At 40.0% G+C, this 130,295-nt stretch overlaps 5 protein-coding genes across 8 annotated transcripts; 1 reads left to right on the top strand and 4 right to left on the bottom strand.

Annotated features, from left to right (window-relative positions):
* Positions 1-11,304: 11,304 nt before the first annotated feature.
* postnb (periostin, osteoblast specific factor b) lies at positions 11,305-23,881 on the bottom strand. 3 transcript variants are annotated; one of them, XM_008290193.1, is made up of 22 exons: positions 23,721-23,881; positions 23,086-23,184; positions 19,774-19,838; positions 19,382-19,539; positions 19,138-19,302; positions 18,897-19,043; positions 18,396-18,537; positions 17,372-17,584; positions 17,127-17,261; positions 16,340-16,488; positions 16,047-16,183; positions 15,729-15,859; positions 15,485-15,615; positions 15,182-15,284; positions 14,984-15,051; positions 14,637-14,682; positions 14,477-14,506; positions 13,883-14,035; positions 13,750-13,797; positions 13,278-13,358; positions 13,154-13,192; positions 11,305-11,952 (listed from the first exon to the last, which is right to left on the bottom strand). In XM_008290193.1, the coding sequence occupies exons 1-22, from the start codon at positions 23,837-23,839 to the stop codon at positions 11,924-11,926; spliced, it is 2,388 nt and encodes a 795-aa protein (XP_008288415.1). In that variant the 5' UTR covers positions 23,840-23,881; the 3' UTR covers positions 11,305-11,923. The 3 variants fall into 3 exon arrangements, with proteins under 3 accessions (XP_008288415.1, XP_008288416.1, XP_008288417.1); XM_008290194.1 differs by having other exon boundaries at positions 13,278-13,355; XM_008290195.1 differs by lacking the exon at positions 13,154-13,192.
* Positions 23,882-30,638: 6,757 nt separating this feature from the next.
* Positions 30,639-40,556, bottom strand: LOC103363428 (short transient receptor potential channel 4-like). Its single transcript, XM_008290192.1, has 11 exons — positions 40,461-40,556; positions 39,637-40,049; positions 37,711-38,229; positions 33,852-34,188; positions 33,560-33,699; positions 33,085-33,398; positions 32,778-32,973; positions 32,482-32,676; positions 32,326-32,367; positions 32,125-32,214; positions 30,639-32,027 (listed from the first exon to the last, which is right to left on the bottom strand). The coding sequence occupies exons 2-11, from the start codon at positions 40,012-40,014 to the stop codon at positions 31,491-31,493; spliced, it is 2,748 nt and encodes a 915-aa protein (XP_008288414.1). The 5' UTR covers positions 40,015-40,049; positions 40,461-40,556; the 3' UTR covers positions 30,639-31,490.
* Positions 40,557-54,086: 13,530 nt separating this feature from the next.
* Positions 54,087-104,549, top strand: LOC103363427 (FRAS1-related extracellular matrix protein 2-like). Its single transcript, XM_008290191.1, has 24 exons — positions 54,087-59,221; positions 60,364-60,453; positions 76,837-76,983; positions 80,865-81,095; positions 83,202-83,327; positions 83,918-84,169; positions 91,212-91,361; positions 92,292-92,501; positions 92,614-92,811; positions 92,922-93,086; positions 93,290-93,472; positions 93,558-93,688; positions 93,828-93,983; positions 94,246-94,549; positions 94,751-94,879; positions 95,118-95,449; positions 97,570-97,762; positions 97,883-97,987; positions 98,286-98,413; positions 98,530-98,664; positions 100,289-100,415; positions 100,993-101,180; positions 101,276-101,422; positions 102,130-104,549. The coding sequence occupies exons 1-24, from the start codon at positions 54,211-54,213 to the stop codon at positions 102,631-102,633; spliced, it is 9,342 nt and encodes a 3,113-aa protein (XP_008288413.1). The 5' UTR covers positions 54,087-54,210; the 3' UTR covers positions 102,634-104,549.
* A 1,697-nt stretch (positions 104,550-106,246) lies between these two features.
* LOC103363426 (tripartite motif-containing protein 3-like) lies at positions 106,247-120,954 on the bottom strand. Of its 2 annotated transcripts, XM_008290188.1 has the most exons (13): positions 120,830-120,952; positions 111,652-111,824; positions 110,986-111,226; positions 110,674-110,825; positions 110,367-110,547; positions 109,515-110,244; positions 109,144-109,247; positions 108,888-109,055; positions 108,630-108,798; positions 108,066-108,125; positions 107,751-107,821; positions 107,102-107,242; positions 106,247-107,006 (listed from the first exon to the last, which is right to left on the bottom strand). In XM_008290188.1, exons 2-13 carry the CDS (start codon positions 111,795-111,797, stop codon positions 106,854-106,856), a joined length of 2,316 nt encoding a protein of 771 aa, XP_008288410.1. In that variant the 5' UTR covers positions 111,798-111,824; positions 120,830-120,952; the 3' UTR covers positions 106,247-106,853. The 2 variants fall into 2 exon arrangements, with proteins under 2 accessions (XP_008288410.1, XP_008288411.1); XM_008290189.1 differs by lacking the exon at positions 108,066-108,125 and having other exon boundaries at positions 120,830-120,954.
* Positions 120,955-123,217: 2,263 nt separating this feature from the next.
* fhdc4 (FH2 domain containing 4) lies at positions 123,218-128,660 on the bottom strand. The gene is made up of 11 exons (XM_008290187.1): positions 128,380-128,660; positions 127,434-127,495; positions 126,640-126,742; positions 126,422-126,507; positions 126,235-126,335; positions 126,054-126,124; positions 125,859-125,966; positions 125,676-125,746; positions 125,437-125,554; positions 125,185-125,349; positions 123,218-125,098 (listed from the first exon to the last, which is right to left on the bottom strand). The coding sequence occupies exons 1-11, from the start codon at positions 128,578-128,580 to the stop codon at positions 123,815-123,817; spliced, it is 2,370 nt and encodes a 789-aa protein (XP_008288409.1). The 5' UTR covers positions 128,581-128,660; the 3' UTR covers positions 123,218-123,814.
* Between the last annotated feature and the right edge of the window lie 1,635 nt (positions 128,661-130,295).

The raw sequence follows: 130,295 nt of genomic DNA, 5'->3' as shown, positions 1-130,295 counted from the left end.
ATTTCCCTTTGTAAAAAAATCCTAAAAATCCCAGGTGCTGGAGTTCAGCTTTCTCCCTGTTGCCTCTTGTTAATGTGTTCTCACATTTATAATTATGCTAAGAAGACTGCAGGGAGTGGCAGGTTCATTTTTGGCTGTGAACAGCTCATCCAGTGAATTGTATTCAGGTGGTTCTGAATTACTCTCAGGCTAAAGCACATTTTTCCTGCAGCGTAATTGCTGCTGCATTACATTTAGATAAGATGCATCTCTCTATTTATACTTTCAGACCACAGAGCTGAGCCCAGTACTGGTGAAGAAGACTCTTCTCCTCTCGTTAGTGCTCATTATGATGTACATAATGTTTACGATTAGCATTATGTGTAGTTTTTTTTGGCATTACTGTACAAACATAGACACGTGTAATGACTTTCAGCTCCTCATATGAACCACATTTTCATTTAAACACTAAAAGCTGCATTAAGAATATTGTCTTCTTGGAAACAATAAGTATTTAAAAGAAATACCAAACGAATGTGCTTGGTCGTGTTTCATCGTCACGGCTGAGCTACTGAGCACGATCAACCGGATTCGCATGTTGAATATCATGAACCTAAAGTCACTGATCATATTTGCAGTGGATGAGGCGCACTAATGACAAAGCCAGTAATGGAAGATTCACAAACACATGCAGACATCACTGGTGCGGTTTTCCAAGACAGTAAAATATCACTGGCAGGAAAGCGTGGGAGGAGGGCCAAACATATTGGGGCCGCTACATCAACATCACGACGGCCAGCAACTGATCCAAGAGATAGAAAACTGCGCAACATACTAAAAAGTTTTACTGGAATTTTAGTTTTCAAACTTTTATTTATATGTAAACATATTTTTACAATCAATTACAAAGAAAGTTGCACGGGACAGTAAAATGTGGAAAACAGATGGTATTATTTGAGAAAATGACTGATGAGGGTTCAGAAATGATTGCTAAAAAAAAAAAAACTGAATAAATGACCCACAGGGGTTTGGCAGTTCTATTTGATATTGGATGGATGTCCTGAAAAAAAAAACATAGTCAGGCAAAGTCAAATAAGTTATTTACTTGTGTAACATAGCCCACAGTAAAGGTAAAACACCTATTCAGTCTTGTGTCACTACTTGCCTCGACATATTATGACTTACAGCACTTTTGGCTAAATTTCCAAGGGTGGAAAACGAAGCTGTGTTCAGCATGCCAGCACAGATAGAGGAATTCATTAGCTGCCTCTAGGTGTGGCTCTGCTATATTGTCTTATGTCAAGCCAACAACTAACACAATCATTTTGATTTCAGGGTGTGGAAAATGCAAAAGTGCCATAAATTTGCAGCAAATGAATAACCTGGAGGTATTGTACCCTATGACCCACCAGTGAGTGACCTTCAGAATATACAGACATATATCATTTAAATTGACATTATTGTTTTAGTTATCAAATGTACAGCTATGAGGTGCTTGAACTTTCTGTAACACCTTTAAGAACTGAATTGAACTTATGATGAAACACTTGAACCACAACATTACAAAGAAAACTGTGATTAAAGTTTCTTTTCAGTCAAAATATGTATTTGTCTTGTTTCACTTCACTTGGATATTTGACCTTTACTGTGCAGATTGATGAATGTGCAGTTTGACAAAGAAGCTCTCAAACTGATCTGCCAGAGGCGAATGATTTCTCTGTGCTCACCTTACATCGGAATTAATCAAACATCATTGTCTGGCAGAACAGCCAGTCTGACAGCCGGGTTCATATAGAAGTGTGATGTGGAAACATGAAGCTGTCAGTGCATCCACTGATGGGACTGCTCAGAGATGTAGAGAAGATTTAGCATTCAAATTCTGCAAGCATGGATTTTTAAATGATGGAGAAGGAGTAAAAATAATTTTAGGATTTTTTTTAAACCAGGTGATTGCACTGTTTTGTGCAGAAACAATATCAGACACAAATTTACATTCAAAGTAATTATTTGCATTTGTTTTGTCCTTCATGTACTTCATACTGTCCGCCGCTTCTGAGTAAAATATTAATTTCCAAGTTATTACTTTTTATGGACTCGCTATTGCAACACACGGAAAATTCAAAATATCTTGTGTAACATTTTGAACACATTTTCCTCTAATTTATCTTGACTTATCCAGTTTCTTTGGAGACTTCTGTCATCAATTCAAAATAAACTTCTGTGGGTTTGAGCCGTGCTCGAAAACATTACTAATGATGGACTCCGTGGGGATGGTGAGGTAAGATCAGCCGTGGCCTTGATGTAACTTTTCTTCTCTATAAATGAAATTTATGCTGCACATGAACAATCAGCTTCTTTCACTGAAGTTTGTCTTCCAAAGAAAACAACTTTCATGGAATTTCTTACAATATTTGCCTTGTAATATATATATATATATAATTAATGATTCGATTTGCTGGTTTCCTAAGAATATCATATTATTCACATTTTTCTCTATAACTGTGAACTTTGTCTCCCAGAATTGACGAGGAAACACACAGAGGCAGAACATTTCGCTACCTCTGGCTGGACGGAGCGGAAATAGAAGACTGGAAATTTGGACTGCAAAAGCACAGGGGATCCCATCTACGTGGCTCATGACTCCCAGAAACCGCTGGAGGAGGGGGAAGAGGAGTGTTGTTGGCCACCAACTAACTGAACTTGATGGAAAGGAGTGAAATACTGTCTTTCTACTCCTGTGACCAGAAACACAAGCAAAACTCTGAAGTGTACAAAGAAAAAAGATCGTGCTGCGAACCAAGAAAGCTTCAAGCGTGCAAAATCCTGCATTTCTCACAACGCTATTTGACCTAGTGTCTTTTGATTTGCAGCCTCCCTCACTGCAACGTGTTTCTCTTCCATGCCCAAAGCTGTAATGCAGGCCTTCTGTTGAACATTTACAGTCTCAATGCCCAAGCTGAGATAATCATCATCACTTAGCCTATTATGTCAGACGAGACAAAACTTGCTCCAGAACCACAAGAGACTTTCTACATTACATTTAGAGAGGAGAGTCAGGCCAAAATTCAAGGGCATTATGACTTAACTGGATTAGGCTGCACAGTGCATCGCTGGTTTCAGAAAGTTAACCTATAACTTTGCCAAAACCGACCCTCACACCCACATCAATCTGTGACTCTGCAGTGAGGAGATGAAGTGTGGCATCGAACTCCTCTTTTATTAGCTTTCTTTAAATATGTGGTACTCAACTATTCATGGTGCTTTTGATGTGTACATCCCGATCCGACAATATGACTGTCTCCCTGGAGAGGTTATCTGAAAACGATCCCCTTTACACATTGCATGACCCACTTCCTTCCCCCTCCCTGTTGTCCAATGATGTCATGGTCTGAAAAGCTAGTTCTGGGAAAACCTAAAACAGGCCCAAGCAGCAAAATAGTTGACCCAAACCATCCAAGGCCAGAAAGGTGCAGAGTGAGGGTGTTTCCAAACGCTCTCCAACTGTACAATCAGTCATAACATAAGTCAGTGGGTTTTTCTTTCACCTTAACCATATTGCCATACTGCAATGAGTTGGGAAAGTTGCATTCCCAGATTCTGAAATGTGTTGCCAAAGAAAACACAAATACTGAAATGCTGCAAGTAGTAGACAGTACAGCTGCAATAAGTTAGAAAGCAAAAGTTCCAAAGGGACAGTAAAATATGATGGACACGCCTGGACATGTTTGGATGTGGCTGTCGTTGCTATGGTTTGTGACTAATGAAGACATTGCAGGTTGTCAGGGATGTAGGAAAATGAGCTAAAATGTACGTTAAAAAAAATAGTTTAAACAATTTTACTGCAAATTTATTACTTGGTTGTTGTTTTTGGCATTTATAATTAAAAAAAATGCAGCACATGTTATCTAGCTGTTGAATGTGTTCTTCATTTGCTTGTATTTTGTCTATTTATGTTTGCTTTCTTAAGCTGCAGTACTCTGAGCTCTCTGGACCACCATACAAACCTGGTCTGCCGGCTATACCGTTCAATCGGCGCTTGCCCCATAATATTAAATATTCTCTTAGGTGTCACTCAAGCCAAGAGCATACAGGTAGATATCCAGTAAAAATAAAGTGTGTTTTGACACCATAGTTCAATATGTGTGTGATAAAAGAGGATTGTTCTCCAGAGGAAAGCAGAATGCGACATCCTAGACTTTCTAAATTCCTATTTAGACAAGTGACCACATTGTTCTTGGAAGCACTAGAGTTACACTGAAAAACTCTTGCCAGCTGTTGAACTTGTTTCAGGGTTGAAAAGACAAAGAATACAGCCTAGTAGTACTAGGAGCAGGAACGCTGCCATTCACGTTTGAAAATTCACCATTAGCCTATTTACAGCGACTTACAGTAGAAAGTAAAAGGTTCTGAAGAGTTAAAATCCTCATTGTGTCACGCAAACAGTCCTGCAAGCCGGGGCTCATGATAACTAAGGAATCTCCCAGTATTTGGGTTGGCCCAGGTATTGAAAGGTACTGAACCTGAAAGTGATGAAGTGAATATTGTATCCTCAGGTGTCGCTGCATCAACACACAGGATCCATCAGCTGTCAGGTTATAATTCAATACAAGCCACCAGGTCAAATGTGCAGCTGCATATCGTGCATTCAGTAGAAATGCTTCAATAGGATCACCAAAATAACAAAAAAAAAACAAAAACTGATGGTCTGTCAGTGATGTCTTTCTTATATTGGCACTGTGTAAATCTAACAGAATAAACCAAATACTGTTTCTTAGAGCTTTTACGGTCAGAAGACTTTTTTTTGTTTTCGGGAAAAACTGAAGATTACAAAATCCTTTCTATCCACCTGCCTGTGTTGGACAAACTGTCTGGGAAGCTGTTGAGTGCTGTTGATCCCTCTTGTGCTATGGGCCAGCCATGGGATTTGGGAGAAACATAAGACTGCAGCTGCCGGTGGTAAAACTGCCTGTAATTTCTTTTTTTTTAAATAATAAATATCCTAAATTGTGGCTCAACTTTGAGATAATGTATTAATGTCAGACTCACAGTGACATCTTCAAAAGACATTTATGACAGAAGAGCCTGGAGTTGGAAAGTACAGTTTGGGAAAAAGATGAGATGGGAAAAAGTGAATTATCGGTGGATAAAAGGCTGAGTTTGAGAGAAAAGAACTGCCTGTAAAACCATTTAAACATGGGCCGGTCCATAAGAACATTCAACTTAGGTTTCCATTAAAGTATTAGGGGTTCAGCAGGAACCTGAAAATTATTAAAAATACTTACATAATATATTAATATAGACTACTGCATCATCAATGCAATGTTCACAAGTGTTATTCGCTTCTCTAGGACAAACAAAAACCTATATATTATCCACCAACCATGTCCTGTACCAGTGCTTCTCATGGAAACTGGAAAACAGTAAGTCTGAAGTACAGTATCTTTTCTTTCATTACAAAAAAACCAACAACAAACACAGTAGAGCACACACATGGTATAATGAAAGCACACAAAACAGAAAATTGCACAAAATAGATGTGCTTAAACTCTGAGCAGCACAAAACCCGCTATCACTATGCAACCCACAACAGTAGGAGGAATCATGTCACATAAGCATCCACAGTTTGGCAGCACAACACTGAAATCCTGTTATATAATATACCAATAGCGACAACTTTGAACCGCTGCCCACATTTCATATTTTTTCAAGCAGCCACAGGTGCCATTTTTACATGATTGAACCAGGGCTTTAATCCAGCACCACAAAGGCCTGAAGAGTAACTTGTTCTTGAACTATTGTTCAGTGAGTTATTGCTTCCACGTGGCAGTAGTCCAGTGAATTTCCCATTTGTTGCAGATGTCACCCGATCACTATTGGACGTTTGAGGATTATTGGTTTAAGCAACTGTGAATAGCCTATTTTGTTTTTTTTTTGTGCTGTGTCATATTTATTTCCAAAAACATATAATTTAACCCGCATGTGCTTCCCCCCCTGCTTTATGCAACTGTCTACACCGGAGCCAAATTTCATTTTGAACCTGCATGGAGAAATTCAAAACATGACATATTTCTAACTGGAGAAGAATATTGAATACATCTGAAGACAGACATGTGTTTCGATTAAACAGATACAGATCTATTTAGTGTACAAATATGGGCGTAATAAACCATGTGCAACATTTGTGTATTGTAGGGCCCAGAAGTCTGTTTTTTCCTGTAATATTTGTTTATTATTCTTGCATCAGGCCATGTCAAATCGGATTAAATATTGAGCCAACTAATTCCCTCAAGTCTTGAGTGCAAACTCAATATTCAAAGGTTTATTTAAAAGCTTTTATGTTTCTGTTTTTATATGATTTTAGCATGGTTTGAATTATTTTAATGGGATAAGTTTTTGCTCATAGAAAGATTTGCCAATTGCTTTACAGAAATGAACCTGTAACCTTGGTGAGCAGCCTGCATTGCTGTTGGATTTTTCAAATTTGACAATTATCCTACGTAAATGTACACATCTTTAATCTACATGATAGAGCTGCATCATAAGTCGTAGGCTTAAGTTCAGTATGGATGAGAGAACAAGACTCAGGAATCAGGCTTGCTGGTCGCATACATCAAGAAGATTCTGATAGTGAAAGGTTCTCAGGATTGAGCCATGTGTTGTGGGTTCAATCTGGAAGTCATGGGTCATCCTTAGATCCAGACCTTCTGGCAAAAGTGAGGCTGTCTCACTCTCAGCATGAAGATGGACGACTTTCTCAGTGAAGGCAACTGCTCATTAGAAGCTGTGTCTCAGGGCGCCTGATGATTAAAAGGTCTATTTAGCTCCGGTTTTGGTTTCTGCCAACTCCTGACATACATTTCTGGTTTCTGCACATCAAATCAATTTAAAATGTTTGGACTCACTAGTCTACCTGTGTCTGTCTGTCTGGCATTAGGGGATGAGCAGATAGTGTTCAGCAGTTTCAGCTGAAAAGTGCACCATGAGGAAGGTGAGCGTGAACTAAAATGGTAAAATTGCAGGTTGGACAGCGATAACGAGTTGAGCTCGGACCTTCAGAATTAGGTGATAAGTCTCAGTTTATCAATACGAGACATCAAATTTCACATTGTTGCCACTGTGGCCAAGACAAAGACCGATGGGTGCTCATTACAACATCGATGTGAAATCTGCTCCTTCATATTGGATTCATTTGGTGTTGACAAATGAAACAATCTTCCTCTCACGCATCTTTTGTGCAACCCAAACATTATGTAATGTCTTGGCATTCATCAACATACAGAAATAAGGCTATGTGTCTGGGATAACTGGCCTCATTATTATTGACAGTGACGCTGTTGTGCACACATTCAATGAAAATTAACATAAAGCGCTAATCAAAGACATTTGGGATTGGAAGTGCATAAAAGCATATTTATCCAACATACACTTCTAGAGAGAAAGAGTTTCATCCATGTAGCAGTAGAGTAAATAAAACTCTTGGCAAAAACGTTCAATAAATTGTCTGTTTCGAACATAGAGAAGATAATTTATTAGGCTCCATTTATGTCGCTCTGGCAATTATTCCTGGCATTCTGTCAGAGCATGACTGATTATGTAACTTTGAGTCTGTTTCTCTTTATGACGCATACCACAAAGACGGAAAAAATTAAGTCACTGCACTCTACAGATTTTTATCAACTGCATAAAATGTTGAATGACCTTGATTAGTTTTAGGAGTAGCTCATATGATATCAGACTTGATAACAGTGCCGCAAACATTCAGTTGTGCATCATTCAGTTCTCAGGAGAGCAAAGTTGAGCTGACAGTTTGTGGAAGTGGTGAAGTGCGATGAAGGACAATAAGATTGTAAACACATTTCTTTGAACTCAGTGACTCCTCTGGTCACAGAAGACATCTGTTGAAATGTATGGCGTGTAGTGGAAAGACAGTATATCACTGTTGATCTGCGAGTGGAATGGGAGTAAAACCACAGGCTGGAAAGTGAGTTTTTGAAGGTGAAGTTTTTGGAGTCTGATACCCCGTCCACAAAACCTAGTTTATTATTTTGAGATTATCATGAAACCTTTGCAAAACATAAAACGACTGATACGTTACAGGTAGTACTAATGGGACAAAGCTGCTTATTTGGCTCGGTCAATACAGAACCTTTCTACTCAGCGATGTGTAGATTCATATCAGCACGCTGCTGTTAACAATAAACAAGTCAACAGAAAATCTGTGGGTCTAAAATTATCCCAAGGCAAAGCCAAAATTCTTGCTTCATGAGACATGCTTGCTTAAGTAAACACTGAGTGTCTCGTGTTGATGAGCTGGGATCAAATAGGTTAAAACTCCTGCAGATGCGTCCTCGCCATTTGGTGTTACAAAACAGTCAAAACAGTGTTATAATCACATAATTAATTTGTTATCACTGCACTTACGGTAAAGACACACTTTTCTGAACTAAGTGCTACTCTGCTTGGGTACAAAATGTTCACCTGATGAATGCCCTTTGCCATATGGAGAGGTAAACTTGTTTTTTTTTAATAAGTCATTTCCAAGTCTATACATGATGCCACTGCAGTTAAAACTCAACAGAGAATAAGCATGCAGCCACCGTGCCAGAAACATGTCAGCACTCAGGAGTCAGTGGTGCGTCCACATGATGAGTCACTTTTGTACAGCTGCATCCATGGCAATACACACGTTACTGGACAAGAGCGTTCTCCAGGTATGCTCAGATGATTGATGTGGGCCAATTAAAAACAGATGATGTGTTCCCTGAATCCATATCTGCAGGTCAGATAAGGTATCCTACACCCACAGCATTGCACTACTTACTGGCATGCTGACTACGCTGTCCTCAATGCAAATGTTCCTACATTTGGGAGTTTGATAGGGTATTTAAATCATTACTTTGAGGTCAGCTAAGTTAAATATGACAATAAAAACTGTTAAAAACTGACTGAAGTTTTTAAATTCTGAACTGATGCAGAAGGGAGAAAAAAAAAGTTGTTTTCTTTTATTTATAAGGACAACACACATTAATCAACATTTCTGTAAATGTGCCAGCTGGCTTATTTCCAACTGCAGTCTTTTGGCAAAATGTTGTGAGAACCATTAGAGTGTGGTTCACCCCAGTTCCCTTCCTAATAAACTGTCAGGTATTTAATGGATTAGCGAACATTCTTTGATATTCTGTCTGGCCTTTAGTCAGTCTGAAACAAACACCCACTAATTATCTAGCAGCAACAACACGTGTTTAGTACAAAGGCTGAAGTCTGAAACACCTCCAAAGGGCTGATTTATCTGAAGCATATATAAGTCCTATCATTTGTACATTATTTGTCCACTAAATTGTGAACAGCAAGAACATGATCGATCACTGAAAGCTTATTCAACGCACTACCGAGACTATGCTGCCTGCACGGTTTCACTTTTGGGTCAGAAGACAGCTGCCGGCTGGTGATGAGAATTGGAAACTGTCACGCCAAGTCGAGTGAAATCTGAGTCTGTTGTTGGTGATATCAACAGTCTCATAAATGCCTTAATAATTGATTGTTAGATCACTGCAGAGAAGAGCATGGAAAAATCCCAAACCGAATGGAAAAGCGATATGATCCTACAGCAGATGTTTTCTCAATTCTCAGAAAATGTTGTAAATGTATAAAATATTGCCTGCGTGCACCTGAGTGCAGAACGTATTCGCTCTCTTAAGAATTGCATGTTACTGTAGAAGTTCCCTTAAATAGTTACTTAATCTCTGCTGGTGCATGTTGCTTCTCAGTCACTGAAACAGTCTGAGTGTATAATAGCTGCACAGGGACTCTAGTAGAGGGTAGCGTATTTTAAAAACACCAGCATACAAAGGATAAATGATTTATTTTTACGCCTTAATTCCCAGCAAACATCCAGCATTACAAACTGACATCTCAAAACGAATGTCTTTATAATGCCCAACAGCACGCAGCTGAGAATATTTTACTGTAAATTAGAGCCATCAAATGACAACATGACCTTAATCACATGGGACAAAACACTAAATCATTTTGGAAAGAACACAGAGTTATTTAACATCGAATGGAGGTATGGCACCTCTTCTTTCCTCACCACGCTGAAACACGTAGCTAGACATGCATGCTATCAGCGTCACATATCCTGCGTATTGTCATGTCAAGCATTCAGTATTGAAGCCTGTCAGCGCTACATGTTTTAATCATAGATGTGCAAGGTAAGCACTTTGGAATGTTTTGAGAGTATATTACTGTCAAAACAGCCACAGACTGCAGATGTGAACATGTTTATGCCACGAGGTACAAGATTTTAGGTCTATCATCTATTTTTTGTCACACACAACCGCTTGGTCCTGCTCGACTGAAACTACTAAAATAATGTTTTTTTTGTGCTTCCTTAACTGGCAGACAAGTTGTTTTTTTTATTTTTTTTCAAAAACCACTGACTGGATTACCAAACACAATGCTTTGCTTAAGATGTCATCGAAGTATTTTTAAACCAAGCGGCATGTAAATGGCAACGCTTAGTAGGTTGACTTCACCACGTCAAGCAAAACCAGCTGCCAGGCTGAGTAAAGCTTGTTGTTGTGTCCTGTGAATTAAAAAAAAAAAAAAACCCAGCAAAATAACAGATGACCAAAGAAACTGCTTTTTACATCTCGCTATCTTCATGTTTTGTATGTCGCAAGAGGTTTTCTTTGTATCTTGGCAGCTACTCTGGTTTTTATCCACTTTAGTCTGTCCAAGAAGCCATAAACTGCCCTGAAGTATTTTGCACTTGGGCCAAATAACACAGGAGCTGGGTCTGACTCAAATCTCTGCACACAACAGCTCACATAAGGTCCTTGTAACCTCAGGGTAAACATTTCAATTGGCGGCGTTGTTACAGGAACTAGTTTACGCATGATTTACACCTTCTTGACATACAGCAATGAATTCATTTCTGTTTAATTTGGTAAAAACATTTGGAAATCAGTGAATATTGCAGCTGCTAAAGTTAAAATAAATTGTATTTTTATGCAAGTTTCATACACTTTATCATATGGTTGCATTCTTATGTTGTGAAATGGAAGAATTTTTTTTTTCTCTTTGCAATTCTTCATCTTTGATGTTTCAAAAAAAGGACTGCCTCTTAAACCTACAGATGAATTGCTAGGCCACTGAAAATGATGACTCAGAAACCTTAGCGATTAATTTAAATGCCTTGTACTTGAAAATACAAAGTGCAGATTTGATATTTTAGCCTGTCTTTTATGAAGCAACGTTTTCTACGAGGACATAGAAATGATACCAAACCACGATCTCCTCAGACACCCGTTTCCAACTCACGTATGTATCTTAACAAAAGCACTTTATTGGAAGATGTTTGAAAAATAGAAAGAAAAAAATACCTGCATTTGGCTACATCATTCCAAATGATACAAGCAAAGACAAAAATTTATAGAAAACCTTAAACAACTTACAGCCAAAGAAGTCAAAAATAATACAACAGTTACAGTCAGAAAACACTTTTTTTTTTTCACTCTTTATCATGCTGAGATGTAGAAATCTTTCCAAACAGCTTGTAAAATCTCTATGATTTAACCTTCGCTTCTAGCAAAGGCCTAGAGATGTTTAAAATTGCAAAGTTTTTATTGCTATTCTAATGGCTTGCATTGAGAAGGTTTTATTGCTGCCCTGACATGCTGTGTATTTAAAGTCAAGCCAAAAATGTTCATTTGAGCTGTTTACACATACTGCACCTGAAGACTCAATATACAGTATACACATTCAAAGCACCATTAAATTGTTTATGAGCATAGTTTTATTTTTGTCAGTTATACCTTTTACAGTATATTTGAAATCACTGACATTTTAAGTGTATTCCCTGTTTTCAAACACCTGGTTTAACCTCTGGGTTTGGTGTCTCTCTCTCTGCCTTTATAAGGACGATATTGTCATCTGTCCATGCTCAGTCTCTTCCCCGTCTCCTGCCGCCAGCTGACAAAAAAAAAGATAGAACACATTTTAGTCATATGGAAAAGAATAAAATCCAAATGTAGAACATGGACTGTGTTGAGGTTTGGCATCTATGCTTTGATCTCATCGCTTCCCTCGTGAAAACACCAAGCTTAGCATAGCAAGGAGTGGGAGGGAAGATGGTGACCTTCCCCACTGGGGAGCGTATAAACATAGAGCCTCCACGGAGATGCTGGAGTGGAGGTAGGCCTCATGAAATGTCATAAGAACAGCAGCTGCAGCGATATTAGCATCAATTGACAGCATAGCTTTTAGGTGAGCATTGTGGCAGCAAAGCATGGCAGCAAATGAATGAGCAGCCCACAGCTGGCATAAAGGAACAGGCTGACATTTTGAGAAATATTTTCTTGCCAAGAGTTAAACAAGAAGACTGATACCATTCCTGTGTCTGAATGGAAACGATGAAGCTACAGTGAGCAGCAGGCTGGCTGACTTAACTTAGCACAAAGACTGGAAACAGAGGGTAACAGCTATCCTGCTTTGGTCCAATAGAAATAAAACTCACCTACTAATACCTCCAGAGTTTATGAATTCTTGTTTATTTAATCTGTACAAATCTCTACTGTATAAACAACACATAGTGGTTTTACAGGGGGTTGTGTGGAGGATTATTTCTTGGCCAGACTCTTTGGAGATCCTTGCCATCACATTGAGGTTGCCAGGCAACCACTGCGGCTCCAGGAAGTTACTGACCGAGAAATATTCCAGCACATAACCCCAGTAAAACATTTTGTCTGTGATGACACAAACAAGATATAATGTGTTAATTTGTGAGCTTCAGATGTGCCAGTGGGGAGATTTTGGTATCTTTAGACGTAAGCAGGTTGTTCCGTCTTTCTAGATTTTGTGCAAAGTTAAGCTGCTGGCTTTCACTTCATATTTACCATGAATAAATGAAAGTGCTGTCAACCATCTCATCTAACTCTTGGTAAGAAAGTGAGTAGGATAACCAAATTTCTCAAAAAGCCAAACTATTGCTTTAGGTACACACCCCATGACTGTAGTGGCATGTTGGACACACGACAAAGGGAGACGAGTATGCCATATAAACACAGCAGCAGACTCAAATTGACTAGCTCACACTGTGCTGCATTTATTAAAAATGCAGGATTGCAATTTAGGCTAGCTGATTTCTCTTTCCTCTTTTTTTTTTTCATTTTACCTGACACCCGTCGGGAAGGAGTTCCTCTATTATTGCCTTCTATAATGGCAAACAAACATACAGGTCAAACATTATTGATGAACTGTTTTCCCAGTTACTCAGACTGTGAAATGATAAAACTCACTTTGGATGAATTTGGTAAGTCTTTCACTGTCAAAATTTGCATTCCCTTCAATGGTGGTAATTTCCGAAAGGTCAACTCCTGCTGAGAAAAGAAAATATTTTTAAAATCAAAGTGGAACATTTTGTAAATAGACGCTGGTGACTTTTACCTTCATAGACATCAGTGATGACACATTGCACAGATTGTACCAAAACAGCCATGATTACATAAGATAAGATTTACATAATATTTAAGTTTTGTTTATATATATAAATAGTCACTCATAAGTAATTACTATATTACATTTAAGAAATATATTTTTAACTTATAGGTGATTTTTTAAAGAACATTATAAAGGAGATGGGGGGGAGATGAGAATAACAAAATTCAGACAACCAATGAACACACACACAAGGACAATAATACCCTCTGTTTAAAATAACAACAATTATTTTGAAATCTGTATTTTCAAATGTGTATTAGTTTTACCGACCTTCCAGCGCCACGTTGCTGGTGCCAGTGCTGACTGAGTATTGAGGGCCTGGAAACAGAAGCATTCATGAATTCTGGAGAAGACAGACGATATGAAGCCACATACACATTGATTTAAGCAAAAAACAACTTACCTGTGACAACCCTGGTAACCTTGGTGACAGATGGTTGACCTTCAATGACCCTGGTAACCTTGGTGACAGAGGGTTTACTTTCAATGACCCTTGTAACCTTGGTGATGGAGGACTCCCCTGGGATAACCCTTGTCACTTTGGTTACATCAGGAACTGTAAAAGCAAAGAAGATGTGTTTCTCCACATTGAAATGACAGAATCACAGCACTCTCCTTTGATAAAGGCAACTTTCCACCTGTATGCGACTATTATAGCAAATGGACCATTCATCGGATCCGAAATGTTGCTTTCACAAAAATGTGATTCATAATCAAATTGTGTTTATATATAATACCATTATTGCACAGCTGATACAGTTGCATAAATTGTGCTATTTAAAAAAAAAAAAAACAATTGTGTTTAAGAATATCATATTAAATATCAAAATAACAACTTCATTATATTTTGCTGACTGCTACAGAAATTATCCAGTGGCTCACTATTATTTGTTTTGTCAACGTTGCACATAAAACTGTTTCATTATTATCTATGATCTGTCAGATTTTACTGATTAGGAATCACATGATGATGATATTCTAATCATCATTACTGTACCTTCCTGGACGACACGAGTGACGATCGTCTCTGATGACAACAGGAGATATAAAACCATTAATGACAGTGAAGCATGCCTCTTAGAAGATTCAACATACAGAAGTGCAAAGAACCAAATAAAACATGTGCAGAATGATAGCATCATAGTATCACTACTTACTCATGAATGTAAGAGGGATTTCCTGATATCTGAATCCTGCAATGTACTGTAAAAATGACCAAAAAAAAACACATTATAGCAGATAACACATTGTAAAATGGTGTCCAGTGCAACAGTATGCTGCATATTAAAACCTAAAAGCAGCATGACACATCTGTTAACCTCGAGCTTAAATCTCTGCACAGATGATTTTCAAGTGGGTTCTTGTCCTACTTGTACTATTAGTTTAAAAAAAAAAAGATTTTGGCAGTCACAGAGGGAATAAATAACTGCATGCAGTAAACCCAACCCTATTCTTTAGAAGCCTCGCAGCTCTAATAATAACAACTCAGTTTTTAATATGACACCTTGATTTGCATGTAAGAGATGAGCCTCTTGAATAGCATGAGGAGATCCTGGCTTCCAACTGGGATATCTGGAAGAAAGCGTAGGGAGTTAACCACAATTAGGCTTTTACAATGATTACAAAAACAATACATAAAATGCATGTCTTGACAGATTTATAAAGGGAGAATACAGCAGAGTTTACTGGATGACATTTTTACCTCCGGGATACAAAACTTGGTTGATAAAGTGGATGACTCCATTTGTGGCCATGATATCAGACTCAGGGACTCGGACAGAATTCACTTGCACAGAGTTGTTTGCCTGAGGTGAGAAAACAATTACAGAAAAAAAAAACATTAAAAAAAAAAGAAACCAAAACATGAAATTAGGGACATGAATGAACCAGTATTCTAAAATATGGGGAATGAACATTGATTTACAGTAAATGTTAGTATCTTGCAGAATTTCAGAACTATATATATATTTATTTATTTGTGCATATATATGCACTAAATACCTACAAACAGCACTCTGAGGTTGCTGCCCTGGAGAGACTTCAGGAGGTTTGTCACTCCTGCCTCCAAACCGCCACCAATGAAGATACCGTTATTGATGTGATACAGAAGGATCGTTCTGAGAGCATTGATGTCACCTGAAATCCAGAGTGGCAAACATATAAACTATCAGTTTATTGAGCATGATTCTGAACCAGCAACACACATGTTTGAAACACATTTAAAGCAGAAGGGAGTCTGGTAGACCTACTCTTCAGCAAGTTCAAATCACTGCTGCTCAAACCAGCAAAAGCCTTATCGCTTGGGGCAAACAGAGTAAAGTCTCCCTCCTGTCGGAGTACGTCAGTCAAGCCGGCGGCTTCCATCAGAGACAAAAAGATCCTGAATCACAGAGAAGAAAACAGTAACTTGGCTGTTATAGAAACCACTGAGGGCTGACATACTGCAACAACAGCACTTTCTCATTCCCATATGTACCATGTGGATTTAATGGAAAGACACAGAAAGATGTGGTTTGAGTATTATGCTAGACCACAGTCCATTTTCATTAACATGGTTCTGGACTTACTTGAACCCTCCATTTTCTGTCAGAATCTGGAACATAGTTTTTTCTGCAGGTTTCAACATGGTCCTCATGAGATGAAGGGCCCCATTGCTTCCTTCTTTACTGCCTCTGATCAGGCAGGCGTTCTCAATGCACACAGCCTGCAGATATAACACACGAGTTAAAGGCAAATGGTTTCATGTAATGCCTCAAAGATATAAAGATTAATGGCTAAATTACAGGGGTAGTGCATATAATGTGTGTTTAGTGGCATCCAGCCACATTTTTAGGGCACAACTCCAGAGAGGCGGACATACTGTGCGGTAGATGAAGACCCTAAGAATTTTTCCTCCGATGGTCTCTAGCCGCTGGCCATTGTACAGTTGTCCCAGAACAATCTTATTCTTCAAGACATGGTTCTCCAGGATAATCTTAAGCAACCTCTGATCCATGGACATTACTTCATCTGCAGAGGAAAGAAAAGGTTTTATATTTCTCATTTAAAATGAAACACACTGGAAACTATGTACATTTGCATCTAATGCACTGGCTTTGGTAACAGAAACTGCATTAATATTGTTGTTATCATAGCAAGTCCCAAGAGGAGTAGTTGCAATATTCTGAACAAAGAAAGGCATATCTGCTATCATTGACTTGACAGTGCTACAGATGGACCATGCCCAATTACCTAAAAATTATGAAAAATGACAGAACAATTGTATGCATTAAATGCAAGGTTCAATCCATAGATTAGGGAACTCTTTGGTCCATCACATAAAAACAGTAATAACAGTAAAAAGCATAACCAGTAGTAATAGTATAACAATAAAAAACATTCTAGTGTAAATATAATATGAATGCCAGAATCAATACTGTCAATATAAGTTCCTTTGAAATCATATTGTGTATTCCTTATGTCACTGAAAACTATTGGTCTATAAAGACAAAAGAAGAGGAAGATATTTACTCAATTAATTGCACTTTGTTTTAATTGCATGTCTGCTCCCCTCAGGTGAGGTCCAGGCATGTTCTCCTGGGTGAATAGCTACTTGGTGGTATTTAGCCACCTGTTATTTTACATATAATGAACAATATGTGACTCACCAGTGAAGGCATCATTGAGAGGAGCCAACAAAGTGTACTCAGCATCTGCTCTCATGGCAGCAGAAAGGCCCAGCTCAGACACCATGTCACCAAAGGTTGACTGGGAAGTTCCCAACAGTTCCATTACCTGCTTAGCTTAAAGCAGACAAGAATTCCCAACACCATTAAAATATAAATTAGGCTACAGAAGAACACAATGTATTTCTGTAATGCTTAAATAGGAAAAGAGGAGACAGAAGTCTAACCTGAGTCTGGCATGAGTACGTCATCAATAAGGTGGATGACACCATTGGTGGTGACAATGTCCTTTGTGCGCACCATTTTGATGCCGTTAACCGTTAAACTCTCGCCATCACAACCAATTTCAATGTTGTTGCCCTCCAGGGTTTCATAAGAGCTGCCAGCCATGATGGCCTCAGAGCACTGGACTGAGTCCAGGAGGTGGAAATTCAGAAGAGCTGAAAGGAGACAAAGTTTTAAATTAATGCGTTGTGTAGTTGAATAGTAGTAGATTATAATTTGAATGCATGGTGGGTCAGTTAAAGCATTGGCAGCTTTATGTTCTTTCTCATGTTAAACTGCAGCTGAGGAAATAATGTCCAGGAAACCTGCAGACCCTTTGGATCCCTGGGGTCCTTGAGAGAAAAGACTTGGAAAGCTCTGTTTAACTTCGTGTGGAATGGTTCTGACCTCACATCATAAGGCAAGCTATGGGCAAATAAAAAATGTTGAGATATGTTGCCAATTAGATCAGCTTGCTCAATGGAGCAGCTGTTTCCTGCCTCTTAGTGTTCAAGCAAGAAAAACAAAAAAAGCTAGTTTAAAATGTTGAAACTTTGTTTTGTTGGATTTGTTTAAGAGCTCAGAGTCCCTGTATATTTCAAGGTTTTATATATATTATAAGGCTTCATATGTAATTCTTGACAAAGTTTGAGACAAAAACTCTCAACATACATGACAGTAAAATTTGAAGAAAAAATACAAAACCTTTCACACACAGTTAAATGTATGACTTGAAGCAAGAGACTTCTTTTTAAAACTGTACAGTACATCTTTGTCATTTAATGCTAAACGTGTGCAAGTCCTAGATTCATTGTGGCTTCATCTGTTTTGAATTTGAAGAACTTGAACATGTAAGAGAGAGAGGAAAAAAACCCTCTTTATGTAAGACTTGGCGTAGCAAACATGGTGCCAAATATAAATATGATCCTTCTACAGTTCATTTGAATTCTGCATTAAGGGCAAGCCCGAAAGTCCAGTTGGATCTACCTTTGAGAACCTCTTTGTCGCTCTGAATTCTCTCCAACACATCACTGCCGAGCTTGTCAAAGGCTTCGTTGGTTGGGGCAAAGAGAGTGTAATGTCCTGGCTGACCCAGTTTTTCCAACAGCTCAGCATTTGTAAACAGATCCTAGAAGATGATATCACCAGCACGATTATGTTTAGTGAGCTTCAATATACAATAAAGTACAGTAGAAACATTTGCAGTAAGTAGTCATAAAAACTGCTAATTAAAAGTAATTTAACAGACAAATATTGAGCAGTATATTGGCACATTGGTATACTGTGGTGCTTAGTAGTGTCCATGATCCATGCTAAAAGAAAACTAAAGAAACAAATTACTTTCTTCTTTGGTCTGATAATTGTCTTACATTGCCACAATAAACCCGATATCAAAACTGCAATGCAAACTGCAAACTGCCGCAAACCACAGCAGTGTATGCAATTAGTTCCCAGGCTATTATTCGTTCTACCCCTGTGTGTACTCACAGTCAGAGTCGACAAGTCATCATTGACTTCAATAGTATCTTGGATGGAGTTTCCAACAGCGCTGATGACACGGTCAATCACATGGACAACTCCATTGGTGGCAACTTGGTTTCCATGGATAATCCTGGCGCAGTTCACAGTCACCACCTACACATAACATACAATTCAACGCTACACAACTGACGAGTGCGTTTAGTAGCACAAGGGGACTCTTATGCCAAAACTGAATGGCAATACTCACCCCATTGGAGTAATGATTAATATGGAGACCAAGGTCATTGTACATGGAAGTGACTGTCATTCCATTCCTTAAATCTTTAGTCAAGAAGCGTTTGTTGGCCATGTGATAATGAAGAGCATTGTACAATTCAATGTTGACATTGCTGACCAGTGCATTCCTCACATCCTGTTAGATGAGAAAAATAACATGTTAAATCATCACAGCCTGAGAGGTTCCGAAGCTTTCTGCTTTTATGCCGACTCACTTCTTCCAAAAGCTCCCAGGCCTCGTTACTAGGAGCAAAGAAAGTGTAGGATCCTGATCCCTCAATCTCAGGTCTTAGCTTAGAAATGTCTGAGTATCTTTGGGTTGAAGTGGCCTTGACTAGACCCAAACTGCCATACACGTTGTCAATTGGTGCAACTGGGAAAGAAATAAAGATGATTAGATATCAGACAGTCTTCCTGAAAATAGAAACAAGAAATCTTTGAAACATTTGAGGCTTCAAAAGAAAGACAATCTGCTGGCAATATGCTATGGCATCCTCTTTTAGTTTATTTGGTCTGCTTTCAAACATAGCACACAGCTGTTCTACAGGTGGAGAATATGGCCTCATCTAACCTTTATACAATGACAACATTGTAGCACAGACTATACCTGCAGGGCAACCACGCATGCCGTCCAGCTTCATGTACCCAGGGCAGCACTCGTAAAGTACAGTCCTGCAGGAAAAGCATACACATGACACAAATGTTGGTATTGTGCATCCTTTGAAAAACAGTTTGCAATAATCTTTCAACAAGAAATTTGGATTCTTTTTTCTGGCTGCTGATTTGAGCTGAGTCATCATTCAATGATGGGTTGGTGTTTTCACTGTTTCCAGATGTTACTCATTATCTCCTGCATTACCCAAACAGACCATGTGATCCAACAGCTTAGGCCAAAACCTAATGGAAATGATGCCTTGAGGCTTATGCTACCATTACAGTAGTAAATTTATATAACAAAAACCTCCTCTCTGTAGCTAAACAATTAGTTTGGACTTTACTTGGCATTGGACTAACCACAAAAACATTATGATTTTGGCCTTGAAGAACTACTGTGTAATTAGAGATGAGTTTTAGGAAATTCTGGTTAACGCAACAAACAGGTTTTGATAGTCTGTATGGAAACAGTTGAGCGAAAAAAACAACATTGTCACAGGAGGTTTTACGGTTTTCAGAAAATAGTCTTTAGACAGAGATGTGTAGTTATGATTTATGTTTCCAGAAATTAGACACAAATGAAAAATATTTATTTGCTAATAAACAGAAATGTGAAGCACTGTCAAAGTGCCTGACACCATAGCCTGAGGAGAGTAGTAAAAATCTGAAGTTTGGCTGCAAGATGAAAGCTTGGCTTGCGTCAGCAGGTTTGATCATGTTGGAACTAAGCACTGTCTCCATCTCTGGGAAAACTAGACATTTGGAGATGTACAGTTCACTTCAAATGACTAGCAGGTATTCAACAATAAAAAAAAGACCCACAAGACATAAAGAACACCACAGATGTAGCTATTAGGGGTAAACAATACCATATGCGCTCAGAGTTGGCCGGGGAGTTCATTGGGGTAAAAACCCGATTTTTATGGTTTGAAAGCAAGAGGGGCTGCTTCTTTTCCCATTTTAAAGCTCAACATGATTAAACTAACCATGGCCAAAAGTAAGAATACTACCAAGTGCTTTCATTTTACACATGGATTACTTACAAATGTTACAGTGGAAAAAGTAGTATTATGCTTGGTTGCGAATACAATTGATCTAGATAACGTTAAAATCAGTTGAAGAAAAAAAAGGGTGCTAATGTGCCAAAGTTTAGTAGCTCCTCTTCATCAGCAGTTTCCCTGTGAAAGCTGCACAGCAGGAAAATGCCATGTGTGTGATTTGTAGTTCATACAGTACAGGCATTTGTGCACACAGATATAACCGAGATATGGGTGTTTTAGAATGCAGGCCAGAAACAAGATACAAATCTACCACAAACAAGAACAACTGTGTGAGATTAGTTAGAAGTTATTGGTCACTGATGACTAAAAATCAGTGAAACAGTAAAAACGCTGTCAAGAGACAAGACTTCACAAGCAGGGAGTTTTCTGTGGCACTTTGTTCTTTTATTCTCTGCTGATGTTCCAGACAGGGTACAGACTAATGCTTCGGGGTCATGGTTAAATGCACCTCTATAACAGCTGTATTTGAATCAAGGTTGAAAGGAGTTGTAGGGACTGGGATGAGATCACACAAGCCCCATTGGGGCTGAGTCAGCTTAACCCTCGTTACATTGCTTTCCCACACTGAGGGATTGTGTCTGGCCATGAAGCTGGAAACTTTTGACTTGTCAGCATACAAATGTACTGTTCCATTAACAATTGTGATAACTTTGTCATACTAATAGGTAGTCTGGAAGTTTGGTAGTACAAATTTCTCTTGGAGACAGAATTGGTCTGGAAGTCAAAATGTTCTCTCAGTGGGTAAAAACAAATACTTGGGCTGAGTTAGACTGAGCACCAACTGCCACAAACTGAAAATTTAATTTATTCCACACTGCCTTAGATCATCATGGTCAGCTAGTCAGCCTCAAGTATTTCATATGAGTAAGATGGTAGTAGGGGCCTTTTAGCTTAGGGACACTGGGTAAAATATCATTTTTGTTGGTATTTTCATTACCATTGTTGAAATTTTTGGTTTTCGTTTCCATTAAAATGTTTCAGTCCTGGTCAGTGGTAATCGGGGTGACACGGACTTGTCGATGTTAATGCACCTATGTGCTTTATGTAAATGCACTCTCCTACAAGCAACATGTATAACACAGCTGAAAGTTATGACAAACAATTACTACGAAAAACAGAAAATGCTTATTTCTTGGAGACTGCCGGGAAACATCTGAGGAGGATGTGGAAGAAAGGCTGATGGACGCAACAGCAGAAATGTAAGTTTGGTTGAAGAAGGCAATTTGACTTGTGTCATGAGACCTAATGTGTTCAGGAAAACTACAACACAAAGTTAAACTGGTCTTTAACATGTTTGTCCATCATCTCAACAAAAAACAATTCAATCCAGATTAAAACTCAATTCCATCTTAATTTAACCAGTTTATCTAAGTAAACTTCAGTGACTAACAGGAATATATCTGCACTTTTAGGAGACCTGGCTACACCATTAGGTAGGTTTAAATTAGTAAATACATTTACTGTGTGCATCCAACTTCAGCCCACCAATGTTTAGATTGTTTCCATAGTTACAAGTCAAACTCCAGTGAAATAGAAAAAAACTTTCTGGCTGGTTCCAGCATTATCATTTGCCAAGTTCACTAAGCAGTAATTATGAGCAGCATATTCATTAATAAGGCTATTTAGAGTGCATACTAAGCATGACTTGGTCAAGCACTGAGGGGAAACTCAGCGTGGGCGCTGCTTCAATGTCCACATGTGAGGGAAAAGAGTATGGGAGACTGCAAAATAGTCATAGCCTTGATCAGTGTTTAAAATAAAAAGTGCTGAGGGAGCTGGAACAATTGAGCTGATTGAGCTGAACACTTTTCCATTCATGAATACAGTCAACATTTTGCAGCCACATCATATCCTGGAATCAGTGGTTCACCGCTGTGGCATCCAGCAACGACCAGGCTTCTTAAGTTATGAAAACCCTAACTTACAGTTTATAGGACCAAATGGGGCTGTCTTCAATACAAAGAGTTTAGGGCTGCTTCCTCAAGTGTGTTTTTCATTTTAAGTGGAGTAATTCAAAGTTAGATAACAGATGTCTATCTCTCTATGGAAACATCCAAGTTTCCATGAAACCCCTTAAAGAAGAAAGAGCAGAAGAAGAGGGAGCAGACAGTGAAGAGACATGCATAACTGATACTCAGGGTAAACTTTTAATGTCCATAAATGGAGGAACAACTTGTCCCACTGGATACAAAAACAACACTTACGCTTTCTTTCCACAGATGGCCCCTTGGTACCAGTTGCGACAAGTGCTAAAGTACTTCTTCTTGGTCCCCATGACTTGCTGGAGTGCACAGACATTGGGTCTAATCATCATGAAAAGGGGGCAAAGCATTAATCAGCAGGGAAACGGGAGTAGGAATCTATGAAATAGTAAATAATTCACATGTAAATAATTATGTGAGAAACAGCCCTGCTGGGTAAGACATCAGACTGTCAGGAATGAATAATTATTTGGCAAGGACCCCTGCTGTCTCTGAAAGCAGACAGTCACATATGAATAATGATATCCATGCGTGCTGTACATAAAATGTCTTTTGAGTTATGGTTCAACAGCTATATCTTTGCAGGTTCATACAATTACTGACTTAAATTAGTATTATTTGGTAACATTTTAGATTAAATAAAGAACTGATATTCGTGCAACAACTGGGGACTGCAAAACAATATAGAAGACTGTGTCTAAATATAACAAAGATACAGGCATGCAGAAATGATAAGAACTACTGATGCTTGTCATGCTCAAGGTTTATGCATGCACAATAAAATAACATGAAATCAAAAGGATTTAAAAAAAAAAAAAAAAAAAGATTAAAATAATGAAAAATATTGATGAGCTTACCCTTCTTTCCTTGCCCTGATGCGACTGTGGGCGACTATTTTGTCATAAGCTGAGGAGTCAGCATTGTCAAATGTAGAGAGCAGAAAGAGAGCAAAGGTAGCTACAAAAAGGAGCTTCATCCTTGATTCCTTAGCTAGCCCTTCCAGACCCAGAGTAACGGGAGCACACGCAGAACAGGAGTTTATATACCACAAGTCTCACCCTCCACTCTAGGAGGATGGCAACGATTCTCACATGTATGGACCACCCAGAATCTCTCAGAAACCACTTTTCTATACACAAATATACGGAACTTTTTATTATTTATGTGATGAATTATGAACTATAAATCCTTTTATTTGGAATATTATTTTCTATATGGAATGCCATTAGTAGGGATTAGTAAGCAGGAAAAGTAGGACCACCACCACATTTGGTGTGTTGTAATCGATGCCATTCCTCATCTATGCAGGTTTATAGGTTCATATATTATTGATGCTTTTCCCACTAAATAACCTGTTATTTTGAAACATTCTAAAGTTGTTGTTTTCACTTGTTTTAAGAGTTTTCTGGGAATTTTAAAAGTCACTTTTTAAACTTGAGTCTAAAGAAACAGTTTTACCGTTAAATTCAACTGTATACAATTGCACTGCTTTAAAAATAAGCACAATTATCTGGATATACTAGTATACTTTTTTCAAATTCAAGCTTTTAAGGCTCAGCATGCATTCTGAGTGCACTACTGCAAAACAACTTGGTGTGTTTTTTGTTTTTTAAAACTTAAAAGCTGTGACATACTAATAGATATGTGAATCGAGCAGATGGGCTCCACTTTGCATAAATGCACTCTTGCCTATAAAAGTGTCATTTATTTGGACTGCAAACAAAGAAACATTGCATAATCTCTGCTCTGAACAAATGCCAGAGCACAAACTGTATAAATCTTTCAAAAGGCAGTTTGCTCCACCTAGTGGCTACCGGGAATGCAAGCAGTGAGGATCATACCACATGCACATGTAACGTGTAACAAATAAATATTGATGTAAATAATTGTTTGAAATATTAAAGATTCCCTACTAAGCCAAGAGCAAAAAAAACTTCATCTGAACACCCAAAGTTAACTCTGGAGTCTTGGAAGTTTAGGTGGCTCAGTTGTGAAACAGAAGCATGTATTTGCATACTTATTAAATCTGCCAGGGTGCCAAACAAATCATATTCATCACATTGTGAAGTGTTTTCTTAATAGAACCACACTAGTTTTCTGAAGCTACAAACACAACACTAAAGTCAAGTCAACCCTTAGGCACTGGAGCATGAGAAGTAACAGAACACAGATATTTGTGCTTTTATGTTAACAACAGTATCTTGGATACAACCTCACAGACACAACAAAACAGAAAACAATTGTCTGAGAAATGTGCTAGATATACACAATCTGGTATCCCAGACGTGTTACAAGGAAATGATAATGAGCTGTGATTTATAAACAGTGTGAGCACATGTGTTAAACATATGAAAGCAGGTACTTTATATTAGATCTCTCTGGGTATGAATAATGACCCATTGCATTGGCTGATGAAAGACTGCATCATTTTTGACATACATAAAGTATAAGATGTGTGGGTATAGTTAAGCTTCACTGGTGATGTTGTACGATGGATGTTCACCACATGTTGTTAAACCTCCTGGCTACAGCCAGATGTTCCAAATGAGATCAGGAAAGTAATGTCTTACTGGACATCTAAGTCAGCGGATGACAAAAAAAAAAAAAAGAGAGATATAGTCCAGAACTGTCGAATAGACTTTGGCACAGATCTAAGCCTGAAACACATTGGCCTCACTTGTACCTGTGTATTATATTTTTAATCAGTGATCACAAAATTTAAAAAAAAACAGCATATCTCATCCCTGAAAATAAGACGACACTCTCATCAAGGCTCTTATGACCTGGATTCTAGGTCTTTTGAAAACTATGTACACATAAAATCCTCTAAAATCCCTAAACACTGGAATACGTTAACTTTGCAATCCTATTATACCATGAAACAGACAATTTTTAAACTAAAGACCATGCTTGCACAGAAAAATGACTGGCATGGATGAACTGGCAGTGATAATAAATGCAGCGTAGCTTTTGCACTTAGAATTAGAACACTGTCTCAATCAAAATCACTTTCACACATACACTGACACAAAGACACAAACACCACATGTGCCACAAAGAACATATCAATTCTGAGCCCAAGTGTGGTCTCCGCTCTCTGTGCATTGCCAGTAAGCCTTTTTTTTTTTAAGTTGAAATGAAAGGGATGAAACTCAACTGCTACACTGCATGAGCTTTTCAAACGTAGTACAAAGACCAAAACAATGTTGATTGGCTTTCTAAAGATAGTGTGGCTGCTATGGTAACAGAAACTGACTTCAGTTTCATCCAGCACCCTTGATTATTTGCAAGCTTCAACCTATGAAGGTATAAAGTTTTATATCTGTGCAAATATAAAATATGAGTTTCAATAGATGAAACTCATACCTTCCTGCAAAAAACTGTGCTTATAGCAGGAATATTTGCATATTCCCCCACAGATTGATAAGTTGTCTGCTTTACGTAACATGCACAATCCGTATACAGCGATGCCACTGTCAACATGCTGTAACTTCATATACTCCACAACACAAGGCTCTTTTGCTCACACATCAATAGAGGGCGCCTGGTGCCTGGTTGGTAGGTGACACTGGATTAACTCTGACACTAGCTCATTTTTCCTCCAACTACATAACCACAGGCATATTCTTAAGAAAGGGGAGAATCAACATAATCAAGAGTTAAACAACAACAAGGGTAAAAATGTGCTAACTTAGTTGCTAGTTTTGCTGTGAATTTCAATAATCATCAACATAAAACCTTTTAGATTTAGATGAGCGCAACAGTGCAACTCTTCAGTTTTTAGTACAGCAGCTTGTTTTTTTAAGAGACATTATCATCACTCAGGCGTGCAACTTTATCAAGAAACAGATGTGTCTGGGTCCTCCAGAACCTCAGTTCCCTCAGTCTGAATTTGCAATGTGCACAAAACTTTCAATGGCTATTATGGCACCTCTGGTTACAACAGTCTTCATCATCTCACTGGTAACATCCCCACCGTTGTGGTCTAAGTATAAAAGAACAAATGTCATTTTTTCAAGTCATCTTGTTTAAAAATGAGAGTAACACAAAGCAAGGTGTATCGGAAATTACCTTGGAGATTAATAAAGTTTTATCTCATCTTATCCTAATCCAGTGTCTGATTTATCCATCAAGAGCTCTTAGAGGAAATCCTCCTTTTCACGAAGAAGTACCCACAGATTAAAGACTGATGACCCCTTGCTAATGTGATCGCCTATGAGGCATCATCATAATTAAACTAAATCTTAAATAAGAAACTTACATCCGAGCAACTTACTCACAGCAGGACAGTGATATTGACAAACCTATTATTTACAGATTCTTTTTTTATTTGCCAGCTGTTCTCCATGATTGTGCCTGCATCATGTTGCTTTTAAGCTATACTACACCATCCTTGATTTCAGGATTATAGTTTGTTCTTCTTGTGAGAGAAATGCAGCTCTTTACCAGTCAGTGTTTGTGATTGGTCATCTGATGCCAACACTGCTCCTAGTATGTAAACATGCTCATAACCTGGTTTGGAAATCCTGGGTTGATAACCAGTTATGTGTGACCGCTTCACCTAATTACACCTATTAAGTTTAATGAAAACAGAAAACAGACGATAATAATCAGATGATCTTCTACCAACTATACACCACACCACATCATACCAGAATGCCTTATATAAAAAAGAATGTGGTTTGTCCTACATTTTTATAGTATAAGGCCAGGGGGTTGATCGATTTTGTCTGTAAAAAGTCTTTAAATAAATTAACAATAAAATGAATTAAACCACCAGGTATTACAATATTTAAAATCCCAGATTGGCAGGGTAGCATCAAACATATCTGAGGCAATTAACGTTTTACTGCAGAGCTCGAGGTTTTTGCTATAAAAAAAAAAAAAAAAAAAAAAGTTTTGGGGCCCCTCTGCTAACAACTTTGACAGTGAACCAAAAATAAAAACTAAGATGAAAGAAAGGACAGGGGGAAATTATCGGGCACGCAGGCCTACCTTCAGTTCCCGCAGACATTAAAACTCCATTCCGGTTCTAAATTGGCATTTTCCTTATAAGGAAAGCAGAAGGTACCGGCGTTATCCGTATCCACCAATCACAGCAGCGCGTCCCTCCCACTACGTCCCTCAGGTATCACCTGCAGCAGAGGTCAAGAGTGAAATGTCCCTCCTTGACCACCATAGTGGACTTTCGCAAAAGGGCGCAGTTCGTTCCTTCTATTTCCGTGTTTTCAAATTGTTTGGCCTATTGTAAGTTGCACCGACCGTCTTTGTGGTGCTTCTCTCAGGGAAAGTTGTGGTAAGTGTGTTCTGCCCTCTGTTTTGCTTTACTCTCTTGATCCATACTAGATATTATACGACACACAATATTCTGTACCTCTGTGCTGCGTGTTTGCTGGGTATTGCGCAATAACCAGCCACAAGAGGTAAAACAAGCAAGAAAGTTTTGTTTATAGCATTTTATCATACCCAGAGGTTATTCATGGTGCTTTACAGGCAAATGTAATAAGAAAGAAAGAAAAAAAAACAAACTTAAAGTTAAATCAGTAAAATAAATTAATCAAAAACAATACAGACAAGTTAGAGAAAGTTTGTGCTGATTTAAAAAAATAAAAATAAAAAATTAAATTGATTGAATAAAACAGCAAAAAAACAAAAGACAAGCAATGAGAAAAATAAAATCATTTAAGAAATAAAGTAAATAATAAAACATAACAGAATATATGATGTATTTACAGCCCACTGTTGCATTTAATCTGCTCTTTGTTGCTTTTCTGCATTGTTGCTTAGAAGCTTAGTCCCAGGAAATATGTTCACGCTTTACTATCTATTCACCGTCAGTCATATTCACTTTTATAGTCCTTACTGCTGTAAACCAATTGAATAGAATACATTCAATGTGTTTTGTTGTTGTTGTTGTTTTTTAAAAATACATATATTGTTTAATTTCATCGTGTAATGGACTGATAGATAATGTAATCGTGGCGATTCTGTGTCTTTCCCCATCCTTTTCATGTGTCATTATAACTTATTTGTGAACTTTATAGCTGGTTTCAGTGCAAGCCAGAGGATCAGTGCAACCTAAAATGAAGAACAAACCACATTTGGGCCTTGCCACTGCTGTCACAATATCCCTCTGTCCTATTTCACTCTGTGCGCTTTCACAGATGGTTGGGGAACATTGATAGACACAGCCAAAAGAATTCTCAGCAATGAGAGATCCAAGGCTAATTTCTCTTTGTCTCGGCAGAGAAGACAGCAGATCTTTGGGATCTTTGGTGAACACGTGTCCCATGTGCCGCATGATTTATCGCAATAAATAAAACTCTGATTGAAACTTGCTTTTTGTGAATTTACTTTATTACAGAAATTGCCAAAACACTGAGACTTCATCATTCAGTGTGAGTTTCTTGCTTAGCCCCCTTGATCTCTTTATGCCCCCTTTGTCCCAACAGAAGATTTGAAGCCAGCTGGACCTTGTCTTCCCTGAAACTTTTCTTCCACATATATTACCATCCTCCATCCCCTTATTTATGCAGTCAAACACACTCACAACGACACCATCTCTGATATATAGTACCTCCTCTCTTCTTCCAGTTCTCCCCTTGACTCAATCGCCACATTGATAATATTCATAACATGATGAAACTATTCACAGCCCGTCTGACATTTGATTGTATGGTCTGTTATAGCTGACTAATGTATGTAAACTTGCCACTGCATTGACAGAACTTACATAAACTTCAAACTGTGTGACAACCATGCGGGTATACGCTTGCCTGAGTACCTGGTGCACTCTGATAGATGACACCTCTGTCATCATCATCTTTATTGTTATTGCACACAACAGTACAACAAAATGGAGTCTTCTAGAATATCCCAGCTTGGGAAGCTTGGGTCAGAGCACATGGTCAGCCATGATGAGGCGCTCCTGGAACAGATAGGGTTGAAAGTTCTTGCTAAAGGGCCCATGAGTAACAGCGTGGCGGTTCTGGGCCTTGAAATCCTGACCTGCTGATCAGTAGCCTGTACCTAAGATGTTGTTATAGTTATCTTTCTGGTCTCATCTACGTTTCCTTTACCTCAGGCTTTATTTATATGATTGATTTGAATTGACATTGCACTTCCTCTTTCCCCTCTAATGATATCTAAATCATGTCTATCATCATATTCTCTACTGTCTTTACATATTTTGTACTGCGCAACTTAGAGATTTGACATTTTCCTAAAAAAGAAGAAGAAGAAAAAGAAAGACAAACTGACATTATTCATACTTTTCATAAAATGTTTGGGAATAGTCTTGGACACATGGGCCGACCAGATGTAGGATTTATTTTAAGGTAATGCCAACAGCAGTTAGTTTAAACCCAACTTAACCTGTAGGATATAAATGAGGTGCCAAACTAGCTTTTGCAAATAAGGGTGCAATAGAGCCTTCAGTAATGCCTGTCCCGTGACAGGTCAAACTGTCCAAGAGAAAAGGAAACATGTTGATGTAAACTGCATCTAGTTCACTATGTCAGAGGGACAGCTGTGTACACAGTGAGAGACAAGGTAAACTGTTTACCGGATCCTTTTCTCTAGTAAGCACGAGAGATTTCTGAAGAGAAAGGACAGTTCAAGCAATACTTGTTTGTTCATTTTGTTTTCCTACTTTACGACTTGTGACTTAATGTCAATTTTTAGTGTCAATATGCATCATTTTGAAATTATAGAAATGAGGAAATAAGTGATACTTGCAAATTAGGGGGGGAAGGAGTCCAAAAAACCGCTAGAAACACTTTTAAATTACTTTCCACTTTTATTTAATTACAGAGTAAAATCACAAGCTGCTAAACTGCACAGTACTAATATATTTCTAGAAGGCCCTGGTACTTGCAGCAGCTGATATAAAAGCACATGGTTAAGAAGTAAATCCTGTAACAAAACCTATCTGGATTGTGTTGCCTCTTCTGCTCCAGTAATAAAATCAAGAGTAAAACTATCCCTCTTATCCCAAACATGCTAGGGAGTAAAAGAGAAGCTGTCTGTGATCTCTGAATTAGCGAGGTACTACATTGCTCATTAATCAACTAAATAATGAGCCCAAATTAAATATTAAAATGTAGGATATAACAATTACAGTTGTATTAATCAGTGTTGCCAGTTTAGATTTGCATAATTAACTTTAGTAAAAATTAATTGGGTACATTCAGCCTATTAGGACGGATATTTCTTCCATAAACACACAAGTGAAAGTATTTCTGCAAATTACAGAAAAAAACAGATGTTTGTAGATTTGAATGTGGGCAGCAGGGTGTCAGAACTCTGAAAGTAACTGCTAAAGGTAAAACATGAATTACAAACCTGTTCCACAATTTCCTGAGTCAGCACTGAGGCACATTTTTGTTAAATATTTTTATAGTGTTATGCATGTAATATAATGTACAATAACACAACATTATTGTCATTATACAAGTGACAGGATGCAAGATTATTTAACTGGATAAGCTACTTAACTACAGTACTGCTTATCATGAGTGACCTTATTACAACAAACCATACTGACTGGTAATAGAATAAACGAACATTTAAAAATTAAAACCCAAATGTTGCTACAACACAATTTACATTTTTCACATGCCGACAGATTAATTTTTGTATTTCTTGGGTCCATTTTTCACTTTCTTAGCATGTTCTTTGAAAGAATGTTCAATCTCCTGAATATCCTCCACTTTCTGTGAGACTTCCACAATCGCTTTCTCATTCTGAAGTTCTTGGTTCTGTCCACCTGATCCCAAAATACCTTCCTCTGACAACGAATGTGTTTCATCATGCTTCTGAGAGGGGAGTTTACTCTGAAGGGATTCAGCGTTTGAAACTTTGGATGCCTCGTTCTGAGTCATTCCTGTACTGGACAAAACCACTGAACCGTTGGCCAGCCTAATAGAGCAAGCAGAGCTGGTAAAGTTGGCAGCTCCACACTGCAGGGTGGTGCTGGTAATAACATCAAACATGTTCAGATTTTGTTGAGACTCATCAGAAGGTAATCTGGGAGAATATTTGAATGGGTTTCCAGGGTAAGCCAAGGTAGAGCTTGCAATGTTACTGGCTACACCACCATGAGGTTTATTCTTCATCATTCCCAGAACTTCATAGCGGAAGCTGGAGATATCCTGCTTAAGCTCCTATTGATTATTAAGAACCAGGGATTAAACAGCAGCACAGATTACACGGCAAAAAAAAGATAAATTAAGGTCCAAGTGTTGAATAATTGCACTCTACCTTGAAATTTTCTTCTGTCAACCCTTCTTCTGTCTTGGCATCTCTGATCATTGCAGCCACATACCGCTTCACGAGGTTCCTCAAAACCTCCTAAAAAAGTTATTTTATCAAGTAAATGTTTTAATTTAGTTTGAATGGAGTTTTATCAAAGTCAGAAGCAAAACAAAACATGACTGCATTTAATAGACAGCAAAATAATACCTGGTACTCATGGTTTAGTCTCACATTTTCAGCTGCACGCCTCTACAGTTAAAGGAAGAAAAGCAAAACGTGTTGCTATTGTTGGCTTCTGAAGATGTAGTCCTCTCATTTATTCCTAATTCAGGTTCTTAAAAAAAAAAATGAAATGCTACTTACCCCCAAGGTTCCGAAGGTTTCAAGTCTTTTGATGCTTGGTCTTCTAAACAAGTGTTTTTTAATCCATCCAAATAGATAATAAATTGTCTTTGGACTGGGTATTATGTTGAATGGAGATGGTAAAGTTCCTCCTTCTTCAAAATAGCTCATCCATAATTTTGTTCTTGCAAATTTCCACTCTATATCTGCATGATCCTAAAAGGGAAAAACAATTAATCAAAACCTTTTGCAAAGGAATACCAGACAAATTAGTGCGGCCTAACGAATAAACAAAAAGGATAATCTACAACACTCACAGCAATGTGCTGGTAGGAGTTGTTCATCATTGCAATTAGCATGTTTAGAAGCACTACCAGGGAGATGATATTATAAGTGCCAAACATGGTGCTGCCCACAAACTCCGTGAATTCATGCTTTTCCTTCACATTGGTCACGTAGAGGGAAATCAGGCCAAATATAGACCAAAATAATGACTGCAGTGTTTCGAACAGCCTGGAAAGCAAAACAACCATACATCATATTATGCCCCGCTGAAAAACAAACCTATTAATTATTACCTATACAGATTTTTCTGGAACAATTAAATTAGGAACTTGAACTTGCGTTGAGAAAGCGTTGTTTTGCTTATTACAACGAATACCCGTGCAACCGTCATCCCCATTTGTGGCATAGTTGGAGTAGAGCTGGTTGAGACCATTGGCAAAGGCTAACAGCACCAGACAGTAGATGAAGAGGAATTTGAGGATGTCCAGAAGCATGCGGCCCAGTGAAATCTGCAAAGGACCCAGATGGGAGTTGGCAGTGAAAAGGCAGATGAGGCGCAGGGAGCTGAAGATGTTGGCGATGGCAAACAATGCTTCTGCCACCAAAGTTGGGTGCCACATTCCCCAGTTGCTCCTGGGTTTACACCCAGGGTACTGTTGAAAATAAGAACAATAAATACATAAAGTACCATTACACATAGAATTTGCAAAGTTTCAGGTTTTCCTGCACCCTACTTTATACTGTGATATGCTGTGATTGTTGATATATGAATATCTTTCAATCCATGGCTGTCAGATGCCATCATACACATTACCTTCGCAAATGCAACAATCTTCAGAGCAATGGTTGCAAGATACAAGGAGTTCATGATGAAATCCATTAAGTTCCACCAGTCATCTATGTAGTCCTTGAAACCACTATCCCACATCTGCTTGATCTCAGTCCATATAAAGCCTTGGAGAGATGAACAAATAACAGATGTTTTTTTTGTCAATGTAGCATTGACATTGACCAGCAGTACTGGCACACAATAGTGCATGCTAACAAGAGAATTAACAGCAGTCTGTTAGTTTTGTGTGTGTGTGTGTGTCTGTGTGTGCTGTTACCAAGCACCCAAGGCAAGATCATCCATTCTACAGTGGTGGGTGCTGGACCCTGACTTTCTCGATTTGCAGAAGCAATATGCTGCGAGGCCAAGAACAGCAGGAAGAGGAAGGTCAAGTAGGAAGCAGTGTGACAGATGAACTTGATGAAGGGTTTCCGGATGAATAGGCCACAGCGACTCTTTGGAGAGATCAAGTAGAGGATGCACAACAGTGGAAAGAGGAGGCCTACGAAGATGCAAGTGATGAGCTTTCCTGCCCAGTGACGCCTCCTCCAGCTCGGGAATTCATCATACCACCGAGACGCTAGCAGCTGCTGGCAATTTGGCTGAGCAACAAACTAAAGAAAGAGAGAGACAAGGAAAGAAGACATGCGTTAACTGAAATGAAACTCTTCTTTATGGACCTCTTTGTCTTCGGAATCCATTCAGGAAATGACAAATCAACAAAAAGCAATTAACCTTTGACCAGCTTTTGCAAACAGTATGCAAAAACTAGATTACACAAAAAAACTAAAGAAACAGTTAGGACTGTAAAGGTTTTATTTATGATGTCAGTGTCATGGTGCACAATGCACTGCATCGTATCACCCCACTGCCTAGTGTTTGCATTCTAAATTTTAACTGTGTCTGAACATACCTTCCTGCACTTTAAGGGCAACAATTAGAGATGTCTAAAATATCAAACATCCAATTACAAATAAAGACACTACATAACTCATGAGATACAAAACTAAAAACAGAAACATGTCTTGTATGTGCACGCAAGACAAAAGTTTAAGGAGGACAGAAATTTCGTAAGTGCTTTCTAATCCTTTGTTAAGGAGCGACTGTCAAATCTGTTTCCCATACACATTTACAATGCCCTCTGAGATTCGATATAAACATCTGCTGGACAGCTGCAGACGGCGATGAAAGGTAATTTCAGCTTAACCAAGTTATGACTAAATGGATCTCCATTATGGCACTATATAGCATTAAGTTGTGCAGGATCTGACATGTTTTAATGTTTCCTAACTGTCCTTGTGAGATTCTGACTTGCCATAACATGACTAGAGGCAAAAGGTGGCATCTGGAAGGAACAGATTTTGTCAGAGGACATTTTTGGAAGGTGAAAACAACCCTATCCACATGTCTCACCACAATCTCCTTGTGTTAATTCTGTCCTAAGGCACATGCGTAGTGACAACATACTGTATAGAGGAAATTAATTAAGGTAATTAGTAGCCTTGAATCATTTTACTTGAATATGATCTGAAGTTTTGACAAAAATACCCCTATATTGCCATTTTAAATAGCATTAGAGACAGTAATAAAGCAGTTTCTATTCCTTACATGTACGTCATGCTACACTGCAGCAGTATAAACGAACAGTAAAGCAAATGAGCTTTCCGGTCTGTCAGTGTGATTCTTGATTGAGAATGAGAATGATGGGACATTAAGATTCAACTGTGAGCTACAACTTTTTTCACAATGCTATTTAATAATGATTTACATAATATTAAAATTGTATACAGTAAATAAAAAAATTAAGACAAGTTCTTATTCAATCAAAAAAAAAAAAAGAGTGTACTGTACGGTTTCACTATTGTTTCACCATTAGTGGTCCAACAGCATATTTGCATACAAAGATTTTTTTTTAAGACTGTCAGGTCAGAGCAGAGGAAATGTTTCCACAAACACTGTGTACATCCAGGAACTGTTGGTGGTCTTTGTAGTCACATGAAACTCTGTATTTGTCAGTCCTCAAGAACAGTATGTATGTAGGATGTGTTACTTGTGGTTAGCAGAACTAAACAGCTGAACAATGGCACTGAATACTCACAACATGATGCACTGGCAGCAGTATTGGCAAACAAACAATGGACAACTTAATATACATTTTCCTGCTTTGTAGTGCTTCCAGCATTACCGAACATGTTTTGGATGCAAAACACTGAAGCTCACTTGTCAGCTCTCGAAGACATCTGATTGTCTTCAACAATAACTTAATAATAAGTTAAGCTAACTTAAGAACAAACAGACAAACTTCTTTGAGCGCAAGTCCAAATTACAAATCATTCAAGACAGGTTCAAGCCAAATCTAAAGTCTGTCGCAACAAAAGTCACCTAATCATCACAACTACCAATACACTGACAATATTTTCCATTTCAGCTTTCCAGACAGATTTTTGTCTTTGAGCTGAGAACAAACTGTTCCCATGTTTTCTGATAATACACTTGTAAAGGGTTGTACATTTTTCTTGCTACAGAAAGGAACAACAGACATTCCTACTTTTTCCTGATAGATACTTCTCCATCAAACACAGGTTTTGCATAACCTGTTCTCACAAGAGTTAGACTATGTTTAAAAAATGCTTTAAGTGGCCCTGGCCCACAGAACAACAAAAGAGCATGGACTTTAGATATTATGTCCTTGTGTACAAGGTGTAATCACAACGACAAAAAGTATTAGTTTAGTCAGATTTTACTGACAGATCTACTGTATCCAAGTGATGGTAATGTGTATCGTATGTAATTAACACACTATTCTCATAATTCATCAATTCATTCATTGCTGTGAGATAAATCTGTTGAGTGAGACATGGACTTTCAAAACAAGTCCAAATGAGGAAAAAAACATTAAAAAAATAAATACATAAATAAAATAAAATAAAATTTTGGTGTTATCAAGTTATTTTTTCTTGATTCGTCTTCATTCCAGCTCATATAAGCCAAATAATTTCATACATAAGATTAGTAAATGAAGTTCAACTGTAAAACCTTTTCCATAGAGACCAAATGCAGCAGAAATGTGGAGTTGTCGACAGTCACACTGATCTTTCATTTTCACTTTCAACTGTGTGATAAAAATATAACAGAAAACCCAGAACACTGCTTGCAGACTCTAAAATGCTCAGTGTTTGGACTAGATTTAAATGTACACTGTTGGCATGAGTCATTAACTCTACAAATAGTACTCTTGCTGTTGTATACAACTGCTGTATACAAACAAGATCCAAAAGCTCTGAGTAGTCTATTTAATGAATGGAACAAATAAAAGACGCCCGCTAAGTGTACACACTGTGTGCTCTGCTTTGCAGTCTGATATGCAGAAAACAACAAAACAAACAAATCTTGAATTTCTAACTCAGTTTTTCTGATGTGTTAAATTGAGATCAAATGTAGCAATTTTCATCAGCTTTCATTGTTATCGCCTCAGCAATCCAACCACATCCACAAATATTATTCATGATAAGCCGATTTGTTGTTTGATTAACACGAAACATGTATGCCATATCTCATTCTGTTACTGCCTTTGTGTAATCACAAAGCATAATTTGTAGTAATATAGCTCTGTGTCGAAAATATAGTTGGCATTGCATCTAATGGAGAAATATTCCAAAGATGTTAAAAACCAGTAAAAGGTTTCCACCCTAATTAAAATATTATGAGTTTGCATTTCAGGAAATGGCCATTACTTCTTCCATCATTAGCCCCAATTATCCAATCATCCTGGGACTGTCTAAGAGTAAGTGCTACTGTAATGCATTGCTAAGAGCCAGCCTGGCAATTTCATGTTGTTCTAAACTCCCAAAGGATATCTCCACCCATCTCAGGCAATTTACAGCCCATCTTGGCACTTTTCTTGTCATCCAGTGCCTGTTGTTCAACTACTGTAGTTCCTATTTTGAACCTGTTGAACTTGTTCCACAGGTGTCAGTGTGTCTGGTCTGCTCTCAGTATGTCTGTATGTGTACCGATATTACCAAACCAGATGTCTGTACTTTCCTTTCTTGTGCTATTTATCTATCTTGAAGACATTAAGAAAAAAAAAGGCAGTTGTCATGTTACAAAAATGATGTAATCAACAAATATCTTACCTCTTTCTGGCAGTATTTGATAGCCAGCTTCAGTCGGGCCAGATCATTCATGCTCTCATCCAGCAGTGGGTTGACGTCATCACGGTAGTTGAGGATTATTTCCAGTTCCTTAGAACTTCGGGTCTGATCCAAGAGGTCCTTGGCAAACTGTTTACACGTATGGGACAACTCTTCATATTCTGACTTGAACTCATTCTCCACTGTGCTGAGCTCCTTCAGCTCCCAGCTAAGCTGAAAAGCAGTAAGGAAAGGATCCTCGCTGGAGAGGGCGATGAGCGATGGGCTGGCAAGGGCCTTGTAGATGTTCAGACGAGAGCGCGAGTGACGTAGGCCGTCCACGTCGGAGCTGGCCACACACTCCACGCAGTTGCAACGCACTGCATGTGGCTGAGGTATAGAAACACCTCGCTGCAGGAGCAGTTTGATGATTTCATAGTTGTTAGTGTGAGCTGCAAGGATGATTGGAGTAATGTCTGGGGTGAAGTCTGAAAACTGTTTGTCCAGTAATATTGGTGGAACCTTTTCGGAAATTCAAAAAAGAAAATAATAGACATGAAACACAATGCGTTTAGAGAACACAATTACTTCATCAGGTAGCTCTCAAAACAACATTACTTTTTAAACCCCCTCACAAGAACTGTTTAAATGGGTCCAATTTCACCTGTCTTTGGTCCCTGAGCATCTTGTCTAACAGCAAGCACACAACTAATGGCCTGTGGTTCAGCTGGCCTCAAAGCACCTTCATGGTTGGAAGCAACAATACTCTTTTATCGTTTTCCTTCTCTTCACAAAATGCCACAAGTTCCTTACAGGGAGACAAGCAGCGTTGGAAAAAAATAATTCACAAAGATGTCGAGAAGCTGAACACAACTGGGGCCCGTATCAAAGTGCCTGATACACAAGCTGTGGAAAATTATTTTTTGTTGAAAAAGCTGTGGCAGGAAGACACACAGCAGTATCAGCTCTGTAACTTTTGACTAGAAAATAGTTTGATTTCCAAAGTAAACACAGTCAAGCTTGTAAAAAGGGAAGAAAGCGCATCATTATGTTGTGCCTTTGTTCCTATCTGATCTAGACTAAAGAATGAAATAATACAACATATTACTGCTAAAGTCAACTTCAGTCTGACATAAATGGCTTGTGTTGTTTTTAATAGCATTACATCTACTGTCTAGCTTGCACTAGTGTTAATTAAAGCCAGATTCCCAGAAACCTCCATTCTAAACTATTTTTGCTCTTCTTGGTTGTAGAGTACTACACAGTTGACCAGTGTATCCCAGAGATGTTTTTTTAGTGTCACATGAACAAATACGATCAGCCAGGTGTGGACTTAGCTTTAAAACACTGCTGGAAGTTTATTACAGAAACAAACTTACCTGTTTTATATTTTGTGTGTTCAGTGTGAAATATTTGGAAGATGAAAGGAAACCAATATTGACTGATATAAATGATGAATCTGCCAAAATGTTTACAATGTTTGTCATAGAAGTTTATGAAGGCACTGCATTCTGTGCTTGTTCCTATAGTGAGTCCTTTTAGTCTTGACATAAGTGCATTTCACACAGACATCACGAGGAGAAGTAATTCAAACAAAACAGCCATTAAAAGAAAACCACCAAATAAGCCTGGTTGGAATTAATATTAGTACCAGAGGGACACATTTCTGCCTAAATGTAACCATGTTCAGTACTCACATTACCTCAACAAAAACCTCTGTAAATTCTCTATATAATGCACAATACCATAATCACGTAATTACATGCAGCATAATTGTGTGGCCAATCCTGTTGTGCAGAAGAGGCTCAGAAAAGGTTTTCTGAATGCCAAGTTGAACACACTAACAAAAAAAAGATGTATAAAAACAAATGTGACTGGGTTGAAAGATCAGCATGCATATGGGGTGTTACCATGGACTATGGATAGTACCTGCTTCTCCCCACGTGGCTTCTTGTGGTTCAGCAGCAGCTCCACAGCCCCCACTACTTCTTTGCGGATGGCGTGCAGCAGGGCATCACCCACATGTGCGTTGTAGCTGAGCAGCAGCTCAATGATCTCCAGGTTCTCGTTCTCGATGGCGATCAGCAGGGCTGTGCGTCCCAGAGGGTCAATGCAGTTGATGTTGATCCTGAAGTAGATCTCAGCCTCGTCCAGGGCTTGCTTCACGCTGGCGTAGTCCCCCTTCTCGACAGCCCCCAGGTAGGCCCTCTCCATGGCGGACAGCTCAGATTCCGCCCGCACAATCCGCAGAGGGATGCGGTCCCTGTACGAGGAGTTGTCTGCTTTCTTGTAATACAGCTGTGACATTGCTGCTGCTGTATCTCAGTCTCAACTGAGAATGGCTGAAAATGAAAGGGCAAGAAAAAATAAGGGCTCATGTTTCAGTCACAGCTTTGATGTTCCAGACATAGAGGAGCGTTACTGCACTTTAACACACCCATTCAAACAGTGTACTGTAAATGGCATTTATATTTATGTCAGTTTATATAGGATAAGCAACATTTGACCAAGAATAGATGTATTTATGCACAAAACATTTTAAAATAAACGTTAGTATCAGTGAAAACACATAAGCTTCCTGTAAATATCTACAACTAAAGCTGACACATGATTAAAAGATCAAACTGCACTGAAATCCATCCCAACGCTTCACAGCACATGAATAAAAAAACACATCAGCAACATTTAAACGAGCTTAATCATCATTTTGATCACATCATTTAATTAGTGCACTAAAGAAACAGAAACTTTACCGTTCTCCTGTTGCTTTCCAGCAGTGATTTGCATGAATCAGTCGACGGGCTGCGACTGCCAGGAAGAGAAGTTGGCTGCTCAGATCCTCTATCTTATCACTGGAGTCTCCAGCAAAAGACGCTGGAAGTTAATGGCGTGCCATGTCCCCTGCCCACCCCTTTCGCTCAAATTACCGACCTGGAATGTTGTTGTTTTGTTTTTTTCTTCTGCAGTTTATTCTAAACGCGTCGAATCAGGGGGTTAAAAAAAAAACAAAAAAACAACAACAACAACAAAAAAACAACTGACATCCGCTCGCAGAAACTGAACAGACCTTCATCACCGCTGCTTGAGCCGCGCGTTGACCGTCAGGCTTCAGTCTGTGTAACAGGTGCTGGTCAGGGGTTAGCAGTCACCGAGAACCACGTGGCTTCTGGTCAATAACACATAAATAGGTGCTTTTACAGCTGTTGATTTGTTTCCATATTCTACAGACTAATTAAAGCATTGTGAGCATATTAAAATCTTTTTCTCAAACTGTCATTACATCATAACCTCTTAGACTGGATAAAATGTGACATAATATAAACTTATAACAGCCGAATTTCCACATCATGAGGAATATTTGCATCCACTAACCCAACATTTTTATTTTGTCACATCAATATTTGTTTTGACATTTCCACAAGTTTTTCTAATTTAAATAGGTCAAGCCCAACTACTTTAAATAAAGATCACACTGAGTAAATTGTAGCTTTTAATTGTGCAAACAGATAATTTTTCTATGTGAAAGAGGCAAACATGCAGCCAAGCTAAACCAGATGATCAATTATCGTTGGATAAACAGAATACTAGAAATATAATGTATAGATCATATGAAATCAGAAGATCACCGCTCAGATTTTAAGAAAACCCTCGTGAAAATCTGTTCAATTGAGGAATGTGACAAAGAGTTCAAAGTGTTGGTTTCAAAATTCCCCAGAGCTCAGTGCGATCGGCCATGTGTGGGATGAACAGCATAAACAAATGCAATCCCAAAGCTCAACAACAGGACTTAAAGCTAATGTCTTGGTATCTGATTCCACAGAGCACCTTCAGGTTTTACTTGGAGTCCAACAGTTCAGAGGTTTTATGGTTTCACAAGGAGAACCTACAAAGTATTAGGCAGGTGGATTAATGCTGTGACTGAGCTGTATATATGAAAGTCTGACCTGCAGCCGTCCTTAACTGTTACTTACATCACAGCCATCAGTCACTGCTACACATAGTGGTTAGCTCATGCATAAAGATGAGTGAGGCGAGCTATGATATCACACGCCTATGTAATTGGCTTGCTTTGGAGCATGTGGCCTTTCACGCCACGCTCCAGAACCACACTTCACCAGCTTATTTTATTGTAGTTAATTTCAGTTTCACTATTAGCACTAATAAGTGTAATTTTCACCATTGATTTGAGCTCCTGCAACTTGCAAAAGTATCACAAAAATTGCTCTGTGTTTAGTTAATAAAGTATTACTCACTACACGTTCCTGCTGTTCTACTGCTCATCATCAAGCTCTCCAGAAGCCTGATGACGATCCTGATCATTTGAATCAGGTGTGTTGGAAGAGGGAAACATCTAAAACTTGCAGGATTGCGGCCCTCGAGGACCAGGATTCGACACCCCTGGTCTATGTGCTAGTGCAGTTGACAAAAGCAACAGATTGGATTGTATACAGAGTTGCTTTGAGCTTTAAGCATCCCTGCAACAAGATGTCAGTGCAATATTATCTCCATTAATTCTTTCACATTAAGATACAGCACATACATCAGTAGGGAGAATCAATCAAAATAAAAGTGTTATAAATTGCAGTAATACAGAGGGCTTCAGAAAATATAAAGTGACAGATTTGTACTTAGTATGTACTCATGTCACAAGAGGATACAACTCCTAGATAAGCACACAATGAGGGGAGTTTATACAACATTGAAACTATATCGGGATGTTTGTCAGAAAGCACAAGAGATCCAAACACACAAAGAGGCCCTTTTGACTGTCGTTAGAACAAATTGCATGATTCAGACGAACCATTTGTAGAAAATTTGCCCTTTAGTGAGAGATTTGTACCATGAAGAGCACTGAGTTAATTCCCACCCTCACTTTCTTTCCACTCTGCAGCCTTAAGGGTTTCCCAGAAACCTCATGTCCCCGGTCTCTACTGTTCACTTCCCAACCTTTCTGAATATTCTGCTTTTGTATTGAAAGATTTTGGTTATTTGATAAATGTAAAATAAAATACAAGTGTGTTAGTTAGCAAACTACTGATGAAAAACACTGCCAGCCAGAGAGCCAATGCTGTGACATCACTTTATCCCCAATGTATTTTCCCATTTAGCTGTTAAGGGGTAATTACTGTTATGTGAAGCAATAGGGAGAGCAGTCATGTGATGTCAAATGTTTAACACCACTCTTTAGTTGGTTTATGTGAAAAGGGAAGTCACTGAGAACATTCTTTCCAAACCATCTCTTTTTTTTTCACACCCACAGGCAAGAAGAACAAAACACACTGTATATTAATGTTTTCCCCCTTGAGATGCAGCTAATGTTTAAGTCTGTGTAACAGGATGTTTGCCACTGAAGTGATCTCATTAAAATATCAGTTTTCTATGGCTAACAGAAGCGCTTGTTAAAGCATTTTTCTTGTAGGTTTGATACATATACTAGCATCCAGCCATAGACATTATTATGGTTTTGAGAGGCATAATCAGATAGAAAATATAGACTCAACAATATAAGGCAATGTCAAAATCTTTAATTTAAATGCATATTTTGGGACATTTGTGCCTTTATTGGATAGATAGCGGAGACAGAGGGGAAATATGGGAGGAGAGAGCTGGGGAATTATATAAAGCAAGAGTAAATTTTAGTAATTTTTCAGAGACATATCTGAGTTGCAGACATATTTTGGCATTTCAAAGTGCTGCACTGAAGGCAACAGCTCAGTTTAATTCAGTGTAAGAGGACTCTGTTGTGAGATAATGGGTTTAACCAAGTGTGTCCTATGACTCATGAGTTCACATTCAGTATTTCCTCATTTTCTTCAGAGTTGTTGTAATTAGCGCATGAGAAATGTGTGTGCTTTTGTGTGATTTTAGCAGATACTGTATGTTTGTGAGAGGACAGTGTACGACGAGATAAATTCCCTCCTTCAGAATCAAACAGAATCTCTCACTTGCAGAACTCGCGGTCGTTATTTTCACCAACACTGCAGCTGTTATGACATCGGACTCGCCAGACATCTGCAATGCAATCTGCTGTTTGGTGGATTTACCGCTACAATTATACCAGCACCATATTGTCATGAACATACACACTTTTAAGGCGGATTTTAAAATTTATTTTGTCTCTTCTGTGAGCCCTCTTCAAACATTAAAAGCTTATCATGGTTTCTCACAGCTGGACCAAATGGCTGCAAAACAAAATCACTTAAAAACACAACTCACTCATTCCATTTTATGGACTGGTAAACCTGCCACAACCTGGCTTGAGGAAGGACAAAAGAAGGAAATCAGATGAGCGTTCTAGCTTTAAAAAATGTGCAAAACTTGTGAAAAAGCAATGATGCTGTCAGAAAGAAACTGAAGCAAACCAATGCTGATGAATGAAATGTGGCTGGAAAGGTTTTCAAGTGAATACAGACATTGAGAAAGATTAGAATCTGCAGAAAGCAGTTCAGCAAATTAAAATTTATAGAGAAACAGACATTGATAATATATAATGCACCCTGTTTTGATGCTCTTTCCACTGTGGATCAGTTTTTTGGGAATACTTTAATTATGTTTTTATGTCAATTAATGCCGGTTGTGGACAGTTACATGGATGTTCAGGATTTAGTTTTGAGGTTTGTCTTTTTACAGAATATTTATTTCATTTAACTGCTTCAATTCTTAGATTTATTTGATAATCTGGCTGTATTCAAGGTTAACTAAAGGTTTTAAGCTATGAATAAACTTAACTGAAATGGAATTTTCAACATTGTGGGTTTTTCATGTTTTGTTTTTTTACTATTATTTTAAAAGAGTGTAAAACATTAAACTAAGAACTTTTCATTTTCCATCACACCACATAGTGTTAAAAGAAAATTAACATTTGTATGGTAATTCGATATGATTCGGTTAGGAATTCTAATAGTATTGCTTACTGAAGATCAAAATAAGTAAGCTTAATGAGTGACAGTTTAAAAGATCTGTTCCAAAGCTGTGGCTTTCCTTTTCCCCCTTTAGCAGTTGTAATTGTTTCAGTGAATCACTGAACTCTCATGCCACTAGAGGGCAGAGAGAGATTTCCTTCTATGAGTCTCTTTTAATGCACAGATTTTAAGGCCACTGAACTACTAGTAGTCTCTTTTTTTTAGCATATAAAGTTGTCTGTCTCAACATTTGGGACTTTGGGGGAAGAAAAACTCCACTAACTCTTTCCCCTGTTACAGAAAAACATTCCCTCCTACAAACCTCCTACAAAGGTTTATGTTTAGTGAGTGGTAAAAAAAAAAAAAAAAAAACTGGGCCAAATAAAAAAAACAAAAACAAAAAACAAACAAAAACCACCTAATTTAACACCATTTATCAGAGCCATGAGTGGTAAAAAAAAAAAAAAAAAAAAAATCTGGGCCAAATGTTTGTTAATGATGTTTGCTTTTGCCAAAAATTCCTCTGACCCAGTTCCGGGTATGTTGATTACTGCTTTCACTTTTCTTAAGTATGCAATGGCTCTCACTTTCTTGTGCCAGCATTTGGGATTTATGCCTTTTATCTGCATTTAATAAATAATGAAAACTGAAGCGCACTTAGAGCTAAAGTATGTGAGGTAAAGTTCTGATCAGGTTTCTGGTTTACCAGCTGTTAGCAGACATTTATAGAACAATGAGTATATATCAAGTGTTGAATATTGATGTTATGCAAGCTATCACATGTTTTACACTATGTTTTAACACATAAATTTGTTTTTTGTCAATTTAGATGAATGTATTTATATTAGAAAGCCAAAAAATTGTTTTCACATGTTACAGTGTGCCAAATAGGCTCACACCATAGTGATTAAACTGTGCATGACAGTAAACCTGAATTTTAAATCAGGTTTCTGTGGTGATATTCCTGGACTGGCTCACCAGTACTCATACAATGATTTGTTTGATAGAGCTGATGAGGGTGGTGGTGAAACCTACTAGTGTGTCCAAGAAAGGCGTCTGATGCTCCAGATTTAAAAAAAAAAGAAAAACTGCAGCAAGGCATCCGTCATAAACACACGCAAACAGTGTCTGTGTAATTACTATTCTGCACTGCAGCTTAAAATTCCATTTCCATGAGTACTGAACAAGAAGCTCGAATACATACAGATACACACAAAGATAGATGGCAAGTTTCTAATCGTGAAATCAAATAGCGTCGTGCGTTATACATACTTGGTCTGACTTCACAGGTCCTGGTTGGCCTTTGCTGCGCATGTGGGTGTAGAACTCATTTGGCATTGCAGTCCAGCTCTCTGTCAATTAGATCTAGCATGTATCGGCCAGGTTTCGACCCTGCTTCTAAAAATGAACACTGATGCAATAGTCAAGCTGGCAGCAGAAGTTCAAAGTCATTAGATAAGGTCTTGAACTAATTAGACCTGCCAGTCTTTTGGTTGTGAGAAAACAGCTCCAGAATGTAGATTGACTGACAAGTGGAACCAAACTGAACACATCTGAAAATCTTGTGGTAGCACTACTCTCCCTTACATAGGTCTGACTGCAAGAGGACATTGACAAGCTTTCACTACATTTGTATGAATAAAATTGTGACACTATAATTATGGTGTTTATTTTAATGATGATTTCATTTATCATCTCTGTTTTTAAATTATGTTTCTTGGTAAGGCAAAACCCAAGCTTTGATTGTATAATCACTACTTTAAATTAGTTTAACAGACATGAAATTACAAACTATCAGTGACAATATCAGTTCTTCATTGGATAATTGTTGATGCAACTTTTATGTATTATTCTTTATTAGTAGTCTCTTAGTCTATCTGTTGTCATCATATATTGGTGATTTAAAGCTGTATAGTGTATAGCTTGTAACACACTAGATGTACAATGTGATGTTGCCATCTACTGGCAATGGCACTGAAGTATATGGCACATGTTTTTATGTACATAGTGTGGCATGCAAAAGTTTAGCCCCCCCGGTCAACATATCTGTAGCTGTAAATGGTTAAGTGATTAGAAGAAGAGCTGACCTCTAAAAGGCAGGAGGTTAAAGATTAATCTCGTCCAGGATTTTTGCCTGAATCATGCCAGATAGATTTCCGTCAGCAATGGTGGTGACGACACCAGTTTCCATCATCTCACACTACAATATAATCAAACCACAACTTTTATCGTTGTTTTAATTAAGAGGCCCCTCGTGTAGAAATTACATACTGTGCCTTTAAAGCTTGTTAGGGCATGGCCTAGTCGCAGCAAGTTGGAAAGTGCCAGGTGTTGCAAATGCTTTATAAATACGCTCAAACCTTGTCCCAACAATTAACAACCACAGGTTCCTGTAAGCAGCTGAACACTCTGGAAAGTAATAATTGACAGCCTCAAAGCAGGAGACAGCTGGAAGGAGGCAGTGAAGCATTTTCAGGAGCAATTGTTTGAAATTTATAACACAAAAATGCCAGTTAACAGAAATGGTGGAGGTCAAGATGAAGTGTAGAAGAACAAGAAAACCATCTCAGATAGTTGCTCATATGATTGCTAAAAATGCATATCAAAACCCCAGTTTGACTGCAGAAGCCCTTCAGGAAGATCTAGGAGGCTCTCGAGTGGGGGGTCTGCTGTTCAGCGACACCTGCACAAATATGACCATCATGGAAGAGTCATCAGGAGAAAATCTTTCCTGCGTCCTTGTTACAAAATTCAGTGTCAGAAGGTAAAACAAGTCTTTGGAGTAAAGAAGTTGAAATCAAACTCTTTGGCCACAATGGTCAAAGGTATTTTTGAGGACAAAACAAAAAAATTGAATTTTACTTGAAAAGAACGCCTCCACAAGTGTTCAGCATCAAGATAATTCGATCTTGCTTTGGGCTTGTGTTGCAGTGAGTGGTCCAGGGAATGCTTCAGTGGTAGAGAGAAAAAGCTAAAGAAAAAAAAGAAACAAAAACTGAGGATGACGATGGCTTTTACAACAGGATAATGATCTACCTTAAAATCCACATTGGGCTACCTCAAGAGGTGAAAGCTGAAGATTTTGAAATAACCTTCACAATCCCCTCAAAAAGGCAGCTCATGCAAAATGTCCCAACAGAACTAGACTCCTTTTGCAAGGAAGAATAAATGAAAATACCCCAAACTAGCTCTGACAGACTCTAAACTGGCTTTAAAAAAAAAGCATGTACAAGTTTTGACACTTGCCAAATTGGGCAAACTTTTAGGAATCAGGTCATCTTTTGCTTGCTTAGCTTTAGCAAACCTTTCATAATTGTGTATATAATTTTAATATACTACATATATTTTGTGCAAATTTTACTTTACATTTTACAACAGAAAATGATCGGCTTGACTTATATGGATGCATATTAAACCTGACTGGGGTTGTCTCCAAACACTCTGCAATAATTTTGTTTGCTACATGAGGAGAGGTGATGATGCTTGGAGGTTATAGGTTCTGTTTATGTCTGTGTGCAGAAGTATTTACCAAGCTCAATAAGATCAGCAGCACCCATTCACCGAAGAGTTTGTCAGCCTGTGCACTGGTGCTTATTAGAGTCATCAGCAGGGGGGTTATGTCTGTGTGTGTGTGTGTGCGTGTGTGTGTGTGTGTTTGTGTGCTCGGGTGGTGGTCAGAGGGTTAAAAATCATCCTGAGGTCTCATAGCTAAAACTCACATCTATCAGGAAGCATGAAAATCACTTTGTTGCCGCAGTTAACTTTAACAGACAACAGCTGGCTTCGCCAACTCGGGGCTAATGGAAAGATTAAGTCAATTACAGCTTGGCAGGGGGACTTAAAAATATTTGAGACATTCCCCAGAATCTTGGAACAATAGGCACCCACATATGTGCTGTCACTTTGTTGCAGTAACTGTCATTTATGTCAGAGTAAATACAACTGAATGTGTTCAGTTCTATTTCCAAAGTATAAATCTTGATAATAACAGAACAATGATAATCGTGAAACGCAGTCAAGCTGAAATCATTATTCTCCCAACATGTGCAGTGTTTGCAGCTTTTACAAAAGCATCTAGCGAATGCACTTCATTTAATCAAAATGGTATTGCTGACTTAGTCCCCAACTTTAAATCAAACAGACAGGAGACAGAACAAATGAACGCTACAAAACTGCAAACTCAAATCGTTTGGGAAGGATAAAAGATTGAAATAGTTTTGACAATATATGTCATTTTGAATGTCTAATGTTTTTGTTGTTGTTGTTGTTGTTACACCACAGGCCATACACCACAGAATTTGTACTCCTTCCTTTATAATGATATCTGAAGTTTCATAATCAAAATTCTCAGCTGATAACTTGACAATGTACAGATGTCACACAGTCATTCCCACCAGGTGGATTCTCATTTCTCTTTCTTGTTGAGCTGTATAAATGAGTTCAAACCACAGGGTGGGCATACATGTTAAGTGCCTCTTAGTTTGAAAACTCATCAGGAGTAGGAAGGCCTGTGGGGTATCCGGCAGCAATCCGATTAAATAATGTAACCTTTGGCCTGCAGGCGACCACATCTCCACAGGTAGCCAATGATTCTGAGTTTTAACAACATATAAAAAGTCTGCAGTCAAAAACACAGTTTTCAGTTACGGATGAGTGGCTAAATATCTGCCAGTTGGCCTTTGCTTGTGTCCTTAACTGCCACTGTATTAGTCAGGTTAGTTAAAACACAATGAAGGCAGTTTTGACAGTGCCCTGGTGCCCCCACAATTGCTTTTGCACAGTTGCACTGCAGAGGCTTTTAGGCACAGCACTACACATCACAGTTTATTAGAATCTCTCTGTAACATGGCGTCCTTGCAGGAGAGCAACAACATCAAGCAATTAATTCCTCACTCAGAGCAAATTAATTTGTGCTAGTTGTTGCAGAGACTGTGTTCAGTTAAATCAAATGTTTCGTAGCATTCAGTAATTGTACAGATCACACACATCTTTAGTATAATCAAAGTCTACAAGATGTTCAATGAAGTGAGCATTTTACATCACTTAAAAATTACATGTGTATTAGCAACAGCCACCTTGTCTTCAAAAGTATTCCGCTACAGTACAACAAAACTGCAATCTTAATTTTGTTTTCCCCAGTTTGGTAACACTATGATGCCGTATTAAACATTCTCCCCTTTTACGATTCTTACCATGACTTCAGCCTCTGTTCCTTCCCTCAGCCACTTCATTCTTTACCGCATTCTCTTGAAACTTTCCAAACTTACTATTTTCCACCTGACTGCATGGCTTCAAACTTTCCCACCAGTCACGACCACCTGATTTCCCACACCTGTCTGCACACCTGCTCCAGTTTTCTCCATTATTCCTGCCACTACTTATGCTCGCCCAGTGTTGCTCACACTTTGCCAGGTTGTTAGTGTTTCTAGTCGCTGGTTCTGCAACCCTGTAGCACATGATGGATAATTCAAGTGCTGTATATTTATTTATTTTTTGTTATACGTTAAATTGACTTGAGCCCTCCCATCTCAAAGTTTGGGATTCCATAGCAGATGTTTAATTTACATTTAACTAAAATTATCTGCATTTTCATTTACTTACTATGCAGCACTTTCATTATGTTGCAAAACACTATTATTACTGTTGATAAAATCCATAATTATCAATAGATATCCTTTCATATTGATACATAAATTTGCTATTGATTAAAACAGACATTAAAATCTGTTTTTCTGACATAATTTTAATAAAAGAACATTTCTGAATCTTTAAATGTCAAATATTTTAACTCCCAGAAGCGTCGTATTCTGCAAAGGAAAGGTTTGAAATCGAACACTCATGATAATCTGCTCAAACACTAATACTTCAGTCATGCTATCACCAAAAATGCCATAGTCTGCGGATTTGCCATTATATATATAATGTGATTACAGCTACATTTTCCACACATGCAGGTACACACATACACACACATATGTCCCCATTCTAATAATTTGTTCTTCCTCTTTAGATTTTTTCCTGGATTTCTGCAAAGTACTTTGCAAAGAACCTATTTGTTAGAGTGTTCTGTAAATAAACTTGACTTGTTTTGTAAGCAGTATGATTACTCTGGCCATATGTCATAGTCTCAATACTTGGGTCCGCACACGCCGGGGGAATTTGGGAGTGCAAATAAAGAATAAGATTAAACTTGACTGGCTCAGCTGCCTTTTTAGTTCTTTAGCATCCCAGGAGTAACATAAGCTGGGTAAGATGGATTTGGCTGCCGGTTGGCTGTACATTGTGTTTCTATAGGTTACACAATTTTCTTTTATAAGGCAGAACTTCAGAGAAGCCGCTGCCACCATTTTAGCTTAGAGCTTCAGCACAGAAGAATTGTGTCTGACAGAGATGTAATGAACAAAAATAGCCTTAATGAGATCAGTGAGGCCACAGTTGTATTGTCCCAAGGGAATAACCACTTATAAAAATAGTCCTGATAAGACCAAGCAATTGTTACAATGGAGTCACTTTAGCAACGCTGAGACAAACATTGGGATGGCACCAAATGAGACGATTATCAGCAGAGGGACACTGCTGTCACTATTTACAGTTGGAACAAACTGATTATATCAATAATGACAAAACTGCATCTTTGGGCATTGTGGGGATAATACCTCGAAAAGATTGAAGACGGTGCCTCAGTTCACATTTTAGTCAGATATTGTATCTGATATTAACAACCATATTTTTCGCTGTTTATTTAAGAGAGCCCACATTAGTGCTACTTTCCAGCCACAGTTCCCCTGAAATAATACCCAATACTGCAGTATGACACCAGCATGCACACTAATAAAAATGTTTGTCAATGTTAATAAAGGAAGTGTACAGATATAATGATGGAACAATGTCGAGAGTTTGCTAGACTGCACATTTGAGCTCACACTGAACACACAGATGGTCCATCCTGCAGCACCTCATTATCCAAGTATCAGGTTGACTTGATGTCACTTCTCAGAGCCCAAGGCGCCTTACATGATGTATATCTCTGTTAACACGGTTATAATAACAGCGGTGTCACTGACAGGAGGGAATGCAAGCCTTCCGCTGTTTGGCCTGTTCGTGCTGTGTACAGATGACAAGGCAAGGCATTCAGCTGAGAGGAAACTGAAAGGTAGAACCACTGTAAACAACAAGCAAAGCAGGATATTTTTAGATGATGGATGCATCAACTGTAAGCTTCCACAGTTTTTATTGTTTTCGTCTAGGCAGTCAGTATTTTTGGACTTCTGTTAGAAGTATCGTTAGCTGTCACGAAAGTCATCACAAAGTAGAACAAACCTTTTTTTTTTAAAAGTGCTAACAAAGACTAGATGAGTTCCTGAACAAACGACTTTGAGTATTTTGTTGTCGGTATTCAACAGGGAGGCTTTAAATGAATGAGCAACTCTGAATCGTCTGTTGTTATTCCAGTAAACATAAGTGGTGAGCTGAAGTGCAATATTTCAGCCTCAGCCCTACCTGTGCCATGTGTAACTGCCTGACAACAAATCTTCTGAACATCAGGAGTGCGATTACAATCTTCAATTCCTTTGCAGACTGACAGTTCTATCTGTTGAGATGGATTGGTCATTTACAATAAATTTATTATAAATGTGATATGACAGAATATCATCAAACTTCCCCTTGCCTCAAAAATAAGCTTGAACGGTTGGGTATGATCCAATTCCCTCTCTGCCATTGCTGCTGTCAGAAAGTTCTATTCATCTTCTTTTTCATTTTCTCTTGTAACTAGGAGCTGTCAAGGCCTGGGGGCTTTGCCTTGCAGTTTGCTTGGCTATATTTATAATTGGACCCTGTCAACAGTGTCCAGTGCAAATCCAGTGCAAGGTTTGTTATGGCAGCTACTGTGTAGTGATTTCAACACATGCCAACTGTGAGATGGTTTGTATGTCATTAATGCGCAACTATAGGTAGGTGCAGACACAATGGTTGCACCCACGAGCTTGTGGATGGAATGAAAATCATCCAAAGGGGATCAAAGGAGACTGAACACAGTTGAAGTCAAATTCTTCCAGGCAATATAAAGCTCTAGGGGTGCCACGCATTGACAGGGAAGCATAGGTATGTGTGTACATCGTATATATACAAAGGCTGTGTGGTTGCTCAAACATATGAAGCAACTGTGCCTGTAAGTGTGTGCAATGAATGCCATCAGATTTTTTTTCCCCCCAGTTTGATGACTTTTTAATTGAATGTGAGAACAGTGCAAATGTCAAGGAGGAGATTTAGAAATGTGCATGGCTTTATCTCTCTTTTCAACATTCTTATACCCTCGTTAGACACATATTTTAATTTATTCTAACAAATCAGTGATTCCTGCTGTTTGTGCCAAAATCATAGCTATTGTGTTTTTTTGTTTTTTTTGTTTTTTTTTAAACATAATTTCCTCACCTTGACCTGTCCTATTGTGTTGCACTTTATCCGTGTGGGTGTTCTCTTAATCCACATTGGTTCTCCAGATAAGTGGTGCAGAAAGAGGCCAGATCATGACTGGGCTTGTCAAGAGTCAGAGGAGAATGTTCTCCTGTGGGAAGCATCTGAAACCCAGAGGACCTGCGTGATGAGAAGAAATAGGACAATGTCACTGCATGACTCCCGTAAATTTTATCTGCTTAATAGTGCATTGTGAGCAGGCTAATTATATAGAGATGAAAGGCTGTATCTTTGCCACATGCATTGGCTGCTTGCATTACAGTGGACAGAGTCAAATCCCTGCTTCCTTTCCATCAACTAGTTTCTATTAAGTGCCTCAAATTACAAACAGCGGCTTCACTTTTTGTCATATAATCCACAATGTTTAACAGTGGCTCCCAGTGCAGAACCTGTCTGACATCTTACGGTAGAAATCATTTTTGATGGACAGATTCAGGAAAAAAAACCCAGAAAACAATAGTGAGTGATAATGATGGATGTGCAAATCTCCCTCCTCAACAGAGTGAACCAGGAGAGGGAGACAAAGCTCTTCTCCAGTTAGATTAAAATGTGAGATTGATTTATACAGCTGAACTTGTGACTGCCTTCTTTTATTGTTAGAACTAGTCTGGAGGGATTGAAGAGGACTGAACAATAACCCAAATAACATAGGCAGGGGCTGATCTGTTTAAGGTGTGACACAATGAAATAATTCGAACATGATTTCTAAAGCAGGTCGTGCTGCAGGCTGTGGTCTAACTCAAACCTCATGCTCAAATATTATTTAAAAAAAAATCTTATTCCCTAATTCAACCTGATGAGGTCCATCCTAGGCGGTATTGTTTTCCCCCTGCCCAGAATGACACAAGCCACATCCATTAAAAACCTGACAAACGCATTCCTTCGGAGACATGGACCAATTGGCTGAGAGGAGGGCGTGACTCTCCTTACTCCAGCAAAGCAGGAGTATGAAGTTTAGGTTATCAGTGCACAGCTGCTGTGAGAGAATGGTGCACCTCAGTGCTCATAGGTGCGTGATAGTATCCAATGCCGATTTTATATTCCTGCAACTTTAACCGAGGTGCGTAGTTTACAACGGGTGCATGCACAAAGTTCAACGCGTCTCCTCTGCGGCTCCACACTACAAATGGCTTGGATTATCCCCCAGCATCTGCACGGGACCGGCGCTGCTTTCATTCTGCTCGCAGTGATTCTGACAGGTGATGCGGTCGCACAGGTTTTTGACAGCTACGGATTATCATACGCCCTGAGGTCTGAGCTTTCAGAAGACACGATATTGGTTGCCAATAATGGGATCCGCGTGCCTTTCGGGAGATCAGTCTTCATTGATCCCATCAACGATTTGGTTATTCAAGTTCAGCCCGGTGATAGATGCAGCATAACAGTCCTGGACAATGATCCGCTGTCTCAAAGGCCTGGACACCTGTCTCCGAAAAAGTTTCCGTGTGAATTTGGCCCCAACGACGTGAAGTATTCTCACTTTGGCTCCAGGAGTCCTCCGAGGGACAGAGTGAGGTTACAACTCAGGTATGACACCCAAACGGATACAATTATAATCCCCTTTATGATGGAGGTGGAGGTGGTTTTCACACAGCTGGAGGTGGTAACGAAAAATATGCCTCTGACTGTTGAGAAACTACTCGGCACAAGTAATCCCATCGACAGAAGAATTTTGGAATTCACTTATGACAGAAGTGCACAACAATGCAAAATAGCCAGCCTCTCCAGCAGCAGCGTGCTGCCCAGGTATGGGAAACTTGTGGATGAGGACAGCCTGGGAACAATGATGGACTGTGATGAATTTCTTAAGATTAACACCCGCTATCAACACACATTTGCATTTAAGTCACCAAACAGAGATTACATTCCGATGCTTGTGGAATTACACGATAAAGAAGGCAACTTGCTCAAGCAGGAATTCTTCCAGATTTTGGTCAGAATTAAAGAAGGTGAGGACAACACTCCCCCCAAGCCCAGCTTTGTTGCAATGATGATGATGGAAGTAGACCAGTTTGTAATGACAGCAATAACCATGGATATGTTGGCCGCGGAGGACGTTGAGTCTAATCCTGACGAATTAATTTTCAACATTACATCCCCCCTGTCCTTTGAGGAGGGCTACATAGTGAGCACAGATGACAGGAATTTACCAATAACCTCATTTTATCAAGGAGACCTCAAAGATTTGAAAATCGCTTACAAACCCCCTGCTGTGGATTCGGACACTGAGCGGATTTTCCAGATTGAGTTTGAGGTTGTGGACACGGAGGGGGCTGTGTCAGACCCTTTTGCTTTCATGATTGTTGTTAAGCCCATGAACACACTGGCCCCCGTGGTGACGAGGAACACTGGACAGTTACTGTATGAAGGTCAGTCCAGGCCTTTGTCCAGTTCACAGAATCTGGAAATCAGTGACGAGGACAATTTAGACAAAGTCAAAATTACTGTTATTGATGGGCTGCGGCATGGAGAGTTGACTGTTCTGGGCTCGATGAGGAAATTTTTCACTCCAGCTGACCTCGACGCCGGAGTAGTAGTTTATCAGCATGATGGTAGTGACACATACAGTGATAACATCATTTTCAGAATGACAGATGGCACAAATGAGGTGGAGTTCCTGTTTCCCATCACTGTTGTGCCAACAGATGACGAGCCGCCCATCATCAACGCCAACACTGGTTTGGTTTTGTTCAAAAACCAAATGATGCCAGTCTCCTCGCTAATGCTCAGTGCGGCAGACATCGACTCAGAAGATTCCACAATAAGATTCACACTAGAGCCTCCTTTTTCCACAATCGGGCAGGTGATGCTACGTCAGTCTGAGGCCCCGGAGGATCCATCAACCTGGAAGTTTAATTCAGAGGATGAAATGTATGAGAAAGTAGTGACCGAATGGCTCCAGCAGGATATTACCGACGGGAAACTGTTTTACAAGCACATTGGGCCCCACAGCACCAGCACGGTTATGGATCAGTTTGTGTTTAGAGTTCAAGATGACAATGACCCACCAAATCAGTCAGGCCAGAGCTCATTCATTATCAAAATTCTCCCTGTTGACGACCTCCCACCTGAACTGTACCCCGGCACGACCCTGCAGATGACCGTGCACGAGTATCAGCTTACTTACTTCCGAAAGAAATTCCTCCGTTACACTGACCTCGACTCAGAGGATCGGGATCTCAAATACACAATCATCCAGCCGCCGACAGACACAGATGAGAATAGCCCTGTTGTGCTGGGAACTTTGGTGCTAACTGAGAAGCCAAACACTGAAGTCACAACTTTCACCCAGGCACAAATTAACCACCATAAAATAGCTTACAAACCACCGGACCTTGAGCTCGGAATCACCACTCATGTTCTGCAGTTTAGGTACACTGTGGAGGATGTTTCTAGAAATAGCGTAGAAGGAGTTTTCACTATAGTTTTACAGCCTGTGGACAACAAGCCGCCTCAAATAACAAACTCTGGGTTTACTGTGCTTGAACGCGGGACACATATCTTTACAAGTGCTGAGCTTGACACCACAGATACAGATACAGATCGCAAAAAGATATCTTTCACTATTACTCAGCCACCGCTACACGGTCAGATCCGATTTAAATTCACTGACATGACAAAAGGAGAAACTTTCAGCCCAGAGGACATTGGGAATGGCGTCATTTCATACATGCATAATGGGGACGAATCAACAGTGGATTCAATACAAATAGATGTCAGCGACGGCGTGCACATTGTCCCGATAACGGTCAAGATTAGTGTGAAACCAATTGATGATGAGACTCCAACTATCAGTCTCCCAGCTGGCACAATTGGCTCCTACATAGATGTAATGGAAAGTGGAGCAACAGAAATCACAAGTAATGTCATTCAGGGAAGAGATGAGGACACCGATGACCTCCGTTTGACCTTCATTGTTGAAGACCCGCCAACATTGGGTGAAATCCTAGTGAGAGGTGTCCCATCTGGCACTTTCACCCAAGCTGATATTATTAACGGCCATGTGGTCTACGCTCATACCAGTGGGGAGATAGGCTTGAACACAAAGGAAGATTTTTTCAATCTCACTCTGACGGACATGTCTGATGAGTGGACTGTTGGTGGAAATAAGATCACAGGTGTCAGAGTGCATGTAACTATTCTTCCCCTGGACAGTCAGGCTCCAGAGGTATTTGTGGGGCCACAGTTCACCGTTGTTGAGGGAGAGAAGAATGCCATTCAGATTCTTTATATAAGCGCTGATGATGTGGACACTCCCAATGATGACCTCCTTTGTACAATCATTGTACAGCCAACGTCAGGATACGTGGAAAATATCTCCCCAGCCCCAGGCTCAGAGAAATCCAGGTCTGGGACAGCTATTAGTGCTTTCACCATCAAGGACATCAGACAGAATCACATTTACTATGTTCAAAGCATTCACAAAGGAGTGGAGCCAGTGGAGGACAGGTTTACGTTCAGATGCTCTGATGGCATCAATTTCTCTGAAAGGCACTTTTTCCCCATCTCCATAATCCCCTCCAATGATGAAAAGCCTGAGATTTACATGAGAGAGTTTGTAGTTATGGAGGGCATGAACATAGTCATCGACACTCCCATTCTGAATGGTGCTGATGCAGATCTCCCCTCTGATCAGCTCACATTCATCGTCACCAAACCCCCCAAGCACGGATTTATTCTCAATCAGCTCACTACCGGCACTGTCCCTGTCTCTAACTTCACCTTGGATCAGATCAGGGAGGCCTCCAGCATTGTGTATGAGCACGATGACTCAGAAACCACAGAGGACAGCTTTGATATTGTCCTTACAGACGGGAAGTTCAGTGTAGAGAAAACAGTGATAGTTATGATTATCCCCGTGGATGATGAAACCCCAAGGATGGCAATCAATGATGGCCTTGAAATTGAAATAGGTGACATCAAAGTTATTAACAGCAATATTTTAAAAGCTACTGATCTGGACTCTGAGGATAGCACGCTAACGTACATAATCAGATATGGGCCCGGTCAGGGCTATTTGCAAAGAACAACATCTTCTGGGGTCTTGCAGAATATCACAGTTGGAATGAATTTCACACAGAGCGAAGTAGATCAGGGTTTGATCATATACATCCATAACGGGCAAGAGGGAATTCGAGACCTCATCAAATTTGATGTGACGGATGGCATCAACCCTTTGATTGACAGATACTTCTATGTGACAGTCGGTGGCATTGACATGGTTTTTCCTGATGTTGTCAGTAAAGGTGTGTCGCTTAAAGAGGGTGGCAGGGTTACTTTGACCACTGACCTTCTCAGTACTAGTGACCTTAACAGTCCAGATGAACACTTGGTTTTCACTATCACTCGAGCTCCAATGAGAGGACATCTGGAGTGCACAGACACACCTGGGATGCCAATCTCGTCCTTTACACAGCTCCAGCTGGCTGGTAACAAAGTCTATTACATCCATACTGCTGACGATGAAGTGAAAATGGATAGCTTTGAATTTGAAGTGACTGATGGCTACAACCCTGTGTTCCGCACTTTCCGCATCTCCATCGCTGACGTGGACAATAAAAAGCCTGTGCTGACAGTACACGGTCTGGTGGTGACTGAGGGAGAAAACAAACTCATCACACCTTTTGAGCTAACAGTTGAGGACAGAGACACCGTTGACCGCCTCTTGAAATTCACAGTCACTCAAATCCCAGTTCATGGTCGCCTGCTCTTTAACAACACCCGGCCTGTCACCTCCTTCACAAAGCAGGACCTGAATGAGAACTTGATCAGCTACAAGCATGATGGAACAGAGAGTGCAGAGGACAGTTTCTCCTTCACTGTCACCGATGGCACTCACACAGACTTTTACGTCTTCCCTGACACCGTGTTTGAGACTCGAAAGCCCCAAGTGATGAAGATTGCTGTCCTCCCAGTGGATAATGGCGTACCGCAGGTTGTCGTGAATAAGGGTGCCCCAACTTTGCGGGTGCTGGAGACAGGCCACCTGGGGTTTGTGATCACCAGTAAGACCCTTAAAGCAGAGGACAGAGACAGTATTCAGGATTCCGTGACCTTTCGGATTACCGCAGCCCCAGTACACGGCTACTTGATTAACCTTGGAAAAGGAAATGCCACTATCACCACTTTCACACAAGGTAAGAGAGCTGCTTTGCAAACTTCTTATTCTGCTTAGATTTGTGAGCTTGCAGTACTCAGATTGGAGACATTTTTTAATTCTCTGATGTATTTAGTGCCAATCCTAAACTCACTCTGCTTAATGCACTCCCAACTGATGCCTGAAAAATGCTGAGTTCAAATATAAAGATTTTTGTTTTCGCACAAGAGTTCCTATTTGCAGAGATGAAGTATGCCAGTGCCTCAGGCTGACTAGATCTCACTAGAGGAGTGCATTTTTCAAACAATGCCTAATGCATTGCACTTTGGGAAAGAACCGATGGTGATTTGTGCATTACTAGAGTAATATTTTCTCACAGAGGACGTGGGAATTACAGACATAATGATGGATACTCTGAACATGCAAACATGTCAAAGAGAGGGGGACATTATAGGCTGGCTCACAGCAAATCACAGACTATGTAAACAACACTGTGCAGCACAGAAGACACATTTCAAACAAACCAGAGGGGTGTCTTGTTAAATGGTAAATATGTGGGTAGCTGAATTAGTGTACAGTCAATGTCCATGTATTCCCTGCTTTTATTTACCGAGCTACTGTGAGCTTTCCCCCAGAGGCCCGTTCAATATTTCAGGAGATCTCACAAGAGTAAACAGACGGTAAATAAAGACACTATCTCCTGGGCATTTTAAAATTTTGGCTATGCATCTTTATGCATCTTCCCCTTTGAAGGGGGATATTTTGACATCAATTATTGAAGACAGCAAGGGTGTAAACTTCACAATCTTTCAAAATCCAGTGCCATAAAGAACCTCCGTCTAGCACCATGCTATCAGGATGGCAAACTGACTGCCGTGATAGAGCCCCCGAGAGTCAAGCGATCTTTAATATTCAGTGTCATTCAAAAGTCTAATACATATAGAGCCTTTTTATCAGGCTGTTTTGTTTTTTTTTCTCTCTCAGATTCCCCTGATGCTATTAGTGTGCACATTTCATCACACAGCCTCACTCTGCTTCTTAAACAGGGTTTAGGAGTTATTGATAAACAGTCTGACAAGAACAAATTGAACATATTTTCCTGTTTGTTATTTTATGCCGAATAACTGATGTCAACTTTTGTGACTGTGTATCTGTTATTTATACAAATTTTCACTTTTTCAGCTGAAATTGATGACATGAGCGTATGCTATGTCCTGAGGGACGGTGACAATGCAACAGATGACATCTTTTATTTCTCCATTGAGGACAGTGGTAAGCTCTTTTATTTAAATGTCTGTCCTTGAAGTCGTGCTGATACGTTTGACATAAAGTCGCTGTTACGCTGATGAAATATGTAATTTTCTTGCAATGTCTCATCTTGGACTTTGAGAAAACAAGATTGATCCAAGATAGAAAAGACTTTCATACCCTTCACAAATGTCCTGCATGGACCATAACTTTCGTACAGTGAATGACAATGTAAGCATGCATTAAAAGAGAATGGAAGATTAACTATTTATGGATCACAACTGTGTTGATTCCACGTAACTAGGAGCTTATACACAAAATTTGTATGCCAGGCGTCCACGCTGATTATACTTTTATCTGAACATTCCTGATTGTCTTACTCCAAATTATGCCACAGGTAGGTCAGCCTTACAACGCCCACACATAATCACTCATTATTTTGTAGAAAGTAATGGTTGATTTAGCAAGTAACTAATTAGTAGAGCAATTAGCAAAGACCTTCCCTCTACTGTAGATATGTAATCAGGCACAGGCTGAGTGAATGGTTTGAGGCAATCACGCTGGTGTTGCCGATTAGCAGAAGCAGTGTGCCTGACAGTGTGTCCTTTCTGCTACCCTTCAGCTGTGATGACTGAGCACAAAGGAACACTCTAATAGGGGCCCTCTTTTCCCACAAGCACCTCAGTGGGCCCCCCATACCCATTTTCTCATTTCTCATTTCTCAGGTCTAATCTGTGGCTTCAGTGTAATAATAGACAGGTTAAAATCAATGCCAAAGGGGTGTGCGGTGTGTTAATAAGTGATGATTAAAATGCAGGAGCAGGTACTGAATGACAGTTCTTTACCTGAGCTGGTGGCAAGCGTTGAGCCCATGCAGCGCTCAGTTGTTGCTGAGTGAGGTTCCATCAGTCCCTTTGTTATTATCTCACTTGGGTTATTTGTCATGGATCTCTGCAGACTTCGCTTCCTTTCTGTCACTTTCTTTCTCTTCGTCGCTCGCTTGATGCTCGATGACATCTTACACGAGTAGTTTATCTCCCAGAGCTGGCAGTTAAATGCATGTTTTCAGCACTTGCTACAATCTTTTACATTACTTCAGACTTGATGAGAAGATAAAAACGGATTGTGTCTTATTCTGTCCTTAGTTATAGTTCTCAAACGAAACAAAGAATACAATTGCTACAGTCAGACACTCTACACATCTCAAGAATGCCATTGTTTGACATGATAATTCTACTTTGTAGTGGCACCTAAATAGCATAACAAATGCATGAATTTTCTTATTGGATGGCCCATCCATAAGGACTCGACACATACTGCACTGCAGCTTGTGAGGCAGTCAGAGAACATGTTTTTAATAAGATTTAAGCTGTGCTGGTGGCTGCCCTAAATCCCCAGACAGAGCCTGCAGCTCTTTGAACAGCCGTGTTGTGTAGGAGCTGAATGGTGTACACTGGCACACAGCTGCACTATGTCATGTTCAGCAGTGGAAAACATTTTCCTCCTCACTTCAAGTTCATTGGGAATTTTACCAACTGCACTTGGGCGATGTTTTTAAGAGTGAAAAGTTACTTTTCATGTCGCAGCTGCTCAGTGGGATTCCAGGAGTTTGTGCCAACAGCTCTGATGAACTTGTGAATATGTGTGCAAGTAGATTCTTGCACTTGCTGCCGATTGCTGATTAATATGTACCAGAATTTGGGTGGTTTTGTATGTGTCTGTTCTGGGATGATGGTACTTTTTTTTCTCTAATCATTTAAGCATAGTTGGAGGACATGTGTTGCTTCCAATTCCAGGGGAATTCTCTGTAGTGTGTCACACAACTGTTTTTTTTTTTTTGTAGGATTTCTGCTGGTTCGATCGTCATTCTAAAAACAGACTGACTTACAGCTTGCATTTATAACAGGGCAGGACACTAATTTACTCTTGGCATGTTTTCTCACAAAGGGAGAATAAATGGAAAGTGCCAAGTCATTTATTAAGCTCTATCCAAATACTTATGGCAGTCTGACATGCGACCACAAATTTGTTTTAATTGTTGGAGCTGAGATCATGGTTTTCTTATAAATGGATTGTCTTTTGACAGACTTGGTATTTAAATGGAGCTACTCTGGTCCGTGTTCTTCTCTGCAATTGCTTGCTTCTGTGCAATTTTAGCTATAAATTTTATGTTCAGATCCAACATTTAAATATATGCTGGATTTCACCTGCTTTGGCATAGCTGTATTTAAGTATTGGCTACAATAATGATTTTGCTTTAAAAAGGCAAATGATTGTTGAGAACTACTAAAAAGGAAAACAAACCCTCAGTAAATTCAGTTGTGTAGACAGATAAATGATGCTTATGTAATTCAGGCTCTTTCACTCAATTAACTTGGCGACATAAAGACAGCAGATGGGCTTTTCAATACAAATAACAACATGGCAATTAGGCCACATCCCAAAATGCTTATCAGTTTTAATTAGTTATTAGTTAGAATCTCAGAGTGTGACTAAAACACTTCTGCTTTTAACCCTGCTGGAATATAAGAAACCGAGTGATATTGAATTTACTTCAAAATGATCCTGCACAGCCTTTGTAATAGTCTTCAACTTTGTAATCATGGGTAATTTGTGGGCTTGATGTGCCATTTTCTCTTGTCTCCATTTCCATTTCGTTCTCATTTCAGGAGCTGCCACTGTGTGCCTTTACAGCTGTATTTAAGGTGCTTTTGCCAAAAAAGAGATGACAGAAGTTATTTTCCCAAAGCCGTTTGTATGTCTCACTATTTGCCAAGCTTGTCAAAGCTTTGAATGAATAATCACAGAGGTCTGAAATTGCACATATTAATATGTTGGTGTCTGTTTACTGTTTTGGAGAAACATCACATCTGGACAGCAAGAGTCACGAACAGGGATGTTGGCCAGAAACATCTTTAATTAAAGTGTTGCTTAGAAGTATACTGGTATCTGGCTGTTTGTGTATCTGTGTGTGTGCGAGGGAGGGGGCTACGCTTGTCATTCTAAGTCAGTTAATTGCTGTGTTTCGGTGGGCTCCAGCCCTCCCCTTGTCTCCTGGGGATTCAGGTGCATTCAGGTGAGCTTACTTGAGCACACACAAGCCCTGGCATTCCCAGGCAGTTGTTTATGGAGCTGAATCCCTGTCTGCCTCCAGCCAGTCAGTCAGCATCACGGATGTTCCTAATGACAGACACACTGCTGCGGTCTTTGTTTTTCATTCCAGGCACTCACTACCGCCTTATTTTTTCCTTTCACTGAGCTACAAAGAGGCAGCTTAAGATCATTTATAGGTTCGTTCATAAAACGTGTGCTTTTTTCTGAAGGTCACACTCTACAGGCATGCCCACAGCTTCCTTGTGGTTTCGAATTGACTAATAGGACTTGTTTAGTATAAAAAAGCAGCGAGCATGTAAGCCAATAAATCACATTTGTAGTGAAATGGGTCTGCAGAGCGCAAAATAGAGCAAATTCCTGACTGGAACATTTTTTTCTTTCATAGAAGCCCCTGAAACAGAGTGGAATGTTTCTCCTCTCCAGTTTCTAATGCGTGTCTGTAGAGGCCACCGCTACAAGTATGTTCTGTTTGTTATTTCTGCTTCATGTAACAAGATAAGTTCAGGTCACCATGAGTACCTGACCTAATAAATCCTCCAAACCATTCTGGCCTGCAGTAACATCTGATATGATGGTTGTCAACATCCTCCATGTTATCGGTGTCTAATCGCTTGTGACACTGAGTGCATACTCCATCTCCCTTTTCTTCCCTCCTGTTTAATTCCAGGTTAGGGGGGATTATCTTACTCCGCATAGCATGCGAGAGCACAACAAAAGTAAGGTAGAACATGCACTCACATGCAGTTCTGAGGTTAGTATAGACTTTGTGTATGCTATAATATCCCCATCACAACACCGGCGATGACTCTGCAGTTTTGCCGCATGTTTCTTCTCCTGTTATTAATGAAAGTGTCTCCCCTATACTTTTCTTGGGAGGTATAACATTCCTCTGTCCTTGGGACCTATGCTATGAATCATATGCATAAAGTATGCTGCAAGCTTCAACAAATTATATAGCTGGTCCAGTTGTTGTGTTTTAAAGAGATTTTAGAGTGTTGGTTTTTCTTCCCAGTCCATCTGTGCTTCAAGCTTGTAAAATATAAGGTGTAGTCTCTTTTTTATTATTATGGAAAAATGTTTAATGATAAAACATCTGGGAACTGATTACAGAGCTATTCCTGTGGAACAGCTGCTTCACTTTGGGGATGAAAAACTGAATTGCAGAAAGGATTTAGGCTAATCGTTTTAGTCGGAGAGTGATTTGCGTCTCTCACCGGTCCCTTATGCCGTCAGGAGCTAACTTTGTGCTGTAATTTTCTCACCAGTCTGCATTGCAATTATGTTTGCAATGTTTATTACCCAGCACCAGTCGTCTTTATTCGACACAGGATAACGAGGTGTGTCTGCAAATTTATTTCCCTTTAATGCATATGAGAAGAGTAGAGATGACTGAAATGAACGCATATCTGGAAAGAGCTGCAGCAACAAAGGAAACAGGGCAAGAATCTGTGATTATTAGCAAGTGGATTAAACATTTATTGTGATCCAGCACATTTAAGAAAATGTTATTCTTAGAAAAAGATTGTTAAAAAAAAACTGTTATTAATATTTGGCTTATTTCTCAAGACAAGTGAGCCAAAACATCTTGATGAGAGGTTGCATTGTTCTACTATAAATAAAGCATTGAATTAGCTAGCGAAGGTTTTTCTGTCTTTGTCTATGGATTTGCTTTGCCCGAGTCTATTGGATTTCCATCAGCTCATATGTTATGCTTCCTGTTCATCATTGTAGTTTATTTTTCTCTTGAGTACACATCACTGCTGAACCAGTATCGTATAGTACAAACACATATTCTTCTGCCTTAGATGCTTCCACTGCAAAGGATGCAAAAAGAGAGCACCGAATATATTAATGATAGAGAGTGAATTAGGAGAAGCACAGCAATATCCCTCAGCTGTATATTTTTCATTCTGGTGATTGTGCCGAGTATCGTTGAGAATTTGGGTGCATCATTTCAAAACAAATCTAAAAAAGGTATACGCTGATATGCCCTCGTTTACCCTTCTTAAATCACAGTGGGAACCCAGTCTGATGATTCTTCTACTCGTGTCTTAATATCCTGCCAAAGTGTGTGGAGTCAAGGTTAACAAAGACAAAAACCCCAGGCCCGGACTTGTTCTGTAGATGATGATGTGTGTCATCATAACCGCCTTAGGATATCAGTCTAGCAGAACTAAGATTGTTGTAGCAGCAAATTTTTAGAAAATCCCTATTTTGTGTTTAAAAAAAAAAACCCTGCACGGTAAAGTTTGTGTCATCAGTTTCCAGGACAGTCCCAGACATGCCAGATGACTACTTATAAAAATCACTAGCCAATAAAACCCCCCTGAAATTTCCAGCCAATGACATAAAAGCAAAATTAAAATCTTTGTCTCTTATCAGATCGTTCTATTTGTGTCTTGTTTGATTTTTGGCCTTAAAATATCAAATTTTACGATGAGGCTGTTTTGACAAATGTGACAGAACCAGAAAACAGCAGGAATTCTGAGTGTCACCGATGTTACAGTTGCTGCTGTGACATCTCTCTTTTCACAGTAGCAAAGCTTTGTTCAGTTTTGCAAAATCGCTCTGGATAATGTGTTTTTGGCCCCTGAATCCCAGCAGTGGGCCAGAACTGCTCTTCTCAGCCCTGCTGCATGATAAGCCTCTGACAGCTGGGCTAAGGCTGTAATGTCACAACTCTCTACAGCAGAGCCTGGGTTTCACGATTGGAGCCCGACGCAGGGTACACCTCCTTTGTGTGCTTTTTTTTTTTTACACATTTACATACAGTCATTCATCGTTTGTCTGTCACGGGGCCAGCTGCCCGATTCCATAATCAGAGATGAAGCTGGCGCTGCTAAAATGTTTCATCAAGATGCTGGGTATCAACTGCAGTTTAATTGATAACTGTTTTGCCTTTGATTTCAAGCTGCTGTCTCTTTTGATTAGAGTGCTGTGATGTAGACCAGGAAAAACACCAGCTTCTTTTTATTTTTGCTACCATCAGCATTCGAATATGCCCAGAAAATGCATACAGTAGATGGGAATTGAAAATGTTACACAGCTTGAAGTCTCGAGAGAAGGTTTTCATTTTTACACACGGTAGGAGTGCATCTCGGGAGTAACGGGGCTCTCATCTCATAAAAGGTGCTGATGAAACCCTTCGGGGATTCTTTGTGGATCAAACTCGCACTCACCACCGTCACCTCCACCACCTGCTTTTGCTAAGTGTAGCCTGATAGGCAGGATATAAGGAGTCATCTTGTTGAGAAACAGGAGGGAAGAGCAGTCGGAGGAGATGAAAGATAGAAGTGCTCTGTTGGTCCCAGTGTTGGTGGGGGCAAGGCGTCAAGCTGCTTCCTGTCGCCTGTAGCGATGGCATGAATGTGCTGATGTGCAGTTCGTTCTCTAAACGCCGCCCGTGTTGACAAGCTGTGAGAGCTTACATGTTGTAGGTGAGCCTTGCGTGAATCTAACCTCATCTACATATGAATAGAAATTATTTTGATATTTGCAATGGACTTGATTATCTGTAGACAAAATGTTTTGCCGCAGGCTTGAATGTAAGTACGCATCCCGCTTCTCTACATTTCTAAAAATAAACGATTGCCTCTAACTGTGTCGCTATTTATAGCAGTGAACATTCCTTTTTTTTTTTTTTACCTGATGTTTGTGCGAGGCATCTACAGTACATCTATAAAATGTCGTCTAATAACAGGAGCGTTAAAATAAGATGATTATAATTTCTTTAAAAAGCTATCAACAGGTAGCTGCTAATTCATGCAAAAGCACGTCATATTTTGTGTTGAAATGTAGATACAGCCCTGTAAATCAGTCATGGCTACTTGTGCAAGCTGTCCAAAGCTAAGCAGTATATAACTAACTGAAACAATGTGGACTTTTTAGCTGCTCCAACATGCACGTCACTGTTTTTTTTTTTGTTCTTTATAACATTCTGTTACTGCAAAAAATTGTACTGTGTAAGTGAGAGCTGTTGTAAATGTGAGAAACATTAAAACAAACAAAAAAAACAACAACCCTTAAACGTGTCTGGAACAGCCGGAAAAAAAATGTCCAGAGCTCAGATGAACTCTTCCCTCATTAAGAATACTAAGGAATGTCTTGCTGCCTGAAATTAACTAGACCGTGCATGGGCTTATCTTGGTTTTTCAGGACATGGGCTCGGAGTGAAGAGTTACATATTAGCAAGCAAATGGGAGAGAACGAAAGACAGACCAGAGGGTGCAGGTCTAGTAACTGGGGAGTCTAACACAGTGGTTGTATTTCACACCTTAAATCCCCAAAGTAATTGGTTAGAGCCATTACAGGTACGACTAAAGTGTTCTGTATTGCGTTAAAGGTCATCACTGGTCAATGAGTCACATGCAGGAACACTTTTTTTCAAGAGGAGAACATTTCGTGCTGCTGAGGTCTTGTGAAACCTTTGGGATAGTCCGCTAGCAGAATTAATTAAAGCTTAACTTAAATTTTAAAGAGAATTGATTATATTTTAAAGGGCATTCAATGGGCCTGTTAAACTGTTCCAGATAAATCTGTAGCAACAATTAGACTTCTCCGCACATTAAATGTATATCTTCTTTGACCTTTAGGTTTTATCCTTTATTTCTTATAATTTTTAGTGTCTAGTAAATAGAGCTCATCACATCTGATTACTTTGCATCGCACTGCTTGGGGTTACACAGGTCGTCCATCTCAGTGTGTCACAGAACACTGTGGTCCTTATAGACTACATTTAAATCTGTACATTGCACTATAGTATGTACATGCAATCACTGCCCAGCAATAAGATTTTGTAGGTCATTAGTCACCACTTAAAGTCACAGAATTCATCCCTGCAACAACAAGAGCATCTTGCCATTGCACCAAAAGTTCCTTGAGATTTATCTTAAGGTTCACCGTCATCCAGAAGCTGCTTTTACAATCCTTCAAATGCCAAGAAAAATATTTGCAGCTTGAGTGTCTAAGTGAAATTTTTGCAAGCATCCTTAGAAGTAGTCCTGTTTTAACATGGCAGCACTTTTTTATTTTTTTTGAACCCAGGGTTTGTTCCGCTGCGCTGACTAATCTTCAGTCCAATATTACAAGGAGGAGACAATAACAACACCAAATCCTTAGACATTTTCTTTCCTCTTTTCATGAATGCAGAATAGCATGCTTATCTTTAACATGCAGGTTTGCACAGTTCTACTTGATGGCTCCTATTCACCAGCCATAAACAAAGGACCAAGAGTCATTTAACACTTCTTTAGGAATTACCATTTCAGCTTTTCAGTGTGCATTTTTCCTCTCAGGCAAAAGCCCTTCTACATGTAAGGATTTGCAAGTAACAACTGTGAAATGCAGCTGAAACATGTTGTTATAACTGAAACCAGAGGAGGCCGGCCCTGAGAACAGACTCGACAAATACCCAGCTTTATTAGTATGGAACTCATGAGGTCTGTGGGACTGGGATGGGGTTTTATATTCTATGGCCTCACACTGCTGCTTTCAGCAAACAGTCCACCATTATTCGGTATGACAAGAGAGCAAACACTGTGCATTCAAGGGTCAAGAAAAGGCACGTCCCCCTCTCTTTGTCAAGTCCTGTCTTCCTGCGTCCTTACGTTGCTTTGTTTTCTCTCACATTTTCACACTTCTCCTTGTATCTCCTTGTTATTTCGTTACCTCTGTTCTTCTCTGTTCTACCACTGCATCTAACTGAGAGTTAAGGATCAATTAACACATGCACACCCGTAAGAATGTAAGCCTTCAGCTCCTGGGATGGAAACAGATTTTTGTCTCCATGAGCTCATCCTGTCAGTCAAGCAGTGCCTGAAATGTCTTGAAGGGTTTTTGTTTTTTTCCCCAAGATAAGCTTAAATAGAGTGTTATTATTTGACAATGTACAATTTGGGAAGGTGTTGTAATGACAAGCCACCTACGTGTCACAGCGTTCAAACATAATTGACTGGTAATGAACGAGAAACTCCTGATTTTAAATCCACTGTGACCTTTACATGTGAATGCTGGAGAAAATCCTGTAGCTGCTAATTCAGCCTTTTGTTGTTACTTCCCCTGCTATTGAGAGTTCAGGCTTTCGCTCTCTAAACTGTGCGGCTGACTCTTAATTAAGACACTCGAGGCTGCGTCCTCTTTGACAGGCAGGAATGCTATTCAAAGGCAATCAAGGAATACTTTGTCTGACCTCGCCCAATACAATCAAAACAACCAAAAGCCCTCAGCAATGGCTTTTGGATGCCGCGTAGAGATACATTTCATCTTTTCAGTTTTGTGGCAAAGTGCTGTTCTTCCTGCTGAAAAAGGCCAGACAACGAAAGATCGTTTTGAATGTCAGTGAAATTATGCTAGAAATGATTTCTGCTGCACATTTAGTATTTACCAGATGAAGATTTGGTCTAAATCTTTCCAAATTGAATTTACATAGATTAAGATCTTGCTAATAACTGTAGCTTAATCAAAACGAAAGAAAAGCTTTAAAATACTGTGCGGCCATTCAAGTCAGAACAGTCGTTTGCCTACAGCCGTGATCGGGGATTGATCCTGACTTTGCATGCTTGGCAGGACAGTCTGTGCCCTCGGAGAGCAGCAAACCACAACAGCGTAGATCTGCGCCGAGTTAGTTAGTGCTGCTTGCTAATCCTTAAGGATCCTCCTCAAATATTCTAAACTTGTATTTCTAGCCACTGCTAATAGGATTATACTTAAAAACTCTGAGTGTTTGCACATATGTGATGTCAGTAATTGGCAGACACAGAGAAGTATTGTCCCAGGAAAATATTGCATTGAGGTGTCTGTAGTTTAGACTGTTTTCATGTGTACACACTGGTTCTTTTTTTTTTCCCACAAATTAAATTTAAATCTTCCTCAAGAACTTTAAAAAAATGTAATCTCTCCGTTTCTAAGTGGTCTCATGTGTGAAGTTTTTTTCTCTAGCGGGCGATAAATGACGTCATTTGTGGCAGTGTGTGAGGATAGTGGAGCGTGAAGCAGACTCCCAGGACAGGAGTGACCTTTCCCTACAGTCCTATTGTACAGTATTTCCTCTGCCACATTTCTCTCCTGGGCCCACAAATAAAGGAGCCCCATCTGAAATAAGAGCTCCGGGAATTCCTTTTTTGTCTTTCCACACATGTGGGGGGGACTCCTAGTTTTTGAACCCAGAAGAAAGTCACTGTGCAGTTTCCCCAACAACCTTTTTGCTGCAATTTGGAACTGAAAGCAGAAAGTGTCAGCTGAAGGTTGTTGCTTTGCTTTAAAGGTTTCTTACTGTCAATCATAAGGTAGAGGACATCGTTTAAATGATAAACCCTACAGTGGATTGCTTTATCTTGAATTCCTTTCTGTGGATGCTGGTCACTAGTGAAGCATTTTCAAACGGTTAGCCTTGTTCTCATGACCATCATGGGTTTCTGTGCTCATCCATTATGTATGTTCAGCATCGACTCTGAGGAGTTGAAGAAATACTTTGGCGCTCTGTTGGCATACAGCAAGCCTGAACAATTAGGAGACTATAATAATCAATGTGTTCTATTCATACGCTGTAAAAAAAAAAAGCCTAAAAATGAAATCACTAAACATACGATAAGAAAGTGTAATCGTAGCCAACATAACATAACTATGTCCCATCAAATCTTTGAGCTGAGATGTAATATAATAAGTAAAAAAACCACTTGGTTCTTGAGTTTCTAAATACCATCTAAACAGCTTCAACAAGCGTGTTCGTGATATGGTAATTTAGGACAAAAGTAATTCCAACCATTGTACTTCAAATTTGGAAAGAGGACTGAGAGTATAATCACTCTATAGTTGTGGTTCAGATGTTAATCTCAAAGAACTTTCCCCGCTGAGAGCAAAGCATTGCTTGCTTTAAGCCTTGCGTGGCTCTCTAACCCAGCACTTTTGTTCAGAAGCACCTCTGGCCTTTCTTTCAGGCTCCACAAATGTCGCCTCAAAGTGACCACTGTGTCAGAGTGGAAATAGAGGCAACAGCAGCCAGAATGGACCCTGTGGAGGGGCCAAATTTACGGCAGATCAGTTCCCTGAAAGGCTGAGCTGCTAGCAAAGGGTTTAGGGCCTGTGAAATCATAACCGTTTTAAATCTCTGAAGCCACGGCCAACTCCCCACTCGTTACTGCAGATACAAGGCTTAGGGTGATTAGACCATATTGCTCTCTCGCTCTCTCTGCTCTGCCATGTGTTTTTTCTCTTTCAACAGGATTATCATATCCCTTTTCCCTTAATTGGAGAGGTGAAAAGTATGCTGGTATTGTGTGGTACACTATGGACCTCAAAGACAGAGCATTTTGTAGATTTAATAAAAGTTGTGATAATAAAATATGTTTACTCTCTATTCCAGAAATTAGACTTTGTTGTTTCCTTTAAACTGAATTTAGTTTTACTTTTTATCTAAGTTAGTAAGTCAGCTGACCATTGGTCCTTAGGTCTATAAGTCAACAAGATATGTGAAGATCTCAAAGGCAATGCTATGACAGAAATAGTAAAATCACACTGGCACTTCCAAAATGCAAAAATCTGCACCATACTCTATGTTAATGAAGCTGTGCTGCATAAAGGAAATGTCATGGAGTTTCTTAAATATCATAGGTGCCCTCACTTGTCACAAAACAGTTCAAGGAAATCAGTACAACACATTTTATCACACATTAGGGTACCTAAGCTTGACCGAGGTATCACCCCAAATCCTTTTCTGTGTGTCATGAATATTCATGAGATTAATCCACTTAACCCAAAGTTTTCTGGCTGCCTGGTCAGTAGTTGGTACAATGTCTTGCTAAGGAACCAAATGTTGAACAAACAGACCGATAGACAGCTGTTATTGCAATATTTGACTCTACTGCTCAGGTGTAGGGACAACAAGAACAACTAGAAGTTATTTTCGTAAACAATGACTTTCTTCTGCTTACTAATGAAAAATATCGACAATTTGATAAAGATTTAGGGGCTTTGATGAATTGTATAATTATTATGAGTGAACTGGCTTTAGCAAAGTGCTTTATTAGACTCCGAGTGCAGGTGCAAAAGCTCCTTATCCAGCATTTTCTCATTTTTATGCATGTAAACAAATGGTATGGGAAAATGAACTGCCCCACATTTAGGCAGGTTTTTCATTTTTAAGAAAAACTGTTCTTGCATATAAAACCATTTTTTATGTTCAATGCTTAGGTAAGTTGAGCATTACTTTTCTCTATGCTCCTCTTACATAAAAAGCTTCTCTATTCAAAACGCTGTACAATTTAAATTTAATTAAAGGCTCATACTGCTAGGCATTCACTATTTTACAGATGTAATTAGTTGTGCTAATGACAAATAGTTAAACGTCACCAGTGTCCAGATTCCATGCCTTTAAAGTTAAATGAAAGTGTGATAAAATTAAATGCACCTGTGGCTTTGACTTCCAGTGCAGTCTGTTTTAATTATTTTTGATTGAATTTTTAATTCATTTGAAAGGATTTTATTGTGGATCACACATCTAATGTGAAACTGAAACACTTTGCTGGTTCTGTACACAATTGTTCATGTGGCTGTAACTTTTTTCTAATGCTGTAATACATAACAATTTGCAAGTCAATTGAAGTGTGGGATCATTAAGTATTTTTAGACGTATTGTGCCTATTAAACAGGATTCACGGGCTAGTCCCAGTTTATCCTGCCTAATCAGTGCGGTTCTGGCTCCGTGGGCAAAGGGCCGCCTGTCTGCCTGTCTGTCTGTCTGGCAGTGTCTGTGGGGCACCGTGGCCCCACGATGCTTGCCGGTAACCAAATAAGGGCTGTCTGCAACATGTATGCGGGGAGGAGACCGGGGGCACTAAGTTGGCACTGTCCAGCCTCGCACATTCTTTGGCCTCTCTCAAAAGGCTTCTGTCCCTCATCATACATCCACTGTGTGAGCGGACAGACTGTGTGCAGCTACATGACCTGTACAAGTGGTTGTGTGAAATGGTCATTGTAGAAGGTTGGCTGTGGTTAAGTGGTTAAAATTGTCGAGGCTGACACTTTGTTGACACTAACATATAGAGGGACTGTGAGTGCTTGAAAGCTTACAGGGTACAGGTTGTGAATTCACTGACTAAATTACGACTGCACTGGTAAAAATTGATATTATGCTGCAATAACTTCTAATAATGCATCCAGTACCATGCATTGAACCGCACAGCAGTGCAAAGACCTGAACAGAAGAGATACCAATATTGTTCACTAAATTGTGTCTCAGTGCTGTGAGACCTAGTTAAAGATTAACTCTGGTGTTTTCCTTGGGGCCTCTTTGAAGTGGACTTACCCCAACCCCTGCTTATCTTAATTAGAAAGAAATCTAGAGGAGTGAAGTGGTCCTTTGGAAACAAGCACCTCCACTCCCCAGCTCCCTGAAGGCCATGCTGCAGTTTTACCAAGACATTAAGGGCTCCTAAAGTCAATGTTTGCTCATGTCATTCTGTGTTTGTATGTACTGCGGTATAAACTGTGATCATAAATCATTTTTCCTGAGGTTTGAAAGTGCAGTCTTGGGATGTATCCTCTTCACACCTTGCTGGATATGAAGAATGAATAATTAATAGAGCCAGTTTATGCTCATGAAAACCACTGAAGGCAAACAGGTGTTTAGAGTGATTCATCTTTAAAAGGAGAACATCCTCTTTGAGGCTTATTTTGATGTATAGGTTCTTTCTTTAGTGTCATGTAAATACCGTTGCAACACACATCACCATTCAATGTTGTACTTCAAATGAAGGAGACACTTTGGAAAATTCTAACCTATAATCAGTCCAGGTCTCTGCTGTGTTTTATTATGCAGACAATCTGTTTTATTTTCTTGAATTATTAAGATCAAGTGTATTAGCTATGCCATAGCTATTATAAAGTCTGAGCGAACAAGTGGAGGCAGATAAATAACCAGGTTCTTTTCTGTTTCCATTGCGTCAGTGGAAGACAGGCTCCACAGCTCAGGATCACACATGCAGTGTTTACAGTGGCATGAGTGCCATGCCGCTGGCTTTAAAGCTAATGGTGTAGGGAGGTCCTGTCATACACAGGTCACCTGTCTGCACAAGAATGATGTGGAACACACAGGAAGCAAAAACCCCACACCGTGGTAGACCTCAAGAATGTATGGCTCATTAAATGTATCACAGAGAATTACGGGTGAATATGATACAGAATGAGTCGCCTTTTACATGAGCAGTGTTTGCTGCTTTAAAACACTCTGTTGTGCCAAAAGCAGTTTCCATTAAAATGTTTTCTCTTTGCACACATAATAGGTTTGATATTTTTTTTGAAACAGTGAAACAGACGTCCTGCTTGTCTGTGATTTTGCTACATCAAACATAATGTCACACTGACTTTTTCCTTTGTGCTTGTTATTTATGTCTTATGATAATTTTTTTTGTGTTGTTTGTGATGCAAATTTGGTGATAACACATTTCAAAATGCTTCACACATGAAGTCATTGATATTACCCTCCTTATTAATGACTTACTTGGGATAAGAATTAATACAACATATCTAGGATTTTTCATTTAAGTGCATTATTTAATAGATTACATCTTCAGCATAGACACTGAGGCCAATTTGTTTCATAGCATGAACTGGAAAGAAACAATTCTTTGTGTCATAATGAGGTCAGAGATCCATTAACACTGTTCCAGACAACAACGCCTGTTTCCAAATAGAGAAAAAATTCTGTTCATAAGAATTTCATGAAATACTGTATATACTAGTAAATGATTCAAACTACTTGTTAATTTTGCAGGGCAGAGAACGTAGTCTAGTTTTTCTTCAAGCTTCAGAGATTTTAAGCCTTTTGTCCCAATTACATCTCAGTGGCATCACTGAGTCTGTCTGAGCTTCACTCTGAACTGGATCTGTAATTTCAAGGAACATCAGCATCTGTCTGTCTGAATTCTTCTCAATGCCGCAGTTCTGAAAAAAAAGGGCCAATAGAATGGATAATCACGACTGCAAAGACAAATTAACCAAAGGCATTTTGCGTCTTACTGTATTCTCAATGTGTACAACTTTAAGTCCTCTATGTGGTTGAAAACATCAAAGTAACCCCACGTGTTCATTAGGGTTGTAGATTTTCTTTGATGAACGGCGTAACAGAACACGTTTTACTGCTTGTCCTTGTGCATCGCGGTGACTTTGTCCTTTTGTCCCAATTATGGCAACATATTGTCAAAAAGCATCAATGTCAGCGGCACTGAGGCCCAATTCTGTTCTGTGTGAGTGTAAATATGTACACGATTAGACCAAACAGGAGAGCTCTGGGCAGGTGCAGAGAACATTTCAGTGTACACACACTCACAAACAGACACACAAACTTGTAAATGCATGCACCCTCACACATAATAAAACACCCACAGTGAATGTGTATAAGTTTACCCCTGCCTAACGAGGAAGGAAATGGACGCAGCGGAGAGGTCGGCGCTACGTGACAGACTTACTGCCCTTAACAACAAGGTTGGGGTGAGGTAGAGACTCTCAGTGTGTGTCTAGCAGAAGCAACAGCAACACTCTGGAACCTCTGAACAATGTCCCTGCACCCTCCTGGCACATTCACTTTTATTCCAACTGCCAGATGTTCAATGGCTCGTGGTCATCTGGATCCCACCGTCCTCATCCATGACAGCAGGCAGCGGGTTTTACTTTGCAATTTGGGGGATGCGTTCAGATTTTTATTAACCAGTGTGTTTTAATTTAGCCTCATAGCCATCGCTCTGGAAATTACAGTATTAAAGTGTGGCGTAGCTTCTGTGTATGTCAGCATGTGCACTTTTTTTTTTTTTTAAATCAGGCTTTGTGCATCTGCGTTTGATGCCTGCATATGTGGCTTTGCTTTGAGTCTTTATGGTCAAATGGTAGCAGTCGTGCCCTCCAGGACTGTAGCTTCAGCTTTTGAATGCAACTTCAAAAGGCAAAGATAAAATAACCCAGTTCAGACAGGAAGCAGACACCTTTTATCTTAATTAGAAATGAAGCAATTAGATGGCACAAACCCTGTTCCTTTTGCGTAAGGGTTGTGCACGCCTCATACCCACCCACTGAGTGCTGGCTAGGAGTCAAAGTCAAGCCCTGAAGTTATCCAAGAAATCCTTCTAATAAGTGGGACTGGAAATTTCCGAGTCACAAAATGTTATGGTCATTTTCATAATATATTTAGACTTTAAGTCCTTAGGCTATTTAGCTTTTCTTGTGTGTGTGTGTTTCTTTTTTTTTGATATATGTTGAGTTCTAGGATTTTTCAAGAATCTTTAACTTGATTATTTTTGTTTTCAGGAGGAAACAGACTGAAGAACCAACAGTTCCGTCTGAACTGGGCTTGGATTTCTTTAGAGAAGGAACACTACGTGGTGGATGAGGAGGTCAAGTTCCTGGAGGTGGTGCTGAAACGTCGGGGCTACCTGGGGGAGACTTCATTCGTCAGTAAGTGGATTTTACCTCAAGTCACTTACGACAGTCATTCCATCCAAGATGATGAAACTGTCCAGATTAAAAACAGCAATGAGAGAGTGCAGGGTTTTGGTTTATTTCTTTTTATTTTAACAAAAAAAAAGTTTATCTTGATCTGGATCCAAATCTGCACTAGAATAATAAATATATGTAGCAAATAATAAATACACAAAATCTAAAAACTATTCAGCAGATGCTAAAAAATGACAGGTAGAAGTGAGAAGAAATAAAACATATAGCAAGAGATGAATGGGCTACATTTTTTCAATACAGAAGATGACCAGAGAACATGTGCAGATGCATGTTTGTGAAATACTTTATATCCACACTGTTTTTATTTCCAGTTATCCTGATGTCTACCATTCAGACAGACAAAGACACTAACAAAGAAAATTAAAAACATATAGTCTTTACCAGACGATACTGTTTGGGATTCCCTTCGAGCTATTTTCCCCTTAACGTTTTGAACACCTAATATCTTAAGCACACAGACACCACAGCATACACGCACACACTTCAATATATTTTAGGAGAACCAGTGGGGTCATACAGGTCTTGGCCTTTCACCTCTCTATTCTGGACAGTATTTATGTTCCAGTCGCACAATAGCACGGGACAATCCCCCAGGGACGATGTGTGCACATGCGAGAGGTCATGTGAAGTTAGTGGCCATAGAAAGGCGCCACTCCAAATGTTAGTCGAAGCAATTTACTGGGCAGAACTAAACGAACAATAACTGTCAACGCTGTTAAAGAGAAAAAGCAAACTGCTGGGAGCATTTATGAGTGGCAGGAATTCTTACCACTGGCACCAATAGCCTGTTTTAGTGCCACCATATATTCTATCCGTAAAGATGAGGTTTGACTAAAAGGACCAGATGTTAAAGGTCAAATCCGGTAGGATTATTTACTGTACTGTCATCTGTATCGCTATATGCCCCAGGGCCCAAGACTAATGAAACTTCTCTGAAGTGATATGCAAATGTAACTGACCTTTCGAGTGCTTCACGTTGCACAGCATATCTGCTTTACCTCAGTGACTCTGTGAGGAAAAAAAAAAAAAAGCCATCAGCTCATATCTAAAGGTAGATCTTCCTATACTGTACTGCAGCCACATAAGGTCAATAATAATTCACAGCAAGAAATAAATCAAAACTAAATAAAATACAAGAAGAAAATACTTTTATTGTTGTTCATGTTGATAAAAATTCAACAACAAAGGAAACAGAAGATGAAAAACCAACATAAACGCCTGTGTGATGACCCCAGAATGATCTCGCTGCAAGTTATTATGGAACAACAAAATAATATATTGTGTATAAGGAGGCTGGACAAATAATCAAATAATTGACATTTGCTTTGATTTTCTGGGGCATTGGTCCTGTTTTATTAATGATTGTATTATCAATTTAATAAGCGCTGCTTTGAACTGCGGCTGCACTGTGTTCAGAGCCCAGAGAAAACAAGCATTGCATCCTTTTTTAATGTCATGTGCTTTTAGCTTGTCATGGTGCAATTTCCTTAAAATTGCCACAGCATGAAGGCGAATGATAATGGATTAGGGAGGAAGATGTACCTCTGCATGCTGATGATGGGAAGCCAACAAAGGCAGGAGTAATATAGATATTTTTTTTCTTTTTCAAGTTAGAACCTTTTTTTGTCGTGACGACGGCTTCAGACTTCAATTTCAACTTCTTTTATAGAGTGACTTTCATTTTAATCATGCAGCCAGAAGCACTTAAAACAACAACAACAAAAGGATACAATACTGAAACTAGATCAATAGAAGTTAATGAAGTAAACATCATGGTTAAAAATAATTGGGAAACAAAGATTATAGTTTAAAACATGAGGTTATAGCGTTACGCTTCAACAATTTTCAAATGAAAAGCCAGGTCAGAAACATATATCTTTAATTTCCTTTCATAAATATTGAGACAGCTTGCCTTTCTAATATCAAGAAGTAATGTGTTCCACAGCTCAGACATAAAAATAAAATGCAGCCTCATCTGTACTTTAACTCAAAGCTCCAATACTATAGCAATACAATTTCTCTTTCTAAATACATAAGTGGTGAAAGCTTTTATGTTGTCCGTTTCTCATTATATTAAGTGTTCACATCCTCATGCAGGGATGCTTTGATCACATACCACTGTGTACTGTTCTTAACACACAGTCATGGTAATATTTCCTTCTTAATTATCAGCCACAAAAACATCTAGAATTTAAAAGATTGAACAAAACCTGCTGTTGCATTAAAGTTTATTTGTCTGTCCATGTTTAGGCTGTGACAGAAGCACGTTTAAATCTCTAGAAAGCAACACAGCTGCTTTCATTTGCTTTTAGTTAGAAATAGAATCTTAGCAACAACAGTTTTAGTTAAAGCCTTCTCTCTCATTTTATGTTATGTATTATTTATTCTGGGGCTTAAACAACACCTCTGCGGCATTCCTGTAGATATATAACTAACAAAATATATCCTGTCTCAGTCAGGCAATATTCTTCCTTGTAAAAAAAAGTCTTGAGCTTTCATTAGTTTCCTCACAGCGATCATTTGGAGTTTTCCTCTTCCTCTTCTGTCGTGAGGAAGCAAAGCATTTTGATTAACTGGCACGAACAAGCCACTAGAGCAATGTAGCACTTCAAACCATCTGCCTCAGTGTTGTGATGATATAAAGACAGGGGGATATCTCTTCTTGGCCAGCCCTGCCTGAGTGAACAGTGATCAGAGGACCCCACTCATGGGCTATTGCTTCACTGGTCAATGTGCGCAGTGCAGGTGGCACCAGTCTGAAGGCTACAGCGAGCCCACCTGCTGTGAAGCCTCAGAGCGACTGCTGTGATCAGGGCCATCCAATCCGGGCCTTGTGCAGAGGATAGAATTAAGGGCAATTCATGTTCTCTCCTCTCGTAGCTGCTCTTTGAAGACTGCTGATTTATCAAGCCGCGTTGAGTTTGACTACTTTATCTCAGCACATATATGCAGAGGCCTTTTACTTCTCTCTGTACTAGCATATCAAAGTCCATTTTCATCTTCATCATAGAATTGGATTTCAATTTTTGAAAGAAAAACCCAAATTCTGCATTTATCAGTCTTTGTCTGTTAAAGATCTTGTGTGTTTTCCTGCTGTGATCTATCAGCTTTTCTTTTCTTTTCTTTTCTTACTTTACTTATTTGTTCTGAACATACAGCATTTTTCTTGAAAAAAGTTCCTGCTTTTCCAGTGCTCCATTTTCCAGGAATTTCATGTTTTCCATGGTTGTGGCAGCTTGCATTGTTGCTTCGGGGTGTGCAGCCATGTTCTTTCTATTTACTGCCAGACCCCCGCTGCGTGTTGTGTGGCCGGTTAGCAAAGACAATGGAGAGGCTGTGTGACATTTCACCAGCTTCACTGCTCCTGCTCAACAGGAATCCTGCCAGTGTCACAGCAATGGTGACTATAAGCTCCATCAAACAGCTCACATGCTGAAGGTCAGACAGTGCAAGTCAGCCTCCAGCCCCTTCTGCTGAGACCGGGCTGACATGAGGGATAATTAGTTTTAGTTCCACTGCGATCATCTGAAACACTGGGGGTGGGAAAGTGCACCCAGAAGATGGGCAGATATTGTTGAGTTAGACCGACTGGTACATGACATTTCCCTGGTTTTACAGGAGATGAAAATTAGAAGCTTAATTAAATCTTTTTTTTGTTGTTGCTGTCTGTATCTGTATAAATATTTATAGTTACACAAGTATCAGGAGTCGTGTTAATATAATAAAGAAAGATAAATATGAAAATGAACATCAAATGTTGTTTGAATTTAGCAGATGTTCACTAATTATGATAATCAATCATCTTTTTTTTTTTTCTGAAGGTATTGGCACGAAGGACGGGACGGCTGAAAAGGACAAAGATTTCCGGGGGAAATCTCAGAAACAGGTGCAGTTCAACCCGGGCCAGACCACAGCCACCTGGAAGGTCAGGATCCTGTCAGATAATGAGTATGAAGTGTCGGAGACTTTCCAGATTGTTTTGTCGGAGCCAGTGATGGCAGCCCTTGAATACCCAGAGGCTGCTACTGTGGAGATCCTGGACCCCGATGATGGTCAGTAATGATTTCCCTTCCAAGGATTTTGTAGTTATTTCAATGTTTAAATGTGATTTTCTTGCTTAGAATGGGGATTGTGTGAAACCCGAAGTTCCTGTTTAAAAACTACAACCCAAAACAAACTCTGTCCATGTATCATACATTTTTTATTTTAGGTTTTTGTTGCCTAACGGTGCAACACACTCAGGACTTATTGTTATGATGGAGTTTGACAGCACAACATTTTTCCGCTGTGTGAAATATCATTGAACGTTTGATGTCCCACGTCTTAACATCAAAGACTCCCCCCCGTCATTTTGCACAGATGTTCAACAATTATAGAGAAAGAAATCCATTTGTAGAAGAAACAAAGGTGTCAGGTATATTTTTAATACAGGCAGCGCACCCATGACAAAGTAGCACAATATTACATACATCGTGAATAGTACACACCGCTTTAAATCTGCACTAGGACATTAAAAAAAAACTGCTAAAGCAAGAGAACGACAATGCATTTGTAGCAAAACTTTGTAAACCACAATTATGAGAAGATGATTGAAGTCAGTCACTGTAAGAGCATCCAATTTTTCAAGCAGCAGAGAGCTCCTTTTAAGAATCCTTCAAAGCTTGATCAGTAAAAATTCCTCTTCAAATGCTTTAAATATAGCATTTATTCACAAGACTGAAAGATGGGATCAACTGATAAAATCCCTAATTCAACTTGTTCATGAAGATTGCTACATATAATGAGAAGAAATTACAAAGTGTGTCCATGGACGGTATCTTTCTTTCCACCAGTGTAGCTTAACAAGCTCAACAAGGATATGGTGTAGAAATAGCCATGCCGGCCCGCCTTGCATGATTATAATGTAAATATGGAAGAAGCGCTTCTGGAACAGATGAGCAGTGTTTCTGAAAACAGCTTGACTGCAATAGAACTGAGACAGAGAACTGCATGATATAAATATGGATAATGCTTTTTGCACTTCCCATAGGGCTTCACTGGGTGAAAAGCACGAATTTGCTGTCAACAATGTATGCTAATTATTATGTTTAGGTGGAGCTTGTTTCACAAAACACAAGTCTCTGGAGGGCAATCAGGAAACTGGCAGCTTTCTCTCTGCAAGATGTGAAATTCTATTTTTGTTACCTCGTGCCTTAAACAGACATTGTATCCCTGCAGCCATGTCCATTATCATATCATTATACTGTTTATAGTTTGTAAAGTTTTCATGTATTTTGGCTTCTCAAGGTCAAATAACCTCTGAAGGCTTATAAAAATGCATTTTATGTTTATTTCCAGTGAGAAATAGGATAGCCCAAGGGCTGCCATCGTGAATCTAAATCATTTCAGACCAGACTGACTGAAATAACTCAGACTGGAAACAAGTTTTGTTGACTTACCACCAGCTTGTTATTGTGGCCGGCCATGATGCTCAATGAGTAGAATACAAAACTTGTGTCTGAGCTCTGTAAAATTTCATGGCTGAAATGTTGCACGCTCATTACCTTTCTGAAACTCATACACAGCTTAGAGAAAGGAGACAAAGACATGGAGTGCTGCCAGTGAAACAATTGCCTTAACATGTCTATGCTTGCGAGCAATGTTAAGAACAAACAATAGACTTCTTTAATGAAACCAAGTGTGTGAGACAGAGATTCGTACGTACGTTTTTTTTTTTTTTTTACATCTTCAAAGACTCTTATTCTAAACAGTATTACCTTACACATGACATCTTAACATTCATCTGGGCCACTTACCAGTTCCAGAGCCCTGTCTGTCTGTCTGCTGTGTAAGCCAATTATAGGTGGGATATTTGCTGCAAATAAATAGCGAGTAGATGGTGAGTTTTGATAAAAGATAATAGAAGCACCATCAGCAGAACTGTTATTGGTCCCAGTGCACAAGCTTGTGTATTAAAGGTTTTTCGCTGCATATGATGATATCATTTGATATCAATCCAACTTCCCATTCACTTCACTTTCCATTAAGTTTATCGCTTTGACACTGTAAATATCCCACACAAGAGATTTCCTTATACCGTTTTGTATAGTATTCAACTCCAATAACGCTATGTCAAAGTAATGATCTAATATGTCGATCCTTGATTTTTTTTGTTACAGAGTCAACAGTGTTTATACCCTCAGCTGTGTACAACATAGAGGAGGACATTGGTGAGCTGCTTATTCCTGTACGCAGGAGTGGAGATGTCAGTCAGGAGCTCATGGTCATATGCTTCACCCAGCAAGGTAACGCAATAACTACGTGGAGGGGGAAAATCTGTTCAATTCTTTAGTTTCTTGAGTTACTCAGTGCTTCCTTCCACCTCAGCTGGTTCCCAATAATGATTACTCAGATTGATCACCTCTCTTTAGACTGAGGCTCAGTTTCTGTAACGGGCATCTGTAAAGAAGATCATGAAGTTTACCATATTGATAATAAATATGGAAAACTAATCACTATTGCACTTGATGCAATGTGACTTAAAACAAAAACAAAAAAGAGAAACAATTATTGTTCATTTTCACCGTTATAAAAAAAACACATTTAACATGGAAAATCAAAAGACATCAAACATCCATGTTGCATCAAAAAATGTGTGTAAATGGGAAGATGCAACTGTGAGTAAATGCTCCTCTCCTCTGTTAAAGTTGACTTGTTCATAAATTGAGAACTAGCTCATATTAATTGCTTGTGAGAATAAGGATTATGAGGATTATGAGGATAAAGGAAATCATTGCTACGTATTGATTTTTCAAGCGAAGAAAAACATACTGTACTATGGGACTGTTTGAATAATTGACTTTGCTTTCTGTAATTGTGTTTTCTGCCCACTCAGTTTCAGCCACAGGCACCATCCCCACCACGGTGCTGTCCTACTCTGATTACATCTCCAGGCCTGAGGATCATCACAGCATCCTGCGATTTGACAAGGGGGAGATAGAGAAACCCTGTCGGGTTGTGATCATTGATGACTCCCTGTATGAAGATGAGGAAAGCTTCAACGTAACCCTCAGCATGCCCATGGGGGGCCGCCTCGGCTCTGAGTTCCCCACCGCCAGAATCGTGATCATTCCTGATATGGATGACGGTAAGATGACAGTACACTTATCATGTGTGCAATGGAATGCAATCCAGCACTAAGTAGTCGGCACATGTTAAGAAATTCTAGGGCTTTGAAACACTTTGTGACATAAGAAGGCTTTTTTTTTTTTTTCCTATTTTCTTTTAATTTGAAAGGTTTTCCCATTCTGATTAAAGCCTCAAGAAAAGGAATCATGAATTTATTTCTTGGCCAGAAGGGCTTTTATCTGCCAATGTCTCGGCAAAAAGGCGTTTGAGTTTGCGATCTTCCTTCCTGGAGGCAAAGCCTTTATCTCATATCTGCAGGCTCAGACTGGAGGGCCGATAGTCTTCCGTATCTTCCTGACGCCTCTTTGTTCCCCAACACCTGACGGCCTACCCTCAGTTCTCTATCGCGCCGGCGATCTCCACAAGCACTGCTATGAAGTCAAGACTCTGTGATCGCAGGCAGGCAACACTGGATAATTGCGAAATGTCTTTTTTTTTTTTCTTTGAATCGAAAACCTTTAGAAGCTAGATTATTGAAGTGATGATGCAACATTCAATCCATCATTCCGTTATCTTACTATCTGATTTAAGCAGTCAAAAAAATCATGGCCATTGGGAAACAAGTACTTTTTGCATGTCACTAATCTGTTTAAAGCCTGTCTAACAGATTATTTCCCCTCCTATTCCAATGGGACCCGAGGCAGATGCACTTCAAGTGTATTTGCTTGACCTGTTTCAGGACGGAGGAAGTCAGGTGCTTGGAAAGTTTTCATACCGTAGCAGCAGATGTAACCTGAGAGTGAACGCAGGGCCTTTTAACCTCCACTGCTCATGGGTATTGACTCCAGACTGCCAAAACAGCTGCTGAGACACACAAATTTTTAATAGGATGTACAACAGTCAGCCCTTACAGCATTCGGCTTGCTTCTCAAACAAGTACTGCTCCACTGCAGCCATAAAATGACATTGCCATGGTCTTTATAGATGCTGAGACTCCAGAAGTGCAAGTCATGCGTGTCTTTCCGGCTGCCCGACAGCTCATTGATTGGAGACATTATTGATTAATCTCTTTCTATCACTGTCTGACTCAGTCACATACTGTTGCCTGTCATTTACGTTTAGTTTTGAGGGTTGGGGGGATGTTTGAGAAGCCGCTAGAATGACAATGAGGCGTATAGATATTAGGAGGTATTTCAGAGGATAAGATAAGCCAACCTGAAGTTTGCTTCGGAAGTGGTCTCAGAAGAACAAAGGCGAAGGATTAATGGTTAAAGAAACTACCCTTCTCGTGGGGCACAGTTTCCTGTTACTGATAAATAGCATGTTCATGTTCCTGCGTTACTGCATTTTCATAGTGTTGTGTAAGGCAAATTCTGTTTTATGATTGCCCTTGCTTTGTTGAGAGTCAGCCAGCGTATCTTGTGTGTTTACCTCAGCTGTTATAAACAATCACTTGCCTGAGTAATCCATTTTTTGTGGCGCAAAAAGTCAATTCATAACAAACCATACGAAAAAATCTTTTCGCTATACACATTTAAGACTTCCTCGCGAGCCTTTGCCTACATTAGAGGTCCTCAGTGTATTATCACACAGCAACAGGAGAAAAGAAGGCTCAGTGCATCATAGGATTAACTCGACCCAGACTGACAACCAGCATTAACAGTCTGTACTCAGGTTTATTCCAGCTTTATCTGTAATCATGTTTTCTTTGCCTTTGGCTTTCTCTGTGTGGTTGAGTGACAATCAAAATCTTCTTATGCATATCAGTTGTCAGAAAGCTCCTCACTCACAAGGGTATCCCTCCCTGTGCAACATGAGTGTAAGAAATAGAGAATGCATCTCCTGTTTAGAAGCATCCTTTGTGTGCATTTTATACTTTTTTCCAAATTCAGATTGTTGTCAAGACTTTCAGTGTGACATGAGGAGAAACAATGCCTGGAGCTATTGTCCGACAACTTGGCTCCTTATTATAATGACACCAGTTCCTGACATCAGATCTGCTGCCCGTACACACAATATACGCACAAAAGGCACATGTGCACACCGAACATGTGCAAAGTTGGCACAGCAAGACCTCTAAAGTATAATTTTAGGATTAGGGGCTGCATGTGGCTGGCATCCACTGAATAAATGGAACATGAAGAACGGGGAGAAATAAGGTGGTGTCAGCCCTTCATATCTCCCTAAAGGAGGTGATAATAAAATGGCTTGAGCGCTGATGGTGAAATAAATAGTAAATAGCTCTGAGGCAAGCAGAACAAGACCGATCTCCTGTCTGGACCAGAGAAAGAAAGGCAGCAGGAGATTCATTCCCGCTTTCAGTTCAGCTCTTCTGGCAAGGTATTAAATTCAAGTATGTAATGCTAGTTCCTTTTCCTCATGCACTCCAGTATATATGGAACTGAGGCAAATGGGGGCATCACATCCTTCTTCGTCATCCTTCCTGTAGGAATAGCTGTCAAGTGGGTGTTGTACTTGGGGGGGGAAGGAGTCAGCGCCTGGCCAAACACCTGTCCTCGCCTGAGAGGTCTATGCTGGAACTCCCTAGGAGGTCTCTTAGCAGCTATGCTGGGCTAAGAAAGTTCTTAGAAACATGAACTACTGATATTTGCACAAAAAAAGAAAAAAAATGCATTTCAGCAAGATCTCTTCTTTCCATGCCAGCAAACCAGAGGGCTCTGCTGAAATTAGAAGCAGGGCAAAAGTGTACGCACTCCCTGCTCCACGCAAACACGCAACCCTGACCACCAACGAAGGTACAAACACGTGCAAAAAAAATCTCACAAGAGCGATGGAAGGTAGAGATGGTATTGTCTGCCAAGAGTCAGATGTTAATCTGACAGTTTATGGGATTCTATTTTCAGAACGTCTGTCGCTTTTATACCTGAATGAGCAGACGTTCACTGCACTAACAATCACTTTTGAAGACCGGCAGCATGGAGGGGAAGGTATGTTTTCTTTCCAACCAAAACATTAATTTCACTAATTAGCACACCTTCACCCACGGAGAGGTAGTAATCAGATCAGATTTGCTTGGAATGAAAACCACCAGAGTCTTTACATGGCACAGAAATCAAAAGGTCTGGTTTTGAAGAACATGTGGCAACGACTAGCAGAAAGTATAACCAAAATAAAAAAAATAAGAAAGTCACATTGAGTGGTCCCTAAACTTTGCGAACTTTAAATATTCATGTCTATTATTTGTTGTAAATGATTTGACATGTGGGTTAATTTGAGTACATTTAAGGAGGAAAATTCTCAGTCATTACATTTGTGAGTTTATTTTGGTAGCATTCACTGGAATTTTAATTGAGAAAAAGCATTTACATTGCTCTGTTGTTTTGGATATCTCCAAACACAACTTTGAAAACTCATGTGACCAAAAAAAGCAGCGAATGAATAAAGCCAGTCTTCCAAATATGACAAACCCCAGATCCAAAGAGATTCTCCAAACTCAGCTTTCCTGTGAGTTTGTTTGAGTAATTGAAAATGTGTGATGCTTTCTTGTATTGGAATAACCAAGAACAACGCACGCAGAACGTTAGAAGCAGGTAACAGGAACCCAGCAGGTCACTTGTGTACCGGGCCTCCTGCCAAAAACAATTACAGTGGAGAGGACAAAGAGATAGAAAAACAACACAAACAACACAGAAATCTACCTTATAAAACAAACAGAGATGAGGAATTAATTAAAAAGACAAACAAAAGCCCCAAAAATCCAAATAACAAGTGGGGACACAACAGGACTAGCAAACACAATCTAAATGACAGCAGAATGCAAGTTTGAGGGAAATGGTAAACAACAAGAAGAGCTACAAATTGACAAGGTCAGTAAAAACATAAAAGGCTGTGTGGTAATTAGCAGGGAAATGTGTGCGCATGTGCGTTAAAGGTTCTGGTTGTTTTGTATCGCTAGCAGAGAGATCTGAACACACAGCCTAATAACCTTTCGCACACTTTTTTTTTCTGTCTCGCCTCATCACCATCCACACACACAATTTTTCTACAGATCTGTTGTAAAATTAGTACACATATTTTGCCAAGCTTATTGCCAGACTTCACAGTAACTGTTTTATTTTTGTTTGTTTTGTTTTTTTACAGCAGGGACATGAATTATAATGACCTCTTTTTCTGCATAGATGTAAATCTTATGGCAGCTTAACACTGTGAGGACTGTAAAGTTTACAAGGTGTCCAGGCGTTCTACAGTAGCACGAACAGCTGCAATCCATAGAATACCTGCTATTTTCCCAGCGGCAGACCATCTGCACATAAATGGCCACATCCTTACAGTTTCCACTCGGGCTTTTGCCTGCGATAGCTTCAGAGAAACGTGTCCTTTCTTGCAGGGGTAATTGCTGTTTGATATTGACTCCGCATCCGGGAAAATGTTTTGGTGGTTGGGACTGAAAGACACGAGAATGCTTGTACAGCAGGATTTGACTGGTGTATTTATAGTGTTTTTTCACTCGCCTGTAAATTTTGTTCTGGTCCTGAAGGTATGATTATGAGCTGTTTTAAAGATGGGCGGGTCCAGTGCGTGTGCAGTATATCCTGGATGGGGATGAAATGAGGGGGAACTCGCAAACCCTGTCATTATGCCTCACCTGGATTTCCATTCATTCTGATATGAACAGATGTCCACAGCAGAGAGGTGCTGACTTTAATCAACCGTCTTAAGATGCCTGATTTAACAATTCAAGCATTTGTTGCTCTCGTATGCCGCTGCTTTTGTGTGCTTTTTTTTTTCTTCTGGGGACATGTTTCCTTAGCACACAGTGGGCAGAAGAGCATTTGCCAGGGCTCAATTGAATCTCACCATTAGAGAAGCCACTTAGCGCTGTGGGAATGTCATGCAAAGTTCAAGTGAAATCAAGCAGTCAGTGGGAGTGTAACATTCCCCTCAGGGATGTCTGTGTCTTTCCTTACGCCTCTTCTTTTATTTTATGTTCATTCATATGCAACAGTACAGATGTTTCCTTTGTTTGCCATTGTTTTTCCAGCATATAGTACAATAAAGGGAGCAGCATAATGACTACATGTACTATCATTTATGCCTTATGTTTTGTATTTTTAATTTTAAAGAAAGAAACCCTGTGGCTGTTTTCTAAAATCAGCGTTTCCATTGTTCTATCATTTCCAACAACAACAACAACAAACACTAAACACTTGCTTATAATAGTCAACACAAAAATTAGATATTATAATTCTGATAAACTTGTAGTTTTATAAATAGATGAAGATTTGGTGCACCTTACATCATTTTTACATAAGTCTAAATCTGGATCTTCTCCACTTACTTCCTTGTAACCTTAGATGTGCTTTGTGGCGTAGGACGCTGTTGCTGCTGAGGTGATGGAGCCCAGGAGTCAGTGGTTTACCTTTCAGTTAATGGGCCATACCTCTTTGAAGCTCACTGTTTGTCTGCTGCACAAACCTTATCTGATTACTGGACTAGTACAACAGGGCCTGAGTTCCTGCTTGCCAACCTCAGGCTGGTAGATCTGATTACTCCTCCAGTGGGGGACGTAGTGCAGGCAGCCAAAACCATCTTTGTTTGGTTTCTCTGTGGGGAGAAATTCTGGCAGCTGCAAGCCTCTCGATGCAGCACTCATTGTCCTGGCCGTGCTCTCAGGACAGATTAAAGCATAAAAGTTTTCTGTCCTTTCCTTGCACTCAGGAGTAATATTATTTCAGCCACATAGATGGCTTCTCTGAGAACCACAAACCCCAAGGCTTAACTTTAAAAGGCTTTTTACCCCTTTAGAACTTGCCTTTACTTGTGAATATTGAGCTGTTGCTGCCAAAGCAGACTTCATCAAAATAGGCAAAATCTTCTAAGACTCAGATTACTTGGAAGAATAATTATGTAGTGTAAAATAATAAACACTTTTTTTTTCCCCCCCCCGATCAGTAATTTTGCCTGGCAGCGCTGTTGACTGATGGTTAATCTATGTCTCTGTCTGTCTTTTCTACCGCTCTAATGTTTTGCTTTCACTAGATAACATAATCATCATGCACAACAGTATGGATTTGTTTTTGTACAGCGCATTTATCGCTCAATTCCACCTTCTCCATTTTGCCTCACACTGTGTGATGAGAAGCAGCTAAGCACCGTTTTGTAGCTGCACAGTTGCATTGTCATGGAAACCATAACTCTGCCCATGGCCATCACTATTCATTTAATTTATTCATTATTTGGTCACCGCTGCTTTCAAAAGTACAAGGTTTTTACTTCTCAGCTGTGGTATGTTCCCATTAGTGATAACAATGATATACGGCATTTAATCAGTTACATGAATGTGAGCCTTTTGTAAGGTAAAATTAAAATTGGATTGGTTTCAGCTTTTGGCTCTCCAGGTTCTGAATTGCTGCCATTGAAGGACTCTTTTCAGTTCATGTCCATAAACAGTCCTTTTATGATGGCACTTCTTACAGTGTTATAAGGGAACACACATGCAGAGGTCCAAGCCCTTAAGCAGCCATTTCACAAGCAGTGTGACATGTTCGACATCGCTGCAGAAAAAGAAAAAAAAACGGCTCTGAAAGGGTTAAATAGAGTAACAGTGGGTGAGTTTGGCTGCAGTGGAATCTCAGCTCATAGAAACACTAATTGCAGTGAGGCAGGCCCAGGCTGGCACATCGAGCTTTACATCCCCCAGACCTCCTGTCAGGCCTCCTGTCTGCCTCTCAGACACATCACTATCAAAGTCAGCTCCACCACCACGCTCATCCACAACAAAACCAGAAAATGCAATTTTGCCTTCAGGTTTTTTTTTGTCTTTAATGCGTGTTGCGGCTTTAGAAATACCCTTAAAATATGCCAGGAAGTTAGAGTGCTGTTTAAGGTCGACAATTACAGTGTTGAGTACCTGCTGCTGATGTGGTGGAAATGCTCTGTCAATTCTCCTGTAATCAGAGATAATCTTACAGAGAAAGCTATTAAAGATTCAACTCAGCTATTACAGCAGACATTTAAATATGCCAAAGTTTATTATAGAGTACGTCCTCCTGTGTGCTTTTCCTCATCGAGTTCACTTCTTCCTCTGTTGTTGTTTCCAGATCCCGTTTTCTACTTTGGCAACACAGACTACCACGTGGATGAGAGTGATGGCTACGTGGAGGTGCAGGTTTGGAGGACAGGGACTGATCTCTCCAAAGGAGGAACTGTCACAGCGCGCTCCAGAAAGACAGATCCTGTCTCAGCCGAGGGTACGTGTCCCCGATAGGCGCCTTTCTCTGACAGCTTCAGCTAGCTTGTGCTTAGATAAATGTAAACCACTGAAGACAATAGACTTAAGTCGTCACCCTGTCAGTCGTTGTTTTCCTGAGCTCAACTTCTGCAAGGAGATTTTAAAGCTGGATATGTTGAGTGGATGACCTGTGGAATGTAAACATTGTTTTAGGTTGGGGAGTGGGGAGGGAGCATGGGGTTCTCTGTTGGAACTTTGTCTAATAGGCATTGGATCCACACATTGTTGTGAAGATAATGGCAGTCTGAGTGAGGACAGAGCTTCAGGAATGCATACTGATTGTTTCTGCATGTTTCTAAGCGCTTTGGACCCGAAGACTGGTGGCTGTCTCTTCAAGTCTTCCCTGCAGCGTCTTTATCTCCTGCCTCCAGGCAGTCTTCCCCCCCCCCTCACCCTCGTTGCATATACTGTTAACATCTCTACTCCAGTCTGTGTTATAACTGTAAAAATAACCAGCGTCTAATCATATGCAGCGTGGTAGAAATGCAAGACCACACTTACACACATAACTGGGTCATAAGTACATGAGAAAAGCCTGCAGGCAAAGGGGTGAGTGCTCGATACCCAGACTCTTCAAAGAACGGCAAATGAATAACCTGTTTGCGCTCGGGGAGATGTCCGGTTTCTAGCGGCGCTGCTTTAATCATGCAACAAATTCTAACTGTACATTTCTATCATCCATGAGATAGAAACAGTCATTTTGTCAGCACGGAGGATATATCCTTTCATCTTGCTCGCTAGCCTGACATTCACAAATGAATTATGAAGTAACGTGAGAACCCCTGTCGAAATATGATCAAGTGCTGGTGTCCATTTGTGCTTTAGCCACTTTATCCCATGAGCACTCTATTATTTGAAACATGCCTGATCTGTATTGTGTCTGGAGCAGCTGGTGTGGATTATGTGGGCATCAGCCGGAATCTGGACTTTGCACCAGGGGTCACCATGCAGACGTTTCGTGTGACCATCCTGGATGATTTGGGTCAGCCGGTGCTAGAGGGGCCAGAGAAGTTTGAACTGGTACTCCGGATGCCCATGAATGGGATCCTCGGGGAACCAAGCAAGACCACCATCCTCATCAATGACTCAGTTTCTGACTGTAAGTTTAAGTTTTAGTTGAAATCTAAATTTATTCAGATTACACACAGTGATTTATGGTGTTTATGCTGTATTTCTGATTTTGAGTTATGGATTCAATTATGCTGTTCTAGTGCCAAAGGTGCAGTTCCGCGATGCTGTGTATGTAGGTAATGAGAACTCTGGCCAGATCTCAGCTATTGTGTACCGTAGTGGCGATATCAGCTACAAGTCCACAGTACGCTGTTACAGCAGGCAGGGAACAGCCCAGGTCATGATGGACTTCAATGAGAGGCCCAATACGGATGCTTCCATCATCACCTTCTTACCAGGTTGTGTAGTAAAACATGTCCCTTTACATGATCCCTTTTATTTTAAAAAAAATACTTACAGAAGGACATATGCAGCCACTCAGTAACAGTTTTCTGTTACTCTTTTTCAGGAGAGATTGAGAAACCTTGTTTACTGGTGCTAGTTGATGACACAGAACATGAGGAGGAGGAAGAGCTCCGTCTTGTGTTGGGAAACCCCAAGAGTGAATCTCCATTTGGAGCATCTATTGGACGGCAGAATGAAACACTCATCAAGATAATAGATGATGCAGACAGTAAGAATGTTTTCTTTTTTCTTGTTGTGGATTGTTTTCAAAAGCCACCATGTGCAACATTTTCATATGATTATGACATCTTTCAAATTAAATCAGATCTACCATAATGTCTTTTATGGTATTACCACTGTTGGCAAGCCGTAGCCTCAGTGGCTGTGAAGTTACCAGCATGATTAAAACAATATACCATGTTTTTCTTTCAGAGGCAATTATTAGTTTTGCGGAGACCAAATTCAGTGTGAATGAGCCAAAGGAAAGTGGCCAAGTGTCCGTGGTGAAGATCTCAGTGCTGCGAGTTGGAGACACCTCCAAGGTCTCTGTTGTCCGAGTTCACACCAAAGATGGCTCTGCTACCTCCGGGGAAGACTATCACCCCATATCTGAGGGTAAATAATACTGCCAGGAATATTTGTCAAGCCAGCTACACTCACAAATTTGCTAACAAAATATTTGTCTTTTCTTTCTTGGCAGAAATTGTTTTCAAACAGGGTGACACGGAGCACTCTGTGGAGGTGGAGATTTTATATGACGGTGTGAGAGAGATGAGGGAGGCGTTCACTGTGCATCTGAAGCCAGACGAGAACATGGTGGCTGAGATAAAGGTGAAAGTCAGGCCAAAAATTACTGTATAACTTAACTTTGCACTTTTCAAGTATTTACTAACGACTAACTCGCCCATCGCATGCAGTAATTTGTTCTCCTTTATTATCCTCTTAATTGCTCTTGTTTGCCACTCAGCAGATGAGCAAAGCCATAATTTATATCGAGGAGACCAACAGCATGGCAGATGTCACCTTCCCCTCAGTGCCCAGAGTGGTTTCACTGTTATATTATGATGACTTCGACAGAACCAGGGACTCTGTGCCTGTGGCTGGATACCCTGTCATTTGTGTCACAGTAAGTCCCATCTGAAAGACCAGTACATACCACACCATATATTTTTCAGTAATTTACACACTTAATGATAAGTTGAACAAAGCTTTTAGTGTCACACATCCAGTTTGAAATAATAAAATGAAGTAGTATTTATCACATGTGCACACTTTGCCTTATTCCCAGCTACCCTGAGGGCTCCATCAGTAGTAACAGTATATTTTTTCCTGCTACGGTGGCGTTCAGGTGCACTTCACTCACAAGCATTTTTTTTTCTCCTTTCCAGGCCTGTAACCCCAAATATCCAGACTATGACAAAACAGGCTCTATCTGCGTCAGCGAGAACATCAACAATACCCTCACTCGTTATCGTTGGCTCGTTAGCGCCCCCACTGGCCCCGACGGCGTCACCAGCCCGATGAGGGAAGTTGATTTTGACACCTTCTTCACCTCCTCCAAACTTATAACTTTGGATTCAGTCTACTTCCAGGCTGGCTCCAGGGTCCAGTGTGCTGCAAGGGCTGTGAACTCGAACGGAGACGAAGGTTTAGAACTTTCCAGCCCCATAGTGTCCATCAGCATAGATGAGGGTATGTTCAGTTCATTCTCTAACTTCTAATAGTTACTCTCTTTCATAGAAATTTTTCAATGCAACAAGCAGCTGCTGGCTGTGTTTTGAACTGCCACCACACTAGTTTCTGTCCAAACTCTGACAGAAAACTGAGTTGTCTGTGGAGGATTTTTAGGGGAAGAAAGTGTTTGATGTTTGTTTGTATATGGCATGGTTGCAGGAATGTGCCAGCCTCGTGTTGCAGGCACAGTGGGTGCTGAGCCCTTCTCTGCCAAGCTGAGGTACAGTGGAGCAGACACGGACCACCCCAACCTCATCAAACTAACTGTCACCATGCCTCACATTGATGGTAAGAACAGCAGATTGGATGTTAGAAATAATTTCCATCAGTGAAGATACAACCCCCAGGCAGGTTGTTAGTTTGAAGACCCTCTTGAGCTCAGAAACCCTTAAAATCCTGGTTCCATGTGTCACTAATCAACCAAATTCTTTTAATGAGAAGCTACTTCAGTTAGTTAATGCTTAATTTTTAATCCAACACTATTGCGTTTCCACCTTTCAGCTACTGAGTGTATATCCTCCCACAGGTATGCTGCCTGTCGTGTCCACCCGGCCCCTGTCTAACTTTGAACTGACACTGAGCGCTGACGGTACCCGTGTTGGCCACCATCGCTGCTCCAATTTGTTGGACTACGCTGAGGTCAAGACTCGCTATGGCTTCCTGACTGAAGCCACCAAAAATCCAGAAGTGATCGGCGAGACTGCGCCTTACCAGTACAGCACTTCCCTCAGGGGATCCAGTACGCTACGATTCTACAGAAACCTCAACTTGGAGGCTTGTTTGTGGGATTTCACCTGCTACTATGACATGTCTGAGCTGCTCAGTGACTGTGGAGGCACTATTGGGACTGATGGACAGGTAAGCAGCCCCACCTTTGAGCTTCAGCTCACCTTTGACCCATTTTTCATCTCTAGACATGAGTTGAAATGAGTCAGTTTAATAAGGCCACCACCCCCCTTGAGGAAAGGAATGTGGATTCAGCAGTTGCTAGTCTGCCCAATAGTAAAACATGGCCATTTTCAGTCTTAATTAATCATTTACCATCATATTAAAACCTTGCTTTGTTTTTTTAAAGATCTTAAAGTAAATACTAGCCAGTAAAGTCATCAGTTATTGTCTGGGGACACATGTTAACCTCCATAGCAATGTCTAACTAAACATCCTGCCTCCTTCATTTCCTGGTCAGACCAGTTATTTGTCTTGTCAAATTGGCAAGTAAATAACCAGCAGCCTAATAAAAAATCCCTTTTAGTCTTTTTTTTTTTTGCTATATGCACAATGTGGTCTTTGCAGATATTGTATATTGTGCTAGAAAGAGGGGAGCTTAAGTCATTCTCTGTCCTCCTGGCACACAGGCCTTATAGTCTTCAACATTTTTATTCACCTTGAAAACTTACTTGTGGTTGACTTTCAGTTAATTAAGGTAGAGTGTTGATAAAGAAGGTCTGAAGGAGTGCAGGGGGGGCACATTATAGTGAGAACTTTCTCTACATTCCCTACTGAGGATTATTAATTCAAGCCCTCAAGCACCGGCAAATATATTTTGATTCTGTATCTATTTAAGAGGGTATATTGGTTTTCTATTATAATAGGAGTTTCTCATTTTACATAGCTTCAGGTTTATTTAATAACAAAGGCATCACCCAGGTGATAACAACCTTCCTCAACAAGTGGAACTTTGTTGCCTGTAGCCACATGATGTAAATGTGAATGTTGCACTAATAAACGTGTCTTGACAAGTAAGCAGTCTCCTGCCAGTAATATAAACTTTAGCTCTGCCACTAGTAACACCTTGAGGTGAGGAACTGAAATTGCACACAGTATGCAATAACTGGTAGGGCACGGTGTCTCGTTCTTTACTGACCATATTGATCAGACTATAATTTATTAAACAAAACAGAAGATAAAAATAAAATAATAAATCATTAAATAGATTAGTAGCATCACTCCATTTTGAAGATGAATTGTATGTGTCATCTGTGTTCACGGTTTAACAGAGCACAAGACCTGTAGATTTATAAAGTGATCTGTCACCGGTGCAGTTTTAGGACTTGTCCGACAGAATTTGTAGAAAAAGAAACAGCCTTTGTTTGTAAGTGCCCTCTGACCCAAGCGCTGCTCTAAGTGGACAGGCAGGATGATTGGACACAGCTCTTTGGAGGCTGTGGCCAGTGTCATGACACAAACCAGAGCTTAATGCCCAGCTTAACAGAACCACAGGGATCTATTAAGGCCCAGCAGGTTGTGTCAGAAGGCCATTCTGCAAATCATTTGCCTGAGCTCTCAATGCCCAGAGGCATAGACACGTCTCCACATGAACACAGAGCCAGTGCAGGCAGGTACCTCTCACAGGTCAGAGGAAAGTGCAGATACCAGAGAGCACTCCCTCTGAGGACTTTCACCACTTGGAATCCTCGGACCATTTTAGACAGCTCTTTTAGACAGCTCTTTTAGAGAAGAAAAGTTTGAAGCAAGTGGGTCTCCCCAATAGAAGTATATGTTATGCATTCATGTAGTGCATTTTGTAAGAATTTTCCATTTGCGGTTAACTACAAAGAGACATACGTTGCGATTTGAACATAGTTAATTAGCAGCTGAAATGATAAAAAATGCATGACTTCACCTGTAATAGGTCGAATCCATGTGAATAAATTGAATCTTACTGCCATTGATCATCAAGTGAACTTAATGATGCCTGTGTAAAGGAAGCATTATCGACATGATTCCTATTAAAGTGTGTTTTAAGTTTCTTCATACATGTATTACCAAGTCTGTAATTCTGTGGACCTAACAACCCACTATTTAGAACAGAACTTAGATCAACCATAATGGCAGAATTTTGCTCTTTATTTTCTTTGTGTATTGCATTCAGGTTGTCTTCGCGCCTTTGTCCTGATACCTGGATAACTAGACAAGGTTTATCTGTGACGTTTGAATTAAAATTTGTACTGACACCATCATGTTGGTTTTCACTGCAGGTGCTGAATCTGGTCCAGTCCTATGTGACTCTACGAGTGCCATTACATGTGTCATACGTCTTCCACTCCCCTGTGGGAGCAGGAGGATGGCAGCACTTTGACTTGCAGTCAGAGCTGAGGCTCACATTTGTGTACGACACTGCCATCTTATGGAGAGACGGCATCGGTAGCCCACCGGAGGCTGAGCTACAAGGCAAGATTCTCAGCAGTAGTTTGTAACAGAGAATGCTTAGATGTGTGTCGTGATCACAAAATGAGATTCTATAAATTAATTAACTAGCCAAATTAAAACAATCTGTCACTGTCTTTGCAGGTGCACTTTATCCAACCAGCATGCGTATAAATGGCCTGGGACAGCTCGTAGTCAACTTCCGCACTGAGGCCCGATTTAGAGGCTTGTTTGTTTTTGCACACCCAGGTATAGTATGTAATATAGAAGAGATGTAATCTAAATTTGACATAATTTATGATGTTTTGTTATGGCACGTTATCACAGTTTACATAATAGTTGAAATAAACAGGTTTATTTTATAGAAGGTGTTTAGTGTAGCAGATAATGAGCCCAGTTTATACCTGTGATTTATCATAAGGTGATGGCGTGGGTGTCAATTTGCCAATTAGACCTTTTTAACTTTGTTTTAGAAGTGTTTTACCTTACATCTGAGCAGGGTGATCATTCAGGTGCAGGTACTGTAACTGATGTATTTTTCCATCAGCGTCACCACTCACCTCCATGGTTATGTGTCCGGACCACCCTGGTTTAACCTTTAACCTCAGTCTTGTGAGGAATGAGCCAACCTACAACCAGCCCATCCAACAGTGGACATTCATCTCTGATTTTGCTGTGAGGGACATTTTGTTTTCGAATGACAAATGGAACTGCTTTTGTAGTTGTTGTTTGTTTTAGTTTTTCTTTTTTTTTTTCATTGAATTCTCACTGAATGTAATTTCCTCTCTCAGGTGCGTGACTACTCTGGCATGTACACAGTGAAGCTGGTTCCCTGTACATCCCCTCCCAGCTTGGAGTACACCATCCCTCCTGTTTGCAATCCCAGAGAGCCTCTCACCTTTGACCTGGATATCCGCTTTCAGCAGGTAATTTCAGGTCTAAAAATTTCATTTCCAGGGAGGACACTGGGCCAGCTCAGTGGTGCAGTGCTTAGTACTTTCCCCTCATAGCAAGATGTTACTGGAACTAAACCTACTGGTTGCCTGAGGCCTTTCTGTGTGGAGTTTGCATATTCTCCAGAAACCTGAATAGGTTTTCTGCGGCTGCTCTGGCTCCCTACCACAGTCCAAAGACATGTGTTGAAGTTATACTGTAAATTTGAACTTGCTTGAGAGCATGAATGTTTTCTGTCTTAGCCTGGTGATGGGCAGGCCACTATAGAGTCCAGACCCCGATGACCCTCTACAGGTTAAAATGGTTATAGCTCATAGATGGATGGATGGAATCAGGACACTTGTCAGTTTTATCCATTTGTCACATCCATCCATCCATAATCTATACACCGCTTAATCCTCACTAGGGTCGTGGAGAGGCTGGAGTCTATCCCAGCTGACTCAGGGTGAAGGCAGGGGACACCTGGACAGGTCACCAGTCTATCACAGGGCTACACTTAGAGACAGACAACCAAGCACACTCACATTCACACCTACGGGCAATTTAGAATCACCAATTAACCTCAACATGTTTTTGGACTGTGTGGGAGGAAGCCGGAGAACCTGGAGAGAACCCACGCTGCACGGGGAGAACATGCAAACTCCACACAGAAAGATCCCCGATGTCCTTACGCAAACCAGCGACCTTTTTGCTGTGAGGCAACCGCACCACCTTGCAGCCCCCATTTGTTACAGGATGACATACATTTGTGTTTTGCTCTTTTCAAGTTGTTCTCTGGCACAATCTGAGCAAGTATGACACAGACAGTTCCTGAGATTTCAAACCGCCTGGCAGAGCCTGACATTCACAACATCTGAATAGAATTTTACATTATGAACAAGAAAAAAAAACATTTTTTGCTAATGCATGAGGCAGCTGGGGAAGCTGAGTTGAGAAAATTGCAGTTTTAGGCTAATGTGGGAGCGATGCAGTGAGCACAGAGCAGGTGGAATGAATAAATAAAGAGTGCTGTTAGGGTGTGACAGACAGAAGTCGTGAATGACTTTAACCAAAAGAGCTTTGGAACTATAACAGAGTCTGTATCTAGCCAAACCACTACAACCATTTAGTACATCTACTGTTTTCACGTTTGTCCCTATTATGCACATCTGTTTAAAACCCTTCAAGTATTCATAAAACTACAACTCTTCTCACTTGCTGTGGTAGAAACAAATCTCTAGTCAGTGTTTTCCATTTAGTCCCTATAGCCATACCTACAGTGTGTCAAGCTCCTGGTGCTGATACCAACATCAAATCAAACCACAATACAAAACACCATCTTGGGTAATAGCAGCGCTATTCATGAATCAAAGTAATGACAATAGAGACGTCTCGAAGTTTCATATTTTATCTAACCAACACATTCAACCATGAAATAAAGAAGAAACTAATGTGTTGGTATATTCAGAATATGGATATTTGGAGTTTTGAAACCATTTTCAGATACACGTACGCATACAATGCATTAGAAGACCAAAAAGTCTCTCTATATTGTCAAATTGGCTGTACTTTGTCTCTAAATGTGCTTGTTGTATTCTGTCTTTTGTGTGTTTCTAGGTTAGCGACCCAGTGGCTGCTGAGTTCAGTCTCAACACGCAGATGATTTTACTCTCTAAACGGACACTCTGGCTCTCGGATGGCTCCATGGGCTTTGGACAGGAGAGTGACACCGCCTTCTCACAGGGTAAGGCAGCAGCATAAAATGCATCTACCCTTGAAATTGAAAATAAAAACAAGTAAAAAACAAAAGAAAACAAGTCTCTAAAATTTATTGAAATAGAACAGAAGGCTGTGGTTGTTTTTCTTTGCTCTGCTTCTCTCAATTCCACAGATCAAAAAGAAATCCCTGTGTGATGAATATTTCTGTTGATTTAGCAGAACTGTTCCCCATTATTTTCTGACTCAACAAGATGAAATAAAAGGAAAATGAGGCATCCGTGGAGTGCCATTTTGACTACTTTCATATCTTTTCCATAAACAAGCTAATTATGAGAGAGCCTCAAATTTATTTCCCTCAACAAGGTCTTGAAAGACTTTGGAAAGTCCTTGAAGCTGCTGTCTGATTGTAGAAAGCTGTTGTTGCCAAGACTGAGAGAGCGGTTTTAGCCGGGGCTTTAGTGTTCTCCTCAGTACTGTAGCTGCGCAACAATATCACCATTTCAGAAAACTGTATCAGTCAACATCATAAAACCTTTTTAACTTTCAATTAAACCATCAAACTTATGCATCTGATGATGAAAACTGTGTTTCTCTTTCCTCAGGGGATACGGTTTACGGCAGAGTGATGGTGGATCCGGTGCAGAACTTGGGCAGCTCCTTTATCTGTAACATAGAGAAGGTGTTCCTGTGTACCGGAGCTGATGGATACGTCCCTAAATACAACCCCAGCAACTTTGAGTTTGGCTGTTTGGCGGATGCTCCTTCACTCCTCTACAGATTCAAGATTATTGTACGTAACAAAATGAAGCTTCTTTTTGGGTCTAACGTCCTTTGTGTCTATCCAAATCTCAATATTTTTTTTCCTGTGTGATTTTGCCACTCCAGGATAAGGCCCAGCCAGAAACCCAGGCCCGGTCTTTTGGTAATGTAGCTTTCAATGCCTTCTTGGCGGTGGATGACCCTGGTGCTTTAGCTCTGGTGAGACAACCGGGGGCAGATGGTTTCAGAATGGATTCCACAGCTCTCTTCCAGGTCAGTGTGAAGGTCCAATGCAGCAAACGGAATATTGAATATTTCATGCTCTCGTATTTCACAATCTAATGTCCTTGTGAGAGGTTATGTTGTGCTGGAGTTTTTATTTGGACACTTAACTCAACCTTGTAACTTTCACAGAAGTTGTGTGAACAGCCTCTTGGTGTGAAAAGAAAAAAAAGAAGCATGAACATCTATTGTGCTGGATAAAAAGTCACACAAAGAGATGATAAACTTTGTTTTTTCCACCTGTTTTTTATTTTCCCCTTAAGCTGAGAGGGAAAAAAAAGATTTACCAACCAGACACTTTATGTAGTCTGGCCTTCATATGGCCTTTCATAACAGAATCACAAGTATAAGTCACATTCTTCACTTTTTATTGAACCCTGATTTCTTCGTCTTGTCAGTGCGACTGTGTTTCTTCACAGTATTGCCTGGTTTAGAGACTGAAAGAGTATTTCTCTGCTTCTCTAATCAATTGTACAGAAACTGGACACACTATGTTACCACAAGAAACAGCAGAATGAGTCCATGAGGGGGCATTACGATGACAGTAGCAGTTTTTTTGACAGCATGAGAAGTGATTTATGGTGAATTTTAGTTTTTTAATAATGAACTAACAACGATTACATTGTTCTACAGAAAGCTGTGCCATTAAAATGACCTTCGGGTAGATATTTAGTCAAATAACATCTTGCTTTTACCAGGTGGCTGCAGGGAGAGAGTGGTACATACACACCATCTACACCGTGCGTTCTCGGGACAACGCCAACCGTGGCATCGGCAAGAGAAGCCTGGAATACCACGCGATGACCCAACACACCAATCTCCTTCCAAAGAGTCAACATCGCGCCAGGAGGTCAGCCAACGAGGTGCCAGATGTAATCGAGGAGATCGGCGTGAACAACAACCGCGGCACCAACATCCTGCACATCGCGCTGGACCGTAGCACCCAGCGGAGGACGAGCCCGGGGAGGGAGATCTTCACCAAAGGAAACGTCCCCCGCGAGCTCAACCAGAGAGACAGCGACGACAGCCTCGTGTTGCTCATCGGCGTCTTTGTCGGATTGCTCCTCACGGTGCTCCTCATCATCGTGGTGGTGCTGCTGGTGCGGTCCAAGAAAGAAAAGAAAGAAGTACCGAGGAACTCCAGCAGCGCAGAGCCCATGATGACACGAGGCCTGAGCAACAGTGACAGTTCAGAGGTCTAACAAACAAGACTGATCATGGAGAGATTTAGTTGATATTTTTATTTTGCAAGTGCCTCACATTTAGATAAAAAAAAATTTGAAGATTGTGTGTGAAGCATCACAAACTATAAGAGCTTTGATTCTATTCAGAAATCTTACTTGAAATACTGCATCACTCCCGCAGCCAGGGAGTGGTCCGGACATTAACTAGGAGATGGACAGTGTTAGTAGCTGTTTCAAGGCACTTGTCGAGTTGTCACCTCTCACTTATTGATTGGCTTTTGATGCCACTTGATCCAAAAAAAAAAGAAAAAAAGAAGATGCTATTTTGTTTCCAAAGGTGCTACAGAAGATGCCTCTTAACTTGAATTGGCATTTGGTGTTTTGCTGAGTTGGTCAAAAGAAGCAGGATATTTTGCATACTGTTGTAATTGTTAATAACAATCTTTGTATGTTTGATTTGCTGCACCAAGACACTGTCCACTGTTTGCTTACACTGGAAAAAAAACAAATCTGTCCGTTCGTAGAGAGAATGATTCGTCCCTAGATTCAGTGTGTGCCTAAGAAGTCACGGGATTTTGAGGTTTTATGATGTAAAATGTTTGTCCTGTGTGATGTTGTGCTCATTTTTTTTGCATGCATTTATTTTTTTGTATTTTAAAGTTCAAGAAAAAAAAAGAAGCCTAAATGCCGATTTAAAATTGTGACAAATGTGTCTGATCTACTGTATTTCCAACCACTTGTATTTTACAGTATATCCCATGACAAACAGTATTTATCAGTAGCTAACTGTTATTGTTACATCTTCCCTAATATTTAGTTAGTGAAACACTGTATGACTTTAGGACCTTTTTAATTGACACAAAGCACTAAATCAAACGAGAAACTCTTTGTGTAGAAAGAGTCTCTAGTACTGCAGCGACTTCGAAGACAGCTGGTCTGCAATGTACAGTGTAGTATAGTGATAGTTCCAGATTCATTCTTTCCAAGAGGAGCTGCTTTCGCTCTTGGCACAATTGGTGCGTTTCATTTCTAAGTGTTCACTACTGTAGCTTTGTAGAAGTAGCTGTGACTCTAAATCCCTTTTCCAACAGGGCTATGTGTTGACTGTGCTGTTGAATTATTTTTTTTTTTCTAATAGGTTTATCGGATTCCACTCAAAGGGAATGAAATGTTTTAACCTCAATCACCATCTTTACTGTCAGAAAATTCTCTCCCTGATTCATTAATTTTTAAATGTGTTTATTTATTTGTTTTTAATGCATTTGCTGTTTTGTCACAAATCATGTATCGTTCTTTCTCTTTAGTTTCATTTGAACCGCTTCTTCTCAAAATGTACGCCATTTCCGTCCTTGTGATGTGAATACACTTTCAATATAAACGGTTTATGTGCCATTTTTGCATTGGAACTTTGTACACACAAGAGGAGACATTCTACAAGCTTTCTGTTTATTAGTTTTTGTTTTTCCTCCGACCCCGGCACCGGATTGCCATAAAATCTGAATACCTCTTACTAATGTATAACCTATCATGAACGCTTACTTCATAATCACTACTTTATAAATGCCAGGTCTATTAGCAATTTTAGTTTGAAATTCAAAGCAATTCTATGCAACCTGTGACATGATACCGTCATAAAATGTTTACCCCACGTATCGTTTTTATCCGTGCACAATTTGCTTGCTAATGTAGGTTTGACCCAGTATCCATGTACTGTGGTTCTGTTATTACACTGTAATGCTTTGAGTGCATTTTGAGCTTTTTATGCACATTTATGTATGTATGTATGTACATATATATCACATATAAATATACCATTTGGATGTTTTGGGAATGGTTACTGTTAAAAATGCATACTGTATGTGCTGTAAGTATTTGTAACATAGACCAGAAGCACAACATGGTCTCCAAATAAATAATTTTTCAAGAAAAGTGTATGACATTTTTATGTATTTATCAAACGCAGAATATGTCAAATGCAGGATTGTGAAAGGAGTGATGCAAGACTGTAAGTACTTCTACTTAAGGCTGCTTTCATTGCTCATTCCACGACTAAATTTGTACCTAATTTAAGCCAAGATGTGGACCCAATACGCCTACCTAACTTATTATTTTTTCATCGCTATTATTCAGTGAGAATGTTGAATGTCCTAATTTCCATAAAAACAGATCCACTTCCACAGTGGGTAGTCACATACACACACAACAACTCAGTAAACCATGTGCTTTTATTACCAGTGCATATTCATAGAGAAAACAAAATTGGGTCGGGTAAAATGCTTTAGACACATCTCAAAAAGGTGAGCGTTTGACTCTTTAAAGATGTCTGTGCTCCTGTTTGGCAACAACTCAAACAACAGATCAGGTGCATCAAAAACTGCAGCTTCCTGGTCGACTTAACTGCTGATATCGGAGTCAAATCCAAGTCCTGTAGCTCAGAGAAGCTTCGTACTTTAGAGTGTTAGTGTTTGGGTGATAAGCACAGTGCTGCGGGTGGTTAAGTCGGACCAGGAGCCTGTCTCGGCTGCACCTGGTCCCTCTTCTGCTGTGGCACCGTGTTTTCGTTTGATATTACACAGAATGAACATGAGGGGGAGCAAGAGCAGCACCAGCTCTACTGGTACAGGAGTCCTTCCACTGGAGTCATGGCTTGATGTAGTGCAGGCAGAAACTCAAGATTGAACGGATAAATAGCTTACAACTGTATCATAGTGAATGGATTCTTAAGCGTGGATGTGTTCAATAGCCAATGTCATATAATAAATGGTCATTTACAGGAATATAGTTGTAACTGTTTCTTATGTGAAAGCCACAAATTAACAAACACTGTAAAACAGAATTCAAATCCCATCCCAATCATTTCTATGATCTTAGATCCAGACTACACTTGCACAAATGGACAGTTTTTCTTGCAAAGCTCCTTATATTCCTGTTCCTGTGATACCATGAAATAAAAACAGTTAATATTGTTTCTCTGATCAAATTTGGATGGATTTCCTGAGATATGCGTATTATTTCTGGTCAGGTGGTTTGATGAATAAAACAATCCAATCTTTTAAATGCAAAACAATCCTTCTATGAATCCATATCTCTATTCCAACATTATTTCTGAACAACAAAACTTAAAAAGCTGTATTTTTTTGTTGGCATCTAAACTGAAAACCTATATGGGGTTATAGCTTTGAAAAAGAGCTGCCCATGTGCACAAACACTGATGTACATTCTCCAGATGTTGGTGGATACTGAATTCTGCTTTAAGGGGAAACTTCCCATTAAGGAAAAGGGAGAAAGTGTGAAGTTCCAAAGAAAAGAAAAGAAAAAAAAAAAAGCACATCAATTTAGAAAAATAATTTGTAAATGCTGAGCAAGTATAAAATAAAATAAATTAGCATTTTTCATTGTTTTTTCCCCTTAAAAGAACAGATATTAACAAAAAAATTAATATTGTGCTGCTTACATTAGCAATAAATATGACACACTTCTTCTTCTTCTTTAAAGCATGTGCTGGATGTGTTTTTAAAAGCACACTCTTTAACAGCTGCCATACACACGTGTGAAATCTTGAAATCCTTGACTGCTGCACTCTGAAGAGCCAAAAGGCCGTGTTTCAAAATCATAGCACATACATACGGAGTGATCTAATATACACAATATACATTTATGTATATACAGTACATACAGCAAATCAATGCACAGATGGTGGTGACATTTTTATGTGAGATGTTAGTAAATAAGGAAATTTTTACATTTCATTGCTTGAGAAGCATAGCGCTGTTCATTTCACTGTAAGCATTAACTAGTTCATGAGAAAAGCAACTGATGGGTACACTGTGTCGTCGCCTACAGGCAATGAGATAAAATAAAAACTTCATGCATCTGGACAAGTTATGGCTGATTAAATACTTCAATCTATCTTCTACCCTGTCTGGTCTCGCAGAAAGTGTGGTTTGATAATACCGTCAACAGCGTATATCACACAGAAATGTTTTTTTGCACGTTCTCCAAAACCGGTCCGTAAGCTTTAGGTCGTTACTTGTCTCGAGGACGCTACATCTCTCAACTTCAAATTTAACCTTCAATACACATCGTAAAGGTAAAGTGAGGTGACATTTATAATAATATCCTGGAAATCAGTTGATGTGCACATCAAAAGGCTGTACTGGAAATATCATTGCACCCTGTGGAATACATTGGTTGTGTCGTCAGTGCTTGCAGTGGTGAAGTAGGCTGTCTCGGGGTCTCTACTGCAGGTAGCGGTAGACCTTAAAGCAGTGGTTCCCAGAGTCTGCCACTGCCACATGGCCATCAGATGTGAGGGCCAAGCCCTGGGGGCCATAAAGCGGGTCAGCTGTCGTGTTGATGTAGGAAAGGAAGGACCCTGAGCTGTCGAACACCTGGGTAGTTACACAGCATAGAAGGACATGCAGGGTGAGTGACTGGTTGAAAATTACTCTCTGCATTTCGTGACATGTAGTCTTCTTAAGCTAACCTGGATCCGGCTGTTGCCCCAATCAGCAACAATGATATTTCCATTGGCATCCACAGCCACACCTGTTGGAGCATTGAACTGGCCATTCCCCTCTCCATGGGAGCCAAATTTAAACAGGAACTCCCCATCTGCATTGTAGACCTGTCAGTGAGATTAAACATGAAAGAGAATGGGAGAATGACGCCTTCGCACATGACGAAAATACATAAACAAACATAGGATTCACAGCATATTGCTAAAAATAATTTAAACAACACAGCCGGTCCGACACAGCAGCCGTTTGTTTCCTGTTTTGTGATGTTTATGTTCGGCTGAGTCTGCCTTTCCCTATTTTATTAAATATGTGTGACTTTAAATTGAGCTTTATTTTTATTCCTGGACATGTACCACTGACAAGGGTTGCAATGGCATTGTGGGAAAAACATGTGAGAAAGAATAGCTAACCATCAATAGGCACTTCTTTCAGATTCATTTAAAAAAAGAAAAGAGGAAGGAACCACAAAGCAAAGAAACTATGGGAGAGGTTTGCTGCAGGTTTGGCAAGATAAACTGGCCCTGCTCGATGTGTTTTCCTGTAAAGCCTTTATTCACAATACTTCCAGTGCAGCTGCACTACAATAACCAATGCACACATATACTTGCAACATACCTTGACTGAATGGTTATGGAAGTCTGTCACCACAATCTCATTTTTGTTATTCACAGCCACAAAGTGAGGACCTGGAAATAGCAGAAGAGACAGAGAAGGAAAGAGTAGCGATGAGTCATCCACGGGTTTACTGCATACGAGAGGAAGTTCCACACTATTTTTGGACTTTGAACACAAGACACAATGTGGTCACAGAGAGACGCTGACAGGGGATGTGGGACAATACGTGAGACAGGACAGTGCTGATGCATCAACATGTAAAAAGAAGAAAGATTTACTGTCTTAGTTCACACTCACAGTGAATTAATTACTTACTGAAAACAGGGCCAGATTTACTAAGCTTTGTTTCCAGTGCAATGTTTGCACCACTTTTCTCTAAAAGAAAAGAAAAGGTCCAAGTGAGAAATGAAATCGAGAGAACCGGTGAGTACAACTGAAGCCCCGTCAGTGAGGGATTCCAGTAACACAAGCAGATTATAGTTCCCTCGAAATCTGAGTGAGAGGAAAGGACAATCATCACATCTTGTACTAGAATGATTGGGTGCATGTTTACAGTTTCAGGTAATCAGTGCACAAATTAAAAAAAAAAGATAAACATTAACGGTGTATTGATGTTTATATTTAAGCAGGCAGCTATACATGCACACAGTAGTTAAGACTCTGAAATAAAGGGTGTACAGAAACATGCGGATCACTAAGTAAATGAGATTTGTACGAATCAACATTCCTGTGAAGAAACATAAAAATAAAAATCTGTAAATCTGGCCCAAATACATGCCCTGATACACGAAGATTCAACGTGTGGATTGCTGTCTCATCCTGTAATAGATATTGTTAATGACATTACCATACTGTAGGTTACTTGCAACAACACAATACCTGCAAAGTGTCTGTCAGATGTTCCTCTGGCGCCGAACTTTGTCACCAACTTCCCATTTGATTGGAAGATGAAGACACAGCAGGCCTTATTATCAACTGTGATTATGTGTCCATTCTTATCCACAGCCACACCTTTGGGTCCCATCAATCTTCCAGCGCCGATTTTATTCTGTGAGAGACGGACGTACAGTTTGGTCATAAGTTCTTTTTTTTAGTGAAAACATCTTTTTTTTTGTTTTCCTGGCTGACATCACTCACCTTAAACTTGCCATCAGAGGAGAAGATGCTAATCCACCTATTGTCGTAGTCAGCTACAATTATGTCACCGTTCATGTCCACTGTGACCCCTGTGGGGCGCTGCAGCTGCCCCGGTGAACGGCCCCTGACCCCAAACCTCATCTTAAACTGGCCGTCATTGGAGAATACCTAGAAAGAGAGAAAAATCCTCTCAAATTTATATGACAAATTTATTGATTACATTGTCTTTCAGCTCAAAAGAATAAAAGACACTGACCTGTATACACTGGTTGTTGCTGTCTGCCACCACAATCCGCCCATTACTGGAGGTTGAGATGCCTTGAAGGTTCGTGAATTCTCCTTTATCTCGCCCCCTTGTTCCTGTAATATTAACAAGACATCAGTGTGCTACAGCACTTCGTATGTGTGAATGCTTGGGATATTTCTTGATAGGGTTTAGCTTTTACTGTACATCTTAGTGAGGAAAGACAGGAAACAATTTCGTGACACTAAAACTAAAAACTCTGCATCATCAGGTACTTAAACTATCAGCAGATATGACTCAGTGTGTGCTCTAGAGAAAAAACATCATGCAGCTCAGTCAGCAGTTACTATAATTAACAACAGAACTCAGAGTTATTCACCCACCAACTCTGTAGATCAGCTCATCTTCTATTGGGTTTTCCTTCTTCTTGGTGGTGCTGTACATGCTGGAGGGCCTGCGCACAGCCTTCTGTCGAACATGACCTCCTCCTCCACTTGGGGACTTCACTCGTCTCTTCACATCGTCTGGCGACTGCAGGACATCTGAAGGTTTGACACCACGCAAACGGAACGGACTCCCCCTCACAGGCTGTTCGTACAGCAGCAAAGAGAAGGAGAACTCTCCCTCAGAGCGGAGGGTATATCCAACCTCGTAGGTGCCGTTCTTGTTGTCCACCACCTCAGCTTCAGTGCACACTCCATCTGCAGAGACTATCTCTGCCCTGAGAGCAGCGTTACCAGTTTTCACTAGTTCTCCATCCTTGTCTTTAGTGGTGACTGTGATGGTGGTGTGCTGGCTGACCAGTGCATGTCGCAGGCCTTCACCGGTGGCAACACTGGTATGGCCCACAGCCCCCGTCGTGATCAGGACTCCCAGATTCTGTATGGAGCGCCTCAGTCCATCTGTCTCTACCTGGCATTCTAGATGTCCATTTTCATGGGGATACTCGGGAAAGCTGTGTCGCGCCAGAGCGCTGACCCGCTCACCCATTTGTTTCTGGACCAGCAGGACCTCTGTGGCACTGCCATGGCTCAGGGCATGCTCTGTGAAGTTGCAACTGCTCTGAATGTTCTCTTTACCCTGAAGTAAAGAGGTCAGCTGGGCTTGAAGAACCTAAGAATGTCCAAAGAGACAGAGGCAGATGGTAAGTAGTGCTTGTACATTAGATTGTAAAATGTGGAACATTCTGGGTTTTTATTCCTGCCAACAAGAGAAAAATAAAAAACACCTCTGACCTTCTGCTTGGTGCTGCAGATGTTTTCCACCTCAGTAATTAGAGCAGTCTTGCGTTGGTGTAAGGCCTTCTCCAGCTCATCAAAAGTATTACTGATTTCAGTCACTGCCTCATTTTTCCTATCCGTAAGCTGCTTGGAGATCTCATTCACAAGCTCAATGGCAGCTGTCAGCTGAGGTAGTCTGCCAAAAGAAAGATAAACACAGGATAACATTTTCAAATTAGCAAGCTTTATTTTTCCAATATTTCTAAGATCTTCCAAAATCAATCACGTAATTTATTATTCACTAATGCACTGAAAATGATACCTGTTGCGCACAGCGTCCAGCTGATTTTTCAGAGCTGACTTATGCTGCTCCAGCACATCCCTCAAAGGAACTGTCACATGTTCCCTGTGCTCTCCCTCTGTGCACTCCAGACACATGGCTGTTTCACATGACTCGCAGTAAAACTCCATCACCTGCAGGTGGTGCAGTGGAGCACAAGACAAATGAACATATTACAGTGTATTAGGAAAAAAAATGATATGAGATCTGGTAACAGTGGACTGCATTTTAATGAATTTGTGGTTAATCTGTGATAGATCTGGGCCACTATTTAACACTTTAGTTTTGGCTCACCTTGCCCTCATGGTTGGGGCATGAAAGGGGCTGACAGGTTGTAGCTGCATTGGCTGACTCGAGAACATTACACGCCTCAGGTCGGCTGCACTCTGGGTCTCGCTGTAACACCTCCATCAGGTTTGTGATGAAGAAGTTGTTCTGCAGGGCCGCCACACCCTTCTCTGGCAAAATAGACGTCTGTCTGCACACTGGACAGGACAGCGTCAAAGACTGGGGAGGGATGTAGTTCTGCAGACATCTACAAGGAGACAAGATGTAAAAGAAATTCATTAGAGGGATACAGTTGCAATTAAGTACTCTAGCAGTGGAACTGTGGAAATCGGCCATCGCTGCCAACAATGCTGTGCTATAAAAAAAAAGGGTTTTTTTTTTTTTCTTGCGGCCAAACTGAGAGCTAGAACCTGACATCATGCAGAAGCCACAGTGACAAGAGAATAGCTGGCAGGACATTATAGTGCATTAAATTCTACTATATTTTATGCTAAAACACTTAAAAGCTGTTTTATTTAGAATTTTTGCTTCAAAGTGCCTCCTACTATTTTTCAAAATTTTCTATTGTTTTTCTCTTTGTTTACTTTCATATTAATATTAGTCAGTCACTGGTAAAGCACATTATGTAAGGACCTATACAAATACAATCAGAATGAGTAATTTAGAGCTTACTTCTCACAGAAGGTGTGCAGGCAGGGAAGAACCTTGGGGTTGTGATAATGATCCAAACAGATGCTGCAAACCAGGAACTGCTTGTCTATCTGCCTGACCACAGGGCTGGTGCTGCCGGTCTCACGCTTAGCCATAGTGACAGACATTCAAAGGGGGCACAGGGACCACTTAACCTGCACATGTGGGGTGGAAGAAACAGGTGAAAGTTCAGTAAAGTCTTGAAGAAACATTCAAACAGGGTGAGGAGGGCGTATTCGCTTCCTTAGCAAAGGAACAAATGAGTCATAATGCTTTAAACATTCTAAAACCTCATCCAGGTCCTGTGTACTGCTTGCAGTTTGTGCTCTCCCGTATCAAACTGGGTCAGTAGTATGAGATTCCTACCAAGAGGTTGTTTGACTTTATAAGTGAAAATCCCAACCAGGTTATTGCAGCGGAAAAATGAAAACATGTGATCAACACCACAGGGTAAAACTCCCCACGCTGCCGAGAAGCCAACATGTCCGTGCTTACACTGGTGTTTGAAGTACAATATATGTGTGTTTAAATATGCTGTTAACAGAAATGGCTAGGGTGCATCTTGTGTTTCATTCCTGGCAATATTTCACCGTACACTGTGACATTAATTAATTTGAATTCCAGATGAGTGGATGCCTGCTGGCTCTCTGTTCAGATGGCTGAGTTGCTGTTACATGAAATTGTATCACTGGGTCAAGCTCAGATTAACTCAGCGTGCCAATGATATGTTGTACATCTGTCATATTGTGCATAAGCACATAAAGGATTACATGAACGACTATAAACACAGACATGCTGCTTTAATGTGGTCAATAAACACTGCTTATAAAAGAATCAATCTCCATTTCAGATAAGGTTCAGAAGTTTTTGATGTTTATATTGTCTTGTAACATTACTGAGTTTGTTCAACTTAGCTGTATACTATCAGAAACTGTTATGCTATCTATTTTTATAGCTGTTTTCCTCTGATATCTCTGAAAAAAAAGTTTTAAAACATCAAGGAACCTAAACACTGCAGAGAATGTATGTAGCGAGTGGCTCCTTGTATTTTTTTCCTATTTCATATTTATATTAAATAAAATAAAAAGTCAAAGGCAATAATTTCAGGGTTTAAAAGAAAAATCAGACACATCAAAAATAAAAGTCAAATTCTGAAAACTGGAATATATTTCTTTATAGAAACTAATCATGTTGGCTTATAACTACAACGACACAGTAAGCAAGTGAGCAACATCCTGCTGGATTATGTCCAGTTCATGTAACAAGTCACGTAATGTAAAATCGTGGTTGATCAGCTGCTTCTTCAACACTCAGGAAAGCCTGAGAACAGGAGTTGTGGGCTTCTTGTTGGCCGAGTGAGACGCAAACGTCACCAGAAACTTCTTCTGCAAAACACTGCAACAATCAAACATATCTGGAAGACGTTATCTGAAATATGCTGAGAACCAGTTCCTGAACAAATAATATAAAATCAAGGAAAAACATGCATAAAAAGGGCAACTCTGTTGAACTGATAACATAACCAAAGCGAGAGAAGTGGAATGTGACAACTGTGTGTGAACTGTAGATCTCACAACCATCATGTCTGACTTGATTTAACTGCAACTTCAAAGACAGAAACCTAAATGAAAACCTAAAATAAGAACAGATCCTATCCTTGTCCTAAAACTGTCTTGTGGATCCTAATGTGGTTCATCATTAAATATAGAACATGACTGTATAGCTACAGATGATACATGATAGTTCATAGAACCTCAACATTCATGTGGATAAAGAGATTAATACAAAAAGAACATCTTGTTTATTGGATTACATAAAGATATAAAGATGGTTCGACTTAACTGAGACTCACTATTAGTTCAAGTGCTGCATCACTGAATTGTAATTCAGTTTTTCCAGCTCTCTCAGTCTGACCTGTGATGAGGCTAATTATCAAGCCTGCATCTCACTAAACACCAGAAGCTAAAGGCTCCCACTCTGACTTTAAGTTATGAACAGTACCTTGAAAAATATAGCTAGGCCCCTTTTCTTTGAGAGCAAGAAGAGGAAAGAGGAAGCTTTTGCCACTCCCCAAATTCCTTCTGGTTCCTTCCCTTGACTCCTAACAGGCTGAGTTCAGGAACCACCTGTCTGTCCGTCCGTGGGGAGATGTGTGGGGGGAAAATTCACGGTGAGCTGGGCTGCCTGTCTCACATGAGCAAGCCGGCCTCAGAGGCAGCTGTCCCTCCTCGCTGCAGCACAGAGCAGCGAGCTCTAACAATGGCATTCCTGCTCTGCTCACAGCTCAGCACCCCACATCTCGTCCCCTCCCTTCATCTCTTTGCCTTCTTTATATTTCTCTGTCATTTTTCTCCTCACGCTCTCTCTCAACCACATAAATGCACTCATAGCATCAGCAGGCCTGATCTCAGCCACAGGCATCTTGCAGATGGGGATTTTCTCAGGCACGCAGGCTCCATTGTTGCTCCCTCCCAAGTGATTAGAAGGCCTACTGACTAAGGAGCTCTGCTGAGCCCTTTCACTGTCCACACAACAAGCCCTTCCCCAACCCTCTATGCCTCCCCCCTTCCCTTGTCTCCCCACACAGGCCCTCCCCTCCCTGGGCTGTCTTCCCTTTACATGGACTGTGAATTGTAGCAGCTGAACAGTGACATCAGGAGGTAGCTTGATGAGCCAAAGCCTTCAGGCTCCTCCCTGTTTGGCTGGATGGCTGGCTGGCTGCTGCTGCCTGTAGGATTGCAACAGTCTCCCCGCCCTTCACTTCCCTTCCTCCCTTGCCTGTCTGTTCCCTCAGCAGCCCTCCTCGGCTCAATTACTCCCACTTGCCTCGCCACAGAAAGAGGATCTTTCTTTAAAAACAGTCTCTCTCCCTGACAGCAGCCTTTAGTAGGTGTGCATAGACTTAAAGAAAAGCAAAAATTGAAAGACGTATAAACAGAGAAGACAAAAAGAACGCCAGTGAAATAAGTGCAGATGGTTTAAGTGTGTAAATTTACAAGCTATTGTCACTGAGCTTTGCAAGGCTGATTCATTCAAAGATATACAGACAGTAAAACCTTAAAAAGAACAGAATGAGTAGAAATATTAAACATGTCTGATAGTGACAACAGAGCACAGGCTAGATCCTTAAATGTGCAGGATACTGTAACGTTTGAGGAAGCATGTGATTAGATGTCCTCCACAGGGCTTCGTCATGGGAAACGTATGATCAGCAACTTCATACACATCGGGTCAGCTATTCCTGTCATTGTGCAGCAGCGTCTGCCTTCCCTCGTATCTGTCATGGGGAAACATGTTGCCTGCAGAAATCAGCAGAATGCGAATGTTTGCACATTCAGCTGTTTGATTGCAAAAGCATCATTTGCCACTCTCACTCTGTATTACAGTTAAGTGGCTTAATGTCCTCCTGCAGGGCCAGTCCCTGTCTGCCATCTGGATTACAGTGTCTCCCAGATTCAGATGACACCTTCATGCCCCTGTCAACTCGAATTTGACTTCAAGTGAATGCTTAATGTGCACATAAGATAATAAGGGCAGTCATCGCTTGTCCACAGACCAGACAATCCAGTGGTAGTCCATGCTTCAGGTGAGTTGTTTGTGTGCTAAACACCTTGGTCCCGAAGACAGCCAGGGACATCTAATATGAATGGTTTAATTGGATTTCAGCAACAGGCGGTCGCATTCAGAGAAAACATCGCTCTCAGCTTAATCTGCCTGGATTTTGTCTGCTGGTAGTTCGGGCAGGTAGCCATGCCCTACTCTTCACTGCTCCCTTACAGCGCTACTTGTTTTTGTAGTCGTGATTTGTGAGCCAAAATGAATAGAGGCCTGTAAAGTTTTCTGCAAATCATCACTCTGAGGTTTTTCTGTCGTTTATAACACAAAAACAAATGATTCATGTCTGCTAGCCCATTTATTACTTTGTAAAGGGAAACGAATAAATAAATTTTTTGCCGTGTGACTAATGGATGAAGTGAGTGATGCTATCTTTCCTGAATGAGAAAAACATTGCACCCAGAAAATGTCAGGCTGAACAGATGACCTGCTTGTCTCACCCACCGTTTTTCAAAAATGATTTCAGACTTCATACAATTCATGGAAAACATGACCTCTTAATCAGTCAGACCACTATCAGAGCATGAGCCTATTAAAGCCACTGAAAAGTATTTCAAATATAAACTGCGTAATTTCAGTAATTATGAATCGGCTTGCTTCCAGGAAGTTTCAAAATGCTGCATTCAAGTATTCAGATCATGAAAATCAATCCAGTGGCTCTAATTTCCTACTGAGCTGGTATTGGTAAAGAACTTGGTAGGGAAAAAAAGTATTTTATAAAATATCTTTGGGTTATCTTTAAATAATTGGGACACGGTTTGAATAAAACTTTTTGCTGTTGAGTTTTTGTGTCTAATGCTTTGATTACAACAAATTAAACCGCGTTCACTGTGTGGTATTGGGTTAGAACTGAGGTGGCAAAGAATCTGAAACGTGATCTATAAAACAAAATTGTCTGGGCTGGGTGTGATCACTATCCACTTGTTATAATGTTATCTAAAAAAGTTAATAAAAACACATCTAAGAGAATTTAAAAAAAAAAAACATCCATTTATCCATCCATCCATCCATCCATCCATCCATCCATGCATCCATTCATCCATCCATCCATCCATCCATCCATCCATCCATCCATCCATCCAAAGTCACCCTTGTCTGTTCAAAGCAGTTGCTGAACTGTTGTCCTTTACATGACTGTTACCATATCTTCATCATATGATTCCACTAAAAGTTGATAAATGACAGACAATAAAAGGGAAACTATCCCTTTAAGAAGGCTGTAATTTGCAGATTGTTAATATCATTCCTTAACTGTGACTATTCAGGATTCCAGGATGTTTGCACTTCAAGGGCCATAAAAAGTATTTTCCTCTTCCTTCCCTCTTCTCTCGTTTCAGCAAGAGACAAACACCTTTTCTCCCAACTGCATCCAGTATTTCTGTTTTAGTCTGAATTTGATCGACTATTTTTGCACCATTAGTTGCCTCTTTGAAGATGTGCTGCAGCAGAGAGGAGAAATCATTTATTTCAGCAGTTGCCTGTTTGCTGAACCGGCAAACATTGGCAGAAATCTCCCTGTCCTGAAGTCAGAAGTTTAGGCCCTTGATGATGTGCTCTCAAGATTGTGTTTAAATATAGACTGTAGTTTATGTTTCTGACCACATCTGTTGTGTCCTTGTTCTTGTGTCATCTAGCAGCGATTGTTCCTCGGCTCTCACCACTACTGATTTTGTTGCATCTTCAGACAGAGTGTACAGTGCTGTGAAGAAATATCTGTATGTCTGACTGAGAGAGAAAGGAGAAGAAAAACTTCAGTGAGGCAGCTGCTGCGTATCAGAGACTTTAAGAGAGCTTTGCCTTGGGGACTGGATCTGGAATTACATAATAACAAAATATCCAAACTGCTTTCTACATTACTGGGAACTTCATATATCAGCTGCATTGCTGCAAACATCTTGCTTGGTTGCCACTTAACTGCCTTTTTAAAAAGCATTCTGAATATTCCTGAGCTTTTTTTTATTTCACTAAGTAGTAACTGATAAAGCAAATAGGAAACCTCGAACGTGATCATTATGTTAATATGCAGAAACATCTGATGGAATCTAATTCAGACAAAGGTCAAGCGTGACTGATTGCATCATCTCATAGCCCACACCACCAATAACAACCTTGAACCGTGGCGCTGTTTAGGAAAGCAGGTTTGATGCAGACCTGTGAATGAGACATCCAGGCCATCAGATTCCTGAAGGTACGTTGAGGGGCTGCTGAGGGGCCGGCAGGGGAGCCTGGCTCTGTGATGACTCATCAATCATTATTCACACAACACAGAAACTTCTCCTGAAACTAACAAGCTCCCCTTACACCTCACTGCATCGGATGAAGGAATCTGTCTCACTGCATCAGTTTCTGTCAGAACGGTCATAGCTGTGGATGTCGGGTTTCACATGATGAAAGAAAAACAGTCAGACGACTATTTTAAAAGGCTTCTGAGACAGTAAACTCGACAACAGGCACGCCTATTTAAACCGCTGCTTTTTGTATTGTTTTTTTATGACGTTCATCTTAGGCACAACTGGATTCACTATTTATATTTGAACCTTTTTATTTTACTTTTATTCTTTTATGCTTGCCTGACTCGAAGTGCACAGGAATAAATGCAGCTACATAGCGAAGGCCTGATGAAAATGTGCTGAGTCTGTACATTGGTAGGATTGAAAATGTGTAGAAATTAACTCTGCAAACACTTGTAAAGTGCAATGAGTAATTAAATCTCTAGAAACTAACACTGTCCTCTTTTTTTGTCTGACAACTAATGAGAGGAGATGAGAGAGACTGACCACATTATGTCAGGAGATATCTTTGTCTCTCTCTGTGAGCCCACTATCATAAACATTGGCAGAAGACAATGCGGCATGCAGGCTGTGTGTCTGCAGGCACAACATACACTGCAGATTTTACAAAAGGTCGATCAGTGCACTAGCAGCGCCTGCAATGCTTATTCACCTGCAGTAAGAGCTACAGAGTGACTGTGTCATGTTGTGACTCAAATGGTCACATAATGTCTCGCACATGGTGTCCTGGGAAAGTCCACCAGCAATATTTCACTGAATGATTTGATTACCAGTAGTCAGTGTGTGCACTATGAAGCATTAATGGCGTAGCAATTTGTTAACAAAAGATTGGCTTTGTGGAGCAAAACAAATGTTAGGTTTGATAAAATATACTGCATCTGTGCTGGATTTCTAAAAAGCAACTCTGTCACAACAGAGAAGAGAAATCACTGTGAAACTGTGTGATGGATTTTTACATTTTAAATGTAATATTGGGTTTGTGTTGCATTATTACGATAGACTTAAAAGGCTTTGCTTTGTTCATCAGTCTTGCAACATGCTTCACAGGATAAATGCTAACCTTTAAAAACGGCTGTAATTTTGTATTTCCTGGAAGCACCTCTTCACCTAGATTCAGTTTATCTTTGTACACTGCCATATACCCAGAGACATTTAAATGATGTGCCGCAGTTCAATAAAAATATGTGAGGATGACATTTAAGTTCAGTTGCTGAAATTTTAAAGATGAAATAAATCATCATCCCCGTGCTGCTATGGTAGTGCCTTTTCCTGAATTTATTGATGTAAAGCTTAGACTAAAAAAAAACATTGCTCTACAGCCTCATGAGGTCTCATCTAATATTCATTATATCATGTCTGATGTGACTGCCTCCCACTTGATGAGGTTAGGATAGACTCATGAAGCCTCATGTACAGAGCTAAAAGGAAACATCTAGTAGTGAAATTAGCGGTTGTAAAAATGACCTAGACAAGTGGTTCAATCTAATCCATCTTAAAGGAGGGCAAATTACAGCCTAATGATCGGCTCTGATCAATCTGCAGTGTAGACCTAGAGGACATACAATATTTGAACAGAATACAAATAAAATGGCATTCAGAATATATTGTTGCATCTTATTTGTTGTCCTTGTCGTTAATTAACCAGGGGTATTGAAATTGTACATTTACTCTAAAACTATCATCTGTTATTTATCATTTTACTGTACTTTTTCTCAGCCTAATATCAGCATGAATATATTATAGTATGGTTGACATCAGGACCTACAGCTAAGTACTTATTTTGCATGGGGTTCTCTACAGACCTTATAATGACATGTAAAATGGTTAGGAGGGTCATTAAGATCATTATGAGCTCATTATCTTTATTTGATACTAAATTTAATCACACTAGGTCTTTAGCATGTGATTTTAGTGCACTAGTTCAGAAAGCAGAATTCCTGCCATGGGCCTCATTTAAACGATGATATAACTGAATTTAAAAGATCAGACTCAACCTGAGCAATCAATCTCTGTACAATCTGTTTACCAATCTGCCTGTGTTCTCTTTTACTAGTTGAAGAGGGAACTGATTTTGAGAAACATGACCACTGCCACATGTGGGCCTTTGATCAAATTAGTATTCAAAGGTCGTAGCCTCCTCTAACCTACAGTTTGAGCTATGTTTCTGGTGCAAAACTCTTGGTCATTGCTGCAGTGTTTACAAAGATATGCTGAAGCAATTCGGTCTGTGCTCGTACTGCAAGGCCGGGATAGCGCCCTTGTTTGTTGTCTTGCACATGCTGCTGTCCTGGTATACCTAATGAAAAGAGACATAATCTGAGAATCCCAGCCAATGTATGCAAAGTGACTGGAACACTACAGCCCTGACGCAGACATGGAACCCCTGCTAAGAATCTGCCCTCTGGCGCAGCATCCAGGACCGTCTGCAACCTCCCTGTGACCCAGTGCAGTCAGCCAGCATAGCAAGACCTTCCAAACATCTCTGTCAGCCGCACACGTCAAAAGTAACTTCTGAGATAGTTTCACGCGACGATGAACCATCTTTATGAGCAATGTCTAATCAATACAGAGCCATTGTATCATCTGCTCACAGTCTGGGCCAGAGGTGTAAAAATGATGCATTGCCTGGTGCTGTTGCTGCAGTATAGTGCAACACAAGGAGTCAGAGTGACATAAGCAAACATCATGCTGATTCACATGTGGCTCACATCGCTTCCCAGCCCCATACAAATTCAGATCAGAAAACCAGTGAAAGATCACTAATCCTCTAAACAAAAGAGCGTGTATGCTTGATTACAGAGCCCAGCCCTCAGACTGCAGCAGAGATGCCCACCTGCTACAAAGCCGGCAGCCAGCCGGCAGCCAGCTAGGAGCTAAAATGGAGAAGTGTGTGGGCTGGTTGAGGAAGCAATAAAGAATCAGAGCAGCAGAGTATTTTAGTGCAACAGTTGCTTTTTAGACAAGGTTGGAATAAAATGCTTCTATTTTATGTTGTTCATCGATGATCAGAATGAAATAATAAATAAAAAAAAAAGAGCAGAGTATGTAACAAAAGAGAAGACATCATGGTTAATAAGTACAACCCCTCTGTGATTTACCAATGCACAGATGCTGCTTGGGATGGAGTAATCAATTATTCATCTGCTCTTCTCCCAGTCATTGTATTATTGAGGACTCCAGATACAGGCACAAACAAGATGAGAAAGCAGAAATACGATACCATAAAAAGAAGTGAATGGCCAGACTGTACTCACATGAATTCCCAGCAGGAGGGACTGGAGTGTCAGCATTGCAGGCCGTAGAGAAAGCCTCCCATTGTCAGTGTCCCAATCCTCTACAACAGAAATCCACAGACAGGGCGACAGAAAGGAAAGGGCAGGGTCTGTCTGGGAGAAGAAGGGGACAGTAAGGAAGAGGACAAGGGAAGGGAGGAGGTTGGAGGAGTGGCTTACACGTAGCATTGGTCAGATGTCTGATGGGAGGAGCTGAGGAACCCAATAGCATATGGAGGGGGCAGGGAATATGCAAAAGAGGTGAAATCTCGGGACCTGACTGAGGGATAAGTCTGTCTGGTGCAAAGGGGTTTGGCTTCCTTAAATCCCACCCAGTTGCCTTAAAAGGACAAAGGATGCAGTTTATTACCTTTAAGCTTTAAATTATAAGGAACCAAAGAATTATTGGAGCATAAAGACAAAAGGAATATACCTTTCAATGAAATAATCAAGGAATAATCCTGAAACTGACTTTAGTTCAGTGATTTCACAATTTCACAGTATTTTACATGCTGTATTCTCTTGGAACTTGCATTTTTAACAGGGAGCTGCTAATAAGAATGCACTATTACTGTGGAGTATGTAGAGTCTATAAGGGTGGAGTGATGAGAGGGTTTTGGGGGAAGGCAGAAGGACGGAGCACTCAGTATGAGGTTCTTTCGGTGGAGTCAGCTGGCAGTAAAGGCACTTGATGAGCGTGTAAATATATATGAGTGTCTGTATATACATGTATAAATATTGTAGGGTATGCAGAGGAGAAAAATATGCAAGATCTTTCACCCTGACTCGGGGGAGGCCAGTGAAGATGCATTTACATGGCAGGGCTTATGAATGCAAAAACAAAAAGATGGCACTGTATTATGATGTGCTGTGTTGCACCGTGTGAGGCTGCTGTGGTGTTGCAGGCGGTGAGGAGTTTGTTGGGGGTGGGGCTTTGGGTGAGGGGCAAACACAGTCATCTCTGGGTTTTATTCTGCAACGTGGAGTTGCCATGGAGACTGCTTCCAGTTTAGTCAAGATGGCTGCTGCAGTCTGACAGCAGCAGTGAACAGAGCACACATACACTGTGTGCATCTAAATGGCAAAAGACTGGCACTGCCGGTAAATCACATAACATGCATCATATTTATAAAGGACCCAAGTTCTTATTTCCTCATCACATATCTATTCAGCTTTAAACGATAAGTCAAATTTCATCACTTGGTTTTATTCAATGGGTCTGTTTTATTGATTTTTCTTCTTCACAGTCAGTCCTGTAACAAGGGACTATTTCTCACACAGCCATTATTACACTACACATTTAAGGCAGGTTCCACACATAATAATGTCAGCTTTCATAATAATATGACTATGCTACAGCCATGCTCCACATCAGATGCTGTTCCTGTAGCCTTTTGACTGAAGCTTTAACATGACTCCACTATCTCCATTTTAACCAAATTTAGAAGACTTACATTGCTGTGGAATCTGAGGATCACTAAAAAGAGACACTAAATTTATGTTTTCCAGGTCAAATTGTTATGATGTACCCCAACACAAGCTCATCATGAAGGGAGTAGGTATGCTGTGTCGCTACATGTTACAAAAATTGTTGAGCTTTAGAATTATGCAGTTGAGCTTTTTTGTTTGTGAATATTAATTAATGCAATTGTGGTGGAAAGTAGAGGTACCAGTGATCCTTTTACCTATAAAATCTAACTCATTTATTCACCACTGACTAGTTATTGATCAGTAAGAAAAGAATAGTTTGTCAGGTCACAACTTGCATCATATCTCTGTAATTTCAGTAACCATGTATCTCAATCTAATAAATATTTGATCACAAAGAACTATATGAAAAAAAAAAAAAGCCTCAGATTGCTCCACTCGGTGTTTAAATGAGAACACTACACAGGTCATTTCCATTGCTCCACAGCTTCCCTTGAACAGGAACAGCCTGATATAGCACCAGACAGATCATTATTGTAACTCTGGTATCAACTGCTGAGAGATACCAGAAGTTGAACTAACATTATGAACTGCTAGGTGCATTGACTCAACCTCGCTGACCCCTTGCCTCTGCTCACAGCTAATGGGGATATTGAGGATGTGTCTGGCTGTGCTGTAAGCTGCTATTTTCTATCATAATCAGCCACCAGTTGTTGGCCTTTCAACCATGGTAATCTCTTCTCAAGTTAATTTGGGATCAGCACTCTTCACTTTGCCATGGACGATCCATGGTTCAGCTCTGCTCAGATACAGGCTGTCTTTGTAACACTGACCCATTTAAGACCGAAAACAATGGCTGAATTGAGCGAGACCCTGAAAGCAACCACGGTCTTGTGCATTTTTGATGTGCTTGTGACAACAAGAGTCGAGGAGGACACAGAGTCAGGATGCAAGTATATTTTTCATTATACAACTGAAAAGTAGCAACGCTGCATAGACAGTGCAAGCAAATGCTAGTATAAAAAAATAACAACCAAACCAAGACTTTAATACAGTTTGATTTCTCCATGCTCCTTTATCTCCACACTCTACAATCATTCACTTTCTCAGTACATTCTGCAAGGTTTAAAATCTGACATAGAACACACACTGTATTAACTATTGTTGTCAAGAGAATATTATTAAGCATGACAAAACGTTTTACAGTGAGTGCAACCATCTTCCTTAACTAGACATACAGATTGTCAGAACATCACCACCACCTCCATTTTTCAGCTTAGTTATTCTGCCATCTAGTGGTACAACATACAAACAAGCCTTTCCACCACAACAAACCCATTCTCCAACCACTTTCCTAGACCCTTCTCTCATATCTTTATCAGTTCACAAAATTTCCATGAAAGATAACACTATATTGTCAATGTGATTGCCAGCTATAGTGTATCTCTTATGAGTTAACTGCAAGTAACACTAAAGTTACATTAGCTTTAAATTCATACATATACTGTATTTCACAAGTTTATAAATATATGTCAAAGCCTACACACTAGAATCTGTGACCTTTTGGACTGTTTCCTTGCTGTTCTGAGGTTTGCTCATATCTCCGAGGCGTTTGAAAAAGCTATAAAATAGCCCAGATGTTTCTGTCTTAAACCACACACTCTTAGGTGGAATATTTTCACTGTTTAACTGTAGGTTGCTGCCTCCAGCCTCCACTGATTTGCCCTCTTGGTTCTGCTCCAGAAACCTTGCATCTGGTACATGGGCTAAGGAAACAGTTGGCATACTTTTCTTTTCTGCAGAGGAAGAATTCTGGTTTTGAGCACCAGATTTTTTAAAGTTGTGAGAAATGTCAGTAAAATCAAATACTGGTTTTGGGGGAGTGTGTCCAGCAGCCTCTCCTGATAGCGGTCCCTTTTCTCCTGCCGCAGGATTTGGAGTTATGACTGGAGAAATCCACAGATTGTCCTCATCTTCCTCAGTTTTAGGGACTTTGGTAGGTAGAGTATGCCGGCGACCAAGGTTACGTTTTGAGGAGGACTGAGGATTAAACAAAGACTGAACCATATCCTCATTGGTTGGGTCCCCAGGATACCTCTCAGTGTGCTCATCAAAAGTTAGCGCACGAGGTAAAGTTTTTTTTGCACTGGGAGATTTCTGACTGTCCAGAGAGTAGTCCCCAGATGAGACACTGCCACGGTTGCTCTGAAAGCGCAAAACTTTTTTAGATGCTTCACGTAACTTTTGGGCTTCCTCCTCATTATTGTCTTGCAGATCTTCGTCGCTGTCATCAGTGGTGGCGGAGAAAGATCTGCCTACAGAGGCAATGCTGCTGGTCCTTTTGGCTGGGTGTGTAAATCCTCTGGGATCTTCTTTTCTGGAAGTTTTCGTCTCATCTTTATAAGAAATGTCACTTTTTGCGTTGTTGTTTTCAATATTTGACTGATCTTTCTTTAATGAAGCCTTCTCTGTGAGTTCAACTGCTGAATTCCACTCTTTTCTGCCCATCTCCTTAGCTTTAAACGCTAAGGAGCCTCCGTGCTTTTGGTTTCCAGCGGGGAGGTTGGTCTGAGAAGTAATTTCTGATAGGCTCCCATTATTAGGGCTGCTACTCGTGGGGCTTCCATAAGTAGACGAGGGCCTCCCAGATCTCCTCCTGGAGACGCGATTGGTGAGGAAGTTCTGTAGCACGGACTCTAATGCAATACCATCCATTTCCTTGTCTCTGCTGGAGCAGGTAGCTGTGGACCTGCGCTTGGCTGCACTTTGTAATCTGTCCCTCTGTCTCCGTTTCACCTCTGCCATCTCTCTTGCCTTGTTTTCCTGCAGAAGGGGACATGGTTAATGTAGCCATAAGAGATTTTTCTTTTTTAGCTCAGCTAAGCAACATTTCATGTACACAGGCTTACCTGAACGGCCCGCATAAATTTCTCACAGAAGGAGTTGAAAATGGAGCAGCACTCCTCCAGTTTAAACTTTGTGGGATCCTCACAGAAGTACTCTGCTACAGAATCACTCAATGACTGTAGTTCCTCAAGATCAGCCTCTATTTCTGCCAGACAAACCTCAGCTTCCTAATTGGAGCCAAAATCATGCCATTAGAACGTGCATCCATCGTCAAAATTCACATAAAATTGCACCCAAAAAAAACAAATCCTCACCTTTAGAAAATCCTCCATTTGTACTTTCAGGTCTTCATGCTTCAAGGTGTCTGCTTTGGCATCTTGAACTTTCTTCGTCTGTCTTTTAAACTCTGCGTCAATGTCACCTTTATTTACTCTTAAAAAAAAAAAAAAGAAAAGGGAAGAAACATTAATTCTCATGGTGCAGAAAAAGAAGGGTTTTAAAATATACAGAGTAAGATCGTTTTTTTTTTGTTTGTCTTTTATAAATTGTTTACCTTCCTGCATCTTCAATATGTTTGAGCTGTTCTGGAAATTTAAGCAGGGCCATATCTGCCTTCTGGGCTTGCTGTGGTGAATATAAAAGTTTGCACAGAAATCAGATTTTGCAAACACATCTTAAGATACAGGAAAAACTGACTCCACACTGCAGTTAGACTAACCTAATACAAGCTACTTACCATCACAACATAATGCATAAGATTCATTCCCGGTTTATTTGCTTTGGTATCCACGAGCTTCAGCAGAGAAGGCATTCGAAAGCCAATTGCACTGCCTGCATAACCGCCCTGTAATCAAATAAAGATAGTGAGATCAATGATGCATCAACAAAGGAAAGTCATTTAAGACTCCACTATCACATATTATATACTCACAGCATTCATGTAATTTCCAGTCTTCAGTACCAAACGGATGACAGAATGGAGATGATCAGACTCTAACAGCTCTAAAAGGAGACATGTGCGTTTAATTTCAAGTCTAAATAGGCTTGTAACTCTATTTTTGTCCAAAATATGTTGAGTCTAATCTATTTGAAAACCAGAAAAACAACAGTACCCCTTCCAGCAGCTGTCAAAGTACCAATTAATCCTTTCATTTCATCCATGAGGGGGAAAAATTCCTCTTTCAGCACCAAGCTGCTCAGACGCTCTTCATAACTAACAGATGCAAAGTTTCCATCATTAGCAAACCACAAGTTTCATTTAGCAAAAGCAATTCACGAAATTACATTCAAGTAGCTTACCTAGGAATCTTGACAAGCATTAGCATGAACAGATCTGCTTCAGGGACTGCGGAGAGGTCGCCTTTAAAGTTCACCAGCTGCTTAACCTGCATTCATGGAAAATAAAGACCACAAACAGAAAAAAACAGATTGTCTTTTTATGGGAGAAAATCACAGGTAACAAGGTTGTAAGATTTATGCGAAACAATAGAAAGAAAATAAGTAGCAGATTCATTTACCTCCCCTTCATCTGGCAGCAACTTGCACAAGTCCCGCAGTTTTCCAGGACCAAAACTGCGACTGCTTCCTGATTTAATTTCTTCAATCAAGTCTTCTAAAGACCTGTGGATGGAGGTAGAGGGAAAGATAGGATTTATTTCAGTAGTCATCACTTACCTTAATGTTTTAAGTGTTTGTTTAAGGCTGGGAGCAGTGTTTCTAGGTTGACACCACATGTTTTCATGGTTGGAAAACAACAAGCCTTTACCTGCTCAAATTGCTTTGCGTAATGAAAACATTTCAGATTCCAGTCTTCAGTTAAGTTCATACCGTACAAGACATAAAAATGATGAGGTGTCCTTTGACAAAAAACATGTGTTTGGAATGGAGAGAAACACATTTTTGATAGAAATAAGTAAAAAGTACAGTATATATATAAATGTAGACATTCTGTTGTCCTGTTGGTGACATTTCTGGTAGTCTGTTGACAAATGTTTTAGACTATAAAGAAGGATGTAGTATTTTTTTCCACTTCCTGTTTGATTACTTGCGTGTGCCAAATCACCTTCGGCAATACATTTACAATACCTCCTAACAACTGGTCTGATCTGAATACCTCAGGGAGGTAACCTGTCGGAGCTGTAGGACAGCGCAGATCAGACCTGCCAGGACATGCTGGCTTTCAAGGGCTTGTGATGCAGCCACGGTGCAGACAACTCTGTATGCCTCATCCTGCGCTGTTTTGCACTGTAAGACGGACGGATTATTGGGCAAAACCAATCACACCTTAAGAATACTACTGCCACTGACTCACCGCTTGAATTGCTTTAGGAAAATTCCAATATTCATGCTCCTCTTGGAGTTGAGGATAGAAACCTGGAAATAAAAACAGACACAAACCTCAGTAATTAGCTTGTTAGTTGCTTTCACAATTGGTTTGAGCGCCGCCTTTTGTATCAACAAACACCTCAGTGTTACAGAGAGACAGAAGGTTCCAAAGGTCAAGATTTCTTCGACTATATTGAACAATCATGGAAAAGATACCGTTTTGCATCGATGGTACACTATCTCACTGTTGCTCTTAGAAAATAGTACATAGGTCAAAATAAACATTTAGTTACAAATTTTAAGACACTCCAGTTAGACAAATGGTGATTGATCTACAAAGGAAATTAAAGTGAGGGGGTATAGACAGACATGCAAACTTCTTTGTTCCTCTGTGTTTTCTCTGAAGACTTGCCTTTAGATAAATGTAAATACATGCAGTTTATTAGTTACAATAGCTTAAATACAGAGCATACGTAGGCTACTGTAGACTACTGCTGTATGATGCCTCTATTACCTTCCTTTAGCAAACAGATATGAAGAATAGTGAGACTCCACCCTTGTATTGAGTGACTGTACATCAATACGTAATGTTTCTAATAAACACATTACATCATATTTTTTGTTATGATTTTGGTTATGTGGTGTGAAAGTTGATTTTTTTTCATATATTTTTTAAGTCTAATGGGGAAAGAGTTTAGACATTTTCCAAAGTATCAACATATTCCTATTTCCTAAAAATCACTTTCACAGAGAATAGGGGCATTACATGCAATAGAGGGAAACACTGGACAGATGTTTAATCCAGGTTTAAAAAATAAAACGTTGTTTCCATGTCTTCCATACAGACATTTCAGTCTACTGTTGGTGTTAAAGTGCCACTGTGATATATAAAGTGTGTGTGACGCCTGCATTCTCTGGCTGGCTGTACTCACCACTTCCCCTCCTGAGGCTGGAGCCGACAGGCCCCTCACACTCTGGGCCTTGAGCTGCTGCTGGACCTGCTTGTGACTGAACAGCTCCTCGATGCGATCAGTGTCCAGCTCATATTCTCCATCAGTCTTATCCGCTGTCCAGATGTTGTGCTTTCCTATGACACTTTGCTTGGGAAGAGTTTCCCAGTTGAAATTGCGCATCCTGGAGCGCCGGCGCTGTCCCTTGATGAAACCTGGGCCATGCTGGGGTGGGAAAAGGCCAGGGGCTGGAGGTGGAGGAGGAGGTGGTGGTACCAGAGGTGGAGGTGGAGGTGGAGGTGGAGGTGGTGGTGGTGGCGGTACCAGAGGTGGAGGAGGTGGTGGAGGTGGTACCAGAAGTGGAGGTGGTGGAGCAGGAGGACCCTCTGGTTGCATCTTTTAACAAGAACCTCTCAGCAGGTTTGGAATGCAAACATGGTTCCACTCATGAAGGCAGGAAGTACCCTGATAAATAATTTGCAGAGAAATAGAACTGAACTATTGTTTATACAGGACTGTGGTGCAGCTCTTTGTCCCAGAGTTCTGTCGGTTAGGAGGAGGCATTCAGACTAAGAGAAATAGGACAGGGTGGGGACACAGTTACAAATATTCACTGAAACAGTGAGCAGCCATGTTAAGCAATGGATAAGGCATTACAGTCTATGAGTAAGTTGAGGACAACAGTACACAAGCTACTGCAATAACACTTAAAAGCATTCATCACCACAGAGAAGTTATAGAGAAAGAGTTCAACAGTGTGTTAAAATGGTTTAGTTTATAATCACTGGCTTTGACTCTTTAGTAAATTACGTGAACCAAAAATCTGTTAAAGCCAAATAAAGGCTGAATCGCAACTTGTTCAGGCCTCGTGTTAATCTCTCTAGTCGTTCATAAACAACTAAAAAGACGTTTGTTGAGAGACAAACACTATTTTCAGGTAAGATCCGGAAGTAAAAAGACAACTCACCTTCGTGTCAGAGTCAGCAGAGGCTCGCACCAACGTGTTTCCCTTTTCTGTGTCTTTTCAGTCCTGTTGTTAAAACTTCAAAAGTCCAGAGTGACATCAAGCTGAAAGGCACAAGAAGAAAGTGGCGAAACTACCTGGGTGGAAAGGACCCGCCCAGGCAGATCACTTATGGTCATGACAGCCCACACCTTCCTTCTCAGGAATCCTGGGATTTACTAGGATCTTTTTTTCTCTTTTTTTTTCTTCTCTGCTCTCTCCGTCCAGCTGTCATGAACACGTTTTTTTTTTGAGCTGGCTTTGTAGGCTGCATGATAAATGTCCTGACTGTTAAAGGAAACCGATTGATTTGTCTCCAGGCTTACATCAGTAATCCATTGTAAACCAGTAAAGAATACTCTCAGGAAAACAATTGTTTTTCAGAGCTGAGTTGCCTCATTTTTTGTTTGTCAGCTAAATAAACGAATTAGCAGTAAATGAATAAATTTAAAAAACTAAAGCAAACTTTGGTGAAACATTAAAAAGTTTGAATGGTAATCAATTGGTAGCAGTAAGCACTGTGACTCAGAACTGATAAGCCCTGACACTGACGGCTGTAATGCCTTTAATATAGCTGTATGCAAATCTTTTGATGCTCTTTCATCCTTTATCTAATACCGAAGGAAACATAAGCAACAGTTTCAAGTAGACTTAAAGAACAATGGGGGATTTCTTTGTCAGTCGTACAAATCCCAGAAACTAATTCTGCTGATAATCTGCATTACTTGTTTTTCTGTAATCAATAAAAACATACAAACAATAGGATTAAATAAGTCTGGAAGAAATCTCTTCATTATTTCTGAGTCAGGCATTTTGCAAAATTAGCTCTACCCAAAATATTTCAAGTGTAGCAAACTCTAAATCCTACTCAGATTAGCATTCCTTCCCATTAAAT

Source organism: Stegastes partitus, unplaced genomic scaffold (genome assembly GCF_000690725.1).
Source record: "Stegastes partitus isolate 25-593 unplaced genomic scaffold, Stegastes_partitus-1.0.2 Scaffold659, whole genome shotgun sequence".
NCBI lineage: Eukaryota > Metazoa > Chordata > Actinopteri > Pomacentridae > Stegastes > Stegastes partitus.
The sequence above is the reverse complement of the archived record's forward strand: the minus strand, read 5'-3'. Positions and strand labels throughout refer to the sequence as shown.

Bases quoted from the DNA above. Each gene is read 5' to 3' on its own strand.
- postnb (XM_008290193.1), bottom strand. From the start codon at position 23,839: ATGAAGCTCCTTTTTGTAGCTACCTTTGCTCTCTTTCTGCTCTCTACA. The intron at 18,538-18,896 runs GTGAGTACACAC...ATCATCTTCTAG, and splicing joins ATGACTTGTCGACTCTGACT to GATCTGTTTACAAATGCTGA. The intron at 13,798-13,882 runs GTAAGTTGTTTT...TTCTGTTTCCAG, and splicing joins GGTTACCAGGGTTGTCACAG to GCCCTCAATACTCAGTCAGC.
- LOC103363428 (XM_008290192.1), bottom strand. From the start codon at position 40,014: ATGTCACAGCTGTATTACAAGAAAGCAGACAACTCCTCGTACAGGGAC. The intron at 38,230-39,636 runs GTACTATCCATA...ATTTCCGAAAAG, and splicing joins AGCCACGTGGGGAGAAGCAG to GTTCCACCAATATTACTGGA. The intron at 32,028-32,124 runs GTAGAGTGCAAT...AATAATCAATAG, and splicing joins TGACAGAAGAAAATTTCAAG to GAGCTTAAGCAGGATATCTC.
- LOC103363427 (XM_008290191.1), top strand. From the start codon at position 54,211: ATGGCTTGGATTATCCCCCAGCATCTGCACGGGACCGGCGCTGCTTTC. The intron at 93,087-93,289 runs GTAAGAATGTTT...TTTTTCTTTCAG, and splicing joins GATAATAGATGATGCAGACA to AGGCAATTATTAGTTTTGCG. The intron at 93,473-93,557 runs GTAAATAATACT...CTTTCTTGGCAG, and splicing joins CTATCACCCCATATCTGAGG to AAATTGTTTTCAAACAGGGT.
- LOC103363426 (XM_008290188.1), bottom strand. From the start codon at position 111,797: ATGTCTGTCACTATGGCTAAGCGTGAGACCGGCAGCACCAGCCCTGTG. The intron at 110,245-110,366 runs GTCAGAGGTGTT...GGACATTCTTAG, and splicing joins TCTGCAGCACCAAGCAGAAG to GTTCTTCAAGCCCAGCTGAC. The intron at 107,822-108,065 runs GTAAGTAATTAA...TGCTATTTCCAG, and splicing joins TAAATCTGGCCCTGTTTTCA to GTCCTCACTTTGTGGCTGTG.
- fhdc4 (XM_008290187.1), bottom strand. From the start codon at position 128,580: ATGCGCAATTTCAACTGGGAAACTCTTCCCAAGCAAAGTGTCATAGGA. The intron at 126,125-126,234 runs GTACTGTTGTTT...GTCTCCTTTTAG, and splicing joins TTTGACAGCTGCTGGAAGGG to AGCTGTTAGAGTCTGATCAT. The intron at 125,099-125,184 runs GTAAGCCTGTGT...CCCCTTCTGCAG, and splicing joins AATTTATGCGGGCCGTTCAG to GAAAACAAGGCAAGAGAGAT.